Here is a 144,179-nt window from a genome sequence, read left to right as displayed (position 1 = left end):
GTGCAGACTGAGAAAGAGTGTCTGGGCAAAATCCATTCCCATCAGTATTAACGTGTTGCTCTTTATAGAAGATAACAATATAAAAAGGGCTTTCTAGCCCTAGCTGATTTGGCTCAGTGGCTAGAGCATTGGTCTGTGGACTCAAGGGTCCTGGGTTCGATTCTGGTCAAGGGCACATTCCGGGGATGTGGGCTCAGTCCCCAGTAGGGGGCGTGCAGGAGACAGCCAATCAATAATTATCTCTCATCACTGATGTTTCTATTTCTCCTTCTCCCTTCCTCTCTGAAATCAATTTTAAAAAAAAATTTTTTTTTGAAGAGGGATTTCTGGATTAATATTAACTCATTTTTTCATCCCATCTTCCTTGGGACTAAAGGAACATTGCTGGTAGGCAATTAAACCAACAGTACAACAACCAGGATGCACACTCAGATCTTCCTGTTTAATGCTCACACTGAGCTACCACATTAACTCATTAGTATCCAACTAGCAAGCAACTGCAACAATCTACAATTCTTATGCAATTGGTTAAAATAAATTTTCCCAACAGTATTTAGTCAAACAACCGACGTTTCCCAAAAAAAAGTTTTGTAGTCAAGCAATTTGGTGATTAAAAAGCTAAGCAGTCTCCCTACTACAGGACTTCTCAGAACCTTTCATGTGCTAATTTGGTTGGTAAGTCTTTAAGAAAGTGATTTACAAATTTATTAGACCTTTTATTCCCAATATAAGTAGGAATTACACTAACGAACTATTAAAAATCTGTGTTGCCAAGCCCCACACCCAGATAATGAGAGTCCAAAGCAGCCTCGGAATCTTATTTTAAGACATCCCAAGTGTCTCAGATGCACATGACCTGCATGCTGAGAAACGCTGACCTGTACTGTTTCTCTAACGAGGCTCTTCAGAATACAATTTGGGAAATGTTAATGCTGGTGTAGGGGATTAACTCAAGGTCATGCAAAAAGGCGAGGGGGGTGGGGTTTGAGGATTTGTTTTGTTCTTCTACATCATAGTTCTCATTCACATTAATTTGAACACATTTTTTGTTATCATTGTAAGATAAGACTTTATCAATGAAAAGGGACAAACTCGCAATAGACTTGAGAGGGGACAGCCAGTTATTGACAAAAAGACCCCAAGATTCTGGCACCCAAAATTAATTCTAGCAGGGCTGATAGTTTAAAGGCAGAGAAAGAACAGAACACTGGAATAGGGGGAGGGAGGTAAACTTAAACTTTCATAGCACTTAGCAAAATATCAGTTTAGCTCTCCAGGTTTTTGTGAACATCAACAATTAACCACTTAACACCTCTGAATTATCAACCATCAAGTACCGAAAGTAAACACACCAATGGGATTTTGATTCTTTGGAATCAACAACATGTGAAATGGGTCAGAGCTGTATCGAGCCAGGAATAGTGCTAAATACACACTGGAGCAGTGTCAAAGTGGAGAGCATTCTCCCCGCTTCAGGGGGACCCACTCCAGACTCTCTGGCTAATTAAGAAGCAGTACCTTAGGGTACACAATGGCAGGCAGCACTTTGGTAAAATGAAATCAATATTTCAAAGAGGAAAAGTGCAGTGTTTTTAAAATGCAGAGTAACTATGTTCCAACTGGGTTTCTGGAGACAGCCCTATGATGGAATACAGGTAATACTTATTGTCTGAGGATAATTAAAACGAGGTTTGTAAAATCCTTTTAAAAGTGAGTCAACTTAAAATAAATAATATTTCATTTTTAAAAGGAGAAAGAAGTCATAAAACAAACTGAAATTATTACACTAAGTTTATTTCATCTATCTGTGACTTAAAATGCAGTGAGACGTTGAAAGCTAACATTATACAGCATTGCATGTTTGAGTGAGGACAATCTTTTTAATTTACTAGGAAATATTTTTTTATTTGACTTATTTTCAAAAACAGTAATGATGGGATTCAAATATTTAGCTATGGAATTCCCACCTTTTATTTATTGATAACTTTAAAATTGTGTATTATCAAAGTTGTAAGAGTGTCTCTGGATTAGCAAGACTTTCATTCATGTTATAGAAACTTAGGGTGGTTTAAGCCAGTTTATTATCCAACCAAAATACCAGTGTTACCTGACATTAGGAATCTGTTCTCTCTGAAACCCTCAGCTATGCTGTCCTTTTTGTTAGCAAGCTCTCCCCAAAGGACCAAAATGGCCCTTTGGCTACTTTAGGATTATATTTTACTGCCATAGCAGCAAAGTAAAAAGCAAAATGCCTTTTCCCAATAGTTTCAGTCTATGGTGTGATGTAAATGTTTAACAAGTGGCTTTCTAGGAAAAACAAATTGTAGTTTGTAGCATTTGCCAATTTCCATAGTGTAAATATTTCCACCATGGCCAGTTTTAACCTACCAACTTGCCATCACTAAACACGGAGTTGGGAAAAGATTTGCAGTAGTCCATTCTATAATATCTTCACCATATGCATACAATAAACATAAATAACCTCAAGAGCATCTATATTAATATATATTAATAAAAGGGTAATATGCTAATTAGACCGGGTCGACCAGTCATCTTCCAGACATCCAACTTCCTTCCCAGACAAAGCCATGGTGGTGGAGGCCAAGGCAGAGGCAGTTAGGGGTGATCAGGCCAGCAGGTGAGAGCAAGATCAGGCTGGCAGGGGGTTAGGGGTGATCAGGCTGGCAGGGGAGGGCAGTTGGGGGAGATATCAGGCCAGCAGGGGAGGGCAGTTGAGGTCATTAGGCAGGCAGGCAAGTGAGTGGTTAGGAGCCAGTGGTCCTGAATTGAGAGAGGCATGTCTGACTGCTGGTTTAGGACATCTGGCAGTCGGACATCCTCTGAGGGGTCCTGGATTGGAGAGGGTGCAGGTCAGGCTGAGGGACACCCCCACATGCAGGAATTTTGTGCACTGAGCCTCTAGTAGGTAATAATAATATAGTACAATAATTAGAAAGCTTTGAGTTTTGATGATTCACTACCTTTATTTTAATATAAATCAATTGTAAGTTTATATATTCTAATTTTTAATAATGGCTGTGTTTGCCCTAGCCAGTTTGGCTCAGTGGATAGAGTGCCAGCCTTCAGACTGAAGGGTCCCGGGTTTAATTCCAGCCAAGAGTACATACTTCAGTTGCAGGTTCAATCCCTAGCCCCAGTCAGGCACATGTACGAGGCAATCAATGATGTGTCTCTCTCACAATGATGTTTCTCTCTGTGTGTCTCTCCCCCTCCCTTCCACTCTCTCTAAAAAAAAAAAAAAAAAAAAAAAATGGAAAAATAGCCTTATAGGAGGATTAACAGGAATAAATAATAACAATGGTTGTGTTTAACAAATGTTTTGCAAAATTCCTAGAAATTAACATTGGCTCTTGCAGGCCAACACACCACTAGTCACATTAGAAATTCAGAAGGAAAGTTCGCAGTAGCCTGGCTTGGGTCATATGCCCCTTTGTAGAGCCATCTCTAAATCCCAGGGGAAGTGGTGTTCTGACTGGCCAAGCCTGGCATGTATCTGGGAATGGATTTACACTGCAAGCATGTAGACTGGGGAAGAGTCTGTGGTGGTAGGAAAGAGTGGCTCTTCAATAATAAGTGAGAGATATGGGCTGGGCAAGCAAAACAACAGACATCCATTTTAATAGATGAAATACTGCACATATAGATAACAAGGGGAAGCATAGAATGTATAGTCCACTTTGAAAGTAAATATATTATTAATCATGCTGGAACTATAAATAAGGAATATAAGGCCCAGGTAAAATAATAGGCTGGCTTAGAGTCACACACATCAAATGAGCCAGGACTAGAGACCAAATGGTCTTCTTCCTAGTTCAGTGCACACCATAGGCCTCCATTGTGATGGTGTTCCTTTATTTTTCTCCCTTTGGCATGGTTGTCAACTAAAAAATCAACCAAAAAAAATGAAGGATAAGAATATACTTAGTGGTTGAAGCTATCACTTTAAATTTACTTTTTTAAATTATGTAGAGTACTTTGTACATTTCAAAGTTTCTTACCTAATGTTTTAGCTCACTACATGTTACTGGTGAAAATATGGAATATTGAGAACAATTAACAAAAGCTGTTCCACCAATGTGACTTCTGTGAACTAGAATCTCTTCCGTTTCCCACGTGAAGGATACATTCAGACAGCCACGGCTTTTAAGAATCCAGTAGACTTCCCTGAGGTTTGAGAGACTCTTCAAATATAGTTTATAAAAGAGTCAAAGGATCTAATTTGGAAATTCATTTAACCAGCGGAAATTGAAGGAATAGAATTATCTAAAGGATATGAAACGGGGAGAATATTATGGTATATGAATTTCTTTAATATCATTTAAGGGGAAGTTTATGAATGCAATTTTTAATGCACACAAACACATTCCTTTTGCAAGTTATAGTGAATTTTTAAGCTATACAAACTCATCTAATTGAAGATAAAATACTGCCCCAGCAAGGAGCCCCGACAGTAGAAATCCATTTCCCTAGAAATGTATTTATTTTGCAGTTAAATAGTAAGGGAAGGAGTAAAAGAAGAAACAAGGACGCTTCTGCGGAAATGTTCGCTCCAGGGCCCAGATTTCAGAAAGTTAGAGCTTTTGCATCAAAAAGAGGACTATACATGGGAACTGAAAATATGGGTTCGGGTCCTGCCTCTGCAACTTACTAGCTCTATTACCTTGGAGAAATAATTTTACCTCTCTAAAAAAATTTTATTTTAAAATGTGTAGAAAATCGTAGCAACTGTATAACCATAAGTACAATGGCTGGTACACGTTGGATACTCCATAAATATTTGTTACATGAGTTAAACGTATTTGTGGGGTTACTTTGCAAACTGTGCAGATATAATAGTACTTCCCATTACTATAGTAATAGCAGCTGACTCAATAACATATATTACTTATTTATTTTTTGTGTTTCCTGCCCCACCCCCAACATACTCAAATACAAGCACCATGAAAGCAGGAATTTTTGTGTTTTCTGATTTTATTTCTCAATTGTTTTCATGTTTTGGGATTTAAAACAAGGACCTAGGGGCAGAAAAATAAAAATGACTACGGAAAGTGTTATGTTTCAGGCTCTCTCTTCTCATATAATCTTGATAACCAGACTAATATATCTATGGCAGAAAGAACTCTTGGCTCTGAATTATCAAGGGCTTAACATGGTGAAATCAATGTTTTCTTAATACAAATTCTGTCCTGATCTCAGGAGGATGTGTTTGAACTGCACCAGAACACATTTAAGGAAGAGGAAGCTAAGAAAGACATAAGGTAGACCAACTTACCGTATGTTATCATAGGAAGCTGAGCCCCTCCCCCTGAGCATAAGATCCATGAGGCCAGGGATTTTTCTCCAGCACCTAGTACAGAGCCTATAACATATGATCCTCAATTAACAGTTGTGAAAAAGAAATATTTTGGGGTGAACTTTCTCTTGGATTTCAGAAAACAAAGCTGGACAGTAGAAAGGCAAGTGTATGAGATAGGCCTGGAGTCCAAGAGACAGTTATAATCTTTACAGAGCAGGAGAGACAGGGGCACGCTGAGTGCAAGGGAAGGGAAATATTGGTGTGTAACTGAAGAGAAGAAAATATATGTCAAGGATTGATTATTCCTCAGAAATAAAAGCCTGAAGATGATGGGACCGTGTATTTTTTATTTTATTTTATTCTCGCCTAAGGATATGTTTAGAGAAAGAGAGAGAGAAAGAGAGAGAGAAAGAGAACTATGTGAGAGAGAAATATCCGAAGATTGCCCTATGCATTATGCACAAACCCGCAGGCATATGTCCTGCCCAGGCATTGAACTTACAACCATTAGGTGGACAGGACAACACTCAATCAACTGCCACCAGGAGAAGGCAAAGGCCATGTATTTTTAAGCAGCCTGAAGCTCCTAAAAGAATTAAATCAGTCAATAAAAAGAATTTTTGTTTCTATATTTTGAAAGGCTGCTACTTAAAAGCATCAACCTCTCTTAAAATAATCAGCTCTTGCCCTAGCTGGTTTGGCTCAGTGGGTAGAGCATCAGTCTTGAATTCCAGTCAAGAGCAGATACCTTAATTGCAGGCTCAATCCCCAGCCTTGGACAGGGCGCATGTGGGAGGCAATGTTTTTGTCTTGCCCCCTTCCACTCTCTCTAAAAATCAAAGGAAAGATATACTCAGGTGAGGATTAACAAAAAGTAATAATAACAATAATAATAATAATTTGCTCTTGGTCACCTCGAATAAATACAAGAGAGGAAAAAGGCTAAACCCACTTAAAACAGCTTCAGAGTTAGTATTTCAGAGGCATTCGCCAGAAAGTGAATTCTTTCTTTCTCTCAGGCAAGCCCTGTTGTCTCAATGCCTTCTTCACGTGCATCCTAACTTTGACAGATAATTAACCAGTAGTTGGGAAACAGCTCTTCTCAAAGTGACAAGGTACCTTTTAAAATACCTTCTGGTTACCTGAAAAGCCTGTCTCATCTCAGAAGCTGCGACTTCCTCAGTTTCCCTAATGGCTGACACCTCCAGGAGGTAATTAAAGTCAGCTCTGTGCAGTGCTCTTAAAAAACACTGTTCCTTTCAGACGACTGAGTATAAAAAGAACATAAAGGTGCATTTCCCGATTAAACCTAGCTCAACAGACTCCTGTAAAGGCTCCATCTAGATTTCCTATAAAGGACGGAGCCGTAAAAGGCCCGGAGTTTCCTGCCACACAACAGTGACACTGATCAAAACAGGGAAGACCAACAAGGATACACCTTGTTAACATGTGCTGTGAGTCTTGATCAATGCTATGGAAACTGCAATGTTCTTTTATCCTTCCGAACGTTCTTGAAATGACTACCTAAACTCCCTTCATACACAGGCAGGAATGCACTTGGCAAGCTTTCTAGAGAGAAGAGGAAAAAAACAAGCGTTCAGCTTTGAAACTACTTGACATGATTTAATGTGAGTCTTAGAGAAATGGAGGCCACTGGCCAAACCTCAGGCTGCATATTGCAACGGAGACCTGGAGACCAGAGGGAATATCGTTTCTAACCATCCCTGGGAGAGGCAGACAGGTTCGCAAAACGTGTAAATAACAAGTCCATATGGTGATGACTGCAAGGCCAGAGCCGAGGGGAGAAGCCAGGATCTCGCTCCACAAACATGTCCACCGAGGCTCTGGAAAGCCAGCTACCTGGTCCAAGCCATAGCCCTGCTCTCCAAAGGGCAAGCAGCTTTCTCCTACCCACCTGAACTCAGACACCGGTCTGGAATTGCTGAGCCAAAAAATGCTCACAGCAAACACAGGACTTTACCTCCAACACTGTTATAAATGTAAATGTTCTAGAAACGACTTTTAACAATTGGATGTTCTATGGAAAGATGTTGCATACTGATGTACGTCATGTTGCGGGGAGAGGGAGGAAGACCATTGTTACTGAAATAGCCTTGTGTTTGGACAGGAGTCGTGGCTACAGAGTAAGAGCAAATGTTGGCTGTCACTGTCTGGACCGGGGCTCTGCAGAAGTACGCTTGTGCAATGGTAACTTGGAACTGCAATCAGTCCATTCACATTCTTATTTCACTGTGGCTTAATTGTAAGAAGTGTAAAAGCAAACAGTTGGTATGAAATGTGGCCCAGCCAGCATGGCTCAGTGGTTGAGTGTTGACCTATTTAACCAGGAGGTCATGGTTCAATTTCTGGTCAGGTCATATGCATGGGTTGCAGGCTTGATCCCCATTGGGGGCATGCTGGAGGCAGCTGATCGAAGATTGTCTCTCATCATTGATATTTCTATCTCTCTCTTTCTCCCTTCCTCTCTGAAATCAATAGAATATATTTTAAAAAATAAAAAAACCCAACTGTGTTTTTCTTAATGGTGTTTTATTTTATTCTTTCTGTAGACCGTTCCCTAACAATTAGAATGGTTAAGAACTAATTGCATGATCTGCCACACACCTCTGATGAATAATCAATCAATTGATTCAATTGATTTTATTTTACAACTTGTACTTAAATTAAAAAGGGAGAGGAAATTCTCCCAAGAAATTTTTTTTAAATGAGCTTTACTTAAATTATGTTTAAAATAAAAAGCACTATAGCACTGAAGTAATTCAAAGTTACATCTTCTACTCCACTTTCACATATGACATTTCAGTGACTGGATCATGGAAAACCGTGTGGGGAAAAAACAAGAAGCATGAATTTGATAAAGTAGATTATTCCTATATTTGGAGTTAGCCAGTTCATCTGCCTGATATTCTGACCTGTGGGTGTATACAGACATGTTCTTAGAGACAGCTGAAGTATACGGAGAGGAACTCTGACACTGTAAACAGAAATCCTATTCCTAAAAAGACCATTGATTACAACTGTGTGATCAAGTCACAACCTGTCTAAGCCTTGTGTATAACATGGGGTCAATAATTCAAATTTCACAATGTTATGCTGAGAATTAAGGATAATGATGTACGTGAAAATGTTTGGTAAAGCCCAACCAATTGTGGTTGGATGTTACTTTTTAAACGAGGGTCTCCTTCAGTTAGGAGCCAAAGCACAGAAGCTAATGCCTTGTTTGCTGCAGCCTCGTCGGTGGACTCTATCCGAGTCTCTCAGAAAAGCTGGGGGTTTTGTGGATGGCAGGGCAGGGGATCCGCAATGATGAACAAGGGTGTCTTAGGGCTGTCTTATAAAGCAAAACATAGCTGGCATTTACTATGTACCACACACTTTAAAAAGCATATTAACCTATTTATACCTGACCACAAACACACAAGATAGAGGTGCTGTCAGGATTGCTCCCATGGTACAGGTTGGACAACTGAGACCAAGAAGAGAGGATAGAAAACATGAAGAGGCTAGAGGCTTCACAGAACCAGAACACAACCCCAAGCTTGGAGGCCCAAGAGTCTGGCTTCCTAAGGCCTCTGCTGCCCACACCAGCAGGAGGCAAGGAATGCGCCTGAGGGCCTATGTCCCGGCAGTGCTGTGAGGACCAAAGAAGCCTGGGCTTGGAACAGGGAGCCCCAGGCTGCAGGGTGTGGGGTCCTGGAGACCAGAGGCAGTGGAGAGGCCAGTGGGCACCAGCAGTGATGGAAGTCAGTGTCCGGGCAGGTTGCATTAACCTCAGCAAGGACAGGGGCTGATATCCAGGGAGAGGTCGGACAAGGCTTTTTACCAGGACCAGACGCTCAGCTGCTGCAAGGCAGTACTTACCTTTCATGGGCAAAATCAGTTCCTTCCTGAAGGAGCGTGGAGCTGGAGAGGAAGATGCTTTCGTTGGGATGGGGGGTGGGGGGCGGCGGGGAGATAAATCGTAGGCTCGATCTGCCCATTCGAGGTCTCTCATTCTCTGTTCCCTCAGCCTGGGAGCTCTTCCTCAGATTCCTAGAGTCTTTCTCCTGCTTCATGTAGGAGTGCGTCCAAAAGCACTCCTAGGGAGACCCCCATGGCTCTCGGTGCTCTCACGCTGCTTTAAACCACCACCTGCTGTCATCACTTTGCTTATTATCTTTCCTTCCACCAGCACGGAAACTCTGAGCATGAGAATTCTGCATCCTTTCCTGCTTTCATCTCAATGCTCAAACTGTGCCCCGTGCATAGTAGGTGCTCAGTAATAGTTCTTAATGGACTGAATGAGTCAGAATGTGCGCCTGTCAACTCCAGGACATACATATTTGGGATAACAGAGCTAAAAGGGGACTTAGAGTTCAATCTGGTGGATACCAAATGTGTGTGTGTATGTATGTGTGTGTGTGTGTGTGTGTGTGTGTGTGTGTGTGTGTGTGTTTCTTTTAATCATCAGAATGCACTCTTCAAAGACTCAAATATAAGTGGGAAAAGCCTTAACAATTCGGCTTGAACTTTGGAGTGTAAAGGCACTTTCTAGGAAGAATTGTAGAGGACTGTTCAGAGACCACTTACCTAGAACAACAGCTTTATTTTGCAACCGAGGACATTGAAACCCAGAGAGGGTATATGATTTGCTGAAAGTCACTCATTCCAAAAGTTCAAATGAATCACACTTCTGCAAGGGACCTGCTTTGTACCAGGCCAAGTAATGTTTCTGGTTCCCGAGGTAAGCCCCTTGTTTAGCTTTCGTGCAATGGCGACTCTGTCTGGAGACTCCCGAGTCTTGGGACTTCTGGACTATTACACATCCAGGCTCTGGGTAAAGAGTTCCACTTCTTAGTTTTCTGTTCTGATATCTACACTTGGACAATCACAGCTAATGGCACTGTGTGGGTCTCCCCTACCTTTTTCGTATCATTCCCCTCGCTAAGCCTACACTTGCACACTCAGGAGCTTCACTCCTCTCCTTCTGCAGTTCAGCGAGGTTCCTCTCTCCCCTCAGCTCGCCCCTCCTCCAAACAAAGCTGTGCCGCACATGGTCCACATCTGTCAAAACGCCCTCCAGCTACACACTCCAAAGTACTTACACACACAGTTCTTCCTGAGTATGTGCATGCATGCGGTGTGCGCTCTCTCTCTCTCTCTCTCTCTCTCTCTCTCTCTCTCTCTCTCACGCGCGCACACACACACACACACACACACACGCACGCACACATGCACACACACACAAACCTCACTCAGCTCTTGCTGTAATAGGCTTTGCCTTCAAGTCTTTGGCAATCCTAGTGCTCCCCTCCCCAGACCTCCTCCCACCTTGTTGTATCTTTCCTCCTCCTCCTCCTCCTCTTCCTCCTCCTCCTCCTCCTCCTCTTCTTCCTCCTCCTCCTCCTCCTCCTCCTCCACCTCCTCCTCCTCCAGGCTATGCCAGGCCTGATTCATTTGCCACTTTACTCCATTGCATGGTTCCTGCAGATGGCAGGGGGAGTGGCACCATTGGCCATGAGTACCAAGTGATATGTTATTATGGAAAATTCTTCTGTAAATGAAAGTCAGCCATCTGGCAAAATGTGTAACAAGCGGGGAACCAAATCGGGAAAGAAAAAAATCCATGAAACATTTGCTCATTTCAGGTTGGGGAGGAAAATCAAAACAGAAGACGATCTACTGAGATCTACCTAGTTAACGCAGAACAGCCTAGATTAGTGAAGAAACACCTGTTTCCAGCCTTGTGTGCCTAATAGCTAAGTTTTAGGTCTTAAATTAAGTTTTGCCTAGAGAAACTTGTGGAAGGCAATATTTTTAAAGGAGTTAGTTGGAGAAAATTTCCACCGTTGCCTGGAATGTGAATAACATTTTTTTTTGTCTCGATTTCTAAAAGTAAAGCTATCCTTTAAAAGATTTTTAAGTTTCTTGTTAATTTTTTTTTAATTCTTAATGTCAAAATTTTTAAATTATATAGTAACATTTCTCTTTTGTGTCTATATTCCAAATATTCTGGTTTTTTAATTCTTCACTTCATGTAACCTTAAATCAGAAGAGAAGGTCAAATGATAGAGTTAGAATTATAATATATTTCTTCTCATAAAAAGCTATACATCAACCACAATGAAGATTTTTCCACTTTATTTTTAACTGAGACAGAATTTTGGCACAAAGCCAAGAAAGAATGTGCTTTATGAAAAACAGACAATGCTGACTTTTCCATAACTTGGCTCTCTCAAGTAGAAGGTTATTTTCTAGTAATGAAAATACAAGACTGTTTACATTTGAATAATAATCATATTTGAATTAGTCACATCATTGTTGTGATAGGAATTATCCCTGTCAAAAAGTGGAAATGGGAAGTGGTGATTATCAAAACAATTTCCAAGGACCTCTTAGTTCCCCCCGTATGCAAATGAGATGATAACATGCAAATTTCAAAACATTCTAATCAGCTCTTCAAAAATAAATCGTTTCCGGCTCCTACCAATGGAATGTGTCCTCAGGAAAGATCCAGGATCCAGCATTTGATCCTCCCCAAAAGGACCAGGGCCTTTCGGTTGTGCTTGCATTCCACAGATGGGAAACCTCAAACTTAGACTCTATCTTTCAAAACCTTCTTTTCTGATTGTAGCTACATCTTGCTCTTCCTTGTTTGTTTTCCTGGGCTCTGACCTCCAGCCTCTCACTCTCACCAAAAAGTTCCTTCAGTAAGGGAATCTATGCCCATCCAGAGTGGCTCAAGTTGGTCAGAGCATCGTCCAATTCGCTGATGGGTTGTTGGTTCAATTCCTGGTCAGGGCACATCCCGGGGTTTTGGGCTTGATCCCTGGCCGATTTTTCTTCTCTTTCCCTTCCTCTCCCTAAACATGTCCTTGAGTGAGGATTTGTTTTTTTTGTTTTGTTTTGTTTATTTTTTTAAAGGGAGACTATGACTGTGAATGAAAAAAAGGAAGAAAACCTCCCATTGCTGCCAGGTCAGCGTGGCTCAATGGTTGAGCATTGACCTATGAACCAGGAGATCATGGTTCAATTGCAAGTCAGAGCACAGGCCCAGGTTGTGAGCTCAATCCCCAGTGTAGGGTGTACAGGAGACCACCAATCAATTATTCTCTCTCATTGTTGGTATTTCTATCTTTCTCTCTTTCTCCGTTCCTCTCTGAAATCAATAATAAAAATATATTTTTAAACCAAACACAAACCTCCCATTGCCCAGCTTGATGGTGAACTATTTGTTTACACTTCTTTCCCATCCGCTCTTATCTTTATCTGCTCCTTGGAGTAGTGGCAGTGCCAACTGAAATACCGACTCAGTAAATGTGGGCTAGTTAAGATCCTTTTGATTAGAAGCAACAGAAGAAAAGCTCACATTTGCTCAGGCAAAAATAAATAAATAAATAAATAAATAAATAAATAAATAAATAAAGTGGGGAACTTTTTCATAAAGATACAGAGGTGAATTCACACGACACAGGAAGGAATGTGGCCAGGCTTCAGGAGGACTAAAACAGGAATGGGAAAGGGGTGAAGAATTTCTCCACTTCTCCTCCAGACCCTTCTGCTTCTTCCTTCTTAAGGTATTAAATTTGTGTGTCGGGTGAATATGAAATAGATGCCCATTGCTCCTAAGTTCAAATATTAAAGTTTCGGTCTCTCAGCAAGACAGTATCTTCTTCAAAATCCCACCGAAAGATCTCTAATAGACCCAGCTGCACATCCTTGACCTAATGGTGATGAGGACGGGGGCCACAGAGTTGCTTGGTCCATTCAGAAGGGGTGGGTGGCAGTGCTGATGTACTGGACACACACAAGATAGTAACTACCCTGTGGGTGACTGAACCAGGAAAACTAACCAGGAAATAGGGTCAGGGTGATAGGAAAAAGAAATCAACATTATTCTAGCCAGCAGAAAAAAATATATTTGTAACAGACAGAGCTTAACTAGGTGGAAACCACATGGAACCCCAATATAATAGGAAGATTAAATGCATAACTTGGGTGACCTGTGAGGAAGGATTTCTCATCTCTTCTCAGAAATCCCCAGGAAAATGATCCTACTGAATTACACTTTACATACAGTAAGGCTTCTTAAATTCTCTGATAACTGTCTTTTTCAACTTTGTATGAGAGTTGAGGTCAGCGAGGAGGAGTGTGGGAGTGTGGGAGTGGGGGGGGGGGGGGAGAGGAGGGGGCAGCTGGAGAAACAAACATTTGAGGTGCAGAAAGCAGCTCCATTCTGCCGTGCCCCAGAGACCAAAGGAGGGGGAAACTTCTCCTTCAGCATCAAAAAGCCTGTGTCATCAGCAGTCAGCTCCACCTCAATCTGCTTCTTTGGCTGTAGTCCCTTCAGCCTAAAGTGAAGCGCAGTTAGAAACCAGGCTCTCGGTACAGACAGCTCCCACCACTTAACATGTCCCAGGCCCAGGATCCAGCGCCCTGGGTGTTGTAAGTTCCTGCGTGTCTGTTCTATATCACCACCACAATGGTGTCTCCCAAATATAAACGGGATGTTGAGAAAATGGAGTGTCTTTGCAAAGCTGAAAAACGCATAATGTACAGCAAAAGGCTGTCGCCTCATATTAGCATAACTAAGGGACCATCTCTGGTTTAAATCCAAAGACCGGAAGGAACCCAGTTGTGAGAAAGGGTAGGACTATTTTTTTTTTTTTTTTGAAGGTATGGATAGCTTTAGAATGCCTCTGGGGACAAACACAAAATCTAAAAATGTACATTTAATGTCTACTGAGCATTGTTCTATCCTAAAATATTATCATCTGAAATTAGAGCAACTGAATAAAGAAGTCAGCCCCTAGTGACAGTATTAAGAGCTTAGCTTCGGATGGGTCTACCAGATCTCCCATATGACCAGGAATATTTTTGTGTCACCCTCTTCCCATCTGTCCCAGCAGAGCACTCACCCTCCATGATGGTGATGGCAGTGGCAACAGAACCTTCTTCCATTTGTGCTTCTCTTCTCCCCTCTTAGAAGCTTCACTTGTACAAGTGTTATTTGAGGGAACTGGAGACAAAGAAAGAGAACCTGATGAGAACAGGGCAAGCATGGACCCACTTAAATTTTTTTTTTAATGGTGCTGTTGAGTTTCAATTCCAAAGTAAAAGTCTACAAATGACTTACTAGTCAATGAAAAATATGCTTTAGCATTTGTACATTCCCTGTAAAGAAAAATGAACTTCACAGACTCACTTGACTTCTTGCCAAAGAATTTTTCAAAGACCTTTGGACCATTTATCTCCAAAGGGGGTGCTGGCTGCAAAGCCTTGTTAAAAACCTATGAGATTTTCACTTCTGTCATCCTCACCTTTCTGGGAAATATCAATGTTACTGAAACCCAAATGAGCTCTTCATCTGAGAAACCTCACATCTTCCCTCGGTCTGTCAGTCAGTCTTTCAAATACTTTCCCCCGTGATATCTATTATGTCCCAGGCACTGCACTCGATGCTGGGGAGGAGACAGTAAATAACACATTCTATCTTTGGGGGCTTCCAATGGGTGGAGGGGAAAATACAGTGATAAAAAACAACATGTAATATTTCTGCCTGGAATCCCCATGAAACTTGCAATCCTGCCTGATAGTCCTGCCCCTGCTTGAGCTGTGTGTGGCATAACATTGTCCACTCCTTTCCACAATCAAATAGCTGTAGTGTTGGAAAGACAACATTTTCTGATCATGAAAGTACCAAATATTAAGATAAAGTATCACTCAACATAAGAAAATCTAGTAGAAAGAAAAAAAAAAAGCAGATAGATTACAATCTTCAGAGAGAAGGGCTGGGTTACAGAAGCACCAAAAAATGAACTAAAATGTCTTCAAATTAGATGTATAATATAGAAAGAGTAAGTCTGAACAATTGAGCACATGCTGAGGAGCCTAAATGCCAGGACTGGGGTAGGGTTGAGTACAGTCAACATATTCCCCTAAACCATACGTTGGACCCTGCTACTCCCTTACTTAAACATCTCCCTTGGATGGTTGTGATCATTTTGCAGCATAAAAATGTACCAAATCAGCACATTGCACACCTCTAAATTACACAATGCTATTATATGTTAATTATAACTCAATAAAACTGGAGGAAAAGAGGGGAATAGAAATCTCTTTTGGCTCCCTGTTTGTTGCTCACTTAACAAAAATGTAAGTATTCACACCATAGTTCATGAAGAAGGAGGAGGAGGAAGTGGAGTGGGAGTAGGAAAAGAAAGAAAAGAAGAAGGAGGAGAAGGAAAGAGGGGAGAGGAGGAGAAACTACAATATGCTATGTAGCGTTCTAGGCAATGAGAATACAAGGCCATGATCACTGCACTAAAGAATCTCAGTCCAGCCAAAACCAGTTTGAATCAATGGATAGAGCGTCGGTCTGTGGACTGGAAGGTCCCGGGTTTGATTCTGGTCAAGGGCATGTACATTGGTTGCTTGCACATCCCCAGTGGGGGATGTGCAGGAGGCAGCTGGTCAATGTTTCTCTCTCATCGATGTTTCTAGCTATCTATCCCTCTCCCTTCCTCTCAGTAAAAAAATCAATAAAACATATTAAAAAAGAATCTCAGTCCAAATAAGAACACAGATGTACAAAAACAACTGAGGTACAACGTCTTCGGAGCCATATTATATTAGGTACAAGGTGTCATGGAAGAAAAGGAAAGGAGAGCTGAATTCCTTCCCATCACGAAGGGAAATAAGAGAAGGCTTTAGACAGAATAGATCACAAGTTTTATATACCTGTGCAGCTTAAGATTTATGGATATATTTATTGCCCAGTTGATTTTTTAATCTAAAAATCAAGAATGCTTTAGTAAAAAAAAAAAAAAAAAAAACCTGGCAATTATCCACATAATTTGATGCATATAAATAATCTCTATTGCATGTGCAAAAGGAGATAATTGAGTAACAATATGGTAATTTTGGCTATTACTGAATGGCATGATTTATTTATTCTCAAAAGTCTTCTAGGTGCCAGACTTGGTGCTAAGTCATTGAAAAGATAAAACCCTCCTTCAGAAAGCATGCATTCTAGTGGGAAAGACAGACAATAAATAGGAATATAAGTTTAAGAGTCAATAAAAGTTGTGACAAGTTCCAGGAGGGAAATGCAGAGTGAAATGATAGACAGCCGCTCCTGTCTGGGGCAGCAATGCTTCGGCAGAGATATAAGTGAGCCTAAAATTTTTTATTTCCTGAGATGCATGTTTTGCTTGGGTTTTTACATGGATGAATTACTAATTGTAGTATAAACAGGAAAGAATGCATCTTGGAGCTTGACACCCAGAATCTGGATTTGGCCACTTTGGGCAAATTAACTCTTATTTCTGGACATCTTCTTCCTCCGCTGCAATGTGGCCATAATCATATCCACCTAAGTAGGCCATTGATGGAACTAAAGGAGGAAAATACAATAATAGTATTTTCATGTACCTTCAGATACATGTTTCTATATTAAGTCATTAATACCACAAACCCTAGAACATTAGTGCCATTAAGATCCCATTTTACAGGTGAGGAAATGAATGGGAACTCAAGAAGTTCAAAAGGTTCTAAACCTTTTGAACCTTTTCAGCTTTAGATATAGTTAATGGGCTTGGTGATGGATGCATGTAGAAAGCTATTGTTCCAGGGACTGGAATGTATGACTGGACCTGCTCTGACTTCAGGACACCTCAAGCTGCTCGACCCTCCTGCCTCAGGACTGCAAGCTGCCAAGATGGTATCTGAGCCATTGTGCTCTGGGGAGAGTGCCTGTCCCACCCTCCCCCTGAAACCCCCTTCCAGATGCAGATAAAGAGTCACCCACCGGGCAGCAGATGAAGGGATACTCAGAACCAACCACAGCTTTTATCTGATTTAACCTTTTTCGTTGACCTCCAAACCCCTTACCTACTTTCTCCTCAATTCCAAACCCTTTACCTATAATTTCCTTCTTCTTATAAAATGGGTCGGCTTGAGATGGTAAGGAAATCAGACTTCGCTGTATCTGAATTGAGCTGGAAATCTCATCAGCATTCGTCTGACTGCAGCCACAGGTGATACTTTTGGGTAGAGAGCCATAGAGCGCACTAACCTCTAAAACAGATAAGTTAGAGGAAGCACTTCGCTATCACAAACGAAGCTGCTTTGCTTTACAAAAGATGCCCTTCGGAGCTTTTTTAGTCTGTGGACCGCGGTGAGCGGCTGCTTGTTTCTTTCCAGGTCATTAACTATTTGACAGAAGGACGAGTTGAGGCCAAGGTGGGCTCCAGAGCCAGGGCCACTAGGAGCCAGAAGTCCATGAAACCTGGAAGCTGAGCTTTCTGGTTAGAACCCCGCCCTTTTTTTCCTGCCTAGTGTCTGGGAAGAAACTGCTAGGGAGCCAAGAAAAGACAGGCAGATTCTGAAGACTAATTTTAGTGTACTTCTGAGAAAGCTGCAATAGGTTACATGTCTTGGGGAGGAGGGAAGGAAGGGTGCGGGGGAGGATGGAGGAGGCTCCTGCAGACCTTGGTGGGAGGCCTGTCCCTCTGACTGGACAGGGTGACTGGGGTTTTGTTGCTCCCAGCAGGACTGCAATGGGAGGAACTGTGAATTACAGATCTGTCAATGCCGGCTCTGCAGCTGCAGCTTTGGGACAAGGGCTCTTGTTTTTGCAAATTAAGAACTTGCCCTAAAACCTATCTGCTTGGAAGGACCCTAAGGAAGATCAGTCCTGAAGATTCTTCAACCTTTACTGGAGTGACAGGCCCTGAGCTTTGAAGATATCTGTACTTCCATTAACTGAATGGACCCTAAGACCATTCAAAACAAAAATAAGATATACCTTGTTTATCTCATCTCATTCCCTCAGAATCCTTTGTCCACATCTTTCTCCTCAACACACTACAGGCCCGGACCTCATAGTTTATTAGCGCCCTCCACACACACACACACACACACACACACACACACACCCCACACCCGAAAAGCGAGCTGGTTTTAGGTTTAACAGCTCAAGCGTGGCTTTCTGTTTCACTTAATGAAAAATTTAATTTTCTGGCAATCATTGATCTGATGTCAGTCCTTCATTCTACGGGCAATGATTTATGGCCAGATTGTATGATGTGCATTGATCCGAGGCTTTTCATTCTCCTGTACAGCCTTTATTTTCCACTAGTCCCAGAACCAGAGTCAGTGGATTTGCTCTCTGACAGCCAAAGCATCATTTTCAAGTGGCACATGCAGGAGTCAACCGTAACTCGCCTCTGATTTTCACTTGTGCCTAGCCTAGTTGGTACCAGCTTCAAATCCAAGGTGCCCACTTTGGCCAGAAAAAGATAAGGATCCTTTTTCTGCTGATTACAAGGCACCCTGTTTACACCCCGGGAGTGGCCTCCCAAAGCAAGCAGTTGAACCTGTTGACCAATTACCACTTAGAACAGCTAAGTAGTAATTATGTCCAACCAAACTCAGCTCCCTGGTCAGAGGCACTGTCACGACTAAATAACTTTTTCCTAAAGATTTCCACATTCAATTATATAAGGCTCCATTGGGGTGGGGGGGTTAGGGTTAGAATCCAATCAGGTTGCATTCCCACTCAAAATGAAACATGATTCGAGAATGAAACTAAGACTTCTGTAGGGAGGAAATAACTTAGTTTGGGATCGTCTCTTCCTTCAAAATACTGTGCTATTTTAATGGGACAGAATTGGGAGGGATGCAGCTGAGTTTTTCTTTAAATTCTTAACCAACAAAGAGCTCAGAAATGAGAAAATCCTCTAATTTGCCCAGAGATTTTTACTGTATTTATTCCCCATTATTTTACTCAGAATATTTGTAGGCATCCTTTTGACAAATTTAAGAACTTGTGATTTCTCTTCCTTCAAAACAAAACAAGACAATCAGTCTCTCTTCCCATCTCCCAAAAAAAGATTTTTCTTTTGTGGGGGGAAAAAACAACAACACAAAAAACACCTTGATCCTTGAAGGCTTTGCAAATTGTCAGATTTCCTACCTTATTTTGGCAGCTAAAAAGTTAGTGCTTGGTGGGAACACTGGCTCCCAGGAGAAAGGCTGAGAGGGAGACTCTTTACCTATGCATTTTTTTACCTTTTGAATTTTTAAACTTATGCATGTATTACCTATCTAAAAAATGTATAAAACTTAAGTAAGATGGCACATGGCAACTTAGAAGGCTATTCTTTATTCTGCTATTATTCCTCGCCCTGGCTTTGGTGAGAATCCCGAGGTTGCTTTGCTTTGCTTTATTTGTATAAGACCCTTACTTGGCAGAATGAAAAGTTAGCAACTTGATGGCATCCCTCTCCACTCCAAACTTTTTGACTTTTGTCTTCTAACCTAGGTTTAGGGTTTTGACTCTTATTGAATCAGTGCCTTTATTCTCAGTTGCCTCAGATTCTTCATGAAATCAGACTAGCTATGAATACACAAATACCAACACACACCACATACACACACCAAGTCACACTCTCCAATCCTAGTGCTGAAAGATCCCTGGGGAGCTCCTGTTCTCATGCCTTGATGAATGAGGGAGGCAGGCCGGGGAGGGTTCCTACTGGACCTAGACCCAGGTCTCCATAATTCCCAGTCCATGGCCCTTTCCATTAACATTGACAGTGCATTTTAAATCAACACTTTATAAAAGGACTATTGCATACCACTTGGAATAACCCAATAATTGCAAAAGTTATCTCCAAGAGCCAATATTTACTTTCATAGAAAAACTAGAGGCCCGATGCATAAAATCCATGTAAGGGTAGGCCTTTGCAGACCCAGCTACTTGCGCCACTGCCACACCCTCACCCCGCCTGTATCCATTTTGGGCTGGCACTGCCTGCATCTGCCACCACACACACACACACACATACACACCATTCCTCGGTTTCACAGAGCTCCCCGATTGATTGTCCCACTGGCCAGTGGCCTGGGCTTCACTCTGCTGGATTATCATGGGGCAGTGGTGGACCTCCCACCATCACCACCACCACCACCACACGCCAATTGCACCTGCCTTGGCTGGCCTGGTGCCAGTGCGTGTCATAGCATGGTCCTCCAGATAGTCAATTAGCATATTATGCTTTTATTATTATAGATAACATGAGCCCAAATATATGTATCTTATTCTTTAGCAGTGCATTTATATACAGCAACTGGTGTTACTTTGAGGAAAAGAATATTATTGTTGTCAGTTTCTGCTCTGCTGATTCCTTCCTCCCCATCATCAAAAGCTAAAATATACACCACTTAGCACAGCATCCAGGATCCTTCAGATTTCCTCTGTCCAGTCTCGGCCTTCAGCTCCTACTTCCCACCAAATCTAACTGCTTCTGGGTTCCTGAGCATGCCATTTTCTCTTATGTTTTCATGTGTCTGCCCATGCATCTCTTTCCCCCAAACCACTCCTCCCTCCACGTTTCTTCTTAGAGACTCAATGTCACTTCCTTTAGAGACTCAATGTCACTTCCTGGAAATCTCACTGGCCGCACAGATATCATTGGCGGTTCCTTCCTTAAGTTTCCCTCTAGCACTTTGGAGGAGCCTCCTTCAGCATTGATCTCATTGCTGGGTGAATATTTGTGACATTTGTCTCCCTAATAAAACTGCGAATTCTAGAACAGGTGGGCTCTTTTTCATAATTCTCTCCCCCTTTATGCATTGTGCTCAGCATAACATAGGTGGATCCGTTGGTACTCAGCAGGGAGGCCGTCATTTGGGATGTGGGGGGCGGGGGGGGAGGGGGGAGGCAGCCTTCCTGCCCTGGCTGGTGTGGCTCAGTTGGTTGGGTGTCATCCTATGCACTGAAAGGTTGCCAGTCCGATTCCTGATAAGGGCACATGCTCGGTCCCTAGTATAGGACAACCAATCAACGTTTCTCACATTGATGCTTCTCTCTCTCTCTCTCTCTCACCTCCCTCCCTCCCTTCCTCTCTCTCTAAAAAAACAATAAAAATGTTTTTAAAAGAAAGAAAAGAGAAGAAATAAGCCTTCCTGCATGTCCCCCTTTGGATTGTGGTCTAAGTAAAAAATGTTTGCCCTGAGGCTAGTGGCCCAGAAAAAGCTGATTAAAAAAACCTTTTACAGAAACCAGTGCATGGTGGGCCCTGGGTAAGAAAGAGAGCAGGCACACTCTTTACCGCCTCCTTCTCTCCTTTCTATCTAGGCTCATGCCTGGGAGCTAGTGCTCAGTGGAGCATTCGCTCTGCCCTGTGTAAAGGCAGAGCAGCACTCCTGCTAGCCTTCAGCCCTGAGTGGCATGCAGAACGCCTCGTGCCGCGCCTGCATAATAGTTATTACACACCAGAGTGAGCGAGCAGCGACTTCCCAGCCCCGGCGTGATGTAGGCCACCCGTTCATTGTACCACCCGGTCCCTAGTCTCCTGAACTTTACTTAATGACACCAGTTCCTCCAACTGGGAAGGAACAAAAGAAAAAAAAGTAGTCTGACAGCTGAGGTCTATTCCCCACTGGGCCATGTGATGTGAGCACATTTTTTTCCGCTTTCTTCTCATTGCCTCCCCTACAAAATGAGATGTTTACACTAATGGCCTCCCACAGCTCTTCTTGATCTGAAAACTGTGATCTCGTGTCGGAGCGCATTGAGGACCGGGGATCACACACTTAATCGATGTAAGAGATGGCCAATCAATATTTATTGCATTCAGATGATGTGCAGGCTCAGTACCAAGTATATGTGAGGGGCGTAAAAAAGCCTCAGAAATTACCCCTCCTGTCAAAGGGCCAGCCATTCAATCAGAGCGTTCAAACACACAAAGTAAGTCAAATATTATCAGGGCAGACGTACAGAGTGCCAGCTGGCGGGGGGGGAGGGGGGGGGGAGTAGAACTTTGACATGTTAGCAAACCTCACTCATCACAGAGCCAGGAGGGAATGAACTACGGGAGCACTGACAGTAATACATCTTTATGGTGTTCCTAAACCGGTGAATGATCTATGGCTTTCTGTTACACATTTTAAACCCATTTCAGCATCACATTTAAAAAGTGAGAAGAAAAGAAAACGCAATCCTCCAGTATTAACTAACCCTCAAGACTGTAATAAAAATAATGTCATGCCAAAGCCGGTTTGGCTCGATGGATAGAGCTTCGGCCTGCAGATTGGAGGGTCCTGGGTTGGATTCCGGTGAAAGACATGTATATTAGTTGCAGGCACATCTCTCTCCCTTCCTCTCTGTAAAAAAAAAATCAATAAAAATATATATTTAAAATAGTAATAATAATGTCACTAACAGTAACAGTGAGAACTTGCTAAGCGCTGGTCACCAAGCCCATGGAGAGGAGAAGTCTTTACACGATTCTCACTTCTCTCAGGTCCTGAAGGCACAGGACAGCCTGCCTCCTCTCACCCATTTTACGAGGGAGTGTGAGAGCTAAGAGCTGCTTACCGGCAACTCCAACTCCAGGCCAGTCGAGTTTTCATACACCTGGCCAGATTGTGCCTCACAGAAGCACGTGCTGGACCTCACCATCTTGAGATCTCATGGTGCATTTGGAGGAAATGTACCCCGGGTTCTCTGAGTCCATTCTCAGCTCCTTATCTGCAAGGAGGGTGGATTTTTTTTTTCTTTTTCCTTTTTCTCCTATTGAATTATTCTGCTTTGATGGCTGAAATAGCACTTTTTCACAAGAGTGGGCTGTAACTCTGAAACTCTATAAAGAGGATGAAGTGCGCTGATGTGCATGGCACCCTAATTCCTTCTGTTTGTCTGTGAGGCTCCTTCCCCTTCATTATTTCACCGTGTAGAAAGCAAAACGAAAAGAGGAATTCCCTGACAGGTAACTAACCCTGAAAATTAAAATATAACCATCTGATGATTGTGTCAGTCTCCCACTTAGCTTTTAACCAGATGGAGTTAGCAAACTAATTGCCTTGATCCATTCTGCCCGACCACATCATGAGTGACATATTGCTTTGCTAATGCTTTGGGACAGTGATGCAGAGGAGAGTATGCCCTGGTCACATGGTCAGTGCACTCACAGCAAAGGCTAATTTCTAGGCCCATCCATGGCTCTCACTCCCCAGAACATTACAGCCCGCTCCCAGAGGATTGAGAACGCTGCTCCCCGCTCCTCTCACCCCTTCCTCCCATGTGACTGCCCCTCTGGATTTTCAGTTTGGGGAGCAAAATCAAGTTGCCTTTTTCTTTCTTTCTTTCTTTCTTTTCTTTCTTTCTTTCTTTCTTTCTTTCTTTCTTTCTTTCCTTTCTTTCTTTCTTTCTTCTTTCTTTCTTTTTCTTTCTTTCTTTTCTTTCTCCCCTTTCTTTTTTCTTTTTTTCTTTGTTTTTTTTTCTTTCTTTCTTTTTTTTTTTTTTTTTTTTTTTTTTCGTTCAAAATCAAGTTTTCCTTGTCTTTTCTTCTTTTCTTTCTTTCTTTCTTTTCTCTTCTTCTCTTTTCTTTCTTTCTTCTTTCTTTCTTTCTTCCTTTTTTCTCTTCTTTTTTCTCTTTTCTCTCTTTCTTTTCGTTCTTCTTTCTCTTTCTTTCTTTCTTTCTTCTTTTCTTCTTTCTTTTTCTTTCTTTTCTTTTCTTTCTTTCTTCTCTTTTCTTCTTCTTTTCTTCTTTCTTTCTTTCTTTTCTTTCTTTCTTTCTTTCTTTTTTCTTCTTTCTTTCTTTTTCTTTCTTTCTTTCTCCTGAAGTGGCACCTAGCCGCCATGTCACTGTGGCCCCCCCTCCTGTCTTAAACTCCAGAAGAGAATGGCCTATGAATCTGGCAATCTCGCTGTGAACGCTGTTCCTTCCTTGTCCTCACAGCCCATAGCCACACTAGTGAGCGTGTAATGCTGTTTCGTATGCTTGCTTGCGCTTCGTTTTATTTTAATGCCCCACAAATCCCGGGCTCGGGGTGGCAGTTGGGTCATGGGGTGGGAGTAGGACTGGCAATTATGGAATTGTTTGAACTCGGACATCTGGGAACCTCTGCGCCAGCCGGAGCATGGTGAGGGGAGGAGCTCACTCAGACCCAGCAGGTCACACCAGGAGGTATTTATGGAACACCGTGCGCTATCTATGGCAGATCTTCCAGCCACAGGCCAGCCAGAGCGGAAGCAGCATCCTGAGGCAGGTTCTGCCACTTTTCCTAAAAAGGAGACAAAGTCTAGCAAAATCTAATATCTAGAGTTTGAGAGATAGAGGGCTGGTTTCAGGCTTCCTTCAGTGATTCAACGGCGTGTCCCAAAGTTCCTTGAGATGGAGGGATAAAGGAGAGACAATAAAGCCCCATGTAAGCCAGGGTATTTCCAGAAAAAGGCATTAAAAGCCATCATGCCACGCTCTTCAGCTGTCAGTGTGAGCACGTTGGTCTTGGCTGCCTCCTCACTGCACAGAGAAGATCTGAGATGAAGCCGATAGGGTTAATAGCTGTGAGCAAACAGGACACTCCCCCCCTTCTTTCTCTCTTTTTTCTCTGACTCACACACAGATGTGATGTGAAATAGATAGTATCTGGATTAGAGTAGAAATGAGGAAGCCAGAATCAGAGAACCAAAATAAACGGAACACCAACCCACCCTCCAGCCCAGCCCCTTCATTTGGCGATGGAGGTCTGGCTTTAATTAATCTTATTCCCCAAATTTGGGATCTCCATGGGGCTCCCCCACACAGCAGCTGTGCCCCCATCGCATACCAACGCCATTGGATTTCACCCTGCTTCTTCATGTGGCCACTGGGATTCTGGTCCACACTTGAACCTCAGCAACTTTGGTTAAATGTTTGACAACCTGACACTCCCTCTTCCTGAGGCAAAGACCCTGCCCCTGCACCCTAACCGCTGCTTCACCCAGCCCGCTGCCCCCCATCTCCAGGTGTCTCTACTGCCCAGATGTCTGCCCTGAGCTCTTCACTCCTGGACCACACTAGCCCTGGCCGGATCACCTTCTGGATGTGCTGGCCAGCCCTCCCCCGCCTCCCTCCCTTCTCCCTGGCAGCCCTCCTTTGAAGCCCGAGTTATCATTCTTTTTCTATCAGCATCTACCCTGTCGCAGACCCTGTGCAAGGCACTGGAGCCGCGATCCTGAATGAGGCAGCACTCTGCCCCCAAGGAGCAGTCTAGCGAAGACCCAGCAAATCAATTAGCACAAAGATTGCTGTGGCCAAGGGGTGGACCCTGACCCAGTCTCCTTTCTCCACTCACTTCTGTGATGGCCTTCAATTCTCTCATATATCCTGGGCAGGCTGTTTTCACAAGAAGCAACCAGTTTGGTTCAGTTGACTTGTTTAAAATAGGTAGTAATTCCTTTTTTCGTGAGCAAAATGGAGTGGTTGCATATTAGCCAGAAATTATGATTTCAAAATCACTGCTGGCCAACCTCCCAGAAGCCTGATGCGCGTTACTGACAGAGGACTGGCTGAAGGTCTTGCAGATCAGCTGGTCCACTTTACGGAGCCCTCCGGAGGTCCCCAAGGTCCACCCATCAGGCCCTCTGAGGGCCTCCATCAGACCTCTGATTTTAGGGGTTCGGTGGAACTCTGAGGCCTCCACAAACACATTTTGCTCTAGACAGCCTAAAATTTCACAGAAGGGTAAGGTGACCAGATGTCCCGCTTTTGGCGGGGACAATCTAATTTTTAACAATTTGTCTCGCGTCCCGCGGCATTTTTAAAAAGTCCCAATTTTTGGAAAGAATCTTTTAAATCTTTTGCACTTTTTTAAAATGCCACGGGACACGGGACAAATTGTTAAAAATCGGGACTGTCCCGCCAAAAGCGGGAGGTCTGGTCAAAGGGGTTAGGTCAATGGTCAACAAACTGCGGCTCTGTTGACTAATGAGTTTGCCAACCACTGAGATAGGGCTTAATCACAAGAACAACAGCCTGTAGTTATTGGAATCTAAGAGTCTAGGTCAGTGGTCGGCAAACTCATTAGTCAACAGAGCGGCAAACCAGCTAGCAAGATGCAGTTTGCCGACCACTGGGTTAGGTATTACCATATCCTGAAAATACCTTCTTCTTTTGAATTCTTCCACACCACTTTCTCCCTAGTTCCTTTTTTATCTATCTCTTTGGCTATTTTTTTAGTCCCTTGTGAAGGTGATTTTGTTGTTTCATCCTAAACTGAACTTACCATCTTCTCACATCGAACGTGCATACGGTACATCTTTCTCTAGGTTAGCTCATCTTTTATGTGCTTCCTCATTCAGGAAACCTTCCTGGCCTGACTCTACCTCTGTCCCCTCCAACTATGGGCTTGCGTCTGCTATGCACTGCCAGCGCACACTGGACTATTCACTTTATCATGATTGTCACACACGTGAAAGGAATCAAATTGCTCCTTCTGAAAAATGAACTTTCTGAAAAGTGAACGGAGAGGTGCTCTGAGAAGCACACTGTTGTGTGCTATGTAAAGCTGTTGTTGAGGATGTTGCTCATCATTTTTCTGGAGCCTTCTGCAGGCTTCTTCCTGCTCTTCAATGTAGCCAACAGTTGTACTTCTCCAAATAGGATTGTTTTTAGCTTAGACACATTTCCAATTGTGTGAGAATTATGTAACCCTCGCTATATTGGCTGCTAGAAACAGGAAAGCTAAATTGAGCCCCACTCTTTATGGGATGAATGTGATGAATTTGTCTCATCTCTGTTTTCCATTTCATATATACTTACTTTCAAATTACAATTTCAGGTTAGCTTGCTATATGTTCTTGTTGCACAATTTTTTGCGGATTTAAGTCTTTTTTTGGAATAAGTTTAGGCATAATCAATCAAATAACATAGGAAGTGATAAAGGAGTACAAAGTCAATCAGAAAAACATCGCATCTAAATGGGGGAGGGGTTATCAGTCCCTTTAATCTGGGAGTCACTGAAACCCCCAATGGGCTTAAAAGACAACAACAGCAACAAAATATTATTTTAAATCTGAAAAGTTCAGCGGTAGCTTGTTTTTAAGTAGGCTTTGGTCCAGGGTCTCAGAGAAAACCCAAAAGGGTAGAGACTTTGGTTTACTGTTGAATTTCCAACAAAGAGACACGTAAGTGCTCAATAAATATTACTTGAATTTACGGTTGCAGGATTTCCAAAAGTTCCTACAAAACCCCGGGCCCAGACCTGGATCATATGCCCACCCCCAAAACTAATCTTTTCATCAGTGGGATCCAGAGCTCTAATTTCCCAGGATTGGGTCCCATGATCCTTAACAGCAGATCAGGGATGCGTCTCCAAGGAAACTGCTGACAGTGGGGGGAAGGTGGTTCCCCCAAAGGAAATCTGGGGCATTGCAAAGAAGAAGAAACAGATGCTGGTCAGACAAAACAACAAATAAGCACGTCCATGGACAATCAAGGGGGCGATGCTTCATTTGAATGATAAAGGGTACGTGGGCGCTGGTTAAGCAGTTATCAGTGGGTAACATTCTAGGTATGTTCAAAGCACCCAGGGATAGATGAGCTTGATGCTTTTGAATAACTATAAATAATTTATATGGTTAGAGCAAACAAGGGTGGGGAAATAATAAATGAGAGATAGGCAGAATGCAAATGAGGCATCTTTTAGGCCAATCTGAGGAGGGTGCACCAGAGCCAGAGAGCCCTGGAAAGCCTATGTGGGATTTCCCGTAAGGGAACATGCCTTACAGCTAAGACTAAGCAGGTCATAACAAGGTCAAGACTGATTCACCCTGGAAACACTGAGTGGGGCTGAGTCTGCACGTCGGGAAAGGAGTCCCAGATGTGAGCAAAATAAGGAAACTGGGACAAAGCAAAGCCCAGGAATCCAACAGACCTGGGACTCAAACAAGGCTGCCACACCATCAGGTTCCTGCTTTTTTTTAAGTCCCAATCTTGTGACCTAAACTGCTGTAGACTCTTCATCTTCATGTGAAAGTACTCTTCAGTAGCCAAGAGGCATTCATAACATGATTTGGTTGGGTGTAGATTCATTTGCTGGGGTTGCAATAACAAACCACAGACTGAATGCCTTAAACAGAAATGTATTGTCTCACAGTTCTGGAGGTTAGAAGTCTGAGGTGAAGGTGTCAGCAGGGATGGTTCTTGTGGAGGACTATACGGAAGAGTCTGTTCCACATAGCTCGCCTACCTTCTGATGGTTCCTTGGCTCATGGACACATCACCCTGATCTCTATCATCTTCTTCACATGATGTTGCCTATCTATTTCCAAATATCTTCTTTTTTTTTTTTTTCTTTGCTTGTTTGTTGTTGTTTGTTAATCCTCTCCGGAGGATATTTTTCCACTGATTTTTAGAGAGAGTGAAAGGGAGGGAGAGAGACAGTGAGAGAGAACATCGATGAAAGAGAGACACATTGCATGCACCCCAACCAGGTCCAGGGATTAGGCTTGCAATTGAGGTACGTGCCCTTGACCAGAATCAACCCGCAGGTCAACACTCTATCCACTGAGCCAAACCTGTAGGGCCAAATCTCTTCCTTTTATAATGATTCCAAGTCAGGCCGGATTAAGATTTGTAACTCAGCCGAAACCGGTTTGGCTCAGTGGTAGAGCATCGGTCTGCAGACTGAAAGGTCCCAGGTTCGAATCCAGTCAAGGGCATGTACATTGGTTGTGGGCACATCCGGTAGGGGATGTGCAGGAGGCAGCTGGTCGATGTTTCTCTCTCATCAACGTTTCTGGCTATCTCTCTCCCTTCCTCTCTGTAAAAAATTAATAAAATATTTTTTAAAAGATTTGTAACCTGATTACCTCTCTAAAGGGCCTATCTCTAAATAAGGTTAAATTCTGAGATACTAAAAGAGAATATTTCAAGAGATGAAGACAATATATACCATATTTTTCGGACCATAAGACGCACTTTTTTCCCCCCAGAAGTGGGGGGAAAAAGTCCCTGCATCTTATGGTCCAAATATAGCCTACACATATACTTTTAAAAAAAAGTTTTTTTACTTGCCCGGCTCTGTGTGGTCTCTGTGTGCTTGCCGGGCTCTAAAATGGTTCTAAATGCTGCTGTTTACTTTACAGGGTTGATTACATGTGTTTATGACTGTGATGTTGGGTTTTAATGCACATAAAATATTTTAGGACACTATTTGTTTCAGAATCTTTTTTTCTTCATTTCCCTTCTCTAAAAACTGGTGCGTCTTATGGTCCGGAGCGTCTTATGGTCTGAAAAATACAGTATATATTACATCATATATAATAAAAGCCTAATATGCAAATCAACCAAAAAGCGGAACGACCAGTCGCTATGACATGCACTAACCACCAGTGAGCAGATGCTCAATGCAGGAGCTGCCCCCAGCTCTCATGGCCCAGACCAGCCAAGGGAGGTGCCAGTGGGCCTCCCCCCTACCCAGTTGCTCCACGGGTCCCCCCACAGACTGACCCTAGTCATCAGCCAGGCATAGGGATCCTACCCATGCATGAATTTTTTACCCTGGGCCTCTAGTTTGTTATAAAAGCTTTAAAAGAAAAGTAGACATTACCTAAGTGAATCAATACTATATAATAAAGATGTAACATGCAAATTGACCTCACATCCTTGAACAAGATGGCCACCCCCATGTGGTCATAAGATGGCTACCACAAGATGGCCAGCAGGGGAGGGCAGTTGGGGGCAACCGGGCCTGCAGGGGAAGGTAGTTGGGGGTGATCGGGCTGGCAGGGGAGCAGTTATGCTTTGATCAGGCTGGCAGGAGAGTGGTTAGGGGGTGATCAGGCTCGCATGCAGAAGCAGTTAGGGGCGATCAGGCAGACAGGCAGGCAGGTGAATGGTTGTGAATCAGCAGTCCCAGATTGTGAGAAGAACGTCTGACTGCCCACAGGGATCAGGCCTAAGCTGGCAGTTGGACATCCTCCAAGGGATCCCAGATTGGAAATGGTGAAGACTGGGCTGAGGGATACCCTTCCTGCCCTCCCCCCACCCCCACCCCTTATACCAGGCCTCTAGTTTATTTATAAAAGTTATGGTACTATGTTGGTTTGTAAAGATAAAGAAAATACCATTAATATGAAAAACTCAGAAGTCTACAATGAAGAATGTTTTTTCAAATTAAATTTTTAAGTTATTCTTTCTAACTTGTAGGATTTTGCATGGAGGCAAGTACAGAGAGGGATGGTTGTGAGAAGATGTCTTATAAATTGGCATTATATAAACTTTCCACCTACCAAGTCCTTTCTGCACACCTAGCATTCAATCCTTCCCACAGTTCTCTGAAACAGTTCACTCACAAAGGAAGAAATTAAGCATCTCCTAGAGGTTAGCTAGATTGTTCTAGGCTAACTGGATAAGCAGTGGGGCTGAGATTTGATTCAGATTTCTCTGGTTGCAAATCATCATGTACGATCAAACATAATTTTACGAGGGTCCTGGCTGAAGACCAAGGGCCACATTTGCATTGAAAAGGTAAGATGCTGCCCCCCAGTACACTTGTTCAAAGAAATGATAAGCCTCGTGTGGGAACAACTGTATATGCCTTAGACCCAGAATGCCTGACATGTTTGCTCCAGGTATAGCAGAAACTCAATAAACACAACCCTTGTGAAAGTCACCACAGAGCTATTGCCTCTGATACCAGTCTTATCACAAGAAAGTAGCACTTTCCACCATTAATAGAGAGACCCAAATGCAAGAATATATCCTCCTCACGAGCTTCTCCATAGCTAACTCCTCCTGCCACTAATGCCTACTGGCCCACAGAAGAGGGCTTTCTTATGAGGATGTGGCTGTAGGAATTGAATGGTGCCATCTTCCACTCCATTCTCCACTGATTCCAGTCCACTACCATGCAGTTGGTTGGGAAACTGCTTTCATTTGAAAGTCCTGATTGAGAAAAACATATAGGCACCCAAAGATGCTCACAAGGAGAGTGAACATTTTCCCCTTGAAAATACTGCTGTTCACTACTTCCATGGGTGGTATAAATAATTTTGTCAGTCAGGGGCAGTTCTGGAGTTTAGATAAAAGCTAAAAATGTATAGCTTAACGGAAGCATCTGTTAAGTCTGGCAAGGTAGACATAACTTGAAATGCAAACTCCAATAAAATGCTGAAGAGCAAGACAGCTTAGGTTGCTTTGCCCTGATTCCCATCAGTCACAAACACACACTGAGGGAGTGGGGTTATTTCAAAAAGCAACAGCTTTGTTTCCTGAGTTATCTGTGCTCACAGATAAGGAATGCAGACCGAGTATCTGGAGGGGAGAAAGTTTCTACAGTGCAGGAGAGATCTGAGTCAGAGGCCAATCATTTCCCTGGTTTTGTACCCTCTGCTCCTCCTTTTGCCTTTCGATGTCATTTCCTTACTGCTTCTTCTTCTGCTCCATTTTTGCTGAGAATTCCCTTGTTTCACTCCCAATGAAAATCAAGATTTGAAGGGGGGGGAAAATCTGAAGTCGGCAGTTTTTATTTTCCTTAGAGGAATTAAAAAATTGAATGAATCAACAACACTTTCCCCATTACACTGCGCCCACATACAGTACATTACACCCATCCTCATCTCCCTGGAAGATAAAACAGTACCCTAGAGGGTGTAAACGGTGGAGAGGTCAAGAAGCTTTGCAGAGACACTGCCAAGTTGGGGTTAGTAGCTGCCCTGTGGTCTGCAACCTGAGAGGGGAAAGGGGGTGGAGGGGTGGGGGAGACAGAGGAATGGGTAAAGAGGGGAGAATAGTACCTACACAGTGTGAGACACCACTGCAAAGACTAAGAGGTTCTAAGGTGGCATCAATGTCAAGGCAAAACTTTGAAACTGGCTGAGTTCTAGTTGATTCTGGGTGAGTGTGCTTGAGAGAGCCCAGCTCTGGGAATTGGGCAGACTGAAAACACGGAGAGTAGCTTGGCCAATGAAAAATGATGATCTTCGTCAATTAATATTGTAGTTTAACCACCACTTGCAGTGCACCGTGCTGACTTGGGCCTGGCCCCTGTCTGTTGTTGGGGTGGCTGAGGGTTCGGAGCGCACTCACTCCTCACACTTGGGGACTTTCGTGGAGATGAACAACAGGGCCATCGAGGACGGGAAGGAAACGGACTAGAGGCTGAAAAATATTCAGTTTTTTGCTACGAAGCAAGTGACAGCCCAGCCTGTGGAATTCCACAGATAGAGGATGGGTCTCCGATGAGTCCAGGCGCACAGGAAGGAATCTAGTTTAATTAACTACCTACCCCCCCCCCCACACACACACACACACACACACACACACACACACACACACACACACACACACCTAATGGAAAAGAAACCCCAATAGGCAACCCCCAACCCGTTTGATCGGAGGACACTGGAGTGTGTCCTTTTTCTCCCTTCACGTCTTTCAATCCATGGGGTGGGGGGTAGGGGGGCATAAATCGGGGGCGGGGCAGAGGAAACGAAGCCACTGCCCTTGGCACCCGGGCGCAGCCGGGTGAACTTCTAGCGGATCGCCGGCCCCCTGCTCAGTGCAGCCGCTGAGCGCAGAGCCAGTCCTGCCTCGCCTCCAGGAGCCGGGAGACCACCTCGCCTGTGGGCCAGAACCCGGCTGCGCAGGGGGCGCGCCGAGGGCCCGGATCCCGGGCGGTGTCCGCGCTCCGCGTTTTCGCGCGCGCCGGGCCGGGCTGGCGGCCGGGGGAGGGCGGGGCGCGGCGGCGCGGGCGCGGGGCTGAGCCGGGAGCACTCGCCGCCGGCAGCCTGCGCCGCGCACTCCTGCGGCCCCGCAGCCCGACAGACAGCGCGCCTCGGACCCGCCCGCCCGCGCCCCCCGCGCCCGTGTCCCCGAGGGGCGCCGCGGCCGGCACGGCGACGGCCCGGGCTCTGGATGGTCCGCGCGCCGCCCGCCCTCGCCCACCCCTGACGCCGAGGACCGCAGCCCCGCAGCCCGAGCCCCGCAGCCCGAGCGCGGCGCCGAGGAGGACCGTCCCGCCGAGCTCCCCGTCCTCCGCGCGGGGTGAGTCGCAGCCCCGCTCGGGTGGGCTCTGCAGATGGGGTCGCGGGCGCAGCGTGGGGAGCGAGCCCTGTAGGCGGAAGGCCGGGCACCCTGGGTGTCACTGCGGGGGTCTGTGACCCCGAGCCTGGGTCTGTGTGGCCGAACATCGGGGAGAAGGTCACAGTCGGGTTGTGGGGGGCTGTGTAGATGGGAGAGCAGCTCCGGGGCTGCAGCGCCGAGCGGGCTGCGGAGAGGTTCTGCATCCTCTCCATCCGCTCCTGCCTGGAAGCCCGAGCCGCGGCCCCGGAGTTGGGGCGCTGCTGGCGCAGGGAGGCCAGGGTGCGCTGGCCGATGCCCGCCGCTGAGGATCGCCTGTCACCTACCGGCGTCGGGAGGGAGGGAGGGCGCCCGTTCCCTCTGGAGGCTCGGGGTTGGGGGGTTGAGGGGTTAGGGGGTTGCGGGGGGGGGGGGACCGACCGCTTTTTGGCAGGGGTGCCTCCGCTCTCCGCCCGGCGAGGAGGCTTCTCTGGACGCAGCACGTACTTGAGAGAGAAGGGGGAGCGTCTCCCTCGCTCCAGGCAGAAAAAGTTAAAGAAAACTGGGCATGTTAATGATTAGCAGGACCGGGACTCAGGATGCAGCAGAGAGCTGTTAAATTTTCATTGCCCTCTGAGAAGAACGAGCGAGCGGCAGCGCCGTGTTATTTTGGGACCCGGGGGAAATTGTCCACAGATTGTCTTCTGGAGGCTGGAGAGCGAGGTGGGGGTGCAGGGGGGAGGGGGCGCGGGGGGGGGGGGGGGGGGGGGTCGCTGGCACCGCACGGAGTTCCAGTGTGCCCAGGGAGGATGCAGAGCCACCAGCCAAGCACGTTTGCTTTTGCTGATGTGAGAGAGCGGCCGGGAGGCCGGCCCGCAGCCATGGACGAGGTGAAGGAAGAACACGCCATGGGAACCTGCATCCAGAGGACACCTCCCTCGCCTCTCCGGAGGAGTTCAGAGGCGTCAGGGCCGTAAAAAAGCCTGTGTACCCACATGTATATATGTGGGGCTTTTAGGATGAACTTTATGAAGGACAAATTATACTTTAATGAAATTGTCTCTCTGTGCATGCCGGGCAGTTTGGTCTACCTACTCATGTTAATCAGTACCTCGGAAGGCTGTGTCTGCAGTTGATGTTATGTAATTGATGGGCTTCAGCATCAGATACGTTTTAATGCACTTTGGGGAGTGAAAGGAACTTCCCTCTGCCCCATCAGCGGGCCCAAGGTGTAGCCGGGTGTGGGGTTGGCTGCCTGTTTGCCCTGATCGGCTCCAGATGTGTGAGCTCAGCTGTTGCCTGTCACTTAGGTGACAACTGGCCTTTTCCCACTAAGCCTCCGCTGCCTCCATTATCCTCCGGGAAGTGTCAGTGCTCAGCCGCCTTCTGTTATCCAGAGTGGACGCCAGCCCCTTGGGAGGCGGCTCAGCCTTGTTTGACCATCCCCAACAATATGCCTGTTTTCAGACTCTAGGAAAGGAAAAAAAAAAAAGAAAGAAAGAAAAAAAAAAAAGAATTCCAGTGACAGCAAGATAGATACATTTTGAATTAAGCACCCAACTTAATCCCAAGATTTCTGCTTTAATCAAGACAGCTCTGGAAGGATGATGCAATATTTGTCAAGCCTTTTTCTCTGGAACAATATTTACTCCCACCAGGGGATTTTAAACTTAAACAGCAGCCATTTATCTTGCTGTCTGGTGGGGTCCGGTTCAGTTGGCCTCCAGCGTGGTCCTAGCTTAGGTGGCTGGGCTGGGCCTGGGACAAGAAATCTGTCATTGTAGCCCAGCTGGAGCCTGGAGAAAGCAAAATACAGCACCTGCTGGTACCAGAGGGTTTTTAAATGCCATCAACTGGTGAGTCAGGAAACACAGAAGGAGATATTTTACAAGCTCTTCCAGAAATGTTTATACAAAGGATTTAAAGGTTAACAATGCATGTGCTCTACATATTAAAACTAAAAGGTGCTAGAAAATAAATGCACATTTCCCACAGCTAAGAGATAAGCACACTTGATGATGAACTTGAAAAAAAATCTCTGCTTTAATACATCATGGCTAACAGTAGTGACTCATTCTTGTGAATAAGCCCAGGGAGACAGGGAGAGAGGGAAGGCATGGAGGAAGGGAGGAAGGGAGGGAGGGAGGACAGAAGGGTGGGGGGAGGAAAAATTGGATGGTACATAGAGGTAGCCATGTTGATGTGAGCCAATGGTTTTCCTTCCTTAATTTGGTACCAATTGGTCACTTATCACTCTGTGAGGCTGTTGGTTCCTAGGTTTTTAAAAGAAAAGTGATATATTTTACTAAAGTAGCAAATGTAATCAGTTCTGCCAGCAAAACCAATGAAACTTTAAAACATGATAAATCATGTTTTTATAATCAAGATCCATGGAACCACCATTAGTTTTTATAATAAAGGAGGCTGTAATGAGTCAGCTTGGGTCACCCAAATAAAATCTAATATCAGCTGGGGAGAAAAAAAAATTTTTAGAGGGTTAATAGCTAAACTATTAAGAGTCAGATGTGGGTAAAAGTCTGGTTATTCATAATATCCTCTCCTTTTGATAACTCAGTAAAGATAAAAGGTTAAAATTTGAAGTTTTTTAAATTAAGGATTTTAAAAAATAAGCTTAAATCTAAGTTTTAAAGAGTGACATTGTAAGATACTTTCTCTAAAATCTTCTATAACGACGATAATAACAAAACACAGAGTTGAGTATTATGAGTGACTCTTCATCATACTCAGGAAATGGAACAAGAACTAAAAAAATAATAATAATAACATTCCCAGTAATTAAGTAGCTCTTTTTGTGACCTATACCTATAGTTGGGTTGTCCAACATTATGAGAAATTATTTGGAGGAAAGGTTATCATTGATATTCTAGTTATTGCAGTTAATTTGCTCCTTAAAGTCATTTATAAAGAGTCATTGTTTCCTTTTACAGAAGAAAAGTAATTTTAAAAATCTAAGTGATTTTCATTGAGGATAGAAATGTTCAAGACGTCACTTGGTCAGAATAGGGTCCTTCCTCTTAGAAAAACAGCTCCCTCTTGTTTCCCCTTCATTTTGTATAAAATAATATCAATTCATAGCTGTGTGAGACTATTCCATGCGCTTAAACCCAAGTGCAATGATTCCACAATCAAGAGGAGTTAGGAACGCGAATGGGCTATGTTTTTTGGTTGGTTGGTTGGTTGGTTGGTAAGTTGGTTAGTGGGTGGTTTAAAGAACCATTGCTGCTTTTTCTTGTGGTCACAGAATAAAACAGTGCCTTATTTCCCACTAATATCTTCAGAAGGGTGGTGTGAGCTAACGAGTTGGGAGAGGAAGATACAACGATCCGGGTGCCAAGTGGTACATTGGTGCCGTTCCTGGAAAACCCAGGCGGCACGGGGAGCCAGCCGGCGCTCCCAGACAGAGTGCCAGGGACCGAGGTGGCATCAGGGAAATGGCAGCCCTCCCCACCTCTGGGCTTCTCCACCGCTGGACACACATCAAGTGCAGCGCCTCAGCTCCCTGGGCACCAGTGCTCACACCTTCCTGAGGGCCGCGCCATCCTGGAGGAAAGGACATGAGCTGCCTGTGTGTGGGTGGAGCAGTGGGAAAGGCCTGGCCTGGCTGCGCGGGGACCCGCCTTCACCTCCTTTCCCCCACGGCCCTCTCTGCTGAAGGAGGGATGCGGGGAAGAGGCAATGCCTTGCAAGTTGGAGCCCCGCTGATGTCATGACACTTCTGGCGCGGAGGCGCAGCAGAATAATCAGATCCCTTTCCTGCGTGCCAGAATGACACGGTTTTTCCAAGAACCGTTCCCGAGCCAGTGGTCTACTGGCCCCAACGCTTTCCAGTTACTAAGGGGGATCAAACCTCTCCACGAGAATGCAATAACTCTCTTGTTTTGTGCACATGTTTAAACTAAACTCTCAGTGCGTTTTCGGTCACTTTTAAAGGAGCCTCTCTGTAGGAACAAGAGTGATTGCCCAGCCTGAACTGATTAGACCCTTTGGGGTTCATTTCCCTATGAAGGGAGATTTTAAATTTAAAACAAAAATAAGAAACGTCAGCAAGGCAGAAGCAAATGTCCACCTTTTAAAACTTGGAGCTGTAAACTAGCAAGCAGCTGTCATTTACCTTTACTTAACTCCCTCCCCACCCCCCTCCTACCTCAGTTTGGTCCTAGGTGACCCTAAAACACAACTGACCGATTAAGCTGAAGTTCCATTTTTCTCTCTGGGTAGATGGGGGGTGAACTCTCGGGAGAGATGCTTTTCATTTCTAGTGGATTACACTTCAGGAGAGAAAAAAAAATGAGTGTGTTATTTCAGTTGCTCTGGTGCTGAAGTCATGATCTCCTTTCTGAGAGTTTGTCCCGATTCCTGATTTACAGTCCCCGCCAGCTTTTGCTCTGTGTATGCCCCTCTCTGTTTCCTTCTTTTGTCTTCGGGTCTCTGGAAAGAGAGGTTTGTCAATAACACGGTGGAAATATTGCAGTCAGATGCAGACCCGTAAGGAGACTCCTCCGTGCAGCGTGCTCTCCCTCAGCTGCCCTTCTTTTATCTGAGGCTCAGATCCCACAGCTCGCAATTATGGTCTTTGACTTCGGTAACAATTCTGTTTGAAATGTTTCCAATTACACACAATATTGGCGGCATGTAGCAGCTGCGTGCCAAAAAGCATTTCGAAGTATGTTCCAAGAATCAGGCTGTGTGATTGCTTTTAATTTAAATAAAGGCTATTGGGTTTCCTGTGACGTTTTTAGAACCACCTTCACACACACACCCATTTGTGTTACCTTAAAAAAAAAAAAGTCTGATATCAAGGAGACACACTGAATGTGATACAACGTTGGCCCTGGGTCTCTAGGGTGGGCCTTTGCTTCGAGCCGGCCGAACCGAACTGTTCAGGGAAGCCTGAAAGGGACATTGTACAGCAGTTTGGATTTCCCCAAAGGAGAAAAGGCTATCTGACAGCGTGTTATCAGTAGCTACAGTAATATTTTCAAGCGATTCCCCCTTCTTTTTTAGGAATCTGTCGTAATCATTCTTGTTAGATCACTGGAAATTGTTGGGTACACTATCTTTCCTTCAAATTCCTCCGTTCTGTTTTTTTTCTTTTTGTGAGCCCATGAACATGTGTGAAAAACGCATCGAAAGGGGGAGAATAAGGACAATAAGAATATTCTTAGGCCGAAACCAGTTTGGCTCAGTGGGTAGAGCGTCAGTCTGCGGACTGAAGGGTCCCAGGTTTGATTCTGGTCAAGGGCATGTGCATTGGTTGCAGGCACATCCCCAGTAGGGGGTGTGCAGGAGGCAGATGGTCGATGTTTCTAGCTCTCTATCCCTCTCCCTTCCTCTCTGTGGAAAATCAATAATTAATAAATAAATATATATATAGAATATTCTTAGTATGGGAGATGGGGGTGGGGACCAAACCCTCTAGATTTGCTCCCTCTGTGGGGCTTCACATCTCTGAACACTGAGACCTTTTAAAACGGCAGTGGTTAAAGTCTTTTAATAGCTACCAGATATACTTGACTTATTAAATCTGCAAATAAGAAAATATACACTCTCAGGACGCGGAGGGATTGGTTATAGGACTGGAGGGGGTTCTGTTTCCAGGCTGGCCTGTTGGCCCATCTGAAACGTAACACCTAGAGCTAGAGGCTATCCAATAGCAAGGTGCTAAGATGGTCCTAATTAAGATGTTTTCACACAGGCTCTTTCAATCCTGGCAAAAACATCCAATGGAATATAGTGCTTCTTTGGGTTGAACAGTAGTTGACTTGCATAAATGCCAAGGTCTCTTCTGGCATTTCTGGAACTCCTCCATCGTGTAATAAATAGTGCTGTATAATCCAAATTTGTAAATGCCATGCTTCATGTAGCCCCTGTAGAGACAGCTGAGATTGGCCGGGGCTGCAGGGATCACTGAGACCCTGGAGGTTAGGTTCCTGCCTAGATCCAAAGAGCAACCGCTAATGGACCGCAGTGCGGGCCTCTGATCAGACCCAGGAGAAGGTGTGAGGCCAGCCTTGGTGTAGCAGAGTTCCGTGCAGCCACCGCTGAGACCTTTCCTTTCTCCTTGGAAACTGTCTTCCAATTAAGTAGACCTTCTTAAAGGAAATGTGCTCAACTCAAGGTAAAATGAGGTTTGTGCTGCTTTACCAGCTGAGCACCCCAGCCTGCCAGACACCCGCCCCACACAGGCCCATTGCTATAGTGACAAAACCTACATACAGTAACTACGGTTGAAATAGAATGTCTATTAAAACCCTTTTCTGTATTGGCCAGCTCTTCTGCCCTCATTAAAATGCTGTCTTCTGGATACACACCTATGCTCGCTGTCTCTCTATCTCTCTCTCTCTCTCTCTCTCACACACACACACACACACACACACACACACCATTCTGTCAGTCTAATAATAGTAAACTGACTTAAAACCATGTTATAATTTCACCAAAGGCATGTATACTTTTTTTTTTTTTTTTTTTTTTTTTTTTTTTTTTTGCTTATCCCACTGATAAGCAAATAATATGGTAATCTCCTGAAGAAACTCTTGTTAACTGGAACGGATATCTCCGACTGTTACTTACATACTTGAATAATCTAGGTTCCTTAGTTAGGATCTGAAAAGGGGCTAGACAGAGTGGCATTCGCTTTGTTTTAAAACATGTCTTCCAAACAATGTAGGGCTTGGCTGGATTTTATGCAAGAAGACTGCTTAGTGCCCTCATGTTGAAATACTTGTTATAATGTGTGTCAAAAGAGTCAGCCTTTTAAATTCTTCTGTGACTATGTAATTAATAAGTATGTTCAGTACTTGAAGTATATGCATATTACATAATTTTTAGCAAGAGATAAAGTTAGCTCTGAAGTGCATTAGAGAAGCACAGATGTTTCTTGTAAGGAAATACATATGCTCCAGAGGAATTTTGAACGGCTTTCTGATGGTTAGCTTTGTTCATTGCAAGGATCATATGAATAATTTCATTGAGTGGCCTTCGTTCTTATTTACACAAGCCTTGAGAAAGAAGCCGAAGTGATAAATAACTGGCCCCCCCCTCACCTAGTTCTGTAATGCGTCAGCCTTTCATGTTCTTGTGAATGTGGAAGGAGAAAATAAAATATACAGAGAAGATGTTTGTGTTTAACTAACTTAATCATACACTAGTAAGTTCCCTTTGTGGGCCTTCTATAAGTTTAAATAGCTTGGCAGGCTAATGGCCAAAAACATGTCCTCAAATACTGCCAAACATGTTAAAGGCAGGCCAGGCGTTCCGCATACTGAGGTATTGGAAATGGGATTTTTTTTAACCTTCTGAGTTTAAAGGAATAAACCAGAAAAAAAAAATATCACGCTCTGCTTTCCCCCTCCTTACCCACAGAAACCAAAATTATTATTCATTGCAGGGCTGAAATGAGACATTGATAGGAATAACGATATTTGTGTGGGAGTGTTTTAAACTGGTTTGATTTGGCTGGTTTGGCAGGAAGCAACCAGGTTGCCATGGTGTATGATGGGTCTTTTTTTTTTTTTTTTGTATGTATATGCTTGCGTTGCCTGTAGACACTGGCTTTTTAACTTTGGTTTAGTAACTTTTGGCCAAGTACTTGTCCATTCATCCTGTTTCTTCTTTGAGCAGACTTTCAAGAATAGACAGTAGTGATGTGGTATAAAAATACAAACAACAAAAAAAAGACCGTTTTTCTGAAAGTCCAAGTTTTCTACAGTCCAAGCATATTACTTGAAAGTATAATTAACATACTATTGAAAATTAGTTTATTCTATGAAAAAGATAATATAGTCTTTTTCTAAAAATCAGAAAACTTGGACTGTAGTACAATAGCTATGCTATGTGATTTCTGCTCAGCCTCTCAGCTTCTCTGGGCCTCAGTTTCCTTGAGTATAAAGTGAGGGAATTAGGCTAGATCAGTGCATTTTAACCACATGTTTGGGTTGTAAACACCTATAGAGCTTATTCAGAATGCAAATATATGAAGATGTTTAAGGCAGTAGGTTTGGGGTGGAGTCTTGTATAATTTAACTTGAAAGAGCTCCTCAGGTAATTTGATGGACCAAGGAGCTACTAATTAGATAATCCCAAAGAGTGTGTTCCAGTCCTAAAATGTTATATTTCTAATCCTATGGACTCAACACTCGCCTGCCTGCCTGCCTGCCTGCCTTCCTGCCTGCCTGCCTTCCTTCCTTCCTTCCTTCCTTCCTTCCTTCCTTCCTTCCTTCCTTCCTTCCTTCCTCTTACCTTTCTTTCTCTTTTGTTCATTCATTCATTTATTCTTTCACTCATTCCTAACAGCTGTGTTCATTCCTAGTGCTGCTAAAATCTTATAGTTATCATTTTAACTCAGTTCCAGGAAAATCTTTGTTCTGCTCCTGTGAGTCTACGGTAATTAATGTGGGGGAAGAGCCATGTTTGTTCCCCTTTGGGTACCCTCCACCTGACACAATGCCTGGCATTTAGCAGACATTTAACATCTACAGGAAAGTTTTTGAAAATGTAAAATTAGTTATGTTTTTAAATAATATGCTCAATATGGTTGTTGTTGTTCTTATTGTTTGTCAACCTCCAGATATCTTTCAGGTAAAGTGCCTCTAAATTTAAAACAATGGGTATAATTGTTCATCTGGAAAACAACATTATAAATACATTATTTTTCTTATGTTTCTGGATTTTTTGAGATACTCAATAGTGTTTTGATTGGTGTTTTTTTTGTTTTGTTTTGTTTTTTGTGTTTGTTTTTTTTTTAGATTAACAATTGCTTTAAATTTGAAGGTACTTCACCTGAAAAGATAGCTGATAGTTAGAGGTTGAAAACCCCTTCCCCCCAAAAAAAGATATCAAGCTATTACTTGAAAGTATAATTAGCATACTATCGAAAATTAGTTTATTCTATAAAAAAAACATAATTTACCCTTGTTTCCTTACCTATTGGGCTCCTGCATTTATTGAATGAATGAATGAATGTCCAATTTTCTGTTGTCATTTAAGAGTGTGTCCATTTTAAAAAAATAGTCCCTCCCAGCCAGTGTGGCATAGTAGCTGAGCATCAACCCATGATGCACCAACCAAGATGTCTCCAAATGGATTCCCAGTCAGGGCCCATATCCAAATCATGGGCTGGATCCCCAGCAGGAGGCAGCTGATTGATGCTGATTTTTTCTTCTTCCTCTATCTTTCTCTCTCTAAAACAAACAAACAAACAAAATACATTATGAAAAGAAATAGTCCCAACCATATCACCACAAAGGTTTCAAAGCTTATCTGACAAATATACAACTTTATTACAATTTTAAGTCTTATTTTTTAAGTATTTAATTTTAAATTAAAAAGATAAAAACAAATTAAATAGCTCTTTACAAGGTGGGACAAAAGTAGGTTTACAGTTGTTTGGATGCAAAAATAATACAATAATCGTATCTAATAAAAGTAATATGCAAATTAACCATTACTCCGCTACACCCATAAGCCATGCCAATCAGGAGTGAGTATGCAAATCAACCCAACCAAGATGGCTGCAGCTATGGAGCGAGCAGGAGGCTTGGGTTTCCCCAGTAATGGAAGAAGCCAAGCTTTCTGCACACCCTGGCCAGCCTAGACCTCCACTCCATGCTACAAAGTTTCAATTATAGAAGATAAATAAATCCCAACAAAAATAGGAGCAGCCATGGAGCTGGAGAGAGCAGGAGGCTTGAGTTGCCCCCAGCAATGGAGGAAGCCAAGCTTTCTGCACATGCTGGCTGGCCTAGACCTCCACTCAAAGTTACAAAGTGTCAGTTGTAGAAGATAAATAAATTCCAGATACCAAGGCCTCTGCTTAGGTCGCCGGGGGGTGTGGCTGGCCTGCAAGCCACCACAGGCCCCGTGCCCAAGCCGCCCCATGCCCCAAGGGAACCTCCACCCTGATCTGGGACACTCTTCAAGGCAAACCAACTGGTCCCCACCTGTGTACCAGGCCTCTATCCTATGTAATAAAAGAGTAATATGCAAATTGACCATCACTCCAACACACAAGATGGCTACCCCCATGTGGTCAAAGATGGCTTCCCCCATGTGGATACAAGATGGCCACCACAAGATGGCCAGCAGGGGAGGGTACTTGGGAGGGACCAGGCCTGCAAGGGAGGGCAGTTGTGGGCAATCAGGCAAGCAGGGAGGGCAGTTAGGAGGAACTAGGCCTGCAAGGGAGGGCAGTTGGGGGCAATCAAGCCTACATGGGAGGGCAGTTAGGGGTGACCAGGCCAGCAGAGGAGGGAAGTTGGGTGCTACCAGGTCTGCAGGGAAGAGCAGTTGGCAGGGGGACCCAGGCCTGCAGGGGAGAGCAGTTGGGGGGGGCCAGGCCTGCAGGGGAGAGCAGTTGGGGGGACCAGGCCTGCAAGGGAGGGCAGTTAGGGGTTACCAGGCCTGCAGGAGAAGGCAGTTAGGGGCAAATAGGCTGGTAGGGGAGCAGTTAGGTATCAATCAGGCCTGCAGGGGAGAGCAGTTTAGGGGGAACCAAGCCTGCAGGGGAGGACAGTTAGGGGTGATCAGGCCTGCAGGAGAGGGCAACTAGGGGCAAATAGGTTGGTAGGGGAGCAGTTAGGCATCAATCAGGCTGATAGGGAAGTGGTTAGGGGGTGATCAGGCTGGCAGGCAGAAGCTGTTAAGAGCAATGAGGAAAGCAGGCCGGCGAGCAGTTGGAAGCCAGCAGTCCTGGATTGTGAGAGGGATGTCCAACTGCTGGTTTACACCCAATTCTACCTGGATCAGACCTAACTGGGCAGTCGGACATCCCTCGAGGGATCCCAGATTAGAAAGGGTGCAGGTTGGGCTGAGGGACACACACCCCCATGCACGACTTTTGTGTACTGGGCCTCTAGTCTACCTAATAAAAGAGTAACTTGCTAATTAACCATAGCTTCACAACACTGACCAGCCAATCAAGAGTGGGTATGCAAATCAACCCAGCAAAGATGGTGGTTAATTTGCATACACTGCATGCATCGGGCCTCTAGTTAATAAATAATATAAGAATAAACTGTTTTGTCTACTCACAACTATAAGCCTACTTTTGCCCCGCACTGTATTAATGAGTGTTTCTTTGGTAGTGTGTGTGTGTGTGTGTGTGTGTGTGTGTGTGGGTGTGTCTGTGTGTGGGTGTGTGTGAGAGAGAGAGATTAGGCCCTTTGTCCTTTTCAACAACAGAAATACCAATTTCCATTTGTTTGGATTAGTGATACAATCTTAAACTAGTTAATTATAAATTATTTTTTATAGCCAGCATTTATTTTGATCCTTCTATAGTCATAATTCAATATATCTTTCATACCATATAAAATGCTTTAAAACTGTTCATATCCATACCTTCTAGAAGTTCACTTCCACAATGTATATGTATTTTTGTTCTAGAGAAGATAATTCAGAATTTCAATAAAATATGATAAGCATACTCAGTTTTTCTAATAATAACTATGAAGTATCTGAAAGTTTTATTATTAAGCATTGGAGAATTCTGTTGCATAGTTTTGTGGAAATTGATTAAAAAGGTTTATTGTCCATAGTGTGTCCTTTCTTTTTCTTCTTCAGTCTTTGAAATTTGGGGTTATTTCCTATCATTATCCATTATTTACCACTAATAGAGTGGTAGAACAGTAGATACCAGGGCCTCTACAGGTAGAGGCTTTTTTCTGTCAGGGTCATTTGGATATTTATAACATCATTGGAGGGCCATGCAAAATTATCAACTTAAAAATCAGCCTGCTGTATTTGGTCAAACATTTAATTAACTCACCTCCAGTGCCTTGGCAGGGCCAGACCAAATGATTTCATGGGCCTTCTATGACCCGCAGGCCGGACATTCCCCACCCCTGCTATAGAGCATAAATAGACAAAATAAAAAGAATTTAAACCAGTCAGTACTGCTTCTGGTTGTGAGCTACAGAGTACAAAAGAAAGCAGAAATTTGATACTTTATGTAGTTCATGTGAATTTGTTGTTGCATATGCCATTCTTAGAGGGGAGGGTGTTTTGTTTTAAGAACTTTAAAAACCCACCATTCCAAAACCTGGGTAACTGCCCAGTTTCCTTTGAGCTTCTTCACTGTGAAGGCATGACCAGAAGCAAAGTCAGCTAGCTTCGGCACTTTATGCCGATTGCCAAATCAAATAATCAGGGCCTCAGAGTGGAAATGTCTACCTGAATTATCTGGGTTGTTTGCACAAGTAACTGGAAAGCTCTCTCTTTTGATTATGTGAAGAGATACTGTGCGGGACTTCAGTTACGAGAAAAGATTAAGTTGTATGTACAGGGTTTAAGGGTCATTGGAGATAAACTGAGAGTTGATTCAGGTATTGTATAAAGCTTTATTATTTGTACATTTCATTTCCCTGAAATTTACAGCAAATCTCCCTATTTGTGCTAGACTTCAGGCTAATACAAAAGGACACCTGTAGGTCTTTCCAGATGGGCTCTTGGCTCACTGCATCCTTTTGGTTCTCTCTTCAAAAGTCACCTGATGTTAGATAGGCCTTCCTGAGCACCCTACATAAAACAGCACCCTTGCCTTTCCTCAGATACCATCCAGCTCTCCTGAAACCCTTTAACCTGCTTCTCCAAAGCACTTATTATCTAACAGGTATTTACTTAAATAGTTGTCTATCCCATGAAAAAGTCTTTATTCCATCTTGTCTGCTGCTTTATCCCCATTCTTAAAATATGCCTGACACATAGTAGGTGGCTTAATACATATCTGTAGAATCAATTACTATCATATATATATATATATATATATATATATATATATATATATATATATATATATATAAAAGGCTAATATGCAGTGTCTCTCAGGAGTTCAACCCGGAGTTCTATCACCTATTATGATGTGCACTGACTGACCACCGGGAGGTGGCACAGAACAAAGGAAGGCCCCAGCCAGCAGCCAGCAGCTGGGGAAGGGAGGCCCGGTCAGCAGCCAAAAGGAAGATTCTGGCAGGCAGTGTGAAGGCCCCAATCGGCCCTGATCATTGGCCAGGCCTGGGGACCCTCCCCATGCATGAATTTCGTACACTGGGCCTCTAATACAATAGATACCGTATATAGGAAGCTAGCTAGCTATGCTTCTAATTGGAGCACTTCCTCCCCAATCTAATAATATGTAGTGCTAAGCAGGTTAGAGAATTTGAAACTTATATTCTCACTAAAGGCCCCGTGCATGAAATTTGTTTATGGGGGGGTGGGGTCCTCAACCCAGGCTGCTCCCTCTCTATTCTGGGACCCCTCAGGGGATGTCTGACTGCTGGTTTAGGCCCAAACCCTCCGGCAGTCAGACATCCCTCTTGTAATACAGCAGTCAGACATCCCTCTCATAATCCAGGACTGCTGGCTCCTAACAACTCGCCTACCTGCCTGTCTGGTTGCCCCTAACTGCCCTCCCTGCCCAGCCTGGTCGCCCCTAACTGCCCTTCCCTGCTGCCTGGTTGCCCCTAACCGCCTTGGCCTCGGCCCCCGCCACTGTGGTTTTTTCCGGAAGGATGTCTGGAATATGTCTGGTCTAAATAGCATATATCCCTTTTATTAGTATAGATTCTTATGACAGAACTATAAAGTTAGCAAATGGCCACTCTCATTTTAAATAGTAAGCATTTGTGGATCATTTTAATGTTATATGTAAAATAAAGACATGTAATAGTATAAAGACCAGTATTATGTTTTGACCTAAGCAAAAATTTTCAGAATAGAGATTTTTGTTGTTGTTGTTTTGCGGAGATGGGGAATAAATGTGTGTGTGTGTGTGTGTGTGTGTGTGTGTGTGTGTATTTGCATCTAAAGTATCTGAGCTGCATAAAGCCAGAGAAACATGCTAGAATATAAGGAAAGAGACTGATAAAATAAATACCCTGTCCCTTCTTTTCACCACAGAGTGATCAATGAAATGCAATCATATAGCCAACTGATGCCATATTAATAGAAGTAAGATTGAATATTTGCAACAAGAAAGCTATGTGACTCTCTTTTTCCTGATGTACCCACACTACTTAGTAAACTTAAAAATAAAGAAAATAGAGGCAATATCATCAGACAGTCTTGTGATATTGCTCTGTATGTTCAAACAGTTGTTACTTTCACTCAAGAAATCCTGACTTAAAGTCCCTGGCTGAGTAGCTCAGTCAGTTAGAGCATTGTCCCAATACACCAAGGTTGTGGATTTGATCCTCTGCCAGGGCACATACACAAATCAATGAATGCATAAATAAGGGGAATAGCAAATTGATATATCTTCTCTCCCTTCCTCTTTCTCTCAAATCAATAAATAAATTTTTTTTAAAGAAATCTGACTTAAATTCCAGAGGTGAAAAGCTAATCCTCTAAGTGATTTCAGCTAGCTTGTTAGGAAACCTAGTTACTTGAAATTATTATTTTAGTGTTTCAGTTTCCATAGTTAAATTGGCAGTGAGTCAGCTTTCCTGTTATAGAGCTAAGCCAACTGATTGTCCAGAAATTATCATGTTCTAACTCCGGGGTTCTTTACTAAAAATAAGACTGTCTGAAGGACACAGAGCACTTTCAGATGCCTCTCATTTGCCTCCCCTGCATTTTGTGTGGAGGTCTAACCAAGGTTATCTCTGATTTACTGATGAAGAAATTGCCTGTCAGTTCAAGCCATAGCTTCCCAAGGAGCTTTAGTTTGGTAGTTTCTAAACAAGTTAACGTTTGCCGTTCTGATTTTAGAAAGAAAAAGAAAGAAAGGTATAGCTCAGTTGGTTGAGCATCGTCTAAGGCACATGTGTCAAACACAAGGCCCGCGGGCCAAATCCGTCCTGCCAGGCCTTGCAATGTGGCCCGCACCGCGCTGTCATCACTGCACTCCGCTGCGTTTCCATCACAATGACAGTTTATGACTGTTCAGTAAACCATTCGGCCCACGATTTAGGCTGGATTTTAGATTTTGGCCCCTTCTCTGATTGAGTTCGACACCCCTAGTCTAAGGTACCAAAAGGTTGCTGGTTTGATTCTCAGTCAGTCACATTCCTGGGTTGTGGGCTGGATCCCCCCCAGTAAGGGGGTACAGGAGGCAGCCAATCAATGTTTCTCTCTCCCCCTCTCTCCCTTTCTCTCCTCTAAAATCAATAAAAACATATTTTTAAGAAATAAGCAAACACTCGCCAAAACCGTTTTTGGCTCAGTGGATAGAACTTCGGCCTGCAGACTGAAAGGTCCCAGGTTCAATTCTGGTCAGGGGCATGTACATTGGTTGCGGGCACATCCCCAGTAGGGGGTGTGCAAGAGGCAGCTGATCGATGTTTCTCTCTCATCGATGTTTCTAACTCTCTATCCCTCTCTCTTCCTCTCTGTAAAAAATCAATAAAGTATACTTTTTTTAAAAAGGAAAAAAAGAAATAAGCAAACACTAGTAACTGATGCAAAGTTATATAAAGATGCTTTATTGTTTTGTGAATATTGCTGTGTATGTGTGTTCTAAATTAAATGCTCTCAGCCTCTCCAACTAACTACCTTGCATGTGATCTTGGATAAGTCGCTGAATTTTCTGTACTTCTTACCTGCTCTTGGACTCTGTTTTATCAGTTACAGAGTGAGAGACTTGGTGAATTTTTGGCTCAAAATGTCCTAATTCTAAAATACTGTACTGGATTTGGAAACTATAACTTCAGGGGGATATATAATTCATTGGAGCTGATAGTATTTTTTATTAATTATCACTATCTAAGTGTCTGACGACAATTATTTAACTATCTACTCAAAATTATTCCTATTACCCAGTTGCAACCTTTAAAAATGGCCTCTTTATTCACGATTCAGTGTGGATAATTCAAAATTCAACAATAGCTGTGCTTTAAAGAATTAAGAGAATATGCACTTTCCCTTACCAAAACTCTGTCTTAATAGGGTACATTAGTGTTTAATATGAGGAGCTAAAAAGTACAGTAATATTAAGAGCAAATAATTAATCTGATATATTTACAACAATGGCATCTTATGTTCAGACTAAAATGTATAAATGTGAGTTCCGTGTTTCCACATAAGAAATGTGGAAATTTTTAAAAGTGGAACTCAAAGTGGCATGTTCACTTACTCATATGATCAGCAGTGACTGTAACTTTGTATAAATATGTTTGTGTACATTGACCAAATTGGAATTAATGTTGGGAGCTTTAGAGAGAGTTTGTTGTAAAAGAAAAATAACTCAATGTTCATTTAGCTATATTCCTAATATTTTTTATGTATTTTATTGATTTCTTATAGAGAGGAAGAGAGAGGGGCAGAGTTAGAAACATCCGATCAGCTGCCTCTTGCACACCTCCTTCTGGGGGTGTGCCCGCAACCAAGGTACATGTCCTTGACTGGAATCGAACCTGGGACCATTCAGTCCGCAGGCCGACGCTCTATCCACTGAGCCAAACTGGTTTCAGCCCTACTATTTTTTAAACTGTAATAATATCCTTATCTCCCCCACTCTCCAAATAAAAGGTGGTGTAACTATACAATAAATGGCGAAACTCTTTCTCTATTAATCTTAAATACTACATGTTGGCAATATGTCACCATACCTACAGGTCTGGGTATTCCATTTTTGCAGCACTGTGATTCATTAAATCACTAACTTCTTAGCAAATTCTCAGGACCTTGGATCTTATTCACATTCTAATTGGCTCCACCTGAAGTCACAAGCAGCCCACCTTGAAGTATTACAGCAGCTGTATTATATCCTCGAGGATGGCGTTTGTGAGTCGTTCCCATGAACACGGCCGTGAGCCACAGCGCATCCCCCGGCAGGTTCCCAAGTGACTGGCGTGCTGCTGCAATGGGAAGGACCGTATAAATGTGACATTGATAATCACCAGTTTGAATCTGGGTCACTTTAACCGTGACTCAAAGATCAAACGCTATCAGATGGTAATGAGTGTGTGAAAGTGCTACAGGAAGACATCCCTTCCCTTAATGACACCTTTGTGGGCCTTCTCACCATGGGCAAGAGCACAGCCCGGCTGGAACAGAAGCGAAGCTGCCTGTGGCCCTGGGTCTGGAGGCCAGCCCTGCAGGGTCCAGAGGGCCCACTCCTGCGGAGATGTTGCGGGAAAGGTTCGTGGTGGTTTCTGTTGTTGTCGCTGATTCCATGGATACACAGAACCTTGCCTCCATTGCCGACCATTTATTTATCCACTTCAAAGGGAAGGCAGCTCTCTTTCATAGACTCTGCCATCTTTTTCCTCTTCCTGAAAACGAAGGAGAAATTGCACTTACCAAGAAGTGGACGTTAACCGTTTCATGTTAAACGTGACTGGTTTTATTTCCGTTTGGGGATATCATTGTCATTGGGACACACCTTTATGGAGCCCCTGTGGTTCGCCAGGCCCTGTGGTAGGCTCTGGGAATACAACCGTGAAATAAAAGAGGTTCCTGTCTCCAAAGAGCCTTTGCAGGGAAGGAAGGCATTTAAGCAGAATATGGTGGTAGAGGCAGGAATAGAGAAATGTACTAGATATAAGAGTGTCCTTAAGGTAGATTACAGTGTGGGTTACTGAGGAAGGCTGCCAAGAGAAGGAGATGGTTCGGCTGGGTATTGAATAGGAGTTGAATAGGAGTTGGCCAACCCATTCCATTGGAGAATGACCCAGTCTAGATAGGTAGAAGATTGTGGGCAAAAGCAGGAAACATGAGACAAGCATGATACTCACTGAATAGCAAGGTGATATTTGGCTCAAAGATTAGTTATGCTTTTACAACACGGACTTATTGCCACCTTTATAAAACTTCAGTTCCAATCAGAAAGCATAACTGTGATTCTTTTTCATGTGGCTGACGTTAAACTTCTGAATAAGTACTCTATCTTCCCCGTCAGTGTTGCCTCTACCTGGCCAGCCTGCCGGGCATTTGCATGTGTGTCTTTTCATTGTTCTGGTGCTACAGTCTAAATTTATTTACTCTTCGGTTTCACTGCCAGGTTTGAGCTTTAGCCTCGAGTGTTTAGACAACATTATAGAATGAGTGTTATACTTTTATGACATTTGCTTTAGTACTGTACGAGCTTTCCATGAAAGCTAATGGAAAAAAAGAAGCGTGAATGTCACCAAGTGGCGTCCATATGTGTTTTATTGTGTCAGTTTTGTTTTCATGAAAACTTTTTTTTTAATCTTAAAAAAAAAAAAAAAAACCTTACCAAACAGAAATAGCAGACAATAGGGATGAACATTATCTTCATTTCCTGATTGTTATCTCTTGGACTCCTGTTTTTAAAACTATGATTCCGCTGGGGGAATAAAAGCCATAACAATATAATTTTAAAATACTGTACTTTTAAAAGCAAATCATGTATGTTTGTTTTTCAAAGCGATAATCAATTCTTAAGTTGGAAGGATCCCCCTGTGGTTCAATATGTGGCGCTTCAGTGTGGTGATATTAAAATTGTGATTTAACATATTTTGGAATTCCTGCCATCTAATTGTTCATTGAGACATCAGGACACTTTCAGGCAGTCTGGTGTGTGATAAATATTTTGCAGCATATGTGGCTGAACATGCCAGTTTCAAAGGGCTTTACGAGCTTTGATTAATTTTCACAACCACCAGATGCACTCTGCTTCATTAACGGGAAGCCCACAGACAGTCGAGCTCAGAGCCGTGCTCGAATTCTTCCAGCAACATGGGTTTCAAACTCCTTTTGGATACCTACCCGCTTTTCTCAGCCTCAGCACGGGAAGTGGGACTGTTCTTGCTGGGAGGCAGAAAGGGGGCTCGTAATAGGGCTGTCTAATGTATCTAAATAATAATAATTAAAAAAAGACATATGAGATGCCAAACTTGAATTCCAGATAAATAATATTTTTAGTATGTGTGTGTTCCAAATATTATAAGTCCCTGAAAAAAAAAATGAGTTGTCTATCTGGAATGCAAATTTAACTGGGTATCCTGTGTGTACCTGACACCTCAGAGTTCCTGGCTGTCACCCCACCCTCGTGCGGGTCCCGGTTCTCTGGACTCAGTTTGAAAATCACAAACAGGAGAACTCTATCCAGAGGCGGAGAGAGAATCTCCGTGGTCATGCATCCATCGCTGCACATAAAAATGTCAACGGATTGCTGCCTTTCTTGCTTCTTAGGGGAAACTATTTTAGTCTCCCAATCTTTGGGAGCCACGTGTGTTAAGTCACCTATTTGTAACAGTCAGCTGAACTCCTGTGAGTAAGGAGAACTGACGGTGTAATCAGGATTGCAGGCTGGCCAAGGAGAGTCCATCCCCATAAAAGGAAAAACGGACGGGAGCTTCTGGGTGTGGTTTGAAAGCAGCCCCTGGGCAGATGTCTCACACCGGCTTCTTGTCTTCTGGCCCACTTGGCATGCACCATGTTTTAGTGGCCCTGGCTTGATGACAACACCCATTAAAATTATTGGGTTATTTTGCTCCAGTACTTTAAATTTCTTTAAGTTGAGGTCAGAGAGGAAAGGGAGAGGGAGAGAGAAATATCAATGATGAGAGAGAATCATTGATCAGCTGCTTTTACTGCATATCCTCCACTGGGGATGAATCCCTCCTATTTTAGAGGTTGACACTCAACACGGAGCCACACTGACCAGGCTGCTCCAGTATTTTAAAGCAGTCCTTGGCCAAAACCGGTTTGGCTCAATGGATAGAGCGTCGGCTTGGGTACTGAAGGGTCCCCGGTTTGATTCTGGTCAAGGGCATGTACCTTGGTTGTGGGCATAACCCCAATAGGGGGGTGTGCAAGAGGCAGCTGATCGATGACTCTCTCTCATCGATGTTTCTAACTCTCTATCTCTCTCCCTTCCTCTCTGTACAAAATCAATAAAATATATTAAAAAAATAAAATAAATAAAAATAAATAAAGCAGTCCTTGGATATCACTCTCACTTTTCAAACCAGCTCGCCTATGGAGTGTTACTTCTTCGACCACTGAAGTTCTCAGTGTGACCCAGCACAATCTGATTGGCGGTCAGAAGCCAGTAAGTTTGTTTAGGGTGAAACAGGGACTCCCGGATTAGCTGATGAAACATGTTTCTTTAAATATACAAGAAAACGAAGACCCTCTTCTGCCCCTGTGGGAACCCTGGTGCTTTGGGTTTGATGCGCTGTTAACTCCCTGTGTTTGTTTGTTTGTTTGTTTTTTCTATTTGCAAAAATGTTAGGAGTGGTTTATTTCATGGTGGTTAAATTAGGAATGGGTATGATTTTACTCTTTGTTTCTTCTTCAATTTTTCCAAAATTTTGCTATAAGTATGTTACTTTAAAATCAGAAAAGCAAGTAGTAGTGATATATAGGGTTGGGGAAAATAGGTTTACAGTTGTTCATCTGGAAAATAATACAGTAATTAATAAATAATAATAATAACAGAATTAACTGTGTGTTTCACATACTCACAACTGTAAACCTCCTTTTGCTCCACCCTGTATTGTAAACATTTTTGAAGGAACAAAAGCCCATAAGCAATATTTCCATTTTTAAATGGGAGTCATCTGATATTTAGATGATCATTTTTAACATGTGTACATGTTTATATATCTTTGAAGGTCAATTGTAATGTGAAATCTACCCAAATTGTTGATACTTAAAATTTATCTCATTCATTCATGCATTTGTTTATTCATTCAACATCTTTATTGAAGAAATAGAATGTAGACATATTTCTATTACAAGAAAGGGGGCGGTGGATGGAAGGAAAAAAAAAGGGAGACCCAAAGATAGAGGACCCATGATCTCCAGCCTTCAGGACTGGACTATCTTGAGGCTGGCAGCTGGAGATGTACTCAGACAGGTACATCTGCAATGGGGAGAAACAGTGATTGGCCTTAGCTAGCAAATGGGCTCTCTGATGTTCAGGAGGCTGTGTGTCATCATCAGTACCTAAAGATCACCTGCCATCAGAATCCCTGGCTGTTTTCACACACTAGGCCTGGAGCCCTGGCCTGTGTTGATCAGTAGTTAGATCAACCTGCGCACCAAAGAGTGGCCGATTCTGTTCTTGGTCAAGGGCACGTACCTGGATTCCAGGTTGGAAACCTGCCCAGGTTTCTCTCTCATATCGAGGTTTCTCTCTCTGTCTCTCCCCCTCCCTCCCTTCTACTCTCTCTAAAAATCAATAGAAAAAGTATCCTTGGGTGAGGATTAACAAACAAAACAAAAAAGGCTTAGGATGCTGCTTTCCACTGCTGGCTTTAGATACAGGCTGGATTTGTGCTGGGTAGTTTCATCCTATCCGAGGCCAGTTTCAGGGATTTTGCTTTTAATGAACTATATAATATAACCTACGGGGACATTTTCTTTTCTCTATTAGCTTCTCTTTTGAATTCTCATGGAGCAAGGAATAGCCTTGTAAATTTATTCTTAGGGTACTTCTTCATAAAATCCCTCTCACTACTCTCTTTTTTTTTTTTATGAGCCTGAAACTCATATGAATCTGTAATATGGAAAAGCCCAAAATATTTGTTTGGTTTTTTAAAATATTAACATGTGCACAAAATTACTCATTCATTATTTTTACCTCCTTTTCACAGTTCCTTTGGGCTACATTTCACTCTGCATTTCTCAGTGACCTGATGAAGGTGGAATTTAGCAGGCCATTTGAGGGGATTTGCATGATAAAACCTAGGAAATTAAAGGGTTTCCTATTTGCTAAGAGAACCTTTGAGGTTAAGGTTAAATTCACACAAACTATTGCATATTAAATTAACTGAGTTATTGCTGACATTACTATGTAAATGTGAAAAATAATCTCCCAAGCGTACAAAATAGTTGCTTTAAACTAAAGCAAAATATTTTCTTCTTTAACTACATGCATTAAAGTTTATATAATAATTTTCAAGAACGTACTAAATATGAATTTTTTTTACTTGTTTAAATGCACTTTTGGACTTGGAAATCCACAGAAATAAATATGAAAGAACTTTTTAAATCTTTCATTTTTCATATGAATAAACAGAGTTTTATAGAAAGAAGAAATATGTGTGCCACTTGGAGTTGCCTAATCATAATTCTGGAAGCTATTGAAATCAAATAAATGTCTTGATCACTTGAACTGCCAGATGGAATTTTATCTCAAACCAACATAGCTTCTTTCATACTTTAGGACTCCTGTGATTTTTATCACAAAATCACATCATACCCTATTTGGAAAAACAGCCATTCAGGCGTGGAATATGACAATTGTTTAACAGTGCATAGTAAAACTTACATAATTTATGACTCATGGAAGGGAACAGGATCCAGTTGGAACTTCAGGGTAATTCAGGTAGGTGGACACAACCACCCAGGTGTCTTGGAACTATTCCTGTTTGAACTGGCTTATGAGCTCATAGGCTGAGGTCTCCCTCCTGCGCTGGCTTACTTGTCCATTAGCTCAGTGCCACCCAATGTCACGCTGGGACATTGATTTCACATTGACTCACAAAGGAATGCCTTGGGTCACCCAGTGACTGTTTAGTCTGTAGCGGGTGTCCTCTGCAGGACTCCGATGTCAGAATCTGCTGTTCAGCCGATGACCATCCAGAGCAGAATGCCCAGTGCCATCTTAAACACGAATCTTGGTGGAGTGCTGTAGTTCCATCATCGATCCATCTGTCCCAGGGATGACATCACCATGAAGGAGTTAATTTGTCTTGTTCTGAGGATCGTGTTTAATTGCACAGGTCAGCTAAGGATGACAAATGACTGCTTTTTACTTTTCCTCGAGTCTCTGTCTCACTTTTTCTCTAAGATTGCTGAACAAGACAGTCCGTTTCCTTAATCAGCACAGCTGGTGCCATGAGAATGAACTACAAGAAGAAAAAAAAAAACAGTTACTGCTATCTAAAATCTGAGTTACCAGTCCAGAAAGTTAGATCCAGCATAGACTTCAATGGACTTGCTCACAGAAAGCCTCCCAAATCCAACAGGCACTAGATGGCAGTCTTAAACAAACTTGAAATGACCTTTTCTCTCTTCATACACATGTATTACCTAAAGTTGTTCCAGAGGAACTTAGGAGTTGAACTCTACTTCATAAAAATTGCACCTCCCAGGGCACTGTGAAGCTTGTCACATTATAGAAGTTTGTTTTAATTCAGAACCATGGCTTGTATGCTTTGAAGGCCCATCACTGAACTAATTTATTTATGAAGTTATTGCAATGCATGTTTTAACGTTACATTTAAGATGTCAAAAAGCTTTTCTTAGACTTTAAAAGCTAGAAAAAAATGATGGTGAAAAATTATGCAGCTGTTAAGAATAAAGATACAGAGGTACATTGTATGGAAAGCTATTTGGGATATATTTGAATAGAAAAGGTAGATTATAAAATAGTAAGTAGGCTGTGATCTCTCTGGGGAATAGAGTACATGCCTGTGCTAGTGTTTGTGTGTCTGTGTGGGTCACTGGGAGTTGAGATTATGGATTTTTACTTTCTGCTTATTATTTTTCTACCAAAAACTACATTTTTTTCTTCAGTACAATAGGTTTTTTAAATGCACACAATAGAGTAAAATTGTCTTTCTGATCTAAGATGAGCTTCTTGAAAATATTGTCATTTCCTTTTTTCCTCCTGTTATGTGTTATTATTTTCACTGTGGGATTTTTGTCATTTAAAATAATGCAGAAAGTGCTTCTCATGTTTCAAAGTATAGTGAAAACAGATATTACGCATATTAACAAATTCTCAATGATGATTTACATGTTCAATTTATTTATTTTCTTGTTTCATCTCCAGGTGGGTGCTTTTTGGATTAGATTCCATTCACAATGAACATTTACTAAACACCAAGATGAGCAAATCACAAATTATAAATAATGGGTTTTAAGGTTGGAGGTGAAGTTTTGTTGGGTTATAATCAGTTTCTCTTTGTGCTGTTTCGTGTGTGTGTGTGTGTGTGTGTGTGTGTGTGTGTGTTTAACGATGAATGCGTGACTCAGCTAAAGATGATACATAACCCTTATACTTTTTACCTACCTTCTGCCTTGGACCTTGATGTCATTTGGAATTAATGTTTTTTATAAGAAGGAGAAAAGTGTGAATAAAACCAATTGAAGTAATTTTTTTAATTAACAACAACAATATACCAAAAAGTTTAATTCCATTTGGGAAATACTCAGAAACAATCTGGCAAAACTGAAAATTTCTAGAGCAGATTGTATCCTAGTAACTTTTATAAAGAAAGCTCATACAGTTCCATTCAGGAGAGATCAGTGCAGACTTTGGTAGCCATTAGTGATTATACACATAAAGAGTGTATCCAGGGATGGGTGGTGGGAAGAGATTAACCAAAGAATTTATATTCATACTAGAGGCCCAGTGCACGAAATTCATTAACAGGTAGGATCTCTGATGGTCAGCACACGTCATAGTGAGTGATCAAACTCCCAGTCTCCTGGTCGAACTCCTGAGAGGACATTTTTCATATTAGGCTTTTATATATATGGGCACAGACAATAGTGTGGTGAAGGCCTGGGGTGGGGAGAGGGATGGAACAGGTGTCGGGTAGAGGGGGTTAATGGGGGAGAAAGGAGGACATCTATAATACTTTCAACAATAAAAAAAAATTTTTCTTAAAAACAGTATCCTGCCCTTAATAGAATGTCTGACATAGGATGTATATGCCATATACAGTATATTTGTTCATCACTTGTGTCTATTGGGAATATTTTTTGTATACAGTAGATCATTTTGGATTGGCAATCTTTATATATTTTATTTAAAAGGCTTTAGAAAAGAATTTTAGTAAGTCTAAATCTGCTAGACATTAAATTATATTGATTCATCCACATGACCAGATAGTTCCATTGCATGTAATTATTTAAAATAGTAATAATAATGTCTTTGCCCCTCATATACAGGAAGTGGAAGCGTAAAGATATTAGCTAACCCTTTGGCAAGGAGAATACCATGCAAATTCACCCAATTCATTCAGCCTCATTACCTCCATTACACTGTTTAAGACATGATCTAATTAATCTCTTTCTATTTTCTCTTCTGCACCCTGAACTTTGAGGTCCTTGAGGAGAACTGTGAGCTCATGTTTGTTTCTATTCTTAAAAATCAAGCATGTAACATGGGCTTTCCATTGTTTTACTGGCTGAATAAATAAATGTTTCTCAAATGAAGAGTAACATTAGGTACACCAGATCTTGATGAGTGTATCATCTCCTGTGAGAGTCACTGTTCATTTCTGTATCTCTGGTCCCCAGCTGAAAACAGCACACAACATTTGATGAGTAGAGAGAAAGAGAGCAATGGAGTGGGGACAGGGGTCCTTAAACTTAATTAAAGCTTCAGAGTTGAAGATTGTTTTTATAAACACATTCTAGTTTCATCCTGGTAACAAATGATGGGTCGATTGTCTCATTTTATAAATGAAGAAGCAGGTTCTTTCTCAGTGGTTGGGAGACTCACTGTGGGCCACAGTTACTAAATGGTAACACCATTAGAACTCAGGTCTTCTGAACAAGGCCAGTGCACTCTGTCCCAGTTTGCTTAGATCAGTTCTTAGGGTGCCCACGCCGAGACACTGGTCACACAGTCACTCCCCCTCCAGCGCTCCGTTTGCCATGAACTGTCCTCAAACCTTCTCTTCTCCACTATCTGCATCTCTCCTTCCGGGTTGGCAGCTTCAAAAATCACCGAGGTATCCAAACTGGACTCGTGGGCATTATCCTCAACTCCTCTTTTCTTTTTCACATTCATTCAACCAGAAGTCCCATCGAATTCACTTCCTAGACATTTCTGGGACCAGTCATCCTCTTTTCTCTGGAGGAAACAGGCCTCTGTGATCCATCTCCAGCATAGTCAACTTTTAATGGAACCCATTACTGAATTTCTCTGGGGCAATCTCAGTTCCCTGACACACACACACACACACACACCCCCATCCAGGGTTCTGGTCAGCAGTCTTGCCCCCGTCAGAGTGCTCTATCTGAAATGAAAAGCTGACTGCCATTCCTTTGTTCAGTTTGTGCTTCCCCCAAAAGCCCTCCATAGCCTGGCTCTCTCACCCCTTCACGCATCTTCCTCTAGACCCTCCCTTGCCTGTTACCGTCAGCAACACGGGCCAGAGGAGAGAGTCCCACATCGCTTGCTTAAATTGTCTCTTTCCAGGGCAGAGCCACATTCTTACCCCTCCCCTACGCCATTCCCTGTGCTCTTCTGGCTCCTTGCAGGTGACTATCTTAGCCACAGAATCAGACTTTAAAAGGCAAGAGTCTTGGGGAAAAGCTTCCCAGAAGGTAGTTGTAGTTCATCCCTCAGTTCCTTTAGCAGAATCCTCTCCAGCACCCTCTCCTCACCAGCCTCTGGTTTAAACAAACAAACACACAAACAAAGAAAAAAGACAGGGAAGCTGGCTATGGGCGAAAAGCATTGAGTGGGGGAAAGCAGCTGTAAACAAATGCACCCAACAAGAGTGTGAAGCCTCAAGTCCTGGCCAAGCTCTGCCACTGGGAGGGACCTGCTGCTTTGGTTTCAGCGGGGAGTGAACTCACAACAAAGGCTTCCTTTTTGTTTACCTCTTCCCTGTCCCTGCACCCTCAAGGACCCATCATAAATTCCACACTGCCTTCTTTAATGCCAGCTCAGGGTAGTCTTTATGGCCTTTGAAAAAGAAGCACTTTGAGGATGGAAGGGGCAGTTTTGAGATGGTCATTTGCTCCCAGGCCCCTGCTCCCCTTCTTGACAGTACTTCCTGAAGTCTCTTGGTTCTTAAGATGATTGCAGACCTTCCCTTCTACCAGGCAAGCTGTCCCCCCTCTTGCCAACTTGCCTGGCCAACTAAAGTGTGAAGGATCCCCGTTTTAAAACTCAGAGCTGATGGCCATCCTCAGATATGACCCCCAGCCCTGGCATCCCAGAGGTGTGCTGACACCAATGGCAACTCAGGTTTCAATGAATGTGGGAGCCTCAGTTAAGATATTAATATTCGTATTTGTTCTGGATGGTACTGACTCGGATATTTATGAATAATATTTTTAAACATGTGGGTATCTGTGTTAACTCTTCTTAGGATTCCTTGTTTGCTTTGTGTTTGTTAGTGCTAATGTTCTTACCCCAAATACAATGTATTTAAATAAATGCAAATTTAATGCAGGCTAATCCTTTTAGCAGTAATTGAATTATTGTTCTTTATAACCCAGTGAGCTCTATAGCTAGATCCATTACAGTAAATGGATCCTTTTGCTTTGATTACATTCCACTAGGACTTTAGAATCCAAACGATTCTGAAATTGGGGGGGTGAGGGCAGGAATTAAATCCTCTTACAGATAAGCCTTTCAAGGACATTTCTTTAAATACTTCAGTACGGTTTGGGAAATGTTTGTATTCATGGTAGATTTGAAAATATGACCTTAGGAAAGATTTCAATGGCATTTTGGAAGGGGCATGTTTCATAGTGGGGGGAAGGGTGGTGTGATGAGTTCAGTTTTCTTGATATTTATTTCACTTTAGAATTGCTCCCTATTTGTGGTGACTACATCCTGGTTTATGCCCATGTGTCAACGTAATTATTAATTGCACTCTAAGCGTATCCTGTTCTGCATGATAAATTATGTGTTCTCCCAATCTACATTCTACTTATTTTTCAAACAATTGATCAAGATTTTTGTTTGTAATTAAATCTTGCAAAGAAATGAAACAAATATATATATATATATATATATATATATATATATACACACACATATATATATATATATATATATATATATATATATGCCTTTTAAAAACTCCAGTATTTGTGTAATTTAAGAAAAGAGCAGTCTGTATTCTTACTCATCCGGCTTGAACTTAACTTACCACAGGCAAGTTTCTTTTTGTGATAATAACTTAGCGCTTTATCTTCCAGAGCCATGAAATTGTCTCAAAAAGCAACTTAGAAATTTTAATAAAGTCTGCTAAAATTGGAATGCAGGCTATGTCTTTGTTGGTGATCTAATGTTTCTGGGCAGTAATCCCCATCAACTGTCTTCGCAGTAAAGTTTCTTCCACCTCTATATCATGTATGTAATTTATTGTTTCTCATTTCCTCCTATGGTGTAGGGAATTGAAGCCAGTCTTCCTAGGAGAATGTTTACATCTCTTCTCCACATTCTGAGCTGGATATTTAAATGTTACCTTTGCGCATCTGCCTGCAGGTCTTTTGTCTTGCTTTGGTTCTATCTGTTACCAAATCTTTGTTTTTCCTTACATTTATGCATTTCTCATTTCTTCCATTCCTAGTTCTAATTTTTTAATTTCTTATTTATTTTTAAGATATCCTCCAGGGTTACTTTATTTCACAATTTGCTGTCCTTATTAGTACTTTATCCAGCTGATTTCAAAAACATTTCAAGTGCATTAGCAACTTTTCTTAACTTCCTTACTTATAATATGTAAATAGCACAACTTGAGTCTGCTTCTTTAAAAAGGTTTTTATCTTTTACATCCTCAAATTGAATTTCACTGCCTTTTACACACTCCAGTGGGGTTTTCTCCTCCTAATCTTTCCCTTTGTAATAGTACTATGTTAGCAAGTATACTTCAATTTTCTAACACAATTAATGAGATAAGATATCTTTGCCTTTTAAATGATTTGAAAATGGGTGAGACATTACATTTTCACCTGTTGATCTTGGAGCACCCATAAGATGGTGGTTCAATGACTGTGACAAAGTCTCAGCCTGTGGTTTTGAATTAGTCATAGACCTTGGCCATTCTTAGAGATGAGTTTTCATAGTTCCTGTACATAAGCATTCACAATGGACATATAAAATGAAAAATAAGATAAATTTCATTTTACACTCTAATAAAGTCTTGGTAATAAGCATCTTATTTAGGGCTTCTAAAAAAATATGACCTTTAAATTGAAACCAAACCAGTTCATGAATTCTTTGACAGAATAGAGTTAACCTTCTACAGTAAATAACTTATTTGGAAATACATACCCACAGAAGATAGTTGCCATCAGGAAGCTATTCTATGACTGAGCAGTACAAAATCCACTAAGTTCGGTGGTGTTGGGGAGAAAAAAATAGTATTCAGGAGAAAATTTTGGGTGGAGTGACAGGAAGCTTAGTAGAAGAAAGAAGGCCAGAGAAGTAATGGGAGTGGTTCAAAAGCACTTTCTTAATGAAAAATGCCTTTGTCTGCTTGAGACTTTCCTATTGTGTTATTTTTACCCCACTGGATCTTTTCCTCACTAACACACACAAAAGCAAAAACAGAATAAAGGGTGTTACTAAATATATAGTCCCATTGTTGGCTCAGTACCCACCATCTTGCTCTACCAGATGACAGTTTGTTATTAGTGGTCCGTATTTGAAGGATGTTGGTTTGATAAAGTATAACCCCTGAGCCACTTCCCTAACATGATCTTCCTAATATCTTCAGACCATTTCTGAGGCTTATCTCGTTCTAATCTTGTCTGGCAATGTGACAGATGCCTCGGGGAAGCGGGAAGGATATAACCTGTCTTCTGAGATTTATAGCATTTCAGGCACCACAAATCCTACAAGACAGTTTTGTTCTTTAGGGGGCTAGGACTGCATTAATATTTTTTTATATTAATAACATGAGTTAGCAGCATTATTACTGGTTAGCAGTAATAGTGCATGTGTTATTTGCATGAAGATGGTGCTTTTGACCTGCCAAGATATAGGGATTTATTTCTTCCCAGAATCAGCTGCACATCCAGTCTTGCCTTACCTTCCTTGTGAACAGTGGTGGCCACATGTGGGATGACTGTCCAGAGCCGGGGATATGGGCTTAAGCCATGGCAAAGCACAGACGTGACTAGACAACTGTCTAGTCTGGAAGACAACATAGAAATAATCAATGCTTGCCGAGACCAGTTTGGCTCAGTGGATAGAGCGTCGGCCTGCAGACTGAAAGGTCCCAGGTTCGATTCCGGTCAAGGGCATGTACCTTGGTTTAACTTGGTTGCGGGCACAGTGAGGGGTGTGCAAGAGGCAGCTGATCAATGATTCTCTCTAATCAATGTTTCTAACTCTCTATCCCTCTCTCTTCCTCTCTATAAAAATCAATAAAATATATTTTAAAAAAATAATCAATACTTGTGTTTAATGGAAAATTTGATCACATGTACTCGCTCTCATATTTCTCTCTCTCTCTCTCTTTCTCTCTCTCTCTCTCTCTCTCTCTCTCTCTCTCTCTCTCTCTCTGACATTATTTCCATACTATCCAACAAATAGTTTCAGACAAGAGAAATGGTTTAACTAAGTTTGAACACTGAGTTTGAATAACTATATGCTGAAAGATTTTCCATTTTATCTGTGCTATTTACAAATTGAACTCTCCACTTACGTTTAAAGAACTGGTCCCTGCTTGTTTCTTGTCTGGTGTGCATAGAACTGTGTGGTTCAGCACATTCATTTTGTGGAGTAGGGTTTAGGAAGCATGGATAGAATTGTTCTATTTGCCTATTGTTTGTAGGTTGTAGACAATCCTTCACCACAGGCTCCAGGCTTCACACCTGGAATACAGCTTCACTGCGGTGGGAACTTGGTAAGGACCTTTAATTTTGGTCCGTCAAACCAGGCAGAATCCACACCGGAGCCAAAGACAGGCCAGTTCCTTACACATAAGGGAAGAGGCAGCTGGATGTTTCCTTTCAGACAGAAAGTCTCATGTCGGTTTTATGTGGACATTTTCATTGGGAAGGTGAATTGAAGAGTCTTACCATCACAATAACTTCTGAATATGAGCTGTCTGACAGCTCATATGGATTATACAGATGGACAGTATTTTCTAACAGTTTGGCATGGGGGATGATGGCAGTGTCATAGGAGAAAAATTTCTTTGTACGAGTTTTGATGCTTATTTAGCACTTCACAGAGGCCTGAACTCACTGTCCTTTGATTTTCCTTTTGGAAGTAGAAATGCTTTTTTTTTTTTCAAAATGCTTACTGCTCCCATTTGCTTTATTTTCTACAGAAGTGTGCCCTCTGCAGTGCAGCTTAAAAGCTAGGACTCCTCTAGGGAGCACAGTCAATAACACTGTAATAACTGTGTGGTATCACATGACTCCTCGACTTAACCATGGTGACCGCTTCTTAATTTACATGCAAATGTCTAATCACTGTGTCGTACACCTAAAACTAATAGAATATTTTATGCCAACTGTAATTGAAAAATTAAAAATATATATTTAAAAAATAATTATCCCTAAAAAGCTAGGACAGACATCACAGATGAAAAATATATACCATCCATCATGCCATTCAGTACACACAGTTCCATGGCAGGTTTTGTTTTTAATGTCTTGCCTGTCAGCTAGCTATTTGACCAAGAAAATAACTAATTCAACAGACTAATGTTTCCAACAGTGGCTTCTGCCTGCTCCGTATAGCTCCCTTGGCTGCGGCTCATGCCGGATCAGCGGCATATATCAGCTCTGGCTCCTCCAAGGGAAAATGAAGTTCTTTAAAAGAAAATAAGGTCATAAAAGCCAAGCAATAGCACTTTATTACCCTCGGTAAGAAGACTTTAACAACAGAGTGTTTCTTTGTAGCTCAGAGACCCAGCGGCGCACAGTGCCAGAGCTTGGGTCCAGCGCCCACTCCTGGCTGGCATCTGCTGGGTGAAGCCCAGGCCGCCACCCGCCGGGGACCCAAACAAGCAGCCTCCTGTTGGAAACCTTCCCTGCATTTTCCACAACAGCCTCGGAATTCTCCTAAGGCAATGGCACATCTGGAATTTTAAAGAAAGTTTGCCCTTCAATAAAATGGCAGTAAATCTTAGGAAACATTGTACAATTTTTTTGTTGTTGTTGTTTTAATTAACCTGGCATTTTTCTCTACTAAACCATTAACAAATTATTGGTTGTTCCCTCCCTCCTTTTTTTTTTTTTTTTTTTTACCCTTAATGGCAATAATGGACAAAGAGAAGAAGTATGAAGTGCTCTTTTGTGTGTTCCTTTTGAGGGAAGGTGGCATAACTATTTCGTAGACTATCTTTTACATTGCTTACCCAAGAATCGGTATGCACTGATCCAAGGCGGAAGTATGACATTTCATATACACAAAAGAGCATCATGTTGTTACGAGGGGGTAGCGTTTGTAAGGTCAAACATTGGAGCTCAGGTCTGGTGGGCAGCGTGTGTGACACGTCTTCATGCCAACTGTAGAAAGACACCGACTTCCGGGGAAGCCCAGCTTGGAGGCTGTCATCACTACAATACGCCAATTACTAAGCGCGGGAAGCATCTCTCTGAAAGCCCACTTTAATGACGCCAGCCTGCTAATAGTCTAATCAAACTCTGAAAGCAACAGTTTCTCATTTTAAAATGTCAAAGCTGTTCCCTTTTTGATTGAAAAAAATTGTGATGATTTTGGGATGAAGATCTCCTTGTGTCTTTTTTTTTTTAATATATTTTATATATTTTTTGCAGAGAGGAAGGGAGAGGGATAGAGAGTTAGAAACATCGATGAGAGAGAAACATTGATCAGCTGTCTCCTGCACACTCCCTACTGGAGATTTGCCCGCAACCAAGATACATGCCCTTGACTGGAATCGAACCTGGGACCTTTCAGTCCGCAGGCCGACACTCTATCCACCAAGCCAAACCAGTTAGGGCTACGTGTGTCTTTGAGAAGCCTTCTTTATAAATAAAGAAAAAGTTTGCATGGTGACTTAAAACAGTCATGAAACTTAGAATTTGGATTTGCCAGTTCTATAAAAATGAGACAATTCCCGCAGAAACCTCAGAATGGTACTAACTCGGATGTTCCACGAATTGTACGTGACTGATGACATAAGAATGGGGCCGGCCGACCACCAAAGCAACTTTTAACCACACCAACATGGACATCTTTAAAAATAGAGCATTTGCAGAAAGGGAAAAAAGGTGGCATGTGAATAGGTGATATGCAACCTAAAGGTTTATTTTCTGTTTGCTATTTTGATTATTGACTTGCCCCCCCCTCACACACACACACATACTTTTATTTATTTATTAAGAATATGTTTATTGACTTCAGAGAGGGAGAGAGAAATAGAAACCGCAACGAGGAGAGAGAATCATTGATCGGCTTCCTCCTGATGCCTCCCATTGGGGATTGAGCCCACAACCCCGGGCATGTGCCTCCTGGTCCATCGGTTGGTGCTCAACCACTGAGCCATGCTGGCCGGCTGCCCTCACTTTTAGGGAAGCGTGTCGGGGGAGTGCAAACTAGGGCTTGCTCATCTCTTCTTCTAGTAGACAGACCCAAACTACTTGAGTTGGCAAGTTACTTAGAATTTGAAGTGCATTTTCGCAGACAAACAATGTGACCAGTTACAGTTCACTTATTCCTTCATCCACTTCACAAAGACTGACAGAGCTACTCCTCAGTCCAGGCACTGTTCCCAGGCCCGTCCACAAGACGTCAAAGCAGAATGCTTCACGGACTTTATTTAAAAAGCACCCAACCACTGTCTTGAACCCTCTTCCAGGCTCTGCATGGTGCGGCAAGGGCCAGGGTCCCGTCACGGAGTAGCACCCAGCGGTCACCACTTCAGGAGAAATGAACGGCCTGTGTTTGGCCTTTGTCCAGCGCTGGTTTGTGAACCCTTCGAAGGCAGGGCAGTATCTCCTGGCCCGTCGTAGATGCTCCGAAAGATTTGTTGGAACAAATTTCTGCGTTATCCATTTCCGTCCCTCTTTGAAGCCCATCATGCAGTTCTCTATTGTAGAACATTCAGAGGTCACGATGGACTGTATAGACTTCTTGACTAATTGTCGAACTCATTTGTTCAGTCATCTAATAAAGATTTATGGAGGCTTGACTCTGTGTCAGACCCTAACTCTGAATAAGGGTCAAGGTGCAAAAGCACAGACCTGGAGCCAGACTATGTGTGTTTGAATCCTGGCTCCAACCCTCACTCGCTGGATGACCTCAGGCAGGTCATCTCTCCTCTCCTGTAAAGTGGAGGTAATCACAGTCTCTCCTTTAAAGGGTTGGTGTGAGGATTACATTAATTGCTTTATATATACTATGCGTAGGCCCTGTGTGGGCATTAGTTGTTCCTGACGCGGCTGTGGTGTTGGTGGTTATTCCAAAGAGCAAGGACAAGCCTGTTGTGAGACGAATGCACCTGGGCAGGTAGGAATTACCAGGTCTCCCAGTTTGGGAAGCCATTGGAACCTGTTAAGCTGGGGTAAGGGGCAGTGAAGACTGTCTGCAGTGTTTTCTTGCCTCTGCCAAGGCCAGAGAATCTCATTCAGTGAATTCAACAGCAGTCACCAAAGGCTCCCTTGTAAGTGGCCACTTGAACATAATCAATAGGGCTTTTTATGTCTGCGTCACAGCAAAGGATGTGGATTGTACTCAGGGACTGAGTGGGCTGGCAAATGTTTGCTCACCTTCAAAGTGGAATTAGGAGATACATAATATTTCAGAACCTGCCTCCAGGCTATTTGTAAAGAAAATCAAATTTGGTGATTAAATACTGAAAGGTGTAATTCTTCTTACTCCCTGGCCCTTCAGTATAATGGGAGGTTTATGTGCAAGGGGAGCAGAAGGAAGGTTATTGCTAATTCTGCGTAACCAAGCAGCATATAAAGAAAATGTATATAGAAATAATAGTCATTTTAGAAGGCCTCCAGAGGGATGCTTTTACAAGCTGTTCTGTAGTAAGTAACCTGTGTTTTTTATTGTTAAAGTATCTACTCAATAGAATGTATTAAAACTTACAAATGTCTGTTTGTTATATTTCAAAATTGTGTTACACCATAATGAGAAAGATTTCATCTGAAGCTTGACAAAACATTAATTATTTTTGTGTTTTCTTTTTTTTTTTTTTTTTAATCAATCTTTATTGTTCATATTGTTACAAAGGTTCCTCATTTCTTCCCCCCTCCACCAGGTTCCCACCCCACCCTCCGCTCCCTCCCCATCCCCCATTGTCCTCATCCATAGGTGCAGTTTATGTTCAGTCTCTTCCTCCCTCCCTTTCCCCGATAGTAAATCCCTTTCAGATAGTAAATCAGTTACTTAGCATTTTCTCATATCAATAATACCACCACATGCTCAATGATACATTTCACACAAAAGACATTTCCAAATAGGTCAACCAGCCTCATCCAGGCACCACCCAAGGCACTCACAGATCAACACCCCAGCACTATACTAACTCAACACATCCAGATCTAAGCCTTCATCACTTGATTCAGCAGACCCTCAAGTTCCCACAAAAGTTTCCAGCCATGTCTGAGAGGCAGCCATGGGGCAGGGGCAGGCGAGGAGCGAGCTGTTCCAGGCCTGGCTGCTCCGGGCCTGGCCTCTGTTGCTCTGGTTCATTCCCCAACCAGCTGCTCCAGGTCTGGTCACCGCCGCTCCCGACCTAGTTGCTCTGGACCTGGCTGCTGCTGCTCTGGGCCTGGACACACCCGACCCGGCTGCTCTGGGCCCGGCGGCTCCGGGCCTGGTCGCTCCCAGCCTGGCAGCCGCTGCTCCGGGCCTGGCCGCTCCCAGCCTGGCAGCCGCTGCTCCAGGCCTGGCCGCTCCCAGCCTGGCAGCTGCTGCTCCGGGCCTGGCCGCACCAGACCTGGCTGCTCCGGGCCTGGCTGCTCCCAGCCTGGCAACCGCTGCTCCAGGCCTGGCTGCTCCCAGCCTGGCAACCGCTGCTTTGGGCCTGGCCGTACCAGACCCGGCTACTCCGGGCCTGGCCGCTCCCAGCCTGGCAGCTGCTGCTCCGGGCCTGGCCACACCAGACCCGGCTGCTCCGGGACTGGCTGCTCCCAGCCTGGCAGCTGCTGCTCCGGGCCTGGCCGCTCCCAGCCTGGCAGCTGCTGCTCCGGGCCTGGCTGCACCAGACCCGGCTGCTCCGAGTCTGGCCACTCCCAGCCTGGATGCTCCGGGCTTGGCTACTGCTGTTCTGGGCCTGGCTGCTCCCAACCCGGCTGCTCTGGGCCCGGCTTCTCCAGGCCCGGCCACTCCGGGCCCGGCCACTCCGGGTCTGGGTGTTCCTGGACTGGCCACCCTGGGCTTGGCTGCCTCCGCCTCAGGCCTGGCTGCCACTGCCCCAGGTCTGGCTGCTCCAGTGCTGGCTGTTGATGCTCTGGTTCTGGCTGCTGCTGCTCTGGGGCCTGGCCATTGCTGCTCTGGGCCCAGTTGCCACTGCTTTGTGCCTGGGCACTCTAGGCCTGGCCGCCGCTGTTCCAACATTCTGTCCTTTTTTTTTTTTTTTTTTTTTTTTTAAAAAAAACGCATTTATGTTGCAATGTTGGCTGGTGAGTTGAGTTCTGACTTAGTCTTTGATTTTTCAAGATCTTCTTTGTATTCTTTCTTAAGTAATTTTACTATCTTTTGCTCTCACTTGATTTCTTCACATTGAGAACTTTGGTTTCTTCCTCCTTGTCCTGGGAGCTCAGCAGGTTGGCCTGTGGCTCCCCTTTGTTCTCCATAGGCTCCCGCGCTGCTCCAGCCCACCGTCCAGGAAGCAGCCCCCGGCCCCAGCTCCGCCGCCCGCGCTCAGAGGTCGAAGGCTCAGGAGCAACTCCCCCCTGGGGGCCCCGTCGCCCAGCTGGTGTCCGGCAGGGGCTCCTGCTCCCTGTCGCATTCCTCCAGTCTGGAGTTTTGTTTTTTTTCTCCTTCCCGCTAGGGGAGTCTAGGATCAGAGTCAACAGACTGTCCTCTGCGCGCAATGCGCGTGACCCTGGGGGCTCCGCCCTTCGCCACTCCTCTGGGATTACTCCTCACAGCCCCGTCTCCCCCTGCCTGAGCCTGGGTCCCCAGGGTCTGGTCCAGGACTGGGGTTCAGAGCAGACCAGACTGAGGCTCAGCGCCGCCGGAGGCTTTGTTTCTTCCCACTAGGGTAATCCAGCATCAGAGTCAACATTCAGTCCTCTGCGCGCACTGTGCGCGCGACTCCGGGGGCCCTGCTTTTCGCTGCTCGCTTGGGGTTCTGCCTCACAGCCCCGTCTCCCCCGCCGGAGCCTGGGTCCCCAGGGTCTGGCTCATATCTGGGGCTCAACGCTGCCGGTTTGGGGGTTTAGCCCAGGCTGGGGGTTTTATTTCCTTCCTGCTAGGGAACGCCAGGCAGCACCCAGCCCTCTCCTCCTCTCCGGCTGCGACCTCTCTGCTCTTGCGTGCGTGCGGGCGCACGCACAGCATGTCTCCGTACCTTAGGCTTTTTTTCAGCTCCTCTGATTTTCCTTCTGGTTTTCTCTTTCCTTCTTGTTGTAGAATTTTCAGTCAGTCGACTACCTGTAGCTCTGGGCGATGTCCACTCTACATTTTAGTTGTATTCCATTGAAATTGTTGTGTGCTGCTGCGGTTAGGTGTCTACCTGAGCAGCCATCTTGGATCCTCTATTTTTGTGTTTTCTTATTTAAAAAAATTAATTATATGTACGTAGTACTTAGGTAAATATATGTTGTGAAAGACTTTAAATTTTAGAAGTGGGATAAGAAGAGAAAAGAAACATAGCTACACAGATTTTATACTCCCACATAAAGATGATTGTTTTCCACATATTTTTGAACACAATAATACTATTTAATCCCTCCCCCCCCAAAAAAAAAATATTTGGCTAAGTTCATTCCATTTTTCACTGTGTTCTGACAGAAAGTATGCATTCTAAAAGAGTTTAAAGATTTTTTTTTAACTATACCCCAAGTGATACTTTTAATTGGACCATCCCATTTAAGTATTTCTGGTTCCTCCATTGGATAACTAGTGAACTACTAACAAGTCTAAAAGGTAAATAGAGAAATCATGCCCACCTTTGGAACACATCAACATCCTATTCCATACTTTATTTTTTTAATATATTTTATTGGTTTTTGCAGAGAAGAAGAGAGAGGGATAGAGAGTTAGAAACATCTATGAGAGAGAATCATCGATCAGCTACCTCCTGCACACTCCCTACTGGGGATGTGCCCGCAACCAAAGTACATGCCCTTGACCGGAATTGAACCTAGAACCCTTCAGTCTGCAGGCCAACGCTCTGTCCAATGAGCCAAAACAGTTTCAGCTTCCATACTTTTTTTTTTTTCAAAGGAGCATTAGGGAAATACATTTTTAAACTTTTCTTGGAAATAGTGTCTTTCTCCAGCTACCATTGTGATTATTTTTATAGTGTTTTATTTAATTCTAAAAGTTTCCATTTAAAATTTGTGAGTTATTTTCCTTTTTTGCTCAGTGGTATTTTCTAATTTCTTTACAATGAGAATGATGGGTACTGTATAATGAACACTTACTACATACAAGCCTTACATGAATTTTTTTCTTAATATTCGTAATACCAAGCAAAATTAATTCAGTTCTAAGGCCCTATTATAGCATTAGCTTACTTAATGTCTGCCACAACTTGATAGGTATTTAATTATCCACGTTTTTCAAAGAAGGAAACTGAGGCAGATGTTCAGTGATTTGCCCAGGTCACCGGAGGTAAGGGGCAGAGCCAGGCTTAAACCCAAGTGGTCTAATTGTACAGCCCACTCTCTGAACGGCCGTGCTATGGTATCTTTCATTCCATCACATTCCAATTGTCTGATATTATCTGTACAAGGAAACGAACTGAGAGAGGTGAAGGCACTTGCCCAGGCTGACATGTGTGGGAAATGGTGGGGCTGGAGGACATCCAAGTCCCTCTGGTTCTAGAACTTTTCAGTAACATAATGCAATAGACATGTTTGTTTGGGGAAAAGGTTTTGGAAAAAAAAAAAAGAAACGGAGGGTGACATATAAATATTCCTATTCTAAGATGCCACTTCCCTGTTTGTGAGAAAATCTGTTGCATTTACTTTAAAATGGGTCTTTATGTGCAATTCTGATAGAACTCTCGCCTGTAACTACCGTTCACAACTGCCTAAGCTCAATTCTTAGCTTCCTTCCTTCATTCCCTTTTAAAAGAAGAGAGAGGATGCCTCCTTCCTGTCAGGGAGGCCCCAGCAGTGGGCCCGTCAGGAATTTATGGTTCCTGAGATGTTACTGGTAGTTCTTACGGTGCAGTTGACCATAATGATAAGAATAAAAAGAATAAATATACCTCACATCTGTGGGGCACTTTCTCTATTCCAGGCTCTGGATTAAGAGTTTATCATTTGTCGTTTTATTTGATTTTCACAGCCCTGAATGGCAGACATTATTATTTTCTCCATTTTACAGAAGTAGAAATAAGATATAATGACATTAGGTAACTTCCTTGAATGTATATGAGTAGTGAATGGCTCACAGAGACTTCAGTCAGTATCTTTCGTGCTTTAGAAAACCCATCTTCTTAACCCCCGCCCCCCATGCCATTCTGTAGGCTAAGGACCATGGGACTCACCAGGTAAACAGTACAGAAACCAGAGTGGGCTTTTTGGTGGGCTGGGGTGGTGTGCCTCAGCTGCTTCTTGCCAACTGGTTTTAAAAATTCAAAGCCCTTCATTCTGCTGATTCAGAACTGCATGGTCTCTGTCTGCAAAATGAATTGGGTTGCTACACTGGACCCGTCCAGATGCGGACAGTCCACTGGCTTCTGTTTGGGAGGGAGGATCTTCAAATAAACATCTCCTCCTCCGTTAGGCCACACACAGAGGGAAGCAACCGCTCCGAGCTACTAGCCTAGGGCCCATGCCTCTCCCGCCTCAGCTCCCACCTCCTTTATGAATTGGCCACCATACGGAGATGGCACCCTCACCCCTTACAGGTGGATCCATGCTGACTGCCTCTCAGAGGAGACAGGAACGCTTCCCATTTGTAGGCTGCTGTGTAACAAAAGCCTCCTGTTTTTCTGGGGCCCCCCTCACATCTGCTAGCAGACCTGCAGTCAGAATCGCCAGGAGCTCTGAGAGATGGTCAGCTCAAAGGAGTTTTGTTTGGAGCAATCCCAGCCGTCTTCCTGTTTGCTAGGCCCAGAAAATAACCCTCCTACACGCAGGTATGAGACCCAGAAGGCGGATATGTGGTTCCGGTAGACATTTATTTCCCCATCTTTATTTTATTTTTTTCCTCATGATCCCTTCCACATTCTGATGTGTGATCACAACCATCTGTACAATTATAGTTATTTAACCTACTGTGAGTTTAAAATTGAAGGTTGCATAGGTGTACATTAAGAGGGGTGGTGCTGATAAATAAATAAAAAATAGAGGCAGCTGATCGCAACAGCATTTTAAAATTAATGAATGCGATTGGCTTTAATTATAAAAGAAATACATATGTCTAGCAGGCTTCCTCAATAAGATCTTTTATGCTGACTGCGGCACATATTTCCTCAAATAATTGCAGAGCTCAGCTTTATCATTAAGCAGATGGTTTCTATTAATTCCCAAGGCAAGTAAATGATTGCAATTAACCAAATACTCAAAACTTGAGGATTTTAGAGTTCAGGCCTATGGCTTCAGACATGAATCTGTGTTTCCCTTTTTTCCTAGAGATGCAAAGAAGAGGAACCCTTTTGACAATTTCATATTTCCCACTTTATATGGGAACTTTGAAAGTAATTTTAAGAGTCCTCAAAGCTAAGTTTCTACCAAATCCCTGTTGCTCTACTGCTTCTCAATTGTTGTGGTTTTTGTCTCTATTTTCTGTTATGTTGGTAGTGCAAAAGGGGTTAAAAGTATCCTAGATAAATTTGAATTCCAGCTGAAAGAGTTCAAATACTGTGTACATCAGGTAATGCCATACTGGTTATTTCTTTTACACAAAAGGCTGCTTTGCCTTTTTGCCCTATTATACAACATGTGTGAGACTATTTCATTGGCATTTCCAAAGAAAAGATAGACTGGTGATGCCTAGCCAGTGCGGCTCAGTGGTTGAGCTTCGACCTATGACCCAGGAGATCACAGTTCTATTTCTGGCCAGGGCACATGCCTGGGTTGCCAGCTCGATCCCCAGTAGAGGGAATGCAGGAGACAGCCCATCAATGATTCTCTTTCACCATTGATGTTTCTATCTCTCTCTCCCTCTCCCTTCCTCTATAAAATCAATTTAAAAAAAAATTTTTTTTTTAAAGATCAGCGTGGAGATAGAACTTGAGTTGAGGCTAGAGGATGAACAGAAGTTTCCCAAGTTGTCAGCATGGTGGGAAAGAAGAGTGTACCAAGCAGAGAGGCCCCACAGCAGGGTAGGTTCAGGGGCCTCTCGGATAATTAGATGTTGTCAGAGTGCAAGTTCCAAGGGAAGAGTGTTGGAAGCTCAGGACAGACTGGCCGGCTGGGGCCAGATAATGATGCCCTTGTGTGCCTTGCTAGAGAGGAGTTAAGATTGTATCCGGTACTCGATACTCTTTGTGGCCGCACTCCGTAGGTTAGATGATGTGAGACTAGACTGGGGAGATAATATTTAGGTTAGATGATGTGAGACTAGACTGGGGAGATAAGTGAACAATCTATTGCAAAATCCAGGGAAGAGAGAGAAGTCCATGGTGACTTAGGTTTCTGGGTTAGGCAGCAGCTGGGAGGAAGCAAGCATGTTCTACGAGATAGGGAACGTGGAAGGAGAAAGTAAAGGCTGCCTTTGAGTCATCCAAGCGGAGATGCCGGGTGCAGTGGGGGTGCAGGGAAAGGGTGTTCCGTGGTCCCAGAGCAGGAAGGAGACATATGGCTTTGAGTCACAATAGGCCCTGCCCTGAGCACTCTGCATCTGACTCATGACACTATGTGCAGATAAGCTTAACAACAGATAGTTTAACCTCCACTTCCCGTGCCTCTTAAACTTTTAACTTGTATTCACACAGATCCCCTTTGGGGTGGATTCTGCTGTAGCTTGTTGGGCGTATGTCCTGACCCCTGACCATGCTTCAGCAGTACTGCTTGATGCTACACACGCCTAAGAACACGGGGACAGGAGGAACGCTGGGGTGGGTGCAGGCTGTCAACTAATGTCATTCTTACCGCCTGTATTCTAGCTTCCTATGGGGAGAGGCTGCCTTTGTCTACAACCTAGAACCACACAAGTTCCCTCTCTTCTTCTTCTTCTAAATCATAGAACCTCTGAGCCTCAGGTTTGCATCTTTATCATTAGTATAAATCGGAGGTGGAGTTGGATAGGACAGCACATTTTTTTTAATCCAAAATAATGACCTCTGTCTTCCTTTCTTCCTCACCTCCTCTCTGAATACTGACCATTAAGGCCCAGGTCAGATTTCACCTCCACACCTCCTTGAAGTGAGCCAGCCTTTGCTGCTTGGAACTTACTAGTTTACATCCCTTATTTGCCCCTTAGCTCATGCTGCATCATAAAGTTAATTATTCTGGTGGCATGGATGCCTTATAATCCTAGATCAAACTCTCCTCATCAGAGACACTGTCTTTGTCTTATGTATTATGCCTATGCTTAGGAAACACGTGGTAAATATTTTGGTGTCAATATATTTGGGGAATTTAAAAATATAGGAGATGTGTGTGTGTGTGTGTGTGTGTGTGTGTGTGTGTGTGAGTGTGTGTTTTCTATTACATATACTGTGAATGTTTAACCTTGATTTTACGCTCATACATTAAACTTGTCAGTTATAGACATAGCTGCCTTTATTACGTACATAATATTATTCATCTGAGAACCTTGAAAGTGTGTTTATGCACTACCTGACCTTTAATAATAATAACTCATATTATTTGAGCATCACGGATGATATCCCAATCTGTCTTTGAAAGTAACATCATGAATTAGGTGTACTGTTTTCTCCATTTGACCGATGGGAAAACTGAGCCTTAGAGGAGATGAGTAACCTGTCCAGAGACGCATGGCTGTGGAGCAGCAAAGCTGGGACATGTGCCCCGCTGGGTTGAGCTCCACCTCCAAGTCCTGGGGTTTTATCTATTGCCTTGTGCTACTGGCTGCTCTTGTGCATTCATTACATGACATCACCTGCCCGAGGACCTTCTGGATACCTGTTGTTAGCCTGGTTTACAGATGATGACATCTGTCTCCTCACTCTTGCTCTTTAGGTCAACCACTTCCTCTTCCTAGCACTTCTAGGAAGCTGCCTCAGGTGGAGGTCTGAAGTAGCTCATTTCTAAAGCCCATTCCATTCTCAGATTCCGTGTAATAAAAAATAAATATTGTATATACGGGAAATAACATTATCTGTTTAGAAATTATTCCAGCTGCAGAAGGTAACTTCAGAACTGCTCTAGATTGCTCCTACTTGTGAGAATGGATGAATACTGGGAACCTCAGCTAATTACAAAAAAAAACAAAACAACAACAACAACAAAAAAAAACTTGGGTATGTTTTGTCAGAGCTATTAATAAGTAATCTAGCCGAACCGGTTTGGCTCAGTGAATAGAGCATCGGCCTGCAGACTGAAGGGTCCCAGGTTCGATTCCAGTCAAGGGCATGTACTTTGGTTACGGGCACATCCCCAGTAGGGGGTGTGCAAGAGGCAGCTGATTAATGATTCTCTCTCATCGATGTTTCTAACTCTCTATCCCTCTCTCTTCCTCTCTGTAAGAAATCAATAAAATAAGTAATCAACATGGCTGGTTTGAACGTCTCTCCTTCTTTTCCCTTCTTGCAAAATAGTTGAAATGCAAGGAAAGTGAAAGGCCCAGAGACCAACCACCACCACCAGCAAACAAAGAAATAGAGTTCTTGGAAAATTCACAAAACGATGTAATTCATCCAGTCAGTGTAAGCGGTTTTATTGCCTTGTTGGAAAAGTTGCTCCTCATTGAAGCCAGCTTGAGACATTCCTGAGGACTGAATGGAAGATTCGCCTGTTAAAGAGTTCTCAGTGAGGGAGAATATTTAATTCTTTCATCAGTTTGCCTCATGCATTCCTGAGAGCTGGAGAGTATAGAGTCAGCAGCAAGGCAGGTGAAAAGTTCCTTCCATTATATGAATCTGTTTTCATTTAGCTTTTATTAATGTCCACTACTCCCAGTTTGTCTCTATATAACAAAATTTTGTCTGTGATTGATTACCAGCCCATTTCAAATTTATGTGTACTGTGATTTAATTAACTTTACCCTTAAGCAGTGTGTTTTGAGACATATTAATGAGGTGGGAGTCCTCTCAGAGTATTCATAATTTATACTTTTTTTTTGGCTTGGCATCAAACTTTGAAATTCTACAAGGCAAAGAGCTGAATTCCAAGCCTACATGACTCTAAGGAAGGTCTCCATATATTTTCAGGCATCTTTGCTCATCATTGTTTAGAAAAGATTATGTTCTTACATCTAAATTTTTTTTTTTCTCTGTAGCTGGTTGAAAATCTACTTGAAAAAAAAACTGAGCTGCAGAGATTTTTTTTTTACTGAGTCATTCAAATTAGTTTCATGATAGTCCTTCTAAAAAGTAATTTTGAATTTTAACGTGTTGAATTTTAATGTTTTTCAAGAACACAGAAAAACAGGTTACAAATAAGCAATCGAATGTATGTGACTCTGAGAGATTAGATATTTCTCCTATGTTCTGCTCAGTGCGTGCTTGCTATGAGAACTGCAGAATGCAGCCTTTGCTTTATTGTCATCCATCCAGTGACATTTAACAAGTATTCCTGAGGCCCGCTGTGTGCTGGGTGCTCTCGGAATTCAGTGGCTAGCCCTAGGAGTTCCTACCCATTTCTCCTCCGTCCCAAAACATAGGAAGAGCAGCTGATCCTCATCTACTGTAACAGGAAGTCAGGGATGATATTAAACTTTTAAAATAAAGTATAATAGTTCTACAGATTTAGCAATATGGAGATAAGTATCAGAAGAAATAACTCCAGGAGTTAAAAGTGTTTGGCTTTGGCGGCCAAAACTGTTTCTGTTGCAAGCCTTTAGCAGAGTTTTTCTCTTTAAAAAAAAAACAAAAACATTTGCATGGATATTATTTTGATAAAATAAAATTTTAGACATAATTAATTTTATCATATGGTGGTTCTTAGAGTTCTGGGTAGAAATTGACCCTGTCCTTATCTGATGGAGCTCTCCTGCCCTGCAGAGGGCAAGGTGCACCTACTTTACTTGCCTCGTGGTGGGAAAAGCCCTGGACCTGGAGTTAGATCCAAGAACTGGAGCATGGGAGTGGGGAGATTTTGCCTCACCAGATTCCCAGTCCCAATAATGAATGCTTCAAGAGGATTTTAATTGGTGAAACATGGTGGACTACAAACATGGCATGAAAATTAGCCACAAAAAAAAAAATCAAAAAATTATTGAGGAATAGGATATCAATTCAGTACCAAAAATATAACATGCACTAACCATTAGTAAAGAATAAAATAATGGCTTATAATGGATAAATCTGGTGTTCACCAGCTTAACCAAGTGATCATTCTAAATTCAGTAGTAGTTGGACAACCTGCCATTTCTTGATGTGAAGCAATATGAATGAAGAACACATCACCAATGAAATCTTTCCAAGAATGTTTAACCTGACTCCATTCAAGCCTTACACAGATTACAGGAAATGGAGGGCCTACCATCATATGCTGAGACAATATAAAGAAACAACCAAGTCCAGAATGTGGGCCCAATACAAGGCAACTATCCTGACTCTTCAAAAAATCAATGCCATTTAAAAAAAAAAAAAAAAAAAAAAAAAAGGAACAATATTCTAGACTAAAGAGACCTAGTGACCAAATGCAACATACAACCTTGTTTGGATCCTCATTAGGAAGAGAAGAAAAGCTGTATTAGAACATCTTTTACACAAATGGGAATTTTGACTATAAATTAAATTTTTGATATTATATTAAAAAAAACAAACTATAAAGCCCAGTTTTATAACCTTACTTGTTTTGGCAGCATAGAAAAATAAAACCAAAGGCCACAGAGCCGTATCTCGGTGAAATCTAGCATGGGCAAAGCCCAATTCTTGGGGTTTCCCTATGCGCCATACTCTGCCCACCGAATGCCATGGGTGTAGCCTCCAGCTCTGGCACTTACCAGGTTGCTGCTATTTCCCAGCTTCCTCTCAGAGCTCCATTTTTTTGCTAAGATAAAGCAGATCTACCAACCGCATGAGGATTGTGTTCAAGTGAGTTCTAGGCTGACTTTGTAAACGGGGAAGTGCTGTATGAGTGTGGAGTCTCCGGCCTGTTCCTCTTCCTTGTTCCAGACTCCCACACCCCGGGGAAGGGAGTATTGACTCTCTGTTGCTGACTAGCATCTTAAATGTGGACACATCCACCACTCTCCCTTCAGAGGCAGGTCAGCCTGATGCAGGGAACGTGCCCATGTGACCCCTTCTCACCCGATGGTTCTGATACACCAGCCCTTCGGCTGGCGGTGGGAGTTTGAGTGGCCTTCACCGTGGCTGCTGGAACCTCCTTCTCTTGTCCCCGACCAGGAAAACGGTTCTGGCTCTACCTCAGTTGGTTTTGCGCTCAGTAAGAGAGGAGAGGAATTGGCAGCATTCTGGTGTGAGCAACAACCAAACTAGATAATTAAGGACAAAAACAATCCTCTTTTTAACCTAAATAAGTAAACATTTTCTCTATACAGTATGAATTATACATTTAGTTGCCAATTCCTGCTTTGTTCTAAGCTGTCTGGACCTCACTTCAGCACCTCGGTGACTTAATACTTCCTTCCAGAAGAGGATCTCTCACGTAACTGACTGTTCCTGGGTAGTAATGTGTTTTTTGAATTTGTACCTCTTTGTCTTTGAATTATTTTATCTGTGAATGGGGTTTATAGAGCAGTTCCAGGTGAGCCAATAACATGCTTGCTTTTAAAAAACAAATGCCTAAATACCTCTTTTATTTCTCTCTTAAATATACACTGAGTGGCCAGGTTATTATGATCTCTGAATGCATAATAATATGGCAGAGAGAGAGAGAGAGAGAGAGAGAGAGAGAGAGAGAGAGAGAGAGAGAGAGAGAGAGAGAGAGAGAGAGATATGCTTGTCGAACTCCTGGTTGAGGAGACAATTTGCATATTAGCCTTTTATTATATAGGATATACACGTTCAGAGATCATAATAATCTGGCCACTCAGTGTATATCTTCTGTATCTTAAGGGAAGATTTCTAAATACAGAGTAAAAGGTTGGGGAGGAGAAAATACTTCACAGCCACTGAGCTATGATAAATTCCTTTCACCATTCATTTAAAGCTTACCGTGTGCTAAGTCCTTGTTTATTGTGGTAAGCGTCATATCGTGAGTGCATTTAGTGCTTTGAACAATCTTACTCTCACTCCCATTTTACAGATGAAGAAACTGAGTCTTAAAGGAGAGCTGATTTTCCTAAGGCCAACGCGATGAAGAGGCTAAGTGGAGAATTTGTAGGCTGGCGGTGGCTCCAGACTCAAGCCCTCAGTCACTACACTGCTGCCATCTTCCTGTCCCAGCAGTTTCCTCTTCTGTGGGAGAAAATGCTATCATTTAGTTACCCTCCCCAAAGTGAAGTGGGAGTTTGAGGAATCTTAGTGCCAGCTTTTATTGGCTGAGGTTATGTAGCATAAATGAAACTATTGGTTAAACTCTTGAAACTTCCCTATCTTTTAATGTGTCCAACAGGATCTTAAACAAAACCAGGGAGGGTCGTGCTGTACACACAGTACAATTCCTGATTGACTTGACTAGGTGGAACGATATCATGTTGTATCTTCTCCCACCCGCTAGAATGCCAACTGGAAGAGATATCAAGTATTCTTCTTCAGGACATTAGATTAAAATTAAGGGGCTTTGTTCCACCACTTCTTTAACTTCCTCTGAAGTCCAAAATCAAAACCAGAACTCTAGCATACTTAACATTTCTTTCAGTCTTGTGCGTTAATAAAACTTTTTTTTTCCATGGGATACATTTAGGAAGGCACAAAGGGCTCTTATTTCTTTAGAAACTTAATGCATAAGTATTTTCTGTTCTTTTAAACAGAAAAATTACTGACTTTTTGCTTTAACTGCAAGGCTTAATAACTGATTAAGAATAGTAATCACTGAAATTTCTAGAAAAATGGACTGCTTACAGAAAGCTATGAGAAGAAAGGAGGAGTCTGCTCATACCACAACTGTCTGCTGTCCCATTAGAAAAGGTTGGCATTTTAAGATAGAGTTTGAATATTCTATTTGTTTGTACTTTCAGGAGACTGCTTAGCATCCCTTCAGCTATCAAATAAACATCCTTTCCTCATTTATTTATTAAATTATTTGAAGTATATATGCTCTAGTAGAATTTACAATTCCTTTTAAAGCCATTAAGTAGAATTCATTTCCGTGTGGTTTCGTGAAGTTGATAGTGCATCTACCAGTGTCTCACTTTTGGGAAATCAAAGGCAATATACATGGTTGGGTTAAAGATCTGATGTCTTTAAAGGGGGGGAGGGGGGATGTTTATGTATAACACTGCAGCAGTTAGCACCAAATGTAATGCACTTATAGGTAGGAAAACTCCCTACCCATGTACCCCCACACTGTGCAGTCCATGTTGAAGGATGTGATGAGTAAAATTAATAAGAAGTGGTTCTATCTTAAGCAACTTCATATCTAATTGGGAAGACAAAAATTATATACTTTAAACTATTTGGGCCCTACACCTTTCAGTATTAACTGCAATATTGAGCTAAAATCTTGATATTCCAAGTGTGATCCTCAGTTTTATTGCTGGGAGCTTATTAGGATTGTAGACTCTCAGACCCCATCTCTGACCAACTGTATCCAAATCAGCATTTTAGGATGATCCCCAATGAATACTACGCATATTAAAGCTTGAGAAACACTGAGCTAGAATAATGAAAGCAGTGTGTTTTAGACCCCAGAGCACTGCCCAACAGAACTTTCTGCAGTGGAGGAAATAGTCTATTTTATTTGCTGTCTCATGTGATTGCTGCTAGCTGATATGGCTGTTGGGCACTTGAAATGTGGGTAGTGCTGTTGAGGAACTGAATTTTTAATTCTGAATCTAAATTTAAGTAGCCACATGGGGCTATTGGCTACCATATTGGACATTGCAGGAAAATAAAGGGCACTGGGTCAAGAATCAAGAGAATGAATATTGTTTCAGCACAGACACTAATGTATGGACCATCTTGGGGAAGTGTTTTTTACCTCTGTGTGCCTCCCTTTTGTCATCAGTAGATGATGGATTGAATTAAGTTATCTTTTAGTTATATTTTAGTATTACTGCTACAAGACTATTCTATTGAAAGAATGCTTCTTTGAACAACTGAGTCTTGACATGCCATTTTAAGAGTATATTCAGGGCAGAGTCACCAAGGCAGGAAGGAAAAAAGATAGATTTACTAAGTGGTTGTTCCACAAAGGAGAAGAGCATAGTTTGATAATTGGAACATATAAAATATTCAGAACATGTCTTGTTCCTCGCTGTCTCCCCAAGGCCTAGATCACTGTCCTTTTCAAAGTGAACACTGCCTGAATATCTGTTGCATAAATGGGTCAATGTGAAGGTTAAATGAATACTCAACTAACCAAATAGTTGGTATTCAAGTTCATTTGATTTGGTCTCTGTCACTGGGTGTGTCTTATTCTGCTTTGTTTTTTTGTTCCTTGGTAGATTTGTTCAAGAATAGTCCCACTTCAGTGCCCAGTTAAAGTGAAACTGAAGTAATTCAGTAGGCATATTTGTATAGAGCGGGATGTTTTCATTTAACTACACTGAAATACAGTCTTTATGTTGAAATTTCATAAATATAAGAACTGAGAAGAACCAAACAACCTTGTAAGTAGATTACATATTGTTTTGCTAAACAGTTAATTTAATACCATCCTATATAATAAAAGCCCAGAGACTGAGTAACAGCAGAATAACAAAAACAGCCAGTTGACCAGTTGCTATGACGCACTGACCACCAGGGGGCAGATGCTCAATGCAGGAGCTTCCCCCTGCTGGTCAGTGTGCTCCCACGGTGGGAGCACCACTCAACTGACTGGGTTAAAGATCTGATGTCTTTAAAGAGGGGGGGGAAATGTCTATATGGAACACTGCAGCAGTTAGCACCAAATGTAATGCACTTATAGGTAGGAAAACTCACTACCCATGTGCCCCCACACTGTGCAGCCACTCAGAGGGTGGGTCCCAGCCACTCAGCTGACCAGATGAACAGTGCTTCCACAGTGGGCCCTTGCAGGCCATGCCCCCCACCAATGCACGAATCCCATGCACTGAGCCTCTAGTCGTTAATAATGCGTGTACCTACCACTAAAGATGGATTCAATTTCCCATGATTTGGGTATGATACTGAATGAATCCTCAGAGTAAATAGGTTTTTCTCCTACACAGGTGCATCCCAAATAAGGAGTAGGCCTGAGATATGAAAGGTTGGGCAAGGGAAGAGAGAAGAGGCAGAAGACAGTGATGTATGGTCATCTCAGGGGCAGGTCAGGAAACCTCAGCATCAGGTGTCCCAAAGGAACTGGCGGCATCACAGCCAGGTGAGCAGGGTTCAGGAACTCAGGGCCCAGGGCCTTCTGCATGGGTGTTCAGGGACTCACATGAGAGAAACTGTGGGAGCTGAGCCATGAAGCAGGGACCGAAGAAAAGTTTCCAATTCCAAAGACTGGGGCACATAAGAATGTAGGAAACCAGAACCCAGAAGCTCATGGTCAGTTCTGGGGCACTGGATCCCAAGTATGGGAGGGCTGTTCATGTCCAACCTCACTGAGGAGGGAGACGGATATAGAATTAATCTGGGCAAGTACAGGGGTGGGCAAAAGTAGGTTTATAGTTGTAAGCACACAGGACAGAATTTATTTTTGCATTATTATGTATTTGTTAATTATTGTATGATTTATTCTTATTAACCTACTTTTGCCCACTCCTGTGTTGTCAGGAGGAGAGATCAACTACATGTCAGGAAGACAAAACCCATTGATTCCTACTCCAGCATGCGATGTGGATTTCTTTGTCCTTCTTCCATGGTTCATATATGAACGAATTTGGTCTTTAAGATAGTTTTACCTTCTAGAAACATAAATCTGTTTCTTTGGGGGGGGGGTGTTTTTTTTTACAGTATCCTCTTTTAAAAAAATATGGTTCCTTTTCTCACAACTCCTCTAGCAATGGACATAGGGGTTGGGAGAGGGTGCAAAACTTGAAAGGAGAAGTGCAGTGCACCCAAGAGGGCAAGAATTCTTCCGATTCTGCTATCAGCAGTTCCTGCTCTGCCCTTCACAGGCCAGTTCACTTTAGGCTAGCTCGCTAATAATACCTATCTCAAAGGGCTGCTGAAAAAGAATTAGTCTACTATTACACATAACACCCTTAGCATGTGCCTGGCTTATCAAAAGTGAATACAACACTTAGTAGTATACAACTCCCTTTCCATAGTAGTCAGCAATGGACTCATGAATTCACCTGACCTCCATCCATCCTGGGTTAGTGCATGTGCCTCTGCAGGAAGGCACTTGTTCCCTCTTCCTGCCTCTCATCCATCAGTTCTCATCATCGTGGGTTTTTCCGTGGTCAAAGAAGAGGCCTTCTCTGGCCATCCCTCCTCCCCACGTCTTTGTGACTTTCTTTCCTGGCACCTTATTCTTTTCCTTTATTATCCTTCCCTTAAGCAGTAATTATCTTTGTGTTTTTGTGGTTTGGGATAGTTCTACTAACAGTAAGCTCCTACTTGATGCAGTTGGTAAAATCTCAGTAAAGTCCCATGTTTTCTGGACCTACCTCAGTTGTCCGTCACAGGAGCTCTGTTGAGGACACAAGGAGGAATGCCATAAGTAGCTAGACAGGGCGGAGCTACTGCTGAGGGAATATTGAGAGAGGAGGCTGAAGAGGAGAGGTGGGTTAGTTTTGTCCTAAAAGCCTTTTGGGGGCTGGACAGTTGTGTGGGTGCAACACGGTGAAGGGGGTCAGCAGAGGAAGACGTCTGCCACGTGGAGTGGGTGCGATGCCTACACATTCATTTCCGCTCAGTCTCACTTTTCCAAAGTGGACTTTTGTCCATAGTTAGCATCTTTGCCATTTTTAAAAAATATATATTTTTATTGATTTCAGAGAGGAAGGGAGAGGGAGAAATAGAAACATCAACAGTGAGAGAGAATCATTGATCGGCTGCCTCCTGCATGCCCTATACTGAGGATCTAGCCTGCAACCCAGGCAAGTGCCCTTGATAGGAATCAAACCCAGGACCCTCCTGTCCACATGCTGATGCCCCACTCACTGAGCCAAACCAGTTAGGGCACCAGTTTTATGTGTTTTGTCTCTTGTGTGTGTGTGGTGTGGCGGTACAAGGAGGCGTTAGAGTCACATTGCCTCTTTATTATACAGTTCCCCGAGAACTTTGTATGGAAACTTTATAAATAATGGCTATTTATAATTGTTGTCTAGACTTAAAAAAACAGTTATTTAACAGGCAATGAAATAATTTACTTGCAGTTGTTATACTGTAATTGCACACACCGCATTTAAGGGGCCAGTGTTTGGGGCTCAGGCTGAAAATACGTCTTGTTCTTAGTGGTGAATTACTCTTTATGGACAATGAAATGTGTATTCACTAGTATGAATACAGAACAAGGACACTACAGCCACTTCTCAAGGATCAAATTATTAGCTGAATGTCTAAGGTCATGATAAACTTAATAAATGCATGCGAATACTAGCATGGTTGTTTATTAACTTCAACATAACACATGTTTATTGTGAGACATTTATACAATACAGAAAGACTGTAACCCTGGAGTACCACTGGAAATTTGTACCTTCTATGCTTGCTTTCTCCTGCTCATGAATTTTTAAAGCATACAATTAGAACCCTCCTGTACATGTCATATAACCTTTTAAAATTTTAATATAATATTAATGATTTTCTAAGTCTAAACATTGTCTGTAGCTGCTCTGTTCAGTACTGTAACCCCTGGCAACCTGGGCTGTTAAGCATTAGGACAGTGGCCAGTTGGAACTGAGATGTGCTATAAATACAGAAAACACACCAATTCAAAAGGCAATGCAAAAATAGTAAAATAATCTCATTATTAATTTTTATGTTAACTAAGTGTTGAAGTATTTCAAGTACATTGGGTTAAATAAAATATGTTAATAAAATTAATTTCACTCTTTCTTTTACTTTTTTTAATGTGCCTACTGGAAAATGTAAAACTAGAAATGTCACATTCTATTTGTGTTGGACAGTGCTGCTTCTGTAGCAATAGTTTGTAGCTGTGTAATTGATTACATGAATATAAAACCAATTCTTAACCAGCTCCGTCTTGTTAAATCTTCAAGATGCTTCTTACTTTTCAGTATTAAAAACTACTCTCTGAACATTGTACATAAATCTTTTCACACATCTCTGATTGTTTCTTTAGGATTTACTGCTAGAAGTAGAATTGCTGGGAAAATGGAAAATTTTAAATGAGTAATGTTATAAATAAAGAAATGGAAAGTAATGGTTTTTCTTCTCTTTATTCAGTTATGTTCTCCTGGTGGAGAAAGACATGCTTCCCATAGTTAGCAATTGCTCATTTTACATTGAATCAAAACCACCATATCAACTGTATTCAAATAAAGTAAAATTAGATCTGACTGAGTTGCATTTGAAAAGCCTGCTCCGAATGCTCATGTTTCATGTGAAAAGCATTATGGTTTAGAACTCAGCATTATTCTTCCTCCTGAATTAAAACACATATACTTTAGGTTGTTGATTGGGGGTATGCATGAAATGGGAAAGATTAACAATACATAAATTTTTAAACCTTTCTGATTTCTCTTTGTAATACTGCATGATGGGCAGGAGCTGGGGGTTATGAGTTTAAAAGATCATTGATCAGAGTTCCAGTTATTTTTTCAATTGTATAAAGGTATAACCTAACACTATTGTTATGCAATAAAAGCAAAGCCTTAGGATATTTAGCAAAAGGCATGTATTCAGTGAACAGGGTTGTACTTTCCTTGTAATCTTAATTGGATAAAAGACACTGAATTTTTTGCATCACATGGCCAGTGTAAAACCTTCCTTTCTTACACAGGATTTTTGAATTTTGTACTTCCTCTAATGTCTTGGGGATTTTTAGGGGAAATGTCTGGAAGCTTTAGGAGTTGCTGAACTCTCTTTCATATTTCTTGGGTAGTATCAAAGAAATTTGATTCAAGAAATAGAGCTTATGTTTGACTAAGCAATCTAGTATTATTGAGGATTTATTGGGCTAAATAGTGACTTGAATGTAATGTAAGGGGAATGATTTGTGACATTTCTAATGTATAAAATGAAGTGTGTCTGCTTTTCTGTCACTATTTTATTTAAAATAAGGAATTACATCAGCTACCAATGGAAGAAGAATAAATAAAAATCCATAATTTAATCCAACTTGGCAAATTCTTCCCTTTTCCTAACTTTGTATCTAAAGAATTTGAAGAATCAACCCTACCCTCTTGAGGCCGAAGACTCCAAGCTGGATTTTTCTCCTGATGAGTGAGGGGAGAAAAGTGGACTGATTTTTACAGAATAGTTCTCAGAACTGCAAAAGAAAAGATAATGTCATATGAGACTCTACCATCTGCAATTGGGATTCTTATTTATAGTTCCTTTGTTTTATCTTCCCTTCATAATAGGTAATCATTTTAAAAAGAAATATTTATGAACCTCCTTTGTTTTCTAATTTGTGGTAAACTTTTCCCATCTTTTGCCATCTGATTGCAAAATTCATTAATTTAATGAATATCTTCATGGTCTGCCTTTCAGATCATGTGCATGAGAGTGCAGTATGTCATGCTAAGCATGGGATAATTTTCCATTTTAAAGTAGCAATGGATCTGGGATGGCCTGAGTTCTGTAAGAATCACATCTTTATCTAATTGGTAGCATTAAAAAAAAGAAAAAAAGAACAATATTTTATTTCATATAAACAAGTAGCAAAGTAGAAACACTTTTTTCTTAATCTTATTCTGGTTTAATTTATATCTCCCAGGTATGTAGATAGGCAGCTGCCATTTTGCCTTTTAGAAGTATGAAAAAATTTTAGAGGTCATTCACTTATATTTATTTTAACTTCTGAATATAATTAATGGAATGGAGTGGTGGAGAGGGATAACTGTAATACTCTTAACAATAAATTTTTTTTTAAAGAGGATGGGAAAAATTGATGGGATATTTAAATTACATATTAAATCTTTTCCATGTGCAGGATTATCATGCAGTGTTGACATAAAAATTCAATAGGAACATGTTTAATTGAGTAATTCAGGCTACAGACAATGCTTCCAGAGAAATATTTTGATTACAAATGAAATCAAAGTAAAACATCTAGTTTTGAAGGACTAGGTATTTTTCCTAAATTAGAAAAAATATATCTGCCAAAATTCATTTGAGTGTAATTTGTGTTTGCATGTGTAATACCACAGAGATTGAAGTCTAAATCTGAGACATCTATTCATTAAAAAAAGAGAAGAGCCCTTGCCAGTTTGCTCAATGGTTAGAGCATCAGCTTGTGGACCAAAGAGTTTTGGGTTTGATTCCCAGTGAAGGGCCCATTACCTGGGTTGCAGGTTCACTCCCTGCATCTGTTGGGATGCAGTCAGGGTTCATGGGGGAGGAAACCAGTGGATGTGTCTCTCACATCAATGTTTTTCTCTCTCTCTTCCCCCCTTTCCCCCTCCTATCCACTCTCTCTGAAAAGCAATGGAAAAATATCCTCAGGTGAGGATTAACACACACACACACACACACACACACACACACACACACACAAGAGTAAGGGAAGAGAAGCTATTTCAAAAGAGCCTCTCCTTAGTAGATGCGCATTAGAGGCAAAGAGTCATCTAGATGAAGATTTATTTGGGAAGTAACCAGGAGTATTTCCTAACTGTGATAATGGAGAAGCTGTGCAGTCCTTTTAAAAATGTAAATAGCACAGCTCCCTCACAGCCTCACTGGGTAGCTTACATATACATATTAGGAGCGTGATGATTATTTCTTGATTTCCTTCACACATGAAATGGATTTTCTTTTAGAGCAGTTTCAGGTTCACAGCAAAATTGAGAGGAAGGTACTGTCTAGAAATTTCCCAAGACTTCCTGTCTCCACACATGTATAGTCTTCCCCACCATCCACATCCCCCACCAAAGTGGCACATTGGTTACAATTGATGAGCCTGCATTGACACATCATAATCACCCAAAGTCCATAGTTTACATTAGGGGTCACTCTTGAGGTTGTACATTCTATGAGTTTAGACAAATGTATAATGACATATATCCATCATTATTGTGTCCTGCAGAATAGTTTCACTACCCTAAAAATCTTTTGTGCTATATTTATCTCTCCCTCACCCCCACCCCAACAACCACTGATCTTTTACTGTCTCCATAGTTTTGCCCTTTTTGGTTGGGGTGCATACTAGAGGCAATCAATCAATCAATGTTTCTCTCCCTCTCCCTTCCTCTCTAAAAAATCAATAAAAAAATATTTTTTCAAATAGCTATCTTAGCTTTGCACCACATAAACTGGTATTTTAAAATGCTAGAGCACTTTGATACATGTTTCCAACATGTTTCCAACATTCTACCTTAAACAGAAGACAGCTCAAATGCTCTACATTATCTTCTTGGGAAGAGGCAGTTGTCCCCTCCTTGTCCTTTGTGATGGACTTTGATCCATTGATCATAAAGACATTTAACATCTGTAAACACTTACACATGGTGGGTTTGGTGCTTTGTGTGTATTATTTTCTTTGTTCACCTCAACAACTTTATGGTGTAAGTTCTATTGCCCCTGTTTTAGAGAACAGGACATGGAGGCAACAGGGAGGTGGCACCATTAGTGAGTGGCAAAGTTGCCAAGTGAGCTAATTAAATCCTCACCAAGGATATTTTTCCCATTGATTTTTAGAGAAAGTGGAAAGGGCATACAGGGGGTGAGAGAGAGAAACAAACATTGAAGTGAAAGAGATACATGACTGGTTGCCTCCCTCATGTGCCCCAACCAGGGCCGGGATTGAACTTGCTACTCAGGCATGTGCCCTCGACCAGGATTTGGACCTGTTGACCCTTTGGTGCACAGGCCAACACTCTAACCACTTAGTAACACTGGCCAGGGGCAGACCCATGTTCTTAATCATAATGCCTGACTCGCTATCTTCCAAACAAACATCTGTTCCAGAAATGGTCATATCTCATATAGAAGAAATTTAAGATGAATGTGCAAATGTAAACAATGGTTATTACCAACAATTTTTACTCAATAGATAAATTTTGACTCTCCTTTTATTATTTCAGGAAAACTTCAAATACTGTTGGATTAGTAGAAAAATTATGAAAAAACAATCAAGGTTACATAGCTAGAATTCAGGTGCTTATACTTTCCAATTCTTTGTTTTTCTATAACACGCAGTGCTTCAGAATAGCCTTGATTTTTCATAATCATCAGATGTTCTTTACAAAACATTTTGTAGAGCTGCTGTTTTGTGGAGGTACTTGCTGTTTCAAATTACCTGTGTTGCATAGGCTATTTTAATGAAAATAAAATTAGCTTAAAGATAGGAAGTGCCTTTGATTGGCTCAATGAAGCTATGGTCAATTCAATTAAAATGTTAAAATATATTTCAGAGGAAATAATGCTTAGGGTCAAATTAATTCAACACAGTTGTTCCTGAACTCTTACTGTTTACCTTGGAATGAATACTGTGTTTGATACTTTGAAGATAAATATTATTTACAAAATGCCTAGTTAATAAAAAAAAAAAATTGCTTCAGAATGCTTTTTGTCATCAAAGATCTTTATCCTGAACTTTGTGGTTGGATCTTACGGGGTAAGTTTTCACATAGATAAAATTCTCAGGTTTATCCAGATCACCTGTTTTGACTGTCTATAGATGTATTTCCACCTGTACTACATAATGTGACTCCAGATTTTTACCCTCATTTCGCCCAGAAGGCTCGTATTTATAGCTGGGCATCCCTTCAGCCGTCTGTAACACCGAGTATGTGAAAGACATGCATGTGAAAATTCATTGCTTCTACCAGTTCCCAACCTATTGTTTCTAATAAGATTGGGAACAAATGCACTAGTGTGAAAAGTAGTTTGTTGAAATATTTACCAGGTGATTCTCTTTGTAAAGGAGCTGTGAAAAGACCCACTTTTGTACTTGTCTTATTCAAAATTCAAGAGTTGTGCCTCCATATAAATTGGGCTAGAGGGAAATAAAGAAAATGGGCTGCCTAATTAACCTTTAGATACCTATTCTAGGTTTAAAGGAAACTTCAAAAAAACATACCAAACTACTTTTAGAAACACCATTCAACTAACATGGACTGCTTGGGACACGGGTAGGCTTTATTTTTAAGTGGTTAAGGATAAAATGGATGGAGTACCATAAAACATGCTTCCTCCACAGAGCTCACTGAGAGTTCTTGGATCCCTCAAGATCAAGTTTATGTAACATATTAACTTTAAAATAACCTTCCCAATTTCTTCTTTTAAACAAAGATTTTACTTGGTAATGGAAAAACACAAAACTTTGTCCAGCCACCAAAGTAATAAAACTCACTTGGTGCAGTGGGTTTCCTGTGGCAAAATGCTACATGGGTTGCCAAGGAAACATGGGGTGCCAAGGAGAGGAGCATGAATACAACCAAGGCTCAAATCCTGCCACGTGTACATGGCTCTCATTTCCAATTTTTAGGGTATATTTTTGACCACATGTTACATTTATTAAAACATCACACATTTTCAGATAACTATACTTTTTCTCTTGGCACATGAGGTGCTAATTCTGTGGACTGTGCTATGACATAATTTAGAAACCAGATTTGCAGTACTAAACTTGTAAATATCAGGCCAAGATGCAGCCTGAATTAGTTAGCTAAGAAAAAAAAAAAAATCAGTAAAACATGCCATGCTTTGATCTGGTTCTGTTGCAATGAACTCTGTAGTCATTTAATCCCACATTATTCTAGTTGTAGAAGCAAAGTATACAATGGCATTTCTCCAAACCCCTGGTTTCACTTGAAATAGGCAACTAAAACCAAATTAGGTTGTTCTGAAGGTAAGTATCTCACTCTTCATCGTTGGATTTTATAGATAGTAAAGGCCCGGTGCACAAATTCATGAGGCTGATAGGCAGAGGGAGGGGCCGAGGGAGGTTGGCCAGCTGGCCCCACCCCCAATGGGGGAGGCGATTGGGGCTCCAATCAGGCCAGTTGGCGTCATAGCGACTGGTCGTTCCAGTCGTTCCAGTCATTCCATTGTTCTGGTCACTTGACTTATATATGTATGGATGGTTTCTATAGGAGACATTCTCAGTGCTGGGAGAAATGGGACAGACTGCAAGAAGACTGTTGCTTTTGACTTTTGCTGGTTAGTTCATTTATACTGTTATCACTTTTAACTATATTCTGTCATAACCATTTTGAAATTGAATTACATTTTAAAAAAATATATGAGAGAGGGATAGAGAGTTAGAAACATCGATCAGCTGCCTCTTGCACACCCCCTACTGGGGATGTGCCTGCAACCAAGGTACATGCCCTTGACCGGAATCGAACCTGGGACCCTTGAGTCCGTAGGCTGATGCTCTATCCACTGAGCCAAGTTGGCCAGGGCTGAATTACATTTTAATTTTAAAGGTATTTCCCTTCATCCATGAACTCCTTAGTTAGTAAAGAAATAGTGTTCCTCAAAATGATTTTTAAAGGATTTTTGTCACATTTTTTTTTAACTTTCAATGAGTCCATATTTATGTTACTACAATATAAATTGTCCAGATAGATGATAAGGTACATTTTTAACTCACTTATTCTTCCCTCATTAGATTTAAGCACACACTACCACATCTTGACATTTTATCTGATTCAGAGTGAGCATATATTGAAATTTATTTGAAGGTTACATTTAGGTTTATAATACCCCACTATATTGTTAACCAACCAAATTCAATCAACAGTTTGATCTTCTGCCTAAATTACAGAACTTTATTTAAATTTAAAAAAAAAACTTTTGACTTGAGAGTGTATTGTTAGGTTAACGCAAATAACACATAAATTGAAGCCTCAATCGATTATAACAGTAAAAAGGACCATTTGTCATTGTCTTCTTCACAGTTTCTCCCCAGAGTGCTGAGCACTGTTCATACATCATCTCTTTAAATTCTCAACACAACGTGGTGAAGGGAATTTTAAATTTCTGTTGGGTAGCAGAGGAACATCAGGCTAAGAGGGAACGAAATGACTTTCCCCACATCAGAGTCCACTATCAATATTCTTCTCACGCACACTGTCCTACTTCTTCTCTACATTTTAGGTTATGTTGGCAAAGCATTGCAAGGGGTTAGGTTGCCAGTGTGAGTAGGGGTCCTCATCTGTCCCCCTGTGGAGATCCCCTATTCCTCTCTTACTTCTGTAACTCCAGGTTCACCACAGACGTGGTGACTTTTTTATATGGAGTGCCCTTATCACTTATCATCCAAAGCAGGACACTTGAGAGGATGAAAGAGGATGTTCTCAGTATTTTTATCTCAAAAGGAGGCACAAAGTATGATTTCCCAGAGCAGATGAGATGTGTGGTTACCCTAAAAGCAGTGGTTTGCAGGGAGGGTGTGATGTATGAGAACTCCAGAACCCCCGGAAGGAGTGTTGTGGGTGAAATATACCATACTGGGCTGCTGCTACTGAATGGGAGAGGAAGACTGAGAAATTCTGATTTAGATCGGTATTTCTGAATTTCTCTCAAGTGTGTGCCTCTGTTGCTAAAACACATAGGTCTTCCTTTAAAGTTATTTCAATTGCTAACTAAAGTAAACATTGGATTCAAACACTCAACGTTCAGTCAGGGTTCTGCTTTATTTTCAAGCTACCCAACGCCAAGCCATCTTTTCGGTCACTCTTTCTCGAGGAGCTTTCTCACCTGCCTACCTCTGGTCTGGAATTATGCGGAGCAGTCCCGTGGGAATGTTCACCCGGCTGTGGACTGACCACAAGAGCAGGCCATGTCACCAAGGGAAGGGATGCTGCTCTGTTACCATCACCACCACTGGCCAGTCTTCACCCAGAGGACGGGTGGAGATGGTTTGGTACATTAGCCACAAAAGCCTGGAGTAGCCCTCCTATGTGGTAAAAGTCTAAAGCTAATGCTAAAAATTCAACAACAAAAAATGCCTGTTAACTACACAGTGGAAGCAACCTTTTGATTCCCTAACTAATGCTATTTAAGAATTTGTCATGTTGGAGATATTTTTCAACATTAAAGATAATAATGATTACTAACTGAGGGTTTTGAAGGTTAGTGAGAAATAATGGAACCCTCCTTTTAACAATTCCGGTCTGATTCTCCCAAATAAAGTGGAGGATTATTAGTTATGAAGCCCACAGTGCATTTCATAGCAGACATGGTACCTTAGATGAATTATCACTTTTACTGCCACATCCACATTACGATGTAGGCACTATTGTTGCCCCCGTTTCAGAGATTAGGAGATAGAGGCACAGGGAGGTGGTACAGCTAGGAAGTGGCAAAGCTGCCATATGAGCCAAGGCTCCCAAGATTATTGTAACTAAGTACAATTTACAGTACTTCAGAAGGCTAGAGGGATGGTATTGCTAGTTCTATGAGAAATATTACTCCTGCCTCAATCAGTAGATAGATACCCCTAAATACATTTCAAGATTATTTAGTTGGACACTAATATTGAATACAGTTCAGTTTTAAATAAAAATGGGATTAAAATTTATCTTACAACTTTAAAATACTTGAATTCAATAGTGTTGTAGTTTTAAAATTGGAAGACAGATGCAAGGACAAATATGGAAACATGAAGGACCACTGAACTATTTTTAACACTTTCAAATAACATTGGCAGCTGTTAGTGTCAGAACTTAAATAACCATTGCTTTGTTAAAAAGTAAATCCACAACATACGGATTTCAACATGTTGTATGTTTATTGTTTGTACTTCTTAGGGAAAGACACTTCAGTTGAAAAAATGAGAAATTTTCCAGGGTATGAAAAATCATCCTTGTCAGCAGGCAGGCAATCATAGTGTTATCAACATATCTGTTCTCAAATATGTCTGATGCTATGAATTTAGATAACTTGAACACTAAAGCCAGTGTCTTCCTGGTGGGATGAAGGCATTGTATTGGGAGATATCAGGCATGCAATGTTTTAGCAAATTTACCTTCCAGAATAGAGTGCATGGGGCTGAGTGAGTGTAGAAGCCAATAGAGAATAGGTTAAAAAGGAAAGTGAGCCCTAACCGGTTTGGTTAGGCCCTCGGACTTAAGGTTCGATTCCAGTCAAGGGCATGTACCTTAGTTGTGGGCACATATCGAGTAGGGAGTGTGCAGGAGGCAGCTGATCGATGTTTCTCTCTCATTGATGTTTCTAACTATCCCTCTCCCTTCCTTTCTATAAAAAATTAATAAAAATATTTTTTTAAAAGAAAAATGAAATCCAAGTAGTAACATCTCTGTGGTGTACAGAGAAGAGATAAAAGGTAAAAGAAACAGTAAAAAGGGATGAACTTGGTTGCCTTTGGGAAGCAGAAAAGGGGAGGATCAGGGACTGTTATTTTTCAAAACAAGTCTTTGAAAATTGTTTGCTTTTTAAACCATGTGCTTGTGTCATTTCAATGAAATTAGATTTTACAAAGACATTTAGAAAATGGAATAGGCAGATACTTTGTTCTTAGTTTGGTTTGGGAATGTGTATCTTTCAACCTGACAAGTCCTTTGACGCATAAAATAAATGGTTCCGATTTCATTTTAACTCATCAGCCCTTGAGTTCCCCAAGGTATTTCTGCTGGGTTGCATGTGTTAGTGGAATCATTCTTTTGTAACAACGATTAAGCTGTATTTGTGTAACTATTCCTTATGGGACCACTGAAAAGAGACTCAGATAAACAGATGATGATCTTTCTCCTGAAGAACCATGAGGATTTCATAGCTTCCCCGGCACATGCAGAGGAAAATAGGAAATGCAAAAAATAAAAGGTTCTGAAATCCCAGAATAGAAGACATAGTTTCAGTTAGCTGCAACCTGAAACTAATTGCTTTTATTAGGCCATTAATGTTTCACGATTTGGGGATATATTTGTATACTGTACAACTGCTGGACTATTTTACTGCAATGATGACGCCTCAAAGGATTTTAAAAGGCAACAAATGTATTTTGGAATGGCTGCTATGTGTACATTATTGAATAGCTTTCTAATATACAATGGGATGGTATCCATGTTTTATTGTATAATAATTCTTTAAAAGAGACACACTAAAGCTTTGAGGGAGGGGAAAAGCATGAAGAAAGCATTGACGGTCTATAAATAGGGAATGGATAGTGACCTCGAGGCAGAGAGCAGCTCTTACTCATCTTTGCACCCTCTTGTCCAGCGTAGTTTCTTATATCCACTTACAAGACAAATATTGAGTGCGGATTAGTATGCACCAGGTTCTAGAGCTTCACCAGTGAACAGACCAACAGAAATCCTTGCCTTCATGAAGCTTACATTCCAGCAGGGTAGAGGGTAAGGACAGAGACAGAGACCAAACAGATGGTTGTGTACAATGCTTAGCAGTCTGTCACATGGGGATGGGCTCTATGAAGATAAACAACTCGGGAGCAAGAGATGAGGTGTGTGGGCAGAGGGAGGGCAGGGGGTGCAATTTTAAAGAGGGTGGACACAGTAGGCACACTAAAAATGCTCGTTCAGATTATTTCTTGACCAAACCAATCTGCCCCACTCTCTGGGAACTTTGAACTGTTTATTTGGTCTAGTAGTAAGACCATCCTGCCGGGCATTCAAGCACATCATTGGGGTTGTAGCAGACACAGGAACCCGGAAAAAACCAACAAGGTTGCTTCAATAGCGCAGCCGCAGAGCGGGCAGAGGGGTGGTATAAAGAGAATCAGATGCAGATGCTGGCTTCCCAGGCCTCCCAGGCCTGCTGGTCCTGAGCAAGGCCACCGAACGCTTTGCAAAGTACAAAGGGTTCCCTTTGATAACGAGAGGCTGTTTGCTTGTTTTTAAAACACCCTTGATACCCTGGAATGTACAAAGCGCAGGCTTTGGAAAAGAAAGACAACCTTACAACTTAACCTCTGATCTGAGCGAGATCAAGCTGTTCTTCATTTGGCCTCCTGCTCCCAGTGCCCGGGTGCCTGGGTTTCTTTGAAATCGTATTATTTTTACGTGTCTCTCATACATATCTCCAAGGAAAGGTTGGGGAGCCTCAAAGGCAAGCTGTTCAGTCGCTTCCATAGATATTGGGTTTCTACAATATATCCCTTCTCCTGTGGAGCCTGATTTGGGAAAGCCAGTATTTGTTTTTGATTTTCAGGGACGTTAAACAAAAAGGCCAACAGATGAGAGCTCTCCCCACGGGGCAGGCCTCCCAGGGAAATCAGACCTTTAGGCTTCCTCTTAGCATCCTGCAAGCCAGGAGAGTCTTTTATTCTTATTTTTATCCACATCTGCAGAATCCACGAGGACACCTGCAGATTATTCTGGGTTATGTGCAGATATGCCTCTCTCTCGCTCTCTCGCTCTCTCGCTCTCTCATTCTCTCGTTCTCTCGCCCTCTCGCTCTCATTATGGGCTGAGGATGCAGCCCCAAAGCTCAGCCTCCATTCCCCGCCAGCTTCCTCACCCTACTAGAATAATGAGACCCTGTCTTGAGAACACGTGTTTATTGGTAAAGACTGAGAGTCCTTGTCTACTCAGCCGGTGCAGTGCCCTTGACTACCCTGCCTGGCCTTACTTGTGGGCTGAGCTGTTGGAAGGCGTGTGTGTGTGTGTGTGTGTGTGTGTGTGTGTGTGTGTGAACATAGAAGTATGGCAGTATTGCAGTGAGGAGGGGTAGGGGGGCACCCTCAGGGCGTGCCTGCTTCTTTTGAAGTGTCTGCTGATTGTACCATTGTCATGCCAGTGGGGAGAACCCTTTGTTTTCTAAGGCAAGGCTCTGAAGAGCCTGCTGATAAGACTAGGGACCCTGTTGTGAAACTGACCCTTTGAACTAGGAAGGATCTTTCAAGGTAAGCAAGCCTTGGCATTTTTATCACACAACTTTTCATTAGGGCTCTTAACAGAGAAGGTTGGTATCCGAGCAGGTTGCTGTCCGAGGTTAGTGTTCTTGCCAGGCATGTAAATAAAGGTATTGTGTGTGTGTGTGTGCTTAAATTCTTCTGTATTAACACAGATGTGGGCTGTGGGCTCCTTCTTTACAGAGATAAAAACGGTCCACTTGCCCACCTCAATAAAGATTTGAGGGAAAATAGCATTCATCGGGGTCGTGGTCGAGAAACTGCGGCTCTTTGGCCCCTTGAGTGTGGCTCTTCCACAAAACACCACGTGCGGGCGCGCCGTATAGTGCGATTGAAACTTTGTGGCCCATGTGCAGAAGTCGGTTTTTGGCTCCCAAAATAAATTTCAATCGTACTGTTGATATTTGGCTCTGTTGACTAATAAGTTTGCCGACCACTGATCTGGGGGAATCATTTACTCCTGAGATGAGATTCATTACACCAGGAATAAAATACTAACGGACCACTAAGACTTTCCGACTGAAAAAAAAATGACCTTGATTATCTTTCAGACCAAATGGTATGAGTCATTTCTTAGAAAGGTCACTGATCGGACAGAATGTAGACATGTAGGAGAAATGGTAGTCATTTTTTAATTGACACTTCAATATCTCTAGTGTTCTGCATCGTGGGTATTCTCATAATATTAACTGCCTTCATCAGTCAGCCATTTAGTCACTCAACAACCCTGTGTCAGTGGTTACTTTGGGGCAGGCGTTGGGCCGTTCTCAGATGCCGCTCTGAACAAGGCAGTCCTGTTCTCCACCTTCCTGAGGCTTCCAGCCCAAGGCATCTGAGAGGCAATTCAGGGTGAACAAACAGTGGTAGGAAGTGGCAGGTGAAGTTTTCTCTGGACTTTACTTTAAAGGAAGAGTTGTTTTTCCTTTTTCAACAGTGCTTTGAGAGTTTCCATGTTTTATATCTGAGTTTCCTTTCCAACTTTTTCCTTCACGTTAGCCTCGGTGCATCCCTAGATGGTTTCCCAAAATAGAATTTTCCACTTCAGACCGAGGAGCTGCAGATGGGGGGAGTTGGAGGGGGGGCGGTTTTGAAGGCGCACGCCTGGGAACTTCCATTTGCGATTCTACCCTGTCTAAACCCCCAGGCGGCAAAAAGGGCTCCGGTGGCTGCTCAGACTCCCAGGCCCCGTGCTCCTGTGGGCCTCCCTGTCAGGCAGGGCCCCGCCCCCGCTGGCTGCTGCTCTCCCGGGGAATAAATGCAATTGTTTATTCTCCACCACGCTGGGGTGTAGCAATAAGTTCTAAAATAACCTTTTGTTTAAAGTGGCCCCTATGCATACAGCTGACCCCTGTTTCTAGGTTTTTTAGACTGAAGCAATGAGCGAGTTGTAGGATTTCACAGCCAAGGACCTTGCAGATCACCTACCGTTTTGGAGATGAAAAGCTGAGGCCCAGATGGGTCAAGGTCCTCCTAAGCAGGAGCAGAATCACAGCGAGGAGCCCGCCCTCCCACTCCATCCAATACTGTGGAGCACTGCAGCCCCCGAGGTCCCTGAGGGCACCCCACTCCACCACTGCATCTTTCCTTCTCCTTCTCGATGCTTTCTGCCCATCTGTGTTTTGAAGCTGGGCAATTTTGAGATACTCCCCACGTGTTGGACCTAAAGCAGATTTCTCTCCCTGTTGTTTTCCTTTAAACAAACACATAAAGAGTAAAGCCAGGTCTCCAGATCCAGGTCCCTCCGTGTAGATATCATGCTAAGTGAAATAAGTCAGTCAGAGAAAGACCAGTGTGGAATCTAAGTAACAAAACAAACTGATGAACAGAGTGGATCCAGAGACACAGAAGCATGGAACAGAGTGCAGAATCTCAGAGGGAAGGCAGGGGTGAGGGAGGGTGGGCAGATGGGAGGTAATCAACCAAGGACCTTGTTTGCATACATGCATGGCCCATGGACACAGACAACATGGCGGTGAGGGCCTGGGGCGGGGGCACGGGCGGGCTGGAGGTGGTCAATGGGGAGAGGAAGGGGATATATATATAATACTTTCAACAAAAAAGAATCATTTTTTTTAAAGAATTAAGCTATTTAGAATAGCCCTCAATAATAAATAAAGCTCTAAAGAATAAAGCTGTTTATGCGACAGTTCTTTCTCATTGAGTTCCGTTGATGAATTTTAACTCTCTTAATTTGGTATATGGTATATATCTATGTCTACAACTGTTGAGCCCAGACCAATAAAGGTTATCCTGAACATTGCAGTAAGGCTTTTCAGATTTATTACCATTTGCCTTGTTTGGTTTTTTTTGTTTTTTTTTCTTTTCCCAAACAGTAGCTCATTTGTGGGAATTACATTACACATAATGTTCAGGCATACTTCAATTTTAAGCCAAGAAAGTTTAAGGTAATGGCACATAATATTCTAACAGGAAAGTATGTTGTGCTAAGATTATTACCATGTAATAAAGTTCATAGTGCCCTAAAGCAATAGAATATGAGGATCCTTTATAAAAATACTTAGTCTAGGGCCAACACCCCATCCCATCCTTTTCCAGTTTCCTCCTCCTCAAAGCCACAGTCTCCATACTTCTCATTTCTACTTTCAAAAGAAGGATTACTATCTTTTTTCATGATTTTCTTTTAAATGCAAAAGTGTTGTACTCAGTCATCATTATATACATCTTGCTCAGTGGCTGAGCATCGACCCATGAACCAGGAGGTTCGATTCCTGGTCAGGGCACATGACTCGGGTGCAGGCTTGATCCCCAGTAGGGGGCATGCAGGAGGCAGCCAATCCATGTTTCTCTAATCATTTCTCATCATTGATGTTTCTATCTCTCCCCTTCTCCCTTCCTCTCGCTGACAATCAATAAAAACATATTTAAAATACTTTTTTTTCACTTTAGTTTGCTTATACAGTTAACTTTTATAAAACCCAAAAGTAACTAATTGATGGATTAATTCAAATGAGATGAACATAATTGCATTTCACATCCTGATAAAAATCACACGGGAGCAGGAGTCCTCATCGTATCCTGTTTTTCCCCCGCAGACATGTACTTACCTTGTTCTCTGGCTAATGAGGAAAAATTAATACTGTCACTATGTGATTCAGCTCAGTGATAAATTCATGTATCATCATTCACATGACCAGCCACCAGACTGGTCTTCTGTTTCTCTGCATTAAAGCAACACAGATGTGCTGGCTTGGGAAATGTGCATCAACGTTTTGTAGGCTCTGCTGCCTGCTCAGATTCAGCCTTCACTGATGGGTGTGAGGGATGAGAGGTTAGTTCTTCCTCACACCACTGTGATCATAGCTCAAGAAAAATTCTCCCTTCCATTAATCAAATCAGAAGTCTGAGCACAAGAAAAGCTATAGGACTGGTGCTGGGGGCGGGGGGGAGGGGGGGCGGGGAAATACTGTAGCAGAGGAGAGCAAGAGACACAGTTGTGAAATGATTGTCGGCTGTCGTTTGGTGGCAAATAAGTTGTGGGATAGGAGAAACCTTTCTGTCCTCTGCCAAGACATGACTCTCCCAGTGAATTAGAGTCTGTTTGGTTCAAAAGGGCTCAAACACCTTCCCACCTATGTCTGTAAGGACAGTGCGATTTATTGTTTTCCTGCTTTGCCTACACAACTTGGTCTCTTATGTATTTCCTATAAATAACCCCCGTCTCCCCCCCACCCCCATGACATGTGATCTGCCTGCAATGTGTCCATGTGCCGGGATGCTCATGAATGTGTAGAACTCAGGAGACGGCAGCTGCCCGGCAGCAAGTTTCAACAGCGGGAGCAGCACTTGCCTCAAAAGCGTCATGAATGTGCACGGGGGATACAGTGAAAGCACAGGAACTGTGCACTGAAAGATGAGACAGAGGGCCGAAGACCAGGACACAGGCTCTATTAGAGGAGAAGGACCCTGCCAGGCTGCCTCACAAAGCAAGAGAGCACACGTGCAGGGGTGAACATGCCTTTTGAGGGGAGGAAAGGGAAGGGATGGGGCTTAGGGTACTCGGCACTTGCTGATTGGTGGTTTCATATAAGGCACATGATTAGGCACGTAGGGACTTAGGAATCGGGGGCTTGGGGTATTTGGCAGGTGCTGATTGGTGGTTCAATGTACAGTCCATATAAGGTGCCTGGTTATAGGTGCTCAGGAATGTCCAGGCTATAGGTGCAGTTTACGTCATACTCCGTCCATCAATTGGGGGAAGGGGATCTATCATGCATAATGATAACCACGCATTGCATACCCCCACAATAATGGGTTTAAATGTTAGATGTGAATTGGCTTTAATTTCTAAATTTCTCATTTCGTGGTTTTTTTTGTGTTTGTTTTGTTTTTGTCCATTCTTCATAGTTTCTAAAGGTTTTGTGGATTGAAACCAGCACCACAAGCCACACCAAAAGAATAGTTTCACCTGACAGAGTAAAGCGGAAATTAGCTCTCACTTGAGAAAATCATCTTTGCAAAAGGGGGGCGGGAGGGCGGTTAGGGGTAAATTCCTTAAATGAAATGTAGTCCCTCAGAACTTTTCATAAAAGAGATCTGAAATCCCCTCATCAGCGTGACTGCTTCGTGAGCAATACTGAAGACTGCAGTGTGCAGGCAGAGTTTGCATTGACTTAACCTCACTGTAAAAACTTAAAGCATCTCCACTTTTTCATCCCACAAGCTTACCATTGTCTTAGGAAAACTAGGTACTCAAGTGAATGGTGTCTCTAGACCAGTGGTTCCAAACACAGTTAGTTACCAATTGCAGTCACCTCAGGGGACAGTAGAAAGTGCACATGTTTGGGTCGAAACTGAATCAAAATCAACAGGGATGTGATCCAGGCATCTGTATAGCTTAAGGCTTTCCAGGCGATTGCCACTCAGCTCAGCAGTACTTGCTTTTGATCACCATTAATGTAGAAAAACCTAATTCCCTTCCAAATCTACTAGCAAAAACTCTTGCCCTATTCTACAAACAGAATAGTTAAAATTTACTCAATAGACATTTTTTGGAGTATTTATGCAAGACAAAATGATTCCACCTTCACTGGGAATTTTTGGCCTGCAGCCCACAGAACACACACGTGCCCAAGTCCAAATCCCGCTATCTTCATGGGAACATGGTTAAGTCCCTCGCAGACGTGTTGGGTTCTAACCACCAAACTGGAAGGTGGCCATTTTTTAAACCTCACAGTCAGAGGAGCCACGAGGAGGGAAGATCAAGTGTGAAGCAGAAAGAAGGAGACTTAGTCTAAGAGAATACGGCCTAGACTTCTGCCGACTGCCTTTTCTGAACCGAAGCCATTTTCTGAAGCTCAGCTACATTCCTGCTCTCTGTGGCCTGAGACACCTCTCGATCCTTACAGTAAATGACCCCCACCCCCACCCCTTTCCTCCTTGAATTGGTTTGCTTTCTCTTGCTGACAGCCATGGAGTCTTAAGGCAGACTTCATTCAGTAGTTTCATCAAAATCGCTCCCTAATGCCCCTGTCACTCGTGGATGCCACCCGAAGAGAGAAGCAACCCATCTGTGGAATCCGTTCCTGAGTGACTCTCATTCCATTCAGATTCTCTGCCCACTGAGTGTGCTGCTTTTTGGGGGAGGCAGGTGTCCTTGTGTTCCCTGCCAGAATATTCCTAAAGACACTTGAATTATAACTAAGCAGTGTTCCTGTTCTCTGCCCACTGCATTTCCCTGAGCAAGAAGTTTTCTTTCCTGGCTCCTCTCCCAGGACGCCTGTCCAGGAGCCGCCCCTCCAGTTGACTTGGCGCTGTGTGCGTGCAGAAATCAGCTCTTACCATCTCCTGCTTGTTAAGTGCCCTCGTATCTTAGGATGTACCCTTTGCCTAGGACCCCACTTTTCTTCCCATCTCATTTCCTGTTTTAATAAACCACCAGCAGAATGGATACTGCGGTGTGATGATTATGTAGAATTCCTGAAGGAAGTGGGTTTTTGTTTTTACCACAGACTCAAAAGTTAAAATAGATGTTTGTCTAACGCCTCTTTTTGCCAGGAATCACGTTTGTCACATAATTAAATAACCAGCCCTCCTTCCCCCCCCCCCCCCGCCCTCCCCCACCCCTCTTACTAGTATATGCAGATGGATGATGGCAGGACCAAAGGGAGGTGATTTGTGGAGGTTGTAGAAACCTTCCATTTGACCTCCCCTTAGGGGATGAAGAAGGTTCAGGGATAAATCAGAGGTTCCTAGAGCAGAGAATGACCCCAGCAGCTGGGAATATTCTGGTGTGTGTTGAATTTGGACGAGGGATAAAGAAGCAAAATGGAGTCACTATGGCCCCCATTTCCATTTCCTACGACCATAAGACCCAGCAAGAAAGTCAGCTTGCATCATTTCTGTTATTTTTTATTTACTGTTGGCAGTATAATACTTTCTTAGAACCGATATTGAAGCCAGCGGCTCTTAATTGTTTTCTGTGTGTGTGTGTGTGTGTGTGTGTGTGTGTGTGTGTGATGTTGAAATAGGACATTTCTGGTGATGGTTTTGCAAGATTGGTATGGTGATAGTCTATTTTGGGAAAATTCCAGGGATTTTAGTGTGTCTTAATTTCTTTACTACCCGGCCCTCTGAAGAATATATCCCCTGTGTGAAAGGAGTGTGAGGGAAGTCTGGACATGCTCATCCCAGGTGGGAGTCACTCAGTTCAGGCCTCTCCTACATAAGTAACAGGTGTGAAGTGTTGTCTGCAGGCTCTTCCCTTTGACAGCTGAATTGAGCCATAAAATGTTTGAGTAATTTATGCAAGTCTCTAGAAGCCCACATATAGATTGTTAATCCTGGGTTGAGAACGCACTAGTATTGATTTCACAATGAAACCCTTCATTTTTTTTTTTAATGTGTCTCTTATCTTTAGCCTAGGTGAAAATATGCAGATTTCCTCGTAAGTCAAAATGAATTTTTGTAAACTGTTATCCATGGTCTTAACATCTTCTCTTGGCTTTTAAGTAAAATGAGAGTTTATCATAATCATATGTTTCAGTTCATATTTAAAAATATTACAAGATGGCCATGACTGGGGTTAAGAGATCCTTAGAACATCTTTAATTTCATGAACTGCTAAGTTTGCATACTCTTCTTGTAAGCTGGATCTTTCCTCCTAAAAAAAATTTTTTTTTTTAAAGCAAAGCAACATGTGGTTTGTTACATTCATTGCTCTTCTTCGCCTGTTTTGCATTAGGAGGTTATGGAAACCTAAGACTGAGCACTCCATAAAGAAAGCCTTACAGCAAAGGAAAGAAATGGAGAAAAGAGACATCTGAAACATGGCCCCTTTTCCCTATCTGCCCTAAAAAATACATTCCAGTGTAAAATATGGGTCCTTGACAGTTGGAAGGAGAAAGGAGCAGAAAAGCAAATATTTTTTAAAAAAATCATTAAGTACCTTGGTTAAGTAGTCCCTACTTATCTCCTTTAATAACATCTAAAACATAGAACCTTCTGGAACAAAGCAAAACTGTAAATGTCCATTCATTCTCAGGCCATCCTGTAAACTGACTGTTGGTTCTCCTCTACTCCAAACAAAAATTGCCATCCTACTCGGTGAGGATCAAGCCGCCATACCTGTAGGTAGGCTTTTAGGAGTAACGTGGCAGGGACCTCAGCCCATTTCCTCCTGATTTCTCCTCGTAGTGTCACCAATGATGGTGGCAGTGAATATTTTCCTCACAGTGCTCAGAAAACCTGCAGGCTAGGTAGTACACTAGTGGCCATCTTGGATTCTTTTTCTCCTTATAATCTTATTATAAATGGTTACTACATTATACCTGCATAATAAGGCCTACATTCTTCTCCCATAGGCTTTCAAGGATCCCAGATATTTATATATGTGATCATCATATTTATTTTCCCTAAGAATTCTTTTAATTAGGCATAAGAAACCAGAATGACCAGCCATTTTTTTGGGGGGGGGGAGGGGAGTTTTAATTCTGAAAAAGAAAACTGCACCTCATGAAAGGTACTGTTAGGGTTTAGACACCTGCATGTTTGAGAAAGTCATTTTAAAGCTTCTTGGAAAGAGAAGGAGATAGATGGTTATGAGTGTTGCTTGTGTAGGAATTCACCCTCTTATCTCCTGCGTAGTGGCTCCATTTGAAGACAATTTTCTAATGATACTTGCAGTCTTTGCTAAATTACTCCCCCATCTGAAGCATACTTTTCCAAAAGGTAGAGAAAGCATTTCAGAGATCCCTGAAATCTTGTTAAAATTAACTGAAAGAGAAGCTAAAATATTCAGAAATGGTTGCTAGTGGAAATGTAAGTTGGTCTGTTATGTAAGCAGCAATGCAGTTAGGTCTTACATTGGAACCAGGGTTTGTGTTAACTAAAAATGTTTGCCCTTCAGTAGGAAGGAGATTGTCTTCACAAGCCAATCTGACATTATCTGAATCCTAATTATTTGAGCTCATCTGCAAGAAAATTTTTTAAGGGGACATATTGGCCATAAGAATTGCTCAGAAATGCTGCCAGACAGATGATTAATTCTATTACCTTCTTTTTTTCATTTGCTGCAACTCAACTGAAGGACATTAGTAAAAAATAATAATAACATATTATGGTTCTGGGAGTTGAGCTGTAATCCATTTTGTCTGACAAGTTTATTAATGGCTGCATTACTTCAGTGCCTTTTGCCTTCAGGATGTCATGTGAGATGTGTTCGGTAGAATGGGTTGCCCACAAACTATGAACTGAACCATTCTCATGATCTGTCCTTCGCTCAGCATAGTCTGCCTTTAAGTTGAAGAGGTGATGGTTGGGCTGCTGAGCCCATCGGAGAGTGACGCTCTGATACGGGTAATGACTTAACAGGCAATAGAGCAACTATTCTATATAAGTGATCCTCAAATACAGGCTGGTTTTGTTGTATTTGGACAATAAGATGATTTTGTAGCTATAGAAATTAAAATGGCCCAGTGAACTACTTTGAAGTTCAGGGTTTCATTTGTCTGAGGGTCCCCAGGGCTGGCAATGGGGGCCGCACAACTCTTTAGAGAACAAAATACTGTCATTAAGCTCCCCTAAAGGAGGCTTCATTTCCACCTAAAATAGTACAGTATTTAAAGCTTCTGGAGTTATTCTCTCTACTCTCAGCTGATGTGGCTGAGGGACAAGTTGGGAAAAGCAAAGCATTTTGTTTTGCTACTTGTAAGAGGCTCTGCTTTAAAAGCAGATGACAGTTGTTTATGATTGTAGGCTCTGATGTCAGACCAGGTTTTGAATCTGGGCTCTTACACTAATTAGCTCATGATTAAATGGTTGAGTGACTTACCTTACTGTTCTCATGTAAGATCTACCTTACGTTGTTATAAAGATTAAAAAAATATGTACAGGATTTAGCCCAATGCCTAGCATACAAGTTCTTCATAAGTTTATATAATAACAAAAGAGGTTCATCTGGCATTATTGTGTTCTTAATACAGCACCAAAGTCGGTGAAGCGACACGTCCAGAAAGACACACAATTCTAATACGTACTTGACTCCTCATTCCACCACTGTCCTAAGTCACTGCATAGGCCTTGAAAGGAAGGCCCTGTACCAGGTACTCAGTAGAATGCCCTAAGGCAGTGCTTTCTTTCCCTACAGGATGCTGAGGATGTTCTCCAGATCCACTGAGACCCCTTTTGTCCCTGACAAAGAGCTTCTGCGCCATGACCATTTCCAGAGACAGCACACCCAGGTTTTCCTTTGGAAACCCGTGTTTTCGTCTCTTTCTATACCTCCTTTGCCTAGAGAGTGTGTTTTGTCTCTAACCTAACTTCCAGTTTCACTATCCCACACACTCTAAGGTTGACGTAATACATCACCATCACTCTACATTTATGCTTGTCTTGAAAATTATTCTTCAGTGTGGTCCACAGCAGGCTGTTACGGACTTGGTTGTGTCTTACAGGGTGGGATTGCTGCAGTGTGCATGGGTGTTGGATCAGACAGTTTTGCACAGGGAACTGTTACAGCCCATGCCACTCCATGGTGTGGCACTAATGTAACTGACTGGAAAAGAGTCCACTCCAGTAGTCCTGGCTTTTGCACCTTACCATGATTAGCCACATTTAGCCAAAGTCTCCTTCTTCAGGTCATCTTTATTGTGTTCAGTACTGGGATTAAGAAGGGGGCAGATACTGCTCTCAAGAAGCATCCAGTCTGGACTCAAGGTGAACATATTCAAAATGATGAACTGACCACTCAAGAGAGAGGGTATCATGTTGTGGGTTATGTCAACCCAACCATCCCACATCACTGAATATCTGGATACTATACTAATTGGGATGGATGTGGCAGAAGGAGAATGGAAGCATTTGCGTAAGCTCTTTGAAGGAGCAGGAAACACAAGAAGGCCTATTTCTTAAAGGTGTATCTCTTCTCTACGCTCATGTTAACCAAAATAGAGAGCTCTAGCTCATCCTTCTTGGTGTGGCTGCTGAATGTAAAGTTGAGCCCCTGGGTTGTCCCAAAGCTGGTGCTCATAGGAAGAGACTCCCACTCACTCCAGTGAATAGAATTTCTGGTTGGAAAAGAAAATAAGCTGTCATTTGGGTGGAGGGACTGACCTGAGTAAGATGGGAGTCTTGGGACGAGTGGAGGGTCCTGAGGCAGTGGATGTGCAGAGTAGAAGCCTTTGGTCTAATAGGGCTTCCCGAGACATTTCCTGGGCCCATCACCTGCACGTAATGAAGCAGCAGACAAGGCACAGTGGTCATGAAACAGTAGGGTCTGGTTGGAAACCACCAGTTCCAGAGCCAAAGTGAAGTGTGGCAAGTGACAGGGCTGGAGCTGGAGAGATCAGTGGGGGCCTGACATGGAGGGTCTTCCCTGCAGAGAGCCTTAATTTTACCCCAAGGTGGAGCTGGGGAAACTGGGAAGAAGGGATTTTAAAGTAGGAGAATAGTATAGCCAGGTTTGTGGTTATCAAGTGAAGGAGAAAAAATGTAGGGATGAGAAGACCTGAGGAGACGAGTTAGGCTGCATGCTAGGGTGGGGAGGATCGGCTGCTGCAGTCATTGGGGTAGAGAGGAGGGGTACGAAGCCAACAAAGAAAAGCTAAAGGGTGCAAAGATCTGAAAAGTAACTGAATGAGGGTACACGAGAAGGAGGGCACCCAAAGGGAAGAAAACTTCTGTGATAATCAGTTTCTGGCTGAGTGGGTGGTACCATCAACAGACCAGGAATAGACGAGGGAGAGGGATATTGATTTGGAGGTGCATGGAGAACATGATTTTGAAATGTGAGCTTTCTAAAGAGAGTTCAAGTTAGCCAATTAGTTTGAGTTCATAGCAGATCTTACCAGCCAAAAAAGAACAAATGACCTAAATGATAAATTTGATGAGATTTAACAGTAACACTGGAAAATTGAACCTCAAGTTAATTGACTCACTTTGTAAAAAATCCAAATGAAAATGAAGAAAAAACAGTCAATGGACGGATAACTAAGATATAAATAGGAGTGCTTCGTTTGTGCGATGTCTGAGACAGGTTCTGTGGAAGATCAATGGGAACAAAACCATCTTTGCCATTCAACATTTCCTGAGAATCCACTCTGTACCAGGCCTGTGTGTCTCCACACTTGGGATGGATCACAAAACAAAACAGATGTCATCCCTGCCCTCAGCCCCTCTATAACTCGGTGCCCTGTTGAAGAGATGAACGCTGTAAGCAAAGAGGAGAAAGGCAATGTGAAGACTTAGACCAAACAACTGTTACTCATCTAGAACTATGTGGCTCAAGACGGACAGAACAATTTGAATTCCAAATCCTGGCCCTGACCCAATCTAATTAAAGCTTGTAAACCAGTCTCCACTACAAAATCACCTCCTTCCCATTCCCACGGTTGCAGAAAGGGACTTGGGATCTTAGATAAGATAAAGAAATGTTATGGAAAGCCGTGCTGACCTTTTTCTTTTGGACAAGAGGCTTTGGGCGCCTGGAATCATTCTTTGCTGACACCTCTCTGAGAACACCATGAGTAGTCACAGCGCGCCGTGGCCGTGTTAAGAGCTGGCATGCCTTTGTCAGCCCAGATTCTCTTTCCTGGAGAATCAACCAGCTTATATGGTGCGAAGTTTAAGGAGCATGAGTAAATACACAAGTGAGCAAAATAGCTTTGAGCACATAGTTCATGAAATAAAGCAATGAATATTGTATAATATTACATTTTAAGACAGAGCAATATTTATTACTTAATGTTTTGCATAAACACTAACTGCTAGATTGTAGATTCCCACAGAACACAATAACTTTCCAATGTCATGTTGATCTCTTGGGTAGTCCTTTCACATAGATTATCTTCCAACCTAAAAACCACGTTGTTGTTGGTTTTTTTTATAATGGGCTCTTTAACACAACAGGACATTAAAAAAACATGTTTCATTTATTTATTTATTTTTAAAGCTTTATTGTTGAAAGTATTGCATATGTCCCCTCCCCCCTCCACACACCCCTCTTGGCCCCCTGCAGCCTACCCCAGCCTTCATCACCTTAATTGTCTGTGTCCATGGGTTATGCATATATGCACATAAGTTCTTTGATTACCTTCTACCCATCCACTCTCCCCTGCCTTCCCACACTCCGAAACCATGTTTTAGATATCAACAGGAAGATCAACGTTGAGCTTAAAAACGAAAATCCTTCAGGTTACCTTGAGTTTGTCTCCCGTGGACAGTGAAAAATATTTTCAGTTTCAAGTGAGAGCTCACATCAGGGCTGAACTGTTGGTTGTCTTTCAAGGAAACTATGGGAATGCTGACTCATTGAGGAATGTCGTCAGCCCATCTGCTGGCCCCCCCACTTCACCCTCCACCCTCCACCCGTCATCCACTCTGGGCTTTTACAGTTCGCTGTATTCACCCTCAGACACACTGTGCTGTCTTTCCTACCCTTGCCTACTGAGGCAGCGTCCAGGCTTTTCCCATTGGTTGCCCTGCACCGTTCTCTCTACCCTCCCTCTAACTGGGGCATAGATACAATCATGTCACTCTTTGCTCAAGCTTCCATGGCTTCCCACAGCCCCTAGAACAGCTTAGAGGCTTGTGCAGCCATTCTCAGCCTGGCACTGCTTTCTTTTGGTCCTGTCTCCAGCCCCCACCGCCCTACCCCCCTTCCCTCCAGTCCTCACACCACATTACCATGGTCTCACTGTTAGACATCAAGCTTTGATGGGCTCAGCCTGGATTCAGCCCTGTTCCCTATCCCAACTCCCTTAATTTCCCTCACCATTCACTTTTAATCAATAAAGCTTCCAGTTTAAATGTCATCTCCCCTTCACACTTCCTTGATCCTCATCTTCTAACCAGAATCAATTGATCAGCATTTCCCATTATTTCTGTATTCGAATTTTAGCCACACTGCAACTGTAGTATAATCACAGTGCATCATTGTTATGTATTTAGGAAAATAGAATCATTTATTTTTTTCACTCATCTTGTATATTTTCCTATGCTTTTTTTTTTTTTTTAATAAAACAAGATATAAATAGAAATTGAAATTTAGACTAGGTAATCCTTAGCTTAGGGGAGCGTCTAGGTCTAATAGTGCTGTCCTCCAACAAATACTTTTGGACTCAACCAAAGGATCTGTTAGTGAATCAATGGATGGGTACATGAGGCATCAGTTGGAGCAGTTCCTGCTCCAATATGTCTGGCTCCAGGGAACTATGGGACCGGTGATATCCCCTTCTCAAGTATTGTAAATAGATGCAGCAGAGATTTCTCTCTTCTGGTTTGAACCTGGGAGGAAGATAGCAGGGAACAGAACTACTATTTTCTTATATCCACCAATGCTTAAGTCAAGAATGTCACTTTCTGCTTCAAACTTTTCTTTCTTATATTAATAATAGAGGACCAGTGCATAAAATTCGTGTGGGGCAGGGGGTGTCCTTCAGCCCGGCCTGAACCCTCTCCATTCTGGGACCCCTCGGGGGATATCCAACTGCTCTCTTGCAATCTGGGACCACTGGCTCCTAACTGCTCCTACCTGCCTTCCTGATTCCCCTAACTGCCTCTGCTTGCTAGCCTAATGTCCCTAACTACCATCTCCTTCCAGCCTGATCGCCCCTATCTTCCTCTGCCTCAGCCCCTACCACCATGGCTTTATTTGGAAGGACACCCAAAAGATGTCCGGTCTAATTAGCATATTACCCTTTTATTCCTATAGAATTATAGTCTATTTACTTTATTTTTTTAAAACTGTGTACAAAAGTCTTATATGGTCATTATAAAAATAAAAAGATTATAAATGGTGTGAAAATATGAAAATACATTTATTTTACAGATATAAATTCAAAAGTAATAGTTTCCTATAATCTGCCTTCCCCTAGAATCTGTATTACTAGTCTACTATTTATATAGCTCTAAATAGTTTTTCTGTATGTATACTAGCTTATATATTATTAGTTATAACAATGTGATCATATTATATATTTTGCATCTTAATATATCTTGGATATCTTTTCTAGTATCGGTCTCCCAATGTTTATTGGAATAATTATTTTTCATTTCTTAATGTTTTGGCAGTTTTTCAGCAGTGTAGTCTTAAGTTTATGCTAAGCCACAGATCTCTACAGGAGTTGAAAAAGTTGAAGAACTCAAGGTCAAGATGCTTGAATGCTGTTTTAATGATTTGTCTATGAAAAATAACAAACATTTTCAGGATGGGGAAGGGGTCAAAACAGTTGGGACAGAGCAGTGAGGTGGGCAAAGATGGCTGTCAGTTGATACTAAAAGTTATAACCCTGAACAAGAGTCAAACAAAAGGACCTGATCCCATCTTCTCCCACCCAGCGTGGGCTGTAGACTCAACACAGCACAACCGTTGAACACCTATCTGATATCAGTGTCATACCAGCTATTGAGTTTTAAAAGACTCTGAAAATATTAGACCTGGTGGAGCCTCTGGCAGCATCTAGTTTCAGATGGAAGAGCCTGAAGGTCACCTTGGGAGAATGGAGGGCGAGAGGAAGGGAGTTGTGGGGGATGTCTGCAGAGCTTCAACAGAGCAGTTTCACTTTCAGCTGATTCTATATTAAGATTTCTATTTTAGTTGAGATATGGATTGCGTTTCCTCCTCAGAAGTCATAACCATTGACCTAGCCCATTTCATTTTTAGAAATGAAAAACAAACTAAAAAAACAACCCTAATACCTTAGCAAAGTGATTTATCCCAGTGTCACAGAGCTAGTAATGGACAGAAAATAGACATTTACATCTCCTAGCTCCAAACCCAATGCATCAGGGTACGTTACTGGGAGGATTCCCTCACTCCAGAAGAGGTTGGTGAGGGGGGAGGGGACATTGGCGGGGAGGATTGGAGTAGTAAGTCTAAAGAGGGATTTGGGTGTAGAAAATGTTAAAGAACCAGTACTCTCTAATCACATTGCTTTAAATATAATCAAAGGGGAAAGAAAATAATTGGAGACCTCGAGAAACTGCAGCCTATTATAAAACACAATCATGCCGGTTCACTTGGGGAAGAGCCGATACTTGCCTTGGGGCCCTTCCTGAGGGAGCTGGGGGCTCAGAGACTGGTAACTAGAATTCACAAATGTTCAGTGGCCAGCAGGGTATAGGGCCCAGTCTGAGGTACAACAGATACCTTTAAAACTAACAAGAAAGAAAAGCATTTCACAGAAACTGTCAATGGTGCCAACCTTGGTAATAAGCATGGAGAATTATTACAATTCTCTGGACCTCATTTCTTTATCTGGACAAGATGTACCAGGTAGGTTGTTGGCAATTCTAAAATTGTATGATTTTGGGATTTAAATAAAAATTTTTAAAGCCATTTCTATTAGAAATTACAGTCTACATACATGTGTATTTGCACTTCTTAGTCTACATACCTATCTCTATGTAGGAAGAACAACTCAAGGTCAGAACAACCAAACCGCTGTCCTAGACTACACCTTCACTGAAGACTCAAGCTGGCATCCTACTTACCATTATATATGCCAACTGGCCCTGGGACTCAGGGAGATGACTGTGAGAGTCCTTGACCTCTCTTCCGTATTAAGAAACATAATGGCATCCAATCACTTAAACAGGCTCTTCCTAGATTGCTGGCAATTACTTCCAAATCCTCCCAAATGTCTGAAACCAAGAACAACTCTGACTCTCAAAACTAGAAAGCAGGTCTGTTTTACACATAAAAAAAAAAAAAAAAAAAAAAAAAAAAAAAAAAAAAAAGCATGGAGCAGACCTCAAGGTCACCATGTACAAATCACAGGAGAACCAAGGAATAGCACCAATATATGTTGTGCTTTACGTTTCATACTTTATCTCTTTCTTCCAGACCCAGTAAAGCTGGCTGGCATTTGACAAACAAACGCCCTTGGCATTTTTCTGTTTTTCTTTCACTATCTCCTCCCATAGGACGCTGCAGTTCAGTCAGGGTTTTAGATTAAAGATGGAGCTATCTGCACGGGTATGGTGTAGCTGTAGAATGTCCACAGTCGTTCATTCACTGAATGCCTGTTAATTGACCTTGTCCTGCTATGTACCTGGCATGATTTTTGGTGCTGAGAATACAGGAGTGAATCTCCAAAATCCCCACCTTTTAGCAGAGGAGAGAGACAGCAAACATGAACACTTAGACCTGAAGCAAAGCTAAGTTCTATGAAGATAAATAGCAACAAGAGGGAGGAGGGGTGACATTTGGGATTGAGGGTGGTGGGAGAAGGCCTCTCTGAGGAGGTGAGAGTAGAGACCAGGATGGGGTGAGGGAAACCAAGTCTTGTGAATTTCTGGGCTTCCTTTCCCAGCCCCCCTACAAGTGTGATTTGCAAGCAATGAATAATCCCACCTGGCTGAAACAAAAAGGTGCCGGTGGGGGTCCTTGCTCTCATCCTGTAAATTCACCCTTGACAAAAACAATGCCTTTCAGACCAGACTGCATGGGCTGTTGTGTTCAGATTGAACATTAGCTGGAAGCTTTTTAACTGTCTCCGAACTACTTCATCGTAAAAAAAAAAAAAAAAAAAAAAAAGTTACAAGAACAATAAAGCTGACAGTACCTGCTGAAAATGCAACGAACAGTATGTGTAAGTAATTGTGTTAGCGGAAGCACACTCTCAATGGCTGGCATTTAATACTGAGAAGTGCTGCTATGGTTTGTAGTTGGGAAGGTTCTGTAGCCTTGGCTACTGTGTGTCACTCCTTTAAAAGCCGTTTCAGGAAAGGATCCACCTGGCTTAACGCATTGGCGTGCTGATCCTCCTTTATCATAATGGCCTGATAGTTTAGAGTGTTTTAAATCAATAACTGATGGCACATTTGTCCAATAGATACTGCCAATTGGTGACTTCCGGGAGGAAGCCCAAACAAAGTGAAGCAGGAAAAATATCTAACCTAGGTATTCATGGTTAGTTTCACAGCTCCACAGAGGACCTTTGAAGTCCTCTCCCGGCCCTCCCACCAATCCCCACACTATCTGCAGGCTGGACGAGCTCTATCTTAGAGCTGTTTGGGAACCGGCTTCTAAACTAGAATGTATACTGCCCAACAGAGAGTCCATTTGAATTTCAAATCCCGTTGTTGCAAACAGTGTTTCCAAGCTAGCCTACCAGCAGAGCCACCACACCTTCTCCAGCAGAGATAACAGAAATTGGCCAGAGTTATTTACTTGCCTGCTCTATTTATGGCAACTTGTTTGTGTATTTTTAAATCACAGTTACAATGAGCTATTGTTCAGTTGTGTACTGTAGAAACATATATGTTGCAAACGACTCCCAAGGGATCCTGATGGCACAAGGTTCTTTTCTTTTACCTAGTAACAAAATAATAATATCGATAATAATAATAATAATAATAATAAGTAGGATACCGAAGGAATTTGACCGTTTTAATTTGCTTTCTTGTGCTAGCCTTTTGTGAAATGGCAGAGCTATTAAATATTGCCTCCTCTTCTCTCCCTTTCCTCTTATCACCAAGTGATAAGGAGGCGATTGCAGAAATTAAAATCTGTTGTTGAGAAGAGATGCAGACCTCTGCTGCAAATACTTATCATTGTTTTCTGGACTTTCTGGGAGGTTCTGATTTTGCTTTCCTTGGCTCTTTCTGTGGGCACCTGATGCCAAGCTTCCCTTTCTCTAGGTGTACCTAGAAATAGCTCCGATACAAGATGAGTCTCAAAGTGTGGGGCAGGCAGGTTCTGGTGTTCGAATAACGATATTCACTTAGCCTACTTATAAAAGTCGTGTCCTTGATGAAGTGCATCCCGTGACCGCCGGCTCCTTTTCCTCTGTTGTTATTTACTGATAAAAATAAATCTCCTGCGCTAAGCAGTAGGAATCACTTGGAAATGCAAGAAAAGTCCTACGGGGGGTGGGGGTGGGGGGTGGAGGGAATTCATATGTTAATGAGCCCTTCCCAGGGAGAACTGGGTCCTGCTTGCCATTTGCTGACATCATTGTTATGGGCAGAGCGGAGATGATTGCTTTAAGAGGCGCCTTTGCATAGTCTCCCGGCGCTGAGGTCCGCGTGCACCTGCGGGCGGGGCGGTTTACATAAGCGTCTCGGGGCGCTCGCCTCCCGGCGGCTCCGCTCACTGAGGCTGGCGGCGATGGAGCGGGCGCACCGAGGTGGGTGCCGGGGCCGCGAGGCTGGCCAAGTGGGTGGGGAGCTTTTCGAGGAACACCGTGCTCGCAGGACCTCGTGGAGACCTGCCAGGGGCACGGTCAGCGGTGACAGTTCCTGGAAAGAGGGCGGCGGCGAGAGCGGGCCGGGCCGGCGCCTCCCGCGGGCCGGCGCGGGGAGCCCGGCCAGCCTGGCACCGCGCGCCGCGCTGCGCCCCGCCGGGGGTGGGACCGGCAGGAAGCGAAACGGTTACTTTTTTTCCTGCGGCTCCGGTTACTTGGGAAGATCGGTCCCCGGCGGGCCCCCGGAGCGGAGCGGAGTCGGGGTTTTTTCTCTCCGCGGCGGAGGATCCTGGGGCGGGAGACGCGGAGCTGGGACTTGGGGGATGCGGTGGCCTGGACCAGGCGACTGTAACGCGGGGAGCGGAGGCAGCGGCGCCGGCGGGGACAGAGGGTCCCCGGGGAGCAGGAGGACCTTTTGCCGACCCCTCCCCCGAACCCTCCACGGTTGGTTGGGGACCGCAGGGGTGAGATCGCCGCGTTGCACCGAAGTGGGCTCCGGGGACAGGCCGTGGAGGTGCGTCACGGTCGGGCGGGGGCGGGGAGGGGGCGACCCCCTGGCCCGCCGGGCGGGGCCGAGCGCGGCGCCCTGTCGGGGGGCGCGGCCCGCCGTGGGTTAATGGGGGCCCCGCGCTCGCTGCTCCCTCCCTGCTAGGGGGGTCTGCTCCGGAAATGGGTGGGCGAGGGTGACCAGGAGGGCACCCTGCCCTGTTTGCCTTCGCGAGGCACCAGCCTGGGCCGGTCGCAGGGCGGGTGGGCGGCGAGTGCGCGCCGGGGGGCTCGGGGACCCGCGGGCCGGGGGTGCGGGGGGGGGACCCCCGAGGGGCTGCAGGCCGCGCCTGGCCCCGCTGCCTGCGGCCGCAGGGGGAGCCGCTGTCTGGATTCGGGGCTGGATGGCACCGGGCGGCGGGGACTGACCGCCGCGGGCTGCAGGGGTGCGCGCCCACGGGGGTGGTGAGGGGGGGCCTTCTCCTCCGAAGTTGGGGGGGGGGGTGGCCCGGGCCACTCGGTGCCTCCGTTCAGCCGCGGGGCGAGTCTCCTCCTTGGAGTGACCTGCGCCGGGAGGCGGCGCGAGGCTTTCTTCTGGAGACGGGTAAGGGGGTGCGAAGGCGACTCCAGCCCCGGGATCGGGCTGGGCACCCTTCTGGGTGGGGGTCGCGTCGGCGCCCGGGAGGGAGGGCTCCCCAAATCCCATCCGCTGGGTCCGGAGCTCGGCCTCAGGGTGCAGGAGGCCGCGGACACCCGGAGGGAGCCCGGGGCTCGCTGCGACCCGCGGCCCGGGGCGCCCCCTGGCGGCCGGAGCCGCCGCCGCCGCGCGGAGGGCAGGGCTCGCGGGGCGCAGGGGGCGCTGATGCCCGCTCTCAGGGTCCCTTCGGGTGCGGGGCGTGGGGCGGGCAGACCCGGCGGGTCCTCCGCAGCCGCCGCTGAGTTTCCCCCGGAGGAGGGTGGCATCCTTTCCCCCCAGCCCGGCGCCCCTCTGACCCCCTTTCTCGAAAGCTCGGGTTTCCACATTAATCTATGTCAGCGCGCACCAGGCTATGCGTGGAATTTGTTTTTACAACTCGAGTCTTGTGACTTCTCAAACACTTTTCTTGAAGTGTTTTCTCTGGAAACTTGTTTCCAACGAGCGCTGTGCGCCTCACAAAGAGGAGTGTTGTTCAGAAGCCAACAGGTGACAGGGTGAAACCCGAGGCTCTGTGTACATTGGAGGCAGGTCTGGCTGCCGTTTCCTTGGGCCGCGCGGTTGAAAATAGAAATTGAGAAAATCAATAGGAGGCTGACTGGAACCACAATTTTAAGAAAAGACCTGCGTGTCCCTCCCAATTTCGCCTCCCCCCCACACACCTCCTGCCCCCGTGACGGAAAACATAATGGGTCCATTGGAGCCGTGCCTCTCGCCGCGTGCGCTTTGGGTTTGTCCTGATGGGCCGGTTTGCAGCCAAATAACCTGACCCCCAGAGCGCCGCCCGCCCTGGCCGGGACCGCGCTTTGTCATCGCGTTTCCTCCTTTTGTTAGGCGATCTGTCTTACTGTCGTGGAATGTATTTGTGCATGACATGAGGATGCTTGGAAACCCTGCGGGGCCCACATTTCCTCTTGGAAAAGCGGATAGCTTCTTGGCAATTGGATGGGGCGTGACAGGCCGCTCCGTTGTTGTGGGGAAAATGTACACGTTGGATGGACGTTTACCTGGAAAATACAGAAAACGCCAAAGGACACATGGCCTCCTGCCACTCATGGCTGGTACAAAGTCGTGTTAGCGTAGGGATGTTTCACAAGCGGTATCTTCAGGTACCTTCGTTATGTTTTTGCTTTTAAGTTTTTGTATGCAAAATAAATTTACTTTTTATCCAGGTTATCTTGACAGCTCACGTCAGAGCAAGTAAATTTGGGTTATGCTCTGTGAGCAGCGACTTTGGTCTTTAGGAGACCACAGGCATTGAATGAGTGCTTTTTGGGTGTGAAAACTTTAAAGACATCATTGTAGTCATTTTGCTAGCCTATGCCTTTTATAGGTCCCAGGCTCTTTTATTTTTATTTTTATTTTAAGTTAAGGACATCATAAACAAGGAGATGTGTGCATCCATAAGGGTTATGTTTTGTGTGCTGAGAAGAAGGGAAGTGTTACAAGTGTCACTGCTACCAAATTAGCCTGGAGTTACATTGAATGCACCTGCATGGTTAGCCTAGCAGCAGTCACTTGATTTGGGTCTGTGTGACCTGCACCTTCTTGTTAACAAGCAGTTTAACAAAGAAGTTGTTAAGTAGTTTGTGGCCCACTGGGTGGCACTTAGCAGCGGGAGACACCTCGGGGATGAGAGCCCACTGACTTGACAAGTCAGTATCTGTTCTGGCGTTTGGTGATCAAAGGATTTCTAACTCCCCTGCGCATGTTCACTTTCACGTGAGAAATACTTATTCATAAAAACCTTACCGTACCAGGGTAGTCTTCACATGGGAACTAGAGTGGGATCACATTGGGGAAAGTATTTGTAATTAGGGGTACGACCTTAGACCTCATTTACATTGGCAGCCACTGAAAATTATTTTGTTGTCTGTTCACGCGCTTTTGATTTGATTTGGTGACTTGGCCCGAGAGAATGATGAATGATGTTATGGGAACCATACCAGAACTGATGTACAGTTATCCCCTCAGTATGGGTCTGATGGAATTCATTGTCCCCAACTCGCTCAGACCCTCACTTTCCGTCTGACTTGCCTATGTAGTTTCCATATTGGTACATGGCAGATGTTCAGTCAGGTAAGACTCAAAACTGTCTTGGACCCAGTTTCTATCTTTCTTTTACCTTCTTTCCAAACCAAGCCAACATGGTTAGGCTCTCTTGGTGATAACGGGCTAATAGGTCCCTCCCAGGTTCCCTTTCTCTTTCCTGACCATCTCTATCCTATTCATTTTCCTTAAAACCAGGAGTGGACCCTCCTACTCATGACCTTTCTGTCCTCTCCCATTGCCTAGAGCAGTGGTCCGCAAACTGCGGCTCGGCTTGCAAGCCGAGGCTTGCTGCTCTGTTGACTAAAGAGTTTGCCGACCACTGGCCTAGAGGGTTAAGTGCCAAGTCTTCTGCTTGACATGTAATACTTGAAAGTTCAGTCTGTGCTACCACTGCCACCCATTGTTGCTTCTTTGGAAGAATCTGTATTCCCATGAAACTGTCAACTATTTACTGCCTCTGGACCTTCATATACTGTGCTGACTTATTAAGCTTCAGGGGGGGAAAAAATAAAGGTTTAAATATATTTGTCAAGGTCAATCAAAATAATAACTCTGGATGCAGCATATAGCTCATTAGAAAATAAATGGTCTGTAAATACCAAAATAGCATTGCTAAATAATAAAGCTACTTTTTAATTCCAATAGCACCTTCATGTAGTGTATGTTATCTTATTTAACCAGTGTTTACTGCGTTTATGGGAGGAATGCCTAAGCCCTTGTCCACAACACAATTATTCTATATGATTTTAGACAATTTTTTTTTTCCAAAGGAATAGTTGCCTAATTTACTGAAAGCAACAAATTTAAAAAGATTGGAGGTTGTTGGTTGCGGGCCATGGGAAAAGGTTACTTACTTAAGAAGAAACTCCAGTAGCAGGAATCCAGATGTCATGAGAGCAGGGAGAGAAAAGACTGATAGAAACGTGTCCACCATCTTAGCCAGGTGGCCACGCACTGCGGACACCAGCCCTGCATTGTGAGGAGCCCTGGGACCCGCCCTGAATTCCAGGTGAGGGACCAGATTCTCAGGTCACCCCCGGCTGGGACGGCTGGCTTAGAATTCCTGTGTCTCAAATCCTGAGGCCAGTGTTTTTCTACTGTTGATTTTTGTACTCAAGAGTGGAAAGACGATCAGCCAAAGACTAAATCACATTGAATTACCCATATCACCATCATTAAAGAAAGCAAGAGAACGTGTCATGGAATTTGGAAGCATCCTCGGTGCGATGGATACTTTTTTTCAGTTCTGGCTTTTAATGGAATGTCAGTTGCCTTCTTTCTGATTTTCCCCAGAACCATTCAATAACGGCCTTTAAAGATAAGGATGAGGGAGTAAATGGAGTGAATGCATCTAGCAGTGAATTTCACGAGAAACCTCTCATTACATCACCGTGTTGGATGAATGAAGCTGTACTCTAATTTGGGTGACAAGCGCTACCTCACGGCCAAGCACCCTAATACACTGGGTCCTTACAATTATCACTCTCCCTCACACCACTGGAAAGACCCTACCATGCTCTGTAGACCATTATACATGCTGTGTGTGCGCGTGCACTCTCGCTTGTGTGTACACATGCATCACTTGTGTACATGTGTGTATACATGTGTGTATCCTGTTAGAAATTTTATGTAGGGTTGGGTTAGGATCTGAGTCCAAGGGAGCTGAGAAAGGTGGTCAATAGTTGGGCAACATTGTTTGCTCTACAGGAAGCTAGAGCCTTCCCAAACTTAAAAAAAAAAAAAAAAAAAGATGAAACTCACATGTTCACATGTCAACATTCAGTCTTTTTTAATTCTATTAACATGTTCTTATTCCAGATGTCGCTGGTTAGCATCAAGGAAATCTATGTAGTCACAGGGAAAGTAACAATGCCAGTTGGTGCCCATCAATAGTAACTTTAATTCTTTATATTCATACAACTTTTTCTTCTTTAAAACTTTCATATCCTTGGAAAATAGATGCCATTTTTAAGAACCAGGCCCCCAAGATGAGTGGTGGCTTGTGAAAGGCATGACAACTTCAGGGCTGAGTCCCCTGAATGCTGAAGCACCAGATTCCATTTCCCTGAGGATTGCTCTTCCCTTGGGTCACATGTTCTCTTGACAATTATGATGACGGAGAAGTCATGCATCTGAGAGCTGTTTGTCTTTGGGTCTTTTTAAATGGAAAGAACTCACTACTGAAGGATTCCGAACGGGGAAGGGAGAAAAAGGACAAAGGAGGGGTATGGTTCCATTTTGTGTTGTTTGGCATGAAGATAACATAGCAACCAAATAACCCTTGTCTTTCTTATCTCTCTCTACCAACCTCGGGCTTCTCCCTCCCCACCCTTGTGTGTCTGTCTTGTTCTTCTGTTTGTCGCCATTTCTCTCCTTGACTCCTGTAGTTGGCTTTTAGTCTTCTCTTCAAAATAGAATCTGCAAATATCATAACCTGCTCGAATTTAATTCAATTTCCTGTTCCTTGTGCCTGACGTCAGTGCCATCTTTGACGGTGGTGTTCATTCTTAAAGGTGTTGCTTCCTCTCACATTTCCTTAGTGGTCAGACTCTGGGACATGAACAAACCCAACCCTGAAAACGTTTACTTCTCTCTGCATCACAAGACTTATTTACACCCAGAGTTATAAAGAGGTGGTGGTGAAGTGGGGCCTCTACTGATTCTTTCCCTTAGCAGGGTCAGACCTAGTACAGAATGGCTGACTGCATCGTCGTTGTTCATGTGTGATTGAGTTCAGTCAGCTCAGTACAGCATTTCAAGACCAGGATAATAAACCTGCCTCCCCATAATCACAGAATACTGATAGTTTGAACTACTTGGGCTTTTTATTCTATTGATCTCCAGCATCGAACATGATGCCTTGCACATTGTTTTTTTAAAGGGACATTTTCTAAACAGCTATGTTTAATTGAACTATGGTTGGTAAGAAAATATGAAAAATACATACTTTGAAATGGTGTGTTGTGTGTGTGAGAAAAAGGAGCAGGAAGAGGAAGATAAAGCAAATGGAGCAAAATGTCAGCAGTTGTTGAGTCTGGGCAACTCTTACCACAACCTGGTAGTTAGAAGTCATGCTATATAAATTTCATTTTTTTTATTTTTAAAAAATATTTTTATTGCTGAAACCGGTTTGGCTCAGTGGATTGAGCGACAGTTTGCGGAATGAAAGGTCCCAGGTTTGATTCCAGTCAAGGGCATGTACCTTGGTTGCGGGCACATCCCCAGTAGGGAGTGTGCAAGAGGCAGCTGATCGATGATTCTCTTTCATTGATGTTTCTAACTCTCTATCCCCCTCTCTTCCTCTCTGTAAAAAATCAATAAAATATATTTTAAAAAATATTTTTATTGATTTCAGAGAGGAAGAGAGAAGGAGAGAGAGGAAAATCAATGACGAGAGAGAATCATTGATCGGCTGCCTCCTACACTCTTGCAGCGTAGGCATGTGCTCTGACTGGGAATTGAACTGTTACTTCCTGGTTCAGAGGGCGATGCTCAACCACTCTGTCATGCCAGCTGGGCCTTTTATTTTTCTAATGTTTATTTTTTGATCTGCTCTGAGAACTTTCTAATAAATGTAATGACTTGTTATTTTGTGTAATTATCTGCTGACACAAAGGAAAAAGAAAGAGGCTTTCTCCAAAGAATCAACTCGGAAGCAACAATTCATGAGGCTATTGAATTTTATAATCCTTTCAACTATCGTCTCGAAGTCCTTCTCCGGGCAAAGTGGACGGTCTCCCATCCAGTTATGTCCTTTTGCGTACCTGCAGTGAGGTCTCACGGCTGGCTCACCAAAGGAAAGGGAGCTGGGGCCACAGTCCCACCTTGGGGAGGCGGAGAGGGGCTGAGGGCTCTGAGACCACAGGCCTGGTTCTAAGGGTGCTGCCAATTGCCTTACTGACCTGGGACAGTTGACCTGTGGCAAATCACTCTGAGGCCGCTTCCTCCTCAGTTAATAAGATACACCCTGATTGGGTTGCTTGATATGGCGATTAAATGCCATAACACTAGCAGGCGAGGCCCAGAGAACTACTTAGTTGTCGGAGCGCCAACAGGTGATACCAAAAGCCGTGCCTGTGATACAGTGACTGTCACTCGGGTCCTTTCCGTCGGTCCCTCCATGCAGTCGAGGAACGAAGTGCTCAGTGTGGGTTGTGGAAAGGCTGGAGGGTGTGTGCGAGCTGGAGGCCTGAGATGTGACTGCGCATCCCGATGATTGGGGGGGGGGGGGGAAGGTTGTGGCCATCGGTGCCGAAGTTGATGTCCCTTGATTAGGATAGTCACTCACTATACCTTTTCCACAAAAGGCTAATCAAGGAATACAGCCTTCAAAGGAACTCGGATCCTTGGCAATCCTCACCTTTGTGTTACCTTAGAAAACCCATGGTTTATCTTCACTTGTGGTGTTTTGTCTTATCTTATAAGATCGTGACACTTAATTTTTTAGGTTCTATGCAATATTTATGTTCTTTGTAAGTTTGTGCAGAGTAGGTACCTTCGTGTCTCCCTCCTTGGCCAGATGTGTCAAGGGACAAATAGGTATAGCTCATGATTCAGGTGACATTGCATTGCAAGCACCCTTTCTCCTGAGGAGGTGTTTGAGTTACTGATTCAATTCTTAACCTCAAGTTTTGGAAATACGGCAGCTTTTGTTTGTTAGTGTGTGGGGTGTGGGGTGTGTGTGTGTGTGTGTGTGTGTGTGTTTAAATGAAAGCAAAAGACTAAATCCAAGAAATGTTCTGTCATTAACACAGTCCTTTTTATTGAGGAGTAAGTGCAACGCCCTGTGTTAGAAAACCTTCCTAAGTCAAGACGTGAATGAGTTGCACCTGGGTGAAATGATGACTTGTTTAAGAGGCCATAACCTCGCAGCGGTGGTGTAGGAAGTGAGGTCATCTTTACTTTTTGTTCAGGGTGAGGGAGAGTTAAATTTATTAGTTGGAATAATATCTACTGTGTGGCTGCGCTCCAGCTGGTGGGATGGAACACAGCCGTTGGGTGTTTTACCTTCCATTTGTGTCCTTTGACGTATGGAAGAAAAACCATACGTTTTCATAACTATAGGTTTTAGTGAGTCATCTTTTCTGACAGGATATGTATGTAGAGTGGTGTTGAGATAATCACTGATAAATGACTTAGTTTCAGTCTGGAAGTGTTGAGGTTTTTCCTACCTGTTTAAGCAAACAAGGGAATTTTTTTTTTTTTTTTTTTTTTTAAGGCAGAATGATTTTTAGAAGTTTGATGTGGCAGGCCCATAGTCTAGACCACATGTGTCAAACACAAGGCCCGTGGGCCAAATCCATCCCGCCAGGCCTTGCAATGTGGCCCGCACCGCGCTGTCATCACTGCACTCCGCTGCGTTTCCATCACAATGACAGTTTATGACTGTTCAGTAAACCATTCGGCCCGCGATTTAGGCTGGATTTTAGATTCTGGCCCCTTCTCTGATTGAGTTCGACACCCCTAGTCTAGACTCTAGACCGTGGCTCTTATTTTAGCTGTGTGACCTTGGGCAAGTCACTTAACTTCCTGGAGCCTTGTTTTCTCTAAATTGGGCTAATTATCTACAATTTTTTTGGTAGAAAGAAAGGGGGAGTTATAAAAAGTTTCATCTGATTCTGAAAATCTTATATCTTTGTTTCTTCTTGGGGCCTTTGGATGAGGGATGGTTTTTATAAATCAGAAAAAGAAAACTTATAAAGAACATAATGGTGATGACAAAGTTCCTTGAGGGATGATTTTTAAAAATCAGAGGAAACGTATAAGGAATATACCTGGTGATGATCGAGTTCCCTGGGTTGTAGGGCAGGGACTGTTACGGAGACACCTTTACAGCCCTTCCTCTGAGGGGACTTCCTTTGCCCAAGGACAGGCTGACAGCATGTCGCACATCATAGGTGCTACGTAACGTTTCAGTGGATGCCTGCTAATAAGGCAGCTCAACACTAACAGCCAGCACGCTGGGCTTTATTTTAACCTCACGCTTGGATTCAGTTATTTTTTGTCGAAGGAACTCATGAGTGATTGTCCGGCTAACTTCAACCCATAGATAGTAAGGGCTTGCAGATTTAACATGCTATATAAGGATTTAACGGTGCTATTTCTACCCAATGAGTAAACTAAGTGTAGTGTCTCCCAGAACATTATGAGACACCTGAAACCTACGCCGTTTGGCCCCGCGGACCCATGCCGCAGGCAGCAATGCCTGGGTGGGGAGAGCCAGTGAGGACATGTGGGGAGCGGAGTGGGGTCTGGGGCCACTTTTCACGGCACAGGGTGGGCAAGGTGGGAAGAGGCACAGTCCCCACACTTCTTATTTTCAACTCATGGCACTTCACAGGGATTTCATTGGTGGGAAGTGTAATCTGATGTGTCAGGCAAAGCGATGTCCTTGAGCCTTTCCAATGAACAGTTGTGTGGAGAAGCACCTTCGAAGGGCCACGGGGACCAAACTAATTTTGGTGGCATCTTCTGGATCGCTGAGCCGGAAAGGGGGCTCTGTCTGCATTATGGAGCCTGATTTTAGGTGTCCGTGGGCCTGGGGGCTGGGGGTGGTGAACCAGTAAATGGGGTGTTTTCGTAGGGCCCAGTTATCTGTGTAAACAGGCATCCCATAAGAGCCACGCCTGCAGGTTTTCAGTTTGCTTTTTCTCCTGTTGTCCACAGCAGCCACTGTTTGATGTCCTGGGACTGAGAATACCGGCCTCCGGACGTTGCTATGCCTTTGGAGATGGAGCCCAAGATGAGCAAGCTCGCCTTCGGGTGCCAGCGGAGCTCCACGTCGGACGATGACTCGGGCTGTGCGCTGGAGGAGTACGCCTGGGTGCCCCCTGGGCTGCGGCCGGAGCAGGTGGGAACTGGTCATCCCGCGTTGTGCTTTTCAGCGAGTTAAGACTTTTAAAGAATGTTTAACGATTTATAGAACATCACTGCCACACGGACACGCTACCCTGCTCGGCCCTCTCTCCTCTTTGGTGTTACAGTTTTGCTTTTCAAGGTCGTGCTTCATTTCTCAATGAGAGTCTTCTATTCCTCTTGGGCTCTTGGGTCCACAAGCCCTAGGAGGATGCTCTGATGACCGGAATCCAGAACACTGCTCATGCATTTGTTATGTGTGCTTCTAATGAGTCCCCTTTGCAGAGAATGAGAGGAATTTAACCTTTGGAAAAACTCTAGTAGCAACAAAAAGGTAATAAAAGAGGCAGGTTTCCACGCCGGCTCTCAGCAGAGCTTTTGCTCTGGAAGAGAGGAAACGCAGAGCTGGGAGAAACCATCTGAAGTGGCATTGCATTGACCTTTGATAACCTTGCACATAAAAGAATCTGTCACCCCGCTCGGTGGGGATGGAACACTAATATTGAAGAGCTAATTTGGGGCTTTGTTTGGGTTGTTATTTTAAGGAAGCTGAGAACATTCTGGATGCCTATTTTTTATGTTCCCAATGCCCTTATAATGAACTTGTTAAACATTGCAGGTGATAAATATCATCATAAAGGCTGAGGTATAGTTTGAAATAAAAGGTGTGCAGTTGCTTGAGTTACGGTTGCTTCCTGTATGGTGGGAACTCGCCTGAGAATATCTCATTCTTCACGGGCCTCGCATCATGCTTGGCACACAGGGGTGCTCAGTGTTTTTATAACTGCAAATGCTGCTGTCGCTGATATAGTGGGGAGAGGGCAGAGTGCCGGTGCACTAGATAGGAAAGCGATATTTTGATAAACTGCTTATTAATAAAGAACCCCTGCCCTAGCGGATTTGGCTCAGTGGATAGAGTGTCTTCCTGAGGACTGAAGGGACTTGCAGAGGAGGCAGCCGATTAATGATTCTCTCTCATCACAGATGTTTCTATTTCTCCCCCTCTCCCTTCCTCTCTGAAATCAATAAAGAAATATATATATATAGATAGATAGATAGATAGATATTTTTTTAAGACCCCCTTTTAGAAGCTGAGGGTGGGTAGGTTTTATGAGATACCAAGGCATTGAAGCAGCAGGCCCCCAACTCCCCAATCGTCTTTCTTTCTTGAATCCCTCTTCTTCCTTCTCAGCACTGTGGTACTCATGAGGGGATACTCCTTTAAATATAACAGGAAAAACAGTGAGTTCCAAGTGAACCTAGTCTAGCTCAGCATGGCTCCCCTCCAGTGTCTTTGGGGAAACGGACTCCGGTATTTAGAAAATAACACCCATGGAAGCAAAGAAAGCCGACGCTTGGCGAGAACCTGATAAGGGAGAGTTTACAGAGGGTAACAAAACAGCTTTTTGTCTTTGTAGCACGTAAAACTCAGAGATCACATTCAGCGTGCTTGCGTGCTGGCGGGGTTTGAGGCAGTGTCCCGCAGCCTGTGTGGCCATTTGTAGCATTCACCAAGGACTCTCGCTGACCCTGGGGAGACCCGGCTGGGGAATGGAGGCATTGAAGGTGCATATTTTATGGCGTGTAATTTATGACAGCCCTAATTGTCACTGCAAATTGCATTCCTGAAGAGGAGTTAGCAGCTGGCTGCGAGTTGGCTCAGCTGGCCTTCTCATTAGCACCAGAGGCCAAGCCCTGGTCCTGCCAGACAAGCAACTTTTTTTTCTTTAAGTAATATTTTATTTTACAGAGAGGAAGGGAGAGAGAGAGAGAGCTAGAAACGTCGATGAGAGAGAAACATCGACCAGTTGCCTCCTGCACACCCCCCACCGGGGATGTGCCCGCAACCAATGTACCTGCCCTTGACCGGAATCCAACCCGGGACCTTTCAGTCCGCAGACCGACGCTCTACCACTGAGCCAAACCGGTTTCGACAACAAGCAACTCTTTAGGATGGAGCAAGCAAAGACGCTCACTTTCTCCATGTCTCTCTCTCTCCCTCTCTCCCTCAGATCCAGCTCTATTTCGCTTGCTTACCCGAGGAAAAGGTTCCGTATGTGAACAGCCCTGGGGAGAAGCATCGAATTAAACAGCTTTTGTACCAGTTGCCACCGCATGACAATGAGGTAAGACAACAGGAAGAAGGCTAAGAAAATAAACACCAAGCATGGCGATGCCCCTCATAAACCTCAGCACTTGCCTTTCTTCAGTTGAGGTGTGGCCAGAGAATATGGCTCTCCATTCTTTGGGAGAGAAAAGGTGTCAGAGCAGTAAACACAGGTTGGTGTTTACAGTGTTTGCGGCCACCCACGGGGGTGGGGGGGGTAAAAGGGGGGGACCAGGGGCTGCAGGTGCCTGCGCCACCCCACCCCTTCCTCCAGGCCCAACGCCTCTTGGAGCTGACCTGAGTGCCTGCAGAATGTAGAGCAAACGTGGCAATTAAATTGAAACCTTTTGTAGAAAGGTTAATACGTTACATTTGTTTTAGAGTCTCCGCTGACAGGAGTTGAAATTAAACATTTCATAATTTTTTTAAAGAGTGTTCTTTTACATTGCCTTTCCCTCTTGCTAGAGGCCGTAAGGTTTTGAGTCAGTGAGAGGGCTGGTGTCATTGCTAAACCGGAGCGGCGCGGGGCAGGCCCTCCGAGTGCGCTTCGCTTTTGGAGCTGGAGCTGGTGAGGGGGCCGTGCTCAGGGCGGTGCTTCTGTGTCCCCCCCGCGCAGGTGCGGTACTGCCAGTCTCTGAGCGAGGAGGAGAAGAAGGAGCTGCAGGTGTTCAGCGCCCAGCGGAAGAAGGAGGCGCTGGGAAGAGGCACCATCAAACTGCTGTCCAGAGCCGTGATGCACGCCGTGTGCGAGCAGGTAGCCCTCTCCAGAACGAGTGGCCCGAGGTGGTGGTGATGTGGATGGAGTGAGCTGGGGTGGGAGGGCGGCAGGGCCAGCGCACCCGTGTGGGCCCCAGAGGCCTCCAGAAACTAAGCCAGAGAAAGGCAGCCTAGCTCTTCACCAAATGGGGACTCATGTTTATAAAGGGCTACCTACACTGCTGTGTGTGCCAGGAAAGTCAGCCAGCCCGTGGGCAAACATCGGTGACCTCCTGCTCCCCCCGGGGTCCCGGCAGGTTGGGAGTTGCTGGGGTATGTACACCTAGGGTTCACAAAAGGCAGAGATAGTGAGGACGTTCAGATCCTCACCGGCCATTCTCAGTGCCAGAAACGCATCCAGCAGGAGGCTGGCTCAGGGAAACCACCCTTCGTGGGAGTCGGACGAAACCCTTCTTAGGAACGGTTTCCGGTAAGGTTTGGCAGGACAGCCCTGATTTTTAACAATTTGTCCCGTGGCGTTTTTAAAAAAGTCCCGATTTTTTTGGCGGGAAAAAATCGGGACTTTTTTTAAAACTGCTGAAGGACGCGGGACAAATTGTTAAAAATCAGGAATGTCCCGCCAAAAGCGGGACGTCTGGTCACCTTAGTCTCGGGGAAGTCTGTCAGAGGCCTGCTCCTTTCCGCTGAGAATCGCACCTCATCCAGCCTTAAGAAGCTGCTTCGTCACTCGCAGGAGGGGAGGAAAATAAAAAGCTTTCCTGGCAGATCGGGGACTCGGTGGCACCTGGAGAGGCCGAGAGTCCCGTCACCCAGGATGGTCCTTTGTGTTTCCAGTGCGGGCTGAAGATCAACGGCGGCGAGATCGCCGTGTTCGCCTCGCGGGCGGGCCCCGGCGTGTGCTGGCACCCGTCCTGTTTTGTCTGCTTCACGTGCCACGAGCTGCTGGTGGACCTCATCTATTTTTATCAGGACGGAAAAATTCACTGCGGCCGGCACCACGCCGAACTGCTGAAACCACGGTGCTCGGCATGTGACGAGGTAAAACGGTTCTTCCCTTCACGCCGGGGAAAATAAGCGCCCAGCCAGCCCCTGTTCCACTGCTCACCGCAAAGCAAAACAAAGAGCAGGCCCCGGGCGTCTGTGCATCCATAGCTGGGAGGCTCCTGACGGATGGGGAGAGCAGAGCAGAGGACCTTATGCCTGTTAGGGAAAGGGCGAACACACCGAGACCATACACGCTTTTGTACGGCAGGACACGCACTCCGTTAACAGTGGCTCCCGGTGGGGCACGTGGGAAGGGACGGTGGTGTGAAAGGGATTTTCTTCTAAAGCTTTTTAAAGTCATTTTAGATGGACAGAGGGGTTGGAGGTGTTAGAGGTCCTCACATCCTTCTCCCAGCTTTCCCGGTTGTTAGTGTCTTCCAGAGTTATGTGCATTGAAACTGAGAAGTTAATGTTGCTGCTATACCGTTAACTAAACTGCACACTTTAGATTTCTAGTTTTGCTACTAATGTGTCTTTTCTATTCTAAGATCCAATCCAGGGTACCTCATTATGTATATTATATATACAAATATATGTATACATATATATATGTACACAAATATATATTATATATATATACATATATATGTATATATATAATTTTTTTTATTTTTTCTGAGTTTCCTTCGCTCAGTGACAGTGAATGTTCATTTTTTTCTTTATACATTTGTTTGGGGTTTTTTTTAAGGTTTTTTTTTTTTTTTTTTTTAATAATGTGATATTTGAAAATGTTTTTGAAACCAAAAATGCAAAGAATGGAGTCTTCAGTCTGCCGATGGCCACCAGGTTAAGCAAAGCAGCAGCTGTTCAAGTGTGGCTCACACGGCCCAGCGTCTGGATTGCTGTGAATGTTGACTCCACAGACATTTTTACGAGTTTTCTATTAAAACACAGACCGCTGAATTATTTCAATGCTAATGTCTTCTTTGCCAGATTATGCCAATAAAATGCAATTGGGGAGCAAAATAATGACCAAATTAATTATCTCCAGTGAAGAAATCTATTTTTCAATTATGGTTGACATTCACCATTATATTGGTTTCAGGTGTACAGCACAGGGGTTGGACATTTATAAAGTTTAAACAAGCACTTAGTTGCTCTTTTTTCATGTTTTCAATAACTGCTCTTGCTTTAGAGCTAAAGCAAGTCAGTAAAGCTTGAGGCTGTAAGAAACAAGGTTAGCCATCTAAGCGACTTGGCCTTGGAAAGAGCTCACAGTGATTTTCTGTCACCCTCTGCTTCCCTATTCCTCTTAAAGATCATTTTCGCTGACGAGTGCACGGAAGCGGAGGGTCGCCACTGGCACATGAAGCACTTCTGCTGCCTGGAGTGTGAGACGGTGCTGGGCGGGCAGCGGTACATCATGAAGGACGGCCGCCCATTCTGCTGCGGCTGCTTCGAGTCCCTGTACGCGGAGTACTGTGAAACCTGCGGCGAGCACATCGGTGAGTCCCAGCCCGGCCTGGCTGCTCCGTCTCGCTCCCATCAGCCTTTATGATTGTCCACAGTCTATTTTTTTTTTTTAATTGAGGTGTAATTTACATACAGGAAATGGACAGATCTTAAGTGTTTCAGTTTTATGAGTTTTGGCCAGTGACTATAGAACCGATTCTCATTTGAGGGATTTGCATTCTACAGCGTCGCCTGAGCGATGGGATCCCGAGCATTGCTCCTAGGGGAAATACAGGGAAAGGTTCCTGCCCGCCCGCCCCTCCCCCCTCCCCGTCACATCTATTGCTGGCTCGTTAACGCTGAAGTTGCAGCCAGCAGCGCTGTACCATGTGACTGAATGAAGCTTATCGAACGCACGTATTTTTTTCCGTAAGGAAGATCACAGCCTTTTTTTTTTTTTTTTTTTTAATATATTTTATTGATTTTGTACAGAGAGGAAGGGAGAGAGATAGAGAGTTAGAAACATCAATGAGAGAGTGTCATCAATCAGCTGCCTCTTGCACACCCCCTACTGGGGATATGCCCGCAACCAAGGTACATGCCCTTGACCGGAATCGAACCCAGGACTCTTCAGTCCCCAAGCCGACGCTCTATCCATTGAGCCAAACCAGTCTCGGCCACAGCCTTCTTGTACTTAGGATCACTGGACAGCATCTTAGCACTATGCCTGAGGGCCACTTAAGTAGCAAAAGCACCAAAAAAGTACAGAAATCTAAAGGAAACATGGTATAAGTAGACCACGAATATGCCACTTGTTTGAAAGCACAAGAACAGATACAAAAGGCAGAGGGTCACCTTGTTTGTCCTCACCTGGGAGCATATATGGTGGTCAACTCAAATTTCCCCCCCTCTGCACATGGCCATAAATGACCTTGAAAACTGCAAGTATTGATTTGGGGGTTGCAAACAAATTTTAGCAGTAGGCGAGCATATCCGCAGATACGGACTTGGTGTGACCCACAGCCCTATCAAGAACCTTCCCATCACCCCTCTTCCCATCCCTTCCTCCTGCCTCTGTTTCAAGGTCGAACTGTAGCCTGTGGTTCTGTCCTTTTTCACAACAGGCGTGGACCACGCCCAGATGACCTACGACGGGCAGCACTGGCACGCGACCGAAGCCTGCTTCTCCTGCGCCCAGTGCAAAGCCTCCCTGCTGGGGTGCCCCTTCCTCCCCAGACAGGGTCAGATCTATTGCTCAAAGACGTGCAGCCTGGGCGAGGACATCCATGCCTCCGACTCCTCCGACTCCGCGTTCCAGTCCGCGAGGTCCAGAGACTCCAGGAGAAGCGTCCGGATGGGCAAGAGCAGCCGGTCGGCGGACCAGTGCCGCCAGTCCCTGCTCCTGTCCCCGGCTCTCAACTACAAGTTTCCCGGCCTCTCGGGCAGCGCCGACGACACCCTCTCTCGGAAGCTGGATGACCTGAGCCTCTCCAGGCAGGGAGCAGGTTTCGCCAGCGAAGACTTCTGGAAAGGCAGAGTCGAGCGCGACACCCCAGAAGACCCCGAAGAGTGGGCCGAGCATGAAGATTATATGACGCAGCTCCTCCTCAAATTTGGTGATAAAAGCCTCTTTCAGCAGCAGCAGCCCGGCGAGATGGACATCCGAGCCAGCGAGCACTGGATATCTGATAACATGGTTAAAAATAAGACCGAGTTAAAGCAAAATAGCCAGAGCCTGGCGAGTAAAAAATACCAATCTGATATGTACTGGGCGCAGTCACAAGATGGCCTGGGAGATTCGGCGTACGGCAGCCACCCGGGCCCGGCGAGCAGCCGGCGGCTCCAGGAGCTGGACCTGGACCACGGGGCCTCGGGCTACAGCCACGAGCAGGCGCAATGGTACGAGGATTCCCTGGAGTGCCTGTCGGACTTGAAACCGGAGCAGAGCGTCCGGGACTCTATGGATTCTTTGGCTTTGTCTAACATCACAGGTACGTAATCCAGGGATTAGGCGGTGTTTGGAAAAAGAGTCACTAATAAGTCTGTTCTGGAAATTGACCGTTCTGTACCAGGAGGTTAATTAAAACTGGAGACCAAGAAGGAAGGCGTCTCATCCAGTGCCAAATGCTGTCTAGCAAAACAAACATGCAAATGTGTGTGCCTATATGTACACACACACACACACATTCATATATATTCTTTATACATATAATTTTATATATGTATATCTTATTGATTTGGGAGAGGGAGAAGGAAACAGAAACATCAGTGATGAGAGAGAATCAGTGATCAGCTACCTACTGCATGTCCCCACTGGGGATTGAGCCCGCAACCCAGGCCTGTGCTCTGGCCGGGAATTGAATAGTGACCTGGTTCATAGGTCAACGCTCAACCACTGACCCACACCGGCCAGGCTCATTACACTTATATTAAAGAGGAAGAACCTGACTTATTTCAGCGATGGAGTCTGTATTTGTCTCTGAAAGATACTGTACTCTTTGGATTGTACTGTATAAAATTCAAGTTATTAAAATCAGTCTGCCACTTTATAAGCTCATAACATTTTTTTTTTAATTTCCCTGCATTGCCCTGTGGCAACAGAGAGCTCAAAAATAGCTGAATAGTTTTGTTTTTTTTTACCCATAAAATAAAATAATTTCACTTCAATGTTTCAAAGCACATTCATATCAGTCATCCATGCTGTATCTTTAAAATGACCTTGAGCTGTACAGAGTGGATATTATTGCATTTTCTAAATGAAGAACTTGAATTACCAGAGGCTAAATGCCTAACTTCACAGAGGTTTTTCAAGGCAAGATCAAGCTTGGAACCCAGATTCCCTCCTGTAGCTCATATTTGCAATAATTGTCTTTGGGTGCAAAAATGTTACCTGGCTAGTTACAGCCAAACAAATAGCATCCAGTCTTTTCCTAAAGGTGACGTTTCCGTAATTTGGACAGGAAATGCTTTAGCCTGTGCCAGCTGCTGCAGCGGCAAGGAGGGAATGAGCCAGCGACCCCCCACCCCCAGGTTTCTGTTGGACTTGTCAAAGGGGAGTTGAGCGTGGATGAGACTAAATTATGAAGCATCTCTTGTTTTGTTTTTAAAATATTTTTTAAAATATATATATTTTTATTGATTTTACCCAGAGAGGAGTTGAGAGGGATAGAGAGTTAGAAACGTCGATGAGAGAGAAGCATTGACCAGCTGCCTCTTGCACACCCCCCACTGGGGATGTGCCCATAACCAAGGTACATGCCCTTGACCAGAATCGAACCCGGGACCTTTTAGTCCTCAGGCTGACGCTCTGTCCACTGAGCCAAACCGGTTTCGGCTGTTTTTAAAATATTTTAAGATCTTTAAATTAATTTTTAGAAAGAGGAAGGGAGAGGGAGAGAAAGTAAAACACCAATGTCCTCACACTGACCGACCGGCTGCCAGCCGCACACCCCATACCTGGGATCAAACCTGCAACCAGGGCATGTGCCCTGACTGGGAATTGAACCGGCAACCTTTTGGTGCACAGACGACATTCCAGTCAACTGAGCCACACTGGCCAGGGCTAGCACTTCCTGTATTTTAGGTCCTATATTAGGAGTTTAGCACTTATCCAAAAAATAGACATCGTTTGGTACACAAAACAGACTGAATTGGGCTCCCTTTAGAAAGTAGGAAGTTACATAGTACCTCAAGACACCAGTCCTTATTGTCACTTCTGTCTGCTGGGTATTCATTTACCTTCCCTTGCCTGGGCCCTCTTTAAAAAGGGAGAACAAGTATCATTTTTGGGGAAAGTTCCAAAGTAAGACTAATCTGGAGGTGGCATGTTATTTCCTGGGTTGAAGGGGAAGACGACTAGATGGCTGTCTAGGTTAGGGGCTGGCAGACTTCTTCTGTGAAGGGCGGGCGAGATAGAACTTCTGGGCCACCCAGGCTCTGTTGCACATGCTCAGCACTGCCACTGTGGAAAGCAACCGTAGATAATACGTAAATGAGTAGGTGTGGCTGCCTTCCAGTGAAACTCGATCCACACACAGGCTGTGGACCGGGTGTGGCCCTTGGGCTGTGGCTTGCTGACCACAGTCCCGGTATGCAATGAGGAAAATGGGTGTAGGTGTAAGACGACGACGATACGGTGGCCATGTGGATGCCAAGGAGGAACCGATGGGGATGCTCAGGTGAAGCAATCTGGCTCTGATGGATTGAGAGGCAGAATTCTGCCATGTCATGTGAATAAAGTAATCATGAGATTTTTTTAAACATAAATTTGTATTGATTTCAGAGAGGAAGGGAGAGGGAGAGAAAGGCAGAAACATCAATGATGAGAAGAATCATCGATCAGTGACTGCATGCCCCACAGTGGGGACCAATCCTACAGCCCTGGCATGTGCCCTTGACCGGAATTGAACCTGGGACCCTTCAGTCCGCAGGCTGACACTCTATCCACTGAGCCAAACGAGCTGGGGCTAATCATGAGATTTTTTTATGAAGAGCTTTTACATTGTTACTGTTCATGCCATGTCCTGTAGGCTCCAAAACAATTGAACTTCTAAGAAAGGCTGTGCCCCTTGGGTTAGTAACAAGATTCATACCTCTTCTCTTCATATGCATGTTGTGTTGACTTCGTGGGTGGTAATCCACTATTGAAATGGAGAATTTTCTTTGAAAAGCTTCCTTTCAGCTGTTTGTCATAATTGTCAGACGGTCAGGGTCACCGAGACTCACATCTCGTCTTGGCTTTTCTCATAGGGGCTTCGGTGGACGGAGAAAGCAAGCCGAGGCCGTCCTTATATTCCCTGCAGAACTTTGAGGAGATGGAGGCGGAAGACTGCGAGAAGATGAGCAACATGGGGACCCTGAACTCCTCCATGCTGCACCGGAGCGCCGAGTCCTTGAAGAGTCTCAGCTCGGAGCTGTGCCCCGAGAAGATCATGCCGGAGGAGAAGCCCGTCTACCTGCCCGTGCTCCGGCGGTCCAAGTCCCAGTCGCGGCCGCAGCAGGTCAAGTTCTCGGACGACGTCATCGACAACGGGAGCTACGACAACCTGGAGGTCCGGCAGCCCCCGATGAGCGAGAGGACGCGCAGGCGGGTGTACCACTTCGAGGAGCAGCCGCGGGGCTCCAGGCCCCACCACCACCACCACCGCCGCCGGAGGAGCAGGAAGTCCCGCTCCGACAACGCCCTGAACCTCGTGGCCGAGAGGAAGCACCCTCCCAAGGACCGGCTGCGGCTGTACACCCCGGACAGCTACGAGAAGTTCCTGCAGAACAAGAGCGCCCGGGAGATCCAGGCGTTCCTGCAGGGCGCCGACCTCTGCGGCCGCTACGCCCATGCCACCTCCGACTACGCGCTGCAGAGCCCGCAGGTGCCCCGCTTCCTGGGGCTCTACGGGGAGGACGACGACTCCTGGTGCTCCTCTTCCTCCTCCTCCTCCTCCGACTCGGAGGAAGAAGGCTACTTCCTCGGACAGCCCATCCCGCAGCCCCGGCCACAGCGGTACGCCTACTACACGGACGGCCTGTCCAGCCCCACGTCCGTCCTCCCCGCGCCGCAGTTTGGCCCGGGCATGACCAAGTCCAAGAAGAAAAAGGGACACAAGGGCAAAAACTGTATTATTTCTTAACCCGGTGTAGCCGTGGAGGCCCCGTCTCAGCTTAGCCATGAACCCTCTTGACTCAGATCCTCTTTCTTTCGTAGGAAAAGTTGCTAACATAGTTGAAAGTGCTTTGCCCATGTACACGAGCACCCCCCCTCACCCCCTCACCCCGACTGCTGTTTACAGTGTCCGGTTAACACTCAGAAGGTATGAAGGCTCCCAGTGACCCTCCCTCGGATGGTGCCAGTCAGGTGCATTAGGGTGTCTGTTGCATTGCTGCTTTGGTCTGCAGTCTGCGAGAGAATCTTCTAGAAAACTGTCGTGAGGGTGAGGTGATTGGATGGGGGGTACCGATTTTAGATGACGGAGAACGCCAGCCGCCTTCGTGAAGCAATAGTGTTTGTCGTTGTCCACGCCAGGTTGGCCCAGGGCCTGATCGGTCTGTCCTACTGTGCGGCCCGCACGGAGTCACACTGACCCAGCCAACACTGTGCGCCCCCTCGCACGGGGCCGCCTCGCCCCCTTGCCGTCCTCTTTAGCCAGGTAAACTTTGTATCATTGTATTAGCTCCAGCTACAGATTGAAAAACAAAACGAAACAAACAAAAAAAAAACTTTGCTATTTATAATGTAGTATTTCATAGACTTAAGTGTATTCCTAATTTAACGGTGCAAATATTAATGTACATAATGTACAGTTCAGATTTTAAAGCTGATATTTTTATATCCCTGAATTGCAAGACGTTTGTTACAATGCAGTGCTAGATTTCTTAGGGAACCAGAAACAGCATTTATGGATGAAACGATTGCTTGTATTTTAGTCAGGGTTTATAAGTTTAGATGGTCAAATTTATATTGCCTAGTGATGGAGAGCTCCATTTTTTTTTTATTTTCCCTCTCCTCCCCCCCCATATTAAAAAGGCTCTGTATGCATGGTGGGGCTATGTAAATAGTCTTTAAAACTATGGCCCTATTAATCTTCCAAGTGTTATTTATGGGTCAAGCAATGTAAACTGTATAAATGTAAAAACAAACAAAAACCCCATATAGACCCCTGGAATATATGGTAAAAACAAGTAGAAACTGTTTGGGTGGATTTTTTTTTCCCCCCCGCTTGGGGATGGTGTATGTGGGGGGGGGGGGTTGTGGGGAGGGAGGTCCCATTTTTAGCAAGGTGGTGATTATCTCATGGAAAGAGACCAAAACTACAAGGACCTGCTTTTTTGTGGCAGAGGACTTTGTAGATTTATTATTTGAAGAGAGGTTATTCCTTTTCATCCCTCCCTTCCAGCTAATTGGTTGGCTTTTAGCAGCAATTTTGAAAACCGGGCCTTCTGATTATGTTTTTCTTTTAAAATCTTTAAATTAGAGGATGCTGTACCATTGACTATTTCAACTTGATAGGAGGTTCTATTTCAAGGGAAAATTATCTTAGACTTGAACTAATGAGCTGATATTTCGGTATGTGCCATTCTTGCACATACGCTGCAGTCCTAGCTAAGGTCCCAGTGGTATTTTGGACCTTTGGGGAAGGTATTAAATAAACAATAAATAATAAACAACCTACTTTCCTGAAATTTTCACAAATTTTTGCAAACATACCCAGACAGCTTCCACTTTGCTCCTGTGTTTCGGCATGATTTCTCTTCCAGTTCCTCTGCCGTTAACAGACCACCATTTGAGGCCTGCACGTCCACCGCCCTGCCAGTAGGCTGGGAAGAGGGCTCGTGGCACAGAGGCACGGCTGTCCGTGTTTACCGGAATGAGAAAAGCCGCGAGGCCTTGGGAAGGAGCCACACGAAGCCAGTTGGTAACCAGTGGTCGGCGGCATCCCTCGCACACATCCCTGGACACAGCAAGGCTTTGTATCTGGTCTACACAGAACCCCTCAGAAACACCACTGCTGAGAGCTCTTTTCTCAATAACTCTATCATCGGCTCTCTGGTCTGGTCCATTTCAAAAGTCAACAATGAAAAGGAAATGCATGCACATGGCAAAAAATTCAAACAAGAATGAGTATCTCCTTTCTACTCTTCACCCCCAATCCCTCAAGCCCCCTCCCCAAAGGTAGCCACTGCCGTTCATTCCTAGTGGAGCCTTCAGATGGGAAAGCCTAGTCACATAAACACACCTCTTTTATTTTTTTAAAAGATATATTTTATTGATTTTTAACAGAGAGGAAGGGAGAGGGATGGAGAATTAGAAACATGAGAGAGAAACATCGATCAGTTGCCTCTTATATACCCCTCACTGGGGATATGCCCACAACCAAGGTACATGCCCTTGACCAGAACCGAACCTGGGGATCCTTTAGTCCGCAGGCCGATGCTCTATCCACTGAGCCAAACCGGCCAGGGCTAACCACCTCTTTTAAAAACAGTATAAAACTATACACACTGAGATTTGCTTTTTTCACTGTACATGTGGACATTTCAAATGGGTGCATATAGGCCTACCTCATGCTTTCAATGACTGCATAGTATTCCACTTTTAGGTATACTGCCATTCACTTAACTTTGGTGCTGGACCTGAATTTCCTCATCGACACCTTATACTGCACTGGCAGGTGGCACAGCAATTCTGAGCAGCACACTCATTGGGACAAAGTCTATAGGACAAAGGCATGTAAAATGTGGATGGGTATCAATAATATTCCTCAAAAAAAAAAAAATTTCCCTGATTGACATTTGCACTAACATTGTATGAGAATCCTTATTCCATCACAATCTCACATAACATAGAAACACTTTTTTTAAAAAACCTTTTTGGAACCTAATGCTGTCAAGCATGGGCATCCTGCATGGACCTGATGTCCTCCTATAAAAAAATTAAAAAAGAAAAGAAAATGGGAGTCCTTTAGAAAACACTGTTGCTATATGGTGCTCATAGAGGATGGGTAACAAATAGGTCATTTTTTTTTTTTTTTTTTTTTTTTTTACCTTTTTCTTCAGGTCATTCTTTGCCTGGGAAAATGTGGTTATAAATGAAGTCACTGTCCTCAGTGGTTTTCAAGTCATTCTCAAAAGAATAGTTGCTTTTGCTTCTTCTCACACTTCATTTTTGATTTCTATAAGGATTAGATTGCCAAAGGCTTAAGAAAATTCAGAAATATTTACTCACAATGATAATGCAATCTTTCACACTTATTGGCAAAGGAAGAAAGGAAAGCGACTGCCTTGCAGTTCTATAAAGACTTGGCAAGAAAATTAAGCATAGTTGCTAAAAGGTGTGCATAGATTTAGTTAACAAGAGTGCACATAAGTCAATTTTTTTGTGTGGTCAGTCACTAAACTCTAAAATGTGGTCCCAAGATAAATCTCAGATGTTAAAACACTGCCTCTAATCTCTATGTGGGTGAAGCAGAATCCTGATGGTTGCATTTCCCTCACTTCAGTCCAGATTGGAGAACATTTAGCTATGGCCCATGGAGTGATGCTGACGATGACAGCGGGAACTCGGGTGGTGTGTGCTACGTGCCCATGAGTCAGCTCCGACTCCCAGGGACCCTATGAGTGGGTGATGCCCACCATGTCCTGTCCTCAGCAGCTCTGCTCAGCTCTGTGATTCCTGCCTGTGGCTTCCTTTGTGGAGCCAATCCATCTGGTATTTGGTCTCCTTTTCCTGACGCATTCCATTTTCTCAGCATTATCGTCTTTTCCAAAGAACCTGCCTTCCCATGATGTGCCCAAAGCAGGCCAGCTTCAGTTTTGTCATTTTTGCTTCCAGTGACATTTCACGCTTTGTTTGCTGTAGGACCTACTTCTTTGTCTCTCGGGTGGTTTAAGGTGTCTGTAGACATTTAACACTGTGTTTCATATGAATCTGTTTTATTGCTAGCCTCCCTCGTTCACCTTTCACATCTGTACACAGTAACTGAGACCGGGAGGATATGGATGAATGGCCGTAGGTTTGGCCTCTAATAGCACATCCTTGTTTCCAGTGATCTCCTTATTCTTCCACTGCCTTCTCTTGGTTGCAGTCTCCATGGGAATTCATGACTGGGCCAAGATAAGCAAAATCTTTCACAATTTCCATGTCCTCATTGTCTCTGTTAAAGTTGTATATTTCATCTGTAGTCATGATTTTATCTTCTTGCAAATGCAGTCCTGTTTTGGCTTTTTTTTCTTTTTCTTTTCACTTTCATCAAGTTTCAAATTATTGCTACTTTCTTCCCATAAGATGCTGTCATCTGCATATATTTATTGATATTTCTTCCACTAATTATCACTTCCTGAGTCTAGCTCATTTTTCCATGTGGTATGTTCTGCATACAGATTACACACATAGGAAAATCAGGTGCACCCTTGTCTGACACCTTCGCCTATAGGAAATCACCTGTCCCTTCACAGTCTGTCCTGACGGTGGACACATCAGGGGTGGACACATCAGGACAGTCAAGGGCTGGGGCACACCCACTTCCAGTGCAATCCACAGCTTTGCACAATCAACACAGTCAAAGGCTTTCTTGTGGTCCATGAAACACAGGCTGACCTAACATTCTTTGGAGCACTCCTGTTAGCTCTCGTTAACAGGTAATGATTCATTTCGTGCACACATCTGCTATTCTTGACTCTCTGCTTTATTGTTCCCAAGTTAAATAAAAAGTCCCAGAAGTGAAAGGAGATACCCTTCGTTGTCTAACCCTTTCACTTCACATACAAATCAAAGGCCTTTTTAAAAGGGTGGTAACATTGGGCACCCGCGACTGCTAGATTTCCACACATGGCACACATCCCTGCCCAACTTGGCCCCTGGGTGTTGGGACACGGATGTGTTGGTGTGGACTTATTTCAGGAATGCCCAGAAAATTTCACCACAGCCGTCATTAAAGTGTGGGCACACTTGTGTATTGAGCTTCGTTTCTAATGGACACTTGACTCTGCCACGAAAAGGAGAACCGGGTTGCTAGACCTTCAGATTAAGAGAAATTGGGAATTTGAACTTTTGTGAAATATCCCAGTTTTAAAATACTAGCAACTAATTAAAACATTTCTAAAACATTGTGAATTAATTAAGCCTGCCATCAGTCTCCAACGCATGAGTTATAAATTCAAGAGCCTGAAGCTGACCCCACTACACCTCGGAGAGGCACAACAAATTATTGTTTATCGAAATACATTGGACCTTTATGGGTACACAAAGAAGAAAATTTAATGGGATAAAAAAAATTACACTAAGAGTCTCATTATCCATTCAATATCAGTAACACAATTCTGATAAAAATCTATTTTTATTAGTCGAATGAGGAAATTGCTCATTGCCTAGGTAGGTTCTCTCGCCGTCCTTTGGACCTGTTTAAAAGCAGAAGGCATGCTCCTGCCCAGTCCCCATGGGGTTCTGCAATCTCACACATCAGGAAGGCTTCCGGGTAAATGGGGTAAACAGGGCCAAGGAGAAATAGGCAGGAGCAAACTGAATTTTGCACCTCTGAGTTCACATATCGTCAAGGTCATAAAATCCTGAACTTACAAATAAGTGTGGAGGAAAAGTAATGGGTACATTTAGAGTTGGTCACAGGATTAGAGCCAAGTTATTCTTTTTAAACAGACCTGTTAGAATTCCCATTACAGGGATAAATTTTAGCCTCAACTTTTCTTTTTGCAAAGGCAAGCTCACATCTCTCCTGCTCTGTGTGCACAGGCGCTGTTATGCCAACTTGAGAAGTAACTTGCATTTGATTCCAGACAACTTAGTACCACGAAGAATATGAAACCAGTAAAAATGCTGAAAACTTGTTTCAGCATTTTTATATAAGTGAACCAAGAGACTGACCTTGAAAAAGACGATTACAAGGCTAACAGAACTCAGCACAAAGTTGACCTTGGAGTGGTGCAAAGCATGCTGGACTCCAGGAGTCAGGTGTTCTGGCCGAGGAGACTCACCTCCCTCGTTAACTCGAGCAGCTTACGTGTGCTCTGGCCAGTTTCCACTCTGTAAAGTGAGAGCCACACCATCACCAAGGCTTGCTTCTAGCTTCAGCGCTTGGTGGAGACTGGACTGAGTTTTTCGGGTCAGAAAAGTCTTCCCACTCAGCAGTGTCACTTCCTTTTTTGTGACTCTTTCATTTACCAACATATTTGTCTGGTCAGGATTCCAGAAAGGATCCCTCCAAAGACCATGCCTTGTGGGTCCTGGAAGTTTTAAAGTAAGATGGTACTTTTTAATTTTAATGCTTGGGACTCTGAGTGAGCAAGGGGTTACACTAAGTCATGAGTAATCTCCCCCTAGAATGCATATGCTTCAAGTCAGCATTAGCCTCGTTAATTAGACAGTCTGAAGACTGCAGCGGGTTATGTGAAAGGTAAGGTATTTCTCCCGTTACCAGGATGAAAAGGAAGATTTTTTTTCTGTATCTCAGAGGGCTGCTATTGGCAGCAATCTTAGCCTGGAGTCTCCGAACAGGTTGTAAGCAAAGCTGAAAAGGTGTTAACTATATTTAATTAATGCTGGTTCCTAGGAGAGTTGAATTACCAGGTTCATTCCACTTCAATGGCTCTTCTCCAGCTCCTCCAGGGGTCCAGGTATAGCTCCCATAGAGCCGAGTCCTGGGCTGCACTGGCCGTGGGGCCGTACCTCCCCCCCCCCCCCCCCATGCTACTTGCCCCTTAACTACCCCTCACGAACCTCAAAAGTGTTTTCTACAACAGCTCCAAAGCAGACGTCCCGGGAACCAATACAGAAGGC

General features: G+C 43.5%; 1 protein-coding gene across 5 annotated transcripts; it reads left to right on the top strand.

Moving 5' to 3' along the window:
• The first annotated feature begins 32,710 nt into the window (after nt 1-32,710).
• On the top strand, nt 32,711-139,072 carry PRICKLE1 (prickle planar cell polarity protein 1). Of its 5 annotated transcripts, none has more exons than XM_045587929.1 (8): nt 32,711-33,138; nt 126,454-126,634; nt 128,652-128,765; nt 129,363-129,500; nt 130,298-130,501; nt 131,766-131,952; nt 133,024-133,890; nt 136,649-139,072. In XM_045587929.1, the coding sequence occupies exons 2-8, from the start codon at nt 126,503-126,505 to the stop codon at nt 137,521-137,523; spliced, it is 2,517 nt and encodes an 838-aa protein (XP_045443885.1). In that variant the 5' UTR covers nt 32,711-33,138; nt 126,454-126,502; the 3' UTR covers nt 137,524-139,072. The 5 variants fall into 5 exon arrangements, with proteins under 5 accessions (XP_045443885.1, XP_036311509.1, XP_036311512.1 ...); XM_036455616.2 differs by having other exon boundaries at nt 126,451-126,634; XM_036455619.2 differs by lacking the exon at nt 32,711-33,138 and adding an exon at nt 116,355-116,495 and having other exon boundaries at nt 126,451-126,634.
• The last annotated feature ends 5,107 nt before the right edge of the window (nt 139,073-144,179 follow it).

This window comes from Pipistrellus kuhlii, unplaced genomic scaffold, assembly GCF_014108245.1.
Source record: "Pipistrellus kuhlii isolate mPipKuh1 unplaced genomic scaffold, mPipKuh1.p scaffold_m20_p_3, whole genome shotgun sequence".
NCBI lineage: Eukaryota > Metazoa > Chordata > Mammalia > Chiroptera > Vespertilionidae > Pipistrellus > Pipistrellus kuhlii.
This window is presented reverse-complemented; position numbering and strand designations above follow the sequence as displayed.

Excerpts from the sequence above, each read along its gene's own strand:
- PRICKLE1 (XM_045587929.1), top strand. The coding sequence starts at position 126,503 with ATGCCTTTGGAGATGGAGCCCAAGATGAGCAAGCTCGCCTTCGGGTGC. Across the intron at positions 129,501-130,297 it reads TGCACGCCGTGTGCGAGCAG|TGCGGGCTGAAGATCAACGG; the intron begins GTAGCCCTCTCC and ends TTGTGTTTCCAG. Across the intron at positions 131,953-133,023 it reads AACCTGCGGCGAGCACATCG|GCGTGGACCACGCCCAGATG; the intron begins GTGAGTCCCAGC and ends TTTTCACAACAG.